Source organism: Platalea leucorodia (assembly GCF_965183815.1).
Source record: "Platalea leucorodia genome assembly, chromosome: 8".
NCBI classification, from domain to species: domain Eukaryota; kingdom Metazoa; phylum Chordata; class Aves; order Pelecaniformes; family Threskiornithidae; genus Platalea; species Platalea leucorodia.
In genome coordinates, this window is record NC_138830.1 from 5874097 (window position 1) to 6018275 (window position 144179).

A 144179-nucleotide genomic window follows, 5' to 3' on the forward strand; every position below is an offset into this window, starting at 1 on the left:
TACCCTGCGTAAGGATCATTGCATAAGTCTAAGCACGATGCGACTTGAAGTTTGGTTTCATGCTACTATTATAGTCGGAGCTAAAGTCTGCCTTTCTTCTGAGGTAGTTCCTGGTCCATACCAGGATAAGTGAGAAGACAGGATCAGTAGATCAAAAAAGTTGAGCCTTTTACAGATCTGCTGGTTTGATAGCTCATTGCATACTAAATGGAGCCCACGAAGCTTTATTGAGTGCTTCCTACATCAATTCTATATCTCACAGGTGAACTGGAACCTCAGAAAGATATCTAATCATAATTTAAAGATTTCAAAGCGAGAGACAGTCTGCAGCAGCCTTCACTATTAGTTACCCTTACTATCAAAAATTTATACTTTAGCTCACATTTATCTAGATGCAAGTTTTGGTCTATGAGTTTTTCCATTACTTTTTTTTTAGCTTTAAGCAATCCACAGTCAGAAATCTTAACCTTCATGGAATATGAACTTGTGTGGTTCATTAGAAATAAAATAAGGTGCCGAATGTTTCTCTTAGTAGCTGTTTTTATTGTAGTCAAATTTTTAAACCTCCAAAATAGGCACTGGCAGAGGAGAAATGGTAAGAGTTATAGTAATAGCATATTTGGAGTTTGGTGTGAGTTGATTGCTTGTTACATGAAAAAAATACTAATTGTCATTATCATCATCACAGGTCTTCAGATTTTGAAGCAAATAAAATACTATCTAATGGACACAAAGCAGAGCTGAATTTCAACAGAAGTCACCTGCAACATGTTAGTATATTCATGTATAAATTCTCAGGCCAGTCCTGTCTCAGCTGAATTTGATGTGTGGAGTCCCACTGACCCCACAGTAAAGGCAAATGAGTTGAGTATTAGAAATCACACAGGAGAATTCATCAGCTGTTTATAATGTAATATGAACCAAATAATTTACAGATTATGGGTATTCAAAAAAAGAGACAAATGTGTTCTGGAGACATGTTGCTTTTCCTCTAATTTTTTTTTTTTAATGCATTGGGGAAAAATGACTGAAATGAGCAATAATATTAATTAGAATTAGTTACAAAGAGTTACAATTCAAGTTGTGCCATTGTTGTTTTAATCTTGCCGTGCCATTGCATGAATTCAATCAGGCTGTTTCATCACATGGTGAATTTGGCATATAATTCAGTGGAAGGAAGAGTCGCCTGTATGGGATAGTTCATGTGTGTATTTTTTTCTGGAAACTGCCTCTTGATAAGAATTTAGATTTAGTGAAAACAAATAATCTGAAGAGGCAGATTAAGAAAGGACACTGAATGAGAGCTCTTTCTCTTTGTCCAAGTTGAAGGTAAAAAGGAGGTCTCCCACTCTCCACTGGTAGAAGGCGTGAGGAGTGGCGGGAGCTGAAGCCAGGGTTTGCTGTACTCAGTCCAGGAGATCCAGTAAGTATCGGAGCAACCAAGGGGGGTGGGAGAGCAGACTGCTCAATGCCTCCGTGCATCCATGCTTCTTAGTGGCAGAGTTAGTCTGGTTTGGAGTACTTTATTGTAAGTGTCCAAATAACACCACAGGCTTCTGAGGTCACCTATTTATAATCAGCAAGGCTTGCCTCAGTGGATATTCCTTAAAAACAAGTGTGGGAACTACTGTTAAAAAGAAGCCAGTTAAATCCTCTGCCATGACTGACTGTTTTTACTGATGTCTAGAACCAACCAGAGCTTTATAGTCTCTCTTATGAGTGAATAATTCATGTTCTGTGAGTGAAAAACCCAACAAAACTAAACCAAGATGTGCAAATATCTGTCTCAAGACTTTAACAGCTCATCTTTTGGATAAGACTGTTATAAAGTCATTTGGAGGAAGAAGCTCATACATAACAATGAATGTTGCCATGCAACAAGTACTAGAGAAAGAACCACAAGATTTAAGCCTTTAATTAATTTTCCATAGCAGCTGGGAATGTTCAGGAATAAGGAAATTCAGGAGGACTGGTGTTAATTAAGCCTCATTTGCTACAAGTCTGTGGCTTGTAGGTGATGACTTTGATGCCGGAGGGGATATAAACTCCAACTGATGCTTTTTCATGATCGTAACATGTCAGGGCGTGCTCTCCCATGGAACTTCCTTAGCATCTGATAAAATGTGTGTGTGTAGGCTACAGCCCCTCCAAGTTGAACACATGCACTCTCTATTGCGTAAGTGCTTATTTACTCTAAATTTGTAGAAGCTTAGTCATCTCTGAGGTCTCCATCCCCTCTATTCAATTCGTGTCAGCATCTTGTGATGAGACCCACAAAAGCAGATGACCTGAGGTCATGTGCAGAGTTTGGGCTCCATATGGATGGAAGAAAGCAGCATAAGGGCTGGTTTTTGTAAGAGGGCATAGCTGAATGGAGATTTGGAAATGCTGATGTCATATCAGCTAAAAATATCATCTGTGATGTTTGCTATTTAGGCGACAGAATCCTCTGCTTCTCTGATTTGTTAGAACTAATTTGCCAGGCTGTGGTGCAGGAATTGGCATTGTAGAGAAACTGAAGAGATTTTGAAAGACACAAATTAAACCTGTTACTTTATCTTTTTGTGATTCAGTTCCCTGTAGATAAAACTTGATGTATCCATTGGGGGAAAGGACAGCAAAACAGAGCCTGTTGGTGGAAGTCTCAAATATTATGGTGAGTTGATGACCATAAAAGCATGTAGGTATAAACACGAACCCCTTTCATTTAGCTACACGTTCTCAGCTTCTTAACCTCCTACAGTGAGAAGCCAGAGCGTGCGTGACCAGTATGGTCCTATTGTTTCCCCGTGAAATTGATGTAGTATATATAAACAGAGATTCTGGATATTGGTGGCATTCAGTAGGAAATATTATTGCAATTAGATCACACCTTCCTGTGGCATGTTGGTTTTCTTATTGAAGGAATTAATCTTTGCCTCACAGAATACAAATGATTAAGAAGAGCTGAGTTCTCTCCGAGCTGCTGAAATGATTGCTAATTTTTGAGTGCTTTTCAAATGATCCATGGAAAAGATGAACATAAAGGTTAGCAAAGTTATGCTCCATGGCTGTGATGCAAAGGGCAGGTTTCTAGTCTAGCAGGTGCTGAAGCAAGTAGAAACATCCCATTTCAGAAGCTGACACAATTATGGATTAGGTAGGATTAGAGAATGTTCAGTTCATTTCTCTCTCTCACTCCTGTCCCACCCCAATTGCCTTTGCCAATTGTTACAAAAACTCACTGGTTTCAAGTGACCGGTGAAAGTACCTCTGTTTGAATTCAGATGGCAGTGGACAGAGCCTGACTGAGTCACGGTTGCTTTTGACCTTTGCTACAACTTTAAGCCCTGGAAGCAGTCTGTATCTTTAAAGGATTTTTATGTTCGCTGTTTATGATGCTTGCTTGCTGAAAAAGGATAGAAACTGTGCTTCCTTATCTTACACAACAGGAAACAATATTAGCCCTGATAACACACCCACCTACACTGTTATCTTTTTCAGTATCAAATTTTGCCCATCGTATTTACAGTAACAAAATGTATTACATGCTGCTATGTTGACTGTGACTTCAGAGGAAGTTTGAACAGTGATCGCCAGGGGTACAATTCACTTGGATATGATACAAAACATAGAGTTCAGGGATTAATAGATAACATAAAATAAAAATACAGATCAATGTGGCAAAGGATCATTCTAATGTGTTTGCAATCATTTTCTCATCCATTGGCTGTGCTATCTCCCTTATATATTGGCAGGGCTGCTTATCTAGAGGTACTGCGGCAACTCTCTGAATGTTTTATCACCTCCTTTAAAAGTGGAGTCAATTACAACCCTAGATTAAAATAGTGATGTACTTCAGGGAGTAAAAATGATATCCTGTTATGTGTTTTCTGAAATTGCTGGTAGGGCTTAGCCGATGAGTCATAACTCAAAACTTAATGAAATTAATAGAATGGCTTTGGAGTAGATCTCATCTTGGGGCGGGGGAGGACACAGCTTCCTCCTACTGAGAACCTGTGGCAGTAACTTCACTTCCAAGAAAAGGAGAGTGTGTGGCGTGTGTATGTATGTATACATATGTGTGTGTGTGTGAGAGAGACTGAGATACCTGTGGAATAACACAAAAGACAAGAAATCACAATGATTGAGTGTGCAATTTTTTTCCCTTTGTAGAAACAGAGAAGTCCTGCGTGCACCTCTCGCAGTTTAGGTTCATTCTTTCTGCTTTCTTGCAAGTCCTTCTGTGCTGCCTTGCTAGTTTAGCAAGAGGAGCTGCAACTAGTCTTGTTGGGGTTGCATGTAAAAAAGCCTTCAGGTAAGTACGAACACTGATGACATCGACAGGGCCTAAAATCAAGAACCACAAGAAGGACAAAGAGGGTCAATCTGCTGAACATCATAGATGTTCAGCCTGTATATTAAACAAAAATTTTGCGGAAAATGAGAAAAGCTATACATCTTACTCTTCAAGCCAATTAGTCTCATTAAAGCACAATGGTTTATTGTATATTGCACAAATATAATTGTTCTACAAAGAGAAGACAGAGAGAAAACACGTTAATGACCTTCAAATATGTAGAAGGTTGTTACAGAGAGGAGGGAAATCTTCTGGTTTTCATTTCAAGGTAGACTGGCCAAGAGGCACTGGACTCTTAACTGCTGTAGAGACATTTTAGATGTTAGGAAGACTTTTCTAGCGATCAAAGAACATATCTAGAGGGATAGTTTGACTTGGGAATGTGACACTTTTGTTCCTTTTTAATTTGCTGTATGTCCTTTTGCATAGCTCTGTGATATACTAAGTAGTCATCCTAAAAATAGGTACTTCAGCTATTTCACAAAAACCTCTGTATTTAAAGATGGATGTGCAGAGACATCTTTATGTCCCAGTGCAAGCAGATTAAAAAAGATCCTTAACATCAGGTAATGTGTGAGAGGGGGAAAATGGCTGTTGGTTAGGGTCTTTTCAAAATACAAGATTCTGAATGCTTTGTTCTAAAATTCAGGCTTCTCAATACTTTACTGCAAAATTCTTGATAGACTCTTATCCATCCTGTACCTACACAAGGAAGAAAGACATCTGTTCCTGTTTAAATATACAAAGGTTCGTATGCTTTTTTTTTTTCCTCCATCGGAATCTTGGTTCTTATCCCTGAAGTTTTTTTCCTCCAGGAGTGATTCCAATTTCATCCACATTCAAATTACATTGTAGCAACTGAATTTATTGGCCGTATCTTAACAGAAAGATAAAAAAGTGTTTTCTTGCAAAGCAGGTCAGAGATGATCAAAGGCAAAATTGAACTGTAAATGCTCTTGGCTTTAGTAAGAGGAGCACAGTGTGGGATGAGATGGAAAAGCAAGGGATCAATGCAAAATGCAGTTTCACAGACCCTAAAAACGAAATCTGAGGGTAGAGGTTGGACGTGTAACTCGTATTTGAAAGGCTGTTACAGTGACAAGGGTTATATAACATGATATATTCTAAGGCTTTTCAATGAAGTGCAAGTTCATTTTTAGATCTTGCCAGATTATTCAGATTTCACTTAGGATGACAGTCTCTGAACTAAGATTACCTTCACTTTATCTGTACGACTCAGAAGACATATAACAATAAGATTCTAAATTTTGAAAGCCAGGCTAAATTCTAATGCTATTAGGTGGAGGAACACTGCCTGAAGACCCCAGTCCGGAATAATGGGAGTGAAGTCGTTTTGCAGAGGCTGTGAGATTATAGATGTAAGTAGTTAGCAACATACATTCTGTGTTACCTTTTAAAAATGTAAGATTATATATATATATCTAAGTGTAGTGTAGGTATCTAAGTGCATATATCTAAGTTGCACTTAAGTCAAAATGCAAACAAAAAGAAGAAAAAAAGAAGCCAAAATTGGTTATGAATCTTATTCTTGGTACCATCTGGTACCACTTGGTACCATCTTACCACTTGGTACAGCATACCATCTACATCAGGAGAAATATATATATATATATATATATATATATATATATATATGTCCGGGATTGTATGGTCTCTTTAAGTTAAAAAGTGTTGCCCTGAATTGTTCATTTCTGATGTTTCCATTTTCTTCTTTATGAGTTTATCATAAAGGAGCGATCCTCTTCTTCAGGATGAGGTTTTGGAAAATATAAACAGGAACTACTTGTGTCTTTTCCAGAATGGGATTAAGAACAGAATTAACCATTATGCTCATAGTGAAACTTAAATAAAGTTAAATCTAATAACCATTTTGTTGGCAGTTCTATCAAAATTTTGGTAAAGGACTTTGCACCTTGGAACTGGGGAGAATATTTTGCAATATTTGTATTTTGGATTATTAAATCTCAATCAGCTAGAGTCCCTGAAAAATCCATCTATGGTGAGAATGTCCCAGTGAAATACAGAAGAGGCTCAGCAGAGCTTTGCTTGTGATTGTGATGCCCAGCTGAGAGAAGGCCATTAGATTGTCAGGCTCTGGGAAGAAGAGCAGCAAACCCAACTCCCGGGTTAAAATTGCTGCCTCTGTTCCTTCTGTTGGTTCCTGGCAGCAGGGGCAGGGAGCTGCCCAACGCAGACACAGCAGAAGGCATGAGGATGGGAGTAGAACAAGGCACTGAGTCCCATCCCAGAGATGGGAACTGGAGTTGGATGAAAAGGAGCGAGCTGAACAAGGAGATCCAATCTAGAAACTGGCTTGGATGGGCAGAATATTGAGATGAGATAAAGAACTGGGAAGAGGAGGGGAAGAGAGGACTGGCTTAGCCACATTCAGATCCAAATTGTTTAATATAATGTGACAGAGACATGCCCATTTTGAGCTAATTCACTGCCATGCAGAAGTACTAAGTCAGTTCTGAAAGCAGTGTATATTTTGGGCAAAGTACACTGATTGAGTGCTTAAGTCCTGGGGCTGTTTCCTGCTCTTTAGACTTGGCAGTTTCTGCTGGCCTGAGCACTTGCCAATTGTGTTTTATTTAACAGTATAGATATAAATGTAGTTGCATCTCTTTTTGTGTGTGTTAAGTGACCCTGATTCCTGCCCCCCCCCCCCCCCCCCCCCCCCCGAAATAATGCAGATCAATTTTTGGCATTTGGCTTTCATCAGTATTTCAGTGTTATGAGTATTTCAGGGGAGCTCAGAAAACCAACGGGATCATATATGGTGCAGGGAAATGAGTTGTCAGCATCTGAAGGTAATCAGGCTGCAATGCAGAGACCAGTTTTTCCTTCTAAACTGTTGACTGGTATGGATCTGAGAAAGAGGACTGTTATCTTTGCAATTTATCAAAGAAGCTTTGGCAAACTAATTATCAGACGGCCGTTAGCCGCTGCTCATGCCATAGCAGGTATAGGGCAGATGATGATAAGACTAAATGGGCTACAGAGCTTTGGCTTCATTCTAGGTTTAGTTTTGCTCCCTCAAAATTCCGCAAGAGCTTTGCCATTGGTGTGGAAGGAAGACGTGAACCTTTTATTCACAGTGGGCTCAGTACAAGACCTGGAGTACTGTCACCTTCTACTGTTGATCTTTGTGTTGCTCCTGCTGAGTGGACCTGTGTTGACAGCTTTGGAGAAGGATCAGGAATCAAGCTTCTTTGTGGGAGATGAAGAGGTACTATGCAGTTGTTCAGACCAAATTTTAAGTCTGCCTTCCTAATGTCACCTACATTACAACACTCAATTCCTAGTTTTTCTGGGTTTTTTTATATGATCCGTTTTGCCTTCGTTACAGCGAAATTAACACGTATCAGCTCAGGACTTCATCATCCTTGTGTCTACCTCCAGCCCAATTTCTGTCTTGCAGTTTGTGCCAGAAGTCATCACTGACTGCTACAATTTTAGACGTCTGAATGCTATTGCGTTGCAGGATCTCGCATCCCATTGCCTTTTTAAGCTGAGTTCTGACTTTTAAATTGTACTGATAAAATAAAAAGAGCATAAGTCTTACAGCAGGTGAGTACATGGAGTGTTTGAGTATACTTTTACGGAGTTATTCTAACTGCACTGTCTTGTTGGTAAATCTTGACACTTAGGTTTGATATGTGGCAGTAGGATGAACTTTTAGTACACTGCTAGGATCTTACCCATTAGGGTTGTTTGTAGTAAAAAAAAAAAAAAAAATCTTGCTGCCATTTGTTGTGATAAATTTGAAATCTTCTTCAGAGTCAGACTTCATTTTGAGAACTTTTCTACTCTATTACACCTCTGGTGGAGAAAAAAGTTGGCATCTGCCATGACATTCTATGGGAATAGGTACCCAAACCCCCTTTGTTTTGAATCTTTATACACAGGAAAAGCACCTTGCACCAGTTTTTTCCCCTTCTGTTACTTACAATTATTAGTATTTCTCAAGCAATGAGTTACTGTTTGTGTTTCTCAAAGTTCAGGAAAATAAATTCAGGAAAATTGAGTTCCAGAGGATTTTAGAACTGCTGAAGACTATTTAAGATCATTCAAGCATCAAGTTAGCATTCTTGGTGGAAACAAGAGCTCTGTAATCTGTCCAGCTCAGCCCATTAGGAACACTTGAGCTGGTCTTCATGCCATGCTTTCTTCTAGGGCATATATAAAAGAACATATGAAGATCTGAGGGTGTTCTGATTTATATGTTGTGTGTACAGCTCCAGACTGAACTGGGGCTGTGGCTGGAGCCATGGAGATGGCTCCAGACCTAAGGAGCTTTCCCTTTTCTGAGGCCAGCTGAGCCAAGCTGGGATGGCAGCTGAGTTGTGAAGCTTTCTGAGCAAGGTGTATACGTGCCTAGAGGAATGCACAGAGGTGTGGCATCACTGGTGCATGGGTGCTTTTTCCAGTTATGCGCTAGGAGCTGGAGTCGACTGTGTGTTTTGTCAGCGAGATCCCTAAATGGGCATTGTATGATGAATTAATTCAGGGAAATCCCGTGGCCTGTGCTCCGCTGGAGGCTAGTTGATCACAGTTGTTGCTTTTACATTGTAGTCTGTGCATGGACGATGTCTCCGAGAGTGCAAACAAGAGAGAAATATGGATGAATAACTCCAGTGTACAAGGTCTTGCTATTTTCCCCCCAAATAACTTAACTCATTCCATTTGGAGACTCTGAATGACGTCACAGAGAGCGCAAAGTCTATTACGTATGACCCAGCTGCTGCTCTTTTTTTTTCTTTTCCATAAAATGAATAAACTATACCCATGAGTTTCATTTAACATCAGCATTTCTTTCCTCCCTAAAAAGCTATTGATAAGTAGCTTAATACAAAAACACCATGGAGTTAGGGTTTTTTTTTCTTTAAAAGTTTTTGAACAGAAGCCTCTATCCCAAAGAAAAGAATTTATAAAGCCCAATAATCTCACTTCAGTCTGATGTTTAATTAATTTTTATTTCAGTTGCTCAATTTCAGGGAATCTAAAGTGTTTTGCGGGAAGAAATAGAAAATGGGAGCATTGTGAATTCTGTTTAAAAAGAAAAAAAAAAGTAATGAAAACAAGCCTCATAGGAGAGCACTGCCTCCATTCAGAACAAAATCTTTTTATTCAAGTTTCTTTTAATGAAAACTATTCAGCTTGCTTGTGGTTTTGTTATTCTGATAGATGGATAGTTTGAATGCTTTGCAGGACTACTGGACCTCATAGAGCAAGTTAGCACAGCGTCAGTGCACTCGGGCTGCAGCGAGCTGGAACCTCAATTTTATCATTAGTGAAAGTCATTATTCACTGCTTTTGCCTGAACCCCAGGAGCAGAGGGCAAAATCAAACTAGCAAAACCCCACTTTTTCACATATAAATACTTAACCTGGCCCCAGATGTTTCTTCTGTAGATCATAATTCCTAAATAGTAAGAAATTACAGTAGTAAATATTTCCGAGTGACTGCAATAGCCACCATCGGATTGCTGTTGGAGTGAAAGGAATGGGAAAGAGGCTCAGTCTCCCCCTGGGTCAGCTCCAGTGTTTGAGGCGCAAGTGGAAAGTGGAAGCCCTAGAGAAAGAGTGTGAACCAAACAGAAGGCGGCTCTGTACCTTCTGAGTGGTCTGCTGTAGGCAAAGGCTGAAAGAGATGAATTTTTACAGCGTCTCTTTTTTCCCCTCAACTGTTTAGCCTTTCAGTCCCATAATATGTACTGACTTTGCAGGCATAAGCAACGTTGTGCAGGACTTAGCATTACTTGCCATCTGAGCACGGAACAGGGCCCATTCACCTCACTGAGGGTAAACTGAATTTGTCCCTGTTCCTACAGCTTTATGTGTGAACAAGTGTCTTAGATTATGGACTTCAGTGATGAGGGTAAAATACAGATGCTCTTTTGCTGATGCCTCCCTTTAATCTTTTGGCAATGCAGTTAGGTTTAGTACATGTTGTGAAGATAATGAATTTATCTATATGGAACACATATCATCAAAATAGAAGATCCCTAGTTATAATTTGTTTTTAAGCAACGGCAATGAGACAACCCTTCATTTATCTTGACTGTTTCTGTGCTGCTGTAAGGTCTGGAAACCTGTGGAGAGTTCCGTTTCAGAGCAAACCGATGACAGAAGCTACATTAACCATTTAACACATTTAAGAATGTACCTTTTACTGTCATTTTCAAGACCTTCCAAAAAGAATATGATAAATCCACTGATGAACACTACTAAATACTTACGCCAACATCAGAAAAATAAGCTTTTAAACATACCAAAAATTGATAGTTCTTCCTGTGTTTTGTATGTCAGAGTATCTGAAACTAAAACATGGTGTTCAGAGGAAATATCTGACTAGCTGAGCAACAAACTCAGAACAAAACTACCTGCAGAAGTGTTATTTTTACGTTGTTTATTTGAAAGTATAGCTAAATGCCTTACAGGGTAGTGCAGTTTAGACATGCACGTAGCTGCTGCTTACCTTCAGTAACTTGCTTATGCACACTCTAAATCCCACCATACCCAGCCTGATGAGAATTCCGTTTTGTGGGGTAATGATTATTCAAATCTGAGTAGAAGCTGTGCTGAAAACTGTGTTATTTCTTTTTCTTTTTTCTTTTTTTTTTTCCCATAGGCACTTTCTACCTGTGCCTTTGCAGTTGACAGGAGTTTGATCCAGACTTTAATGGGACAAGAGATGGGCTAATGATGGACAGTTCTGGTCTTTTGAACAGTCTTGTATCCCTTTTTTAAGTACTTCAGGGACACCAGGCAGGTTTATCATCCTTGCAGAGCCATGTCAAAATTTTTGGTAGGAAAAGCAGAGACACCTGCTGGGAATACCCTCGATGACCCTCGGTTTTGTAACCAGAGCTGTGAATTTCTTTAAATAGTCCGAGGTACCCTGACAGGAGGAATACGAGCAGGAGTCAGGGAAGAAATCTGAAGCTTTCCTACACTTTTTGTGTGGGGCTACTCTGATCTTTTCTAGTATTCCTTGTTTCATTTCTGGCTCCTTCTGTTCTATCTTTGCTTCTTGATTACAGCTCCCTTTTCTGTGGGGAAGCTGTAGGCCACGATATGAAGTGATGAATGCATTCAGAGTAGAGTGGTTTATTTCACTGACTACACTGGAAACTCCAAATCGGAGAGTTTGTTCTTGTGGCAATAATTGCAAGAACTGGAGTGCTGTGAATGAGGATGAGGCAGGTTACACAGACATGAGCTTAACTTTCCCAGAGAAATTAAACCTTCAATCCAAACCCATTTGAGTCCTCACTATAAAACATCTTACTCTCAGCGGGGAAGATGTTTAAAGTATGATCCCTGGAAGCGGTGCATACTGTCAGTGTAGGTACAGCACTGTTATTGTGTCGAAGGGATTGTACAAATGGGCTGATGTAACATTAGTATGGGAATAACAAAAATGTCATTAAGGACTGCAGTAAATGGCTTGTGAATTACAGCACAGCAAAAGCTGCATTTGGCAGAATTATGAACTATGGATGAGCATATACAGGTGGGACCCAGCAATCCATCAGTAAGACATGTTTCCTAATCCCTAATGCCAGGAGGCCTGGCATTCTGCAGCTAATAAAATGAGAGAGACAAGGGTATGTGAATGCACACTTTGCAAAGAGTACCGTGCATGTGTACAATTAATGACGCTCGTGAATTACGGAGCGATGGCAAACACCCTCACTATCACAAAGGAGACCAGAGGGTTCATTCTGGGCAGATAAAATAAATTATGTAGTCATACACAACTCCTTAGATCTTCTAAGCCAATGGCCTCAGGCAATTAAATGAGCCAGAAATTGAGCTCTCCACAAGCATTTAAATAGCAACTGTTCACATGCATGCACAAGCAATTATTTGGTGTTGAAATAAGAAAAGAAAATTGAATATAAAATCTGTTGGGTAGGGAATAAAACTGTATTTCAGTTTCCTGGTCAGTCCGGGACTTTGCTAAGCACAAGTCCAAGGTTCAGATAAAAAGCCAGGTTTGAAAAAGAGAATAAAAACACCAAGAAATTTCAGATAGTTTCTATATATTTGATTATGTTGTGGCACAGTATAAACATTAGTCTGCATATATGCACACCTGCCTATGTTGAATATTGTGTGTTTCAAAAAGTAAAAGAACCATTAAATGACTATCTGTACCTAATTACCTGTAAAAGACCCTGCAGTGTTCAGCAGACCAATACCTTAACAAACCTAGGATTACCGTATTTTGGTTCCCATATGCACTGGATAGATAGGCAGGGCGTACAAGTGAATGATGGCATAACTGGATGAACCACTCAATAATTTGAAGAGTAAAAAGCTGCAGGGCACATACCTGATTGAGGCATTTTCTAAATATGAAAATGGGCTCCATTTCTTAGACAAATAATTTTGAATACTTGAGACAACTTCAACGGTGTCACTCTGATTAGTTTTTAATTTCTTATTGGAGTTTGGTAGAAATGCAAACTTTTGAAAGATCACTGCAAACTTAACATTTCAAAGAAACATTAGGGTTTTTTCTTTCCAATCAGCTGCTTCCGATTCCTTAATTTTTTTCTGCACTGCTAGAGTCTAGCACATATGAAATCAAAATTCATTAGCAGGAAGAAACTCTGACAGTTATAATATTAGATTATCAAGTTAACTAGGTTCAGAATGTTAAATGTGTTGAGGGACTACAAATCTAAAGGGCAGATTTTTGGGGATGGTTATATGTCTACTCCTTCCTGGGCTACAATTTCTAAATACCTGTAGAGATTTGGATCTTTAAATGGAAACTATTAATCTCGAGTCGTCCAGCTCTAGATTTTTTTTATTTTTTAAAACATACTTGAACCCCTCATGGGAATTTCAAATGCAATTAGATCCCAGAAAGTTTAGATATCTAAATAGGTTCCTATCTGTACTGAAAAGTCTTAAAAAGTCTGGTTCTAGTGAAAGGTGGACTTATGTTTTAACAAGGAACAGTCTTTTTACTTTTTTCTAATTTATTTTTATTTTATTTATTTGTATTTTATTGTGATCTCAGTGTGCAAGCCGAGTAAATGATGTTGGCATCCGGGGGAACCGCAGCGCTACCGGATAACGAAATCCTTCCCCGGTTGGTAGCAGAGCACCCAGGGCTGTCGGAGCGTGTTTGGTGCTGCTGTCGGGAGCTCTTGCGTGCATGGCGGGGCTTTGGGCTGTGGGACCTACAGCCCCGGTGTCCTGAGGGTACGGTGAAGGGCAATTCATGCCTTTGCTGCAGAAGGCGGCTTTTCCTCCTGGAGGGAGGGAAGTTGCAAGGAAGTTCTTCCTTTGTGAAATCCCAGCAAGACGCTGAGAAATTCAGGGAATGTTGTAAGGTTATAATACAAAGTAAGATTTTAGAAGTTTGCTTAAAATTCGCTGCTTTGTAAGTATCCCCTTTATTCTCACTGGGGTTTTTTGTCCGTTTGGTTTTTTTCTTTTCTTAATTGTGATAACAGATGGTACAATGGTATCTAAATAAATACGAATCTGTAACATACTGGATCAGTGCATGGTGTTCGCATTAACTCATTTTCATGAGTATCCATTTGCAACTGTTATTGTGCGTTTGTTGGTAGCGTAGGGTGTTCCAAACAGGCGCACGCACACACCGTCCTTTCCTTAGGGTTTTACTTTTGGTTCTTGTCTTGCTGTTTTTCCCTTCATCTAAAATAATAAGCCTATGAACAGAAAGTACATGTTTTCTTTTTGTATATAGAGAAGATATTAAAGCTTTTTTCCTATTTATTAAAGTTTTCTAAAGTGGTACAGTAAGGTTTCCAGATGTTAAATGCAAAATACCTTGTAAGCTGTTTTTTAAAGAAAAAAAAATTTTGAATTATGATCTATAAGCTTATAGACTTTGAACTGATACATAAAATGGCAGGTTCTTATTATGTTTAAACTTGTGTATTTAGCTCTACTGGAACCCTTCTCTGTAGTACTGTTGATTTTTGCAGTGTCAGCAAACCATATGTGTTAAACAACCTTTTAATTTCAGGGAATTTTAATTCAATGGTAACATTTTAATAGGGTGCAATTAAAAGTTGATCAACAGTATCCTGTGTGCATACTGCTGACTTTCAGAAATGTGAGTAAATATGTGGCATAGTTTTCTTTGTCAACATGCAAGCATCTTCAGTTGGAATAGCTACTTTGACTTGCCAACTACAGAATCAATAAATAGGTTTAACATGTATTTCAGAATGTGTAAAACAGCAGAAAGAATGCTATTAAACATCTTATTTTCAGAGCTACTATACTCCAAGAGCCTCCTGATGTTTATTTAGATTTTTCTATATGATATTCTGTTACTGAATGATTCTGTTTTTATAAAGATAGATATCTTAGGGACGGCATAGGTGATTTGTGAGTGTAGTCAATCACTCTGAGCCGCAGTAAGGAAAGGCATTTTGAATAAGAATGAAAATAATGAAAGATAATCGTGGGTAATACATCAATTACTTCTCTTACCTTGTCCACTTTTCTTCCATGATAAAAACTGTTTCTGAGACAGGGGGATTTAACAGGTATTTCCCATGCAATTTGTTGATATGTACTGATCTGTCAAAACCGAATTACTGATGACAGCCCCGGTTTATTCTGATTTGTTTTTCCAGTCAACCATCTTGAAAAAATATTTCATGCAGTTGACAGAATGGATTTTTTTAAATTTCAAAAAATTCAAGTTGTTGTATTGAAAATTTAAGAAGAAATTAAAATAAAACAAGCCCCTGCCTGTAAAATTGAATTGATTTAAATTCCATCAGTTCAAATTCTTGAAAAGGAATATTAAAATTATTTCAAAGTGTGGAGTTTGTTTTCCCAGATTTATGGCATATTTTCTGTACTGAGTTTTTATCTTAATATTTGTAACATTCTGGTGTTTGTGGGTTGATAAGTTATTTCACATTCATCTTCAGTGTGGCCTGCCATGGTGCTTCTCAGTGTTAAAAGGAAGTTAGTCATTTATTGTTAACAAGACAAAATTTATTATTAGAAATGTGCCTTGTCTGGCTTTTTTATTTGGATAAAGATGTAGGTGCATGAGAAATTCTCAAGGAAGTCAGAAGTGCTGAGATCTGCATTGAGTGCTTGGTATCGTAGGTCTGTGAGGGCTTCAATACATTCCTCAAGAATCACAGGGCAGCAGGAGGATTGTTGGTAAATTCTTGTATACTTGAAACTTTGTCTAATAAAAGGAAGTAGAATGGATGAGGTTCATTAAAATGAGAGATAATATCTAAATTGAGATTACACAATGAGATTGAGGACATTTTTTCCCTATGTTATGGCCTTGGAGTGATTCCTTGTATACATGGCTGTGACTGCACTGGAAAACAACTCGATATTGGGCTGCTTATCCTTGTAATAGTTTTACTTTTCAATGCTGATTTAAATAGGGCTGCAGCTGGCTTTAAAAGTCACCAAATGTACTTTGATGCTGGCGGTCTCCCCCTCACTCATACACCCTGCCACCACCGCATGATATTGCCCAGATGAAACTTAGAGCGACATTTGCAGCCAGTATGTTTCCATTCACTGACCTTAAAACAATTTAAACCAGCAGTTTCTGCCATTGCAGAATTTAGTGTGCTCTGTTCCTGGGGAGGAACATCACATCCATTGAGCACAGCACTATAAAAACCAGCGCACAAGTACACTCATGGTAATATAGAGAATTCTCCCGCATGTTATCCCTTTTATTTTCCTGCCACAAAAATAAAGGGCAAGCCTTAAACCCGACCGAACTATAATGTAAAAGCTGAGCAACTGTCATTTTTATTTTGGCTGGCTTCCCTGTAGAATTTCTAAGACGCGAAGCAAACCAGAGGACCACCATGTGGGAAGTATACAGAGTTTAAGGGCTCCCTTTATGTCTACTGCAGTTACTGAAGTCAAAATACACCCAAATTCCATTCAATTACCTTCACTGTAATGCTATTTTTGCACTACCGTACATATGCATGGTGTGCTGCTCCGCGTGACCCTGCAAAGGTCAACAGAGCTTCAGGAGCTGTATGGTGAAAGGAGAATAATGATCCTACATGGGAAGAAGTGTTACTTTTTAATTTTTTTTTTTTTTTGGTTTCAGCAGCACTTCTTTTTCTTTCTTTCTTTATTTTTTTTTTTTTTTTTTTTTTTTTGCTATTCCTCATTTTCCTCATCTGAGAGGAGTGCTTTGTGTTCTTATGGTCAAAGGGGAAGGAGGATGTCTGATAATGTGCCAACATTAGTAAAGAGGGGGAGGAAGGAAAAAGTGAGTTTTAAAAGTATTTTGTTTTCAAGAAATAGGGTTTGTTTCAAGAAAACATTGGTATGCATTTGAATTGAGAAGCCAAGCACTCTGAAATCACGCTGTTGTGCTTTTATGCCATGGGAAGGTGTAATTGTTCTTTCACAGCCATCTATTCTTTTTAAACTCCAGTGTTTGCCAGAATAGTTACCTTGGCGTCCGTTGCTTTTGCTATGAATTCAATGGTATAAAGTAGAGAAGAAAACCGGGGAGAATAAATCCCTGGGAAATAATAACTGATTAAAGATGGCAAATCTCATCCTTGAGGGTAAGAGGTGTTAATGAGACACAGAAGGGATTTTGGATTCATCTCGGCAGAGGAGGCTCAAATTATAAGATTTATACCATTTGCCTTGGAAACTGGGATTTATCACTGTCACTTCCAGGATGGCAGCACCTAACAGATAGATTTTACCCAGTTTTCAGTAACCCAGACAGGATTCAGAGCTAGACTTTGCAGCTCATGCTTATTATAAGAAAAAAAATATTAAATTGAAACCTTGAGTGTTTTCTAGCAGTGCAAAGAGACAACAGGTCAATCCAGGGCTGCAGATGAATTTAGACACGTAGCAAAGACTTTTTTCCTACTTCTTACAAAAAGTTTATTTCTCACCATCTTAGCTTTGAAAGGCCTAAGAAATTGGGACTTAGAATATTTTCTTTTTGTTGTTGTAATCTTTTTATGAAGATAAAAGTATTCCTTTTTGACATGGAGGACAACATTGGGGATTTTAGATATCCTTTTTAACTCTCTTTTATCAAAAATATTGAATGTCTTGCTCTATTTTTTTTTTTCTCATGTACAGCAGAACTTGCAAATGCCTAAGTCTTTTGGGGAAACAGCAGTATTTGTGTGTGAAGAGCACAAAGCTGGATGAAAATTTGTTAAAATGTTTACTGATTTTTTTTGGGGGTGGTGGTGAAAACAAAGCCTGTTGTGTGGGTTGCTTTCGTAACAGTCTCTTCTCCAGTGTTCCTACAAGTTATATTAATTAGGGTCCACACCATGTTCTCAAACCCTGTTAGGCTGTTGATAACTTCTATGGAGGGGTCTTCCCAAATGATGACAGTCAAGCTCCTACCGCTGTACAGCCTAAGACAACGCCTCCCTTCATCCACAGCGATTATGGCTATTGAATATGAAACCACCTGATTTAGGTTATGCTGAGCTCCTATTTTAAGTGAGATTCAAAAGTAGAGAAATTACATTATATATAACATTAACAATCTTGATTCTAAGTGCTTTCTCTCTTCTTTGGATCCAGCTTCCGTGAAGTGTGTGAGGTCCGCCGTTGTGTCTGTATGCCCGGGGCGACGGAGAAGGGGCTGTGCAGAGGGTGATTTGTATCACCTTGCCTGATGGCCGTCTCACAGCAAGGTTAGTTTCATTCTGCTGCAATCTAGTGACCTTTGCTCGCTCCGGAGTGATGTGCCCAACCTGTTATGTTATTTTTCTGCTATACCGAAGAAATGTGGAAGTATTGGAGCTTTTTTTAAAAGCAGCTCAAATGTCTTCCCCTGAAGTGCATTTGAATAAAGCAACCTGGTTAGCAGGTTGCCGTGCAAGGTGCTATGGCTGAACTGGGTGGTGGGAATCTGTAAGAAAAGAAGTGCTGAAATTGGTGGTGCCCTCTGAAACTAACGGCATCCCTGCCTCCACTTTGGTTCTCCCTGCAAGTGGGGGAGATCATAGCATTCATTTGGGGAAGCTTTTCAAAAGCATGTTTATGCTTGCAAAACCCACGGATCCCTCAATAACCTCCTCCTGGTCAGCCTTTGTCCCAGCCCTCATTACTCTACATTCTCTCACATTAAATTACATGAACTACTTGTTGGAGCTGAGAGACTACAACTGGCTGGCACTCCGCTGCCCATGTCTATTTACATAATATTTTCAGTTTGCAGGACTTCTTTGCAGGGCTGTATGTCCCAGCCTCGATTAAGCATTGTTTTGCCTGGCCAGATTTGGATCAGAGTTCACTATCTTATTGCCTATTGAAACACGTTGAATTTGCATCTGGATCAAGAGCTATTGAATGGACTTTGAGGCTGCTCAGATTGTAAATAATAATGAGCTATGTGTAACACACTGTGGTAATTTATATTTTAAAAAATGACCAATGTATGCAGAGCATGGGGCTAAAATGTATGCTCAAACATAAGTACTAAAAACTATATTTTGAAATCCACATATTGACTCCCAAGTACATGACCCAGTTTCCTCTGTGTGTGCTGTGCATGGTCTCTGTTTCTGAGTCAGACTTTCATTTAAAGTAGAATACAAAACGCTGGTCCTTACTAATTTTAAATTATTTTATTATAAAACATGAAGGAGAAGAAAAAAATCTTCTTTATTTCGTTTGTGTACCCACCACCTCCCAGAACTAAGTGTATGAAAATTTACCTAATAAGAAAGAATAGGCATCTAAATTAAGAGTAAAGTTTTTTACCTGTTTTCAGGTTGCAATAAAATGTCATGTTGTTAGCTGAGGTGTTATGGGTCACTTGCTTAGCTCAGAAAAGCACGGTATCTAATTAAATATGTCACTTAGTGTGCTGTAATTGTCATTTCTTGCCACAGAGGGGCCAAGGAGTGGGACATAATGTAGGACACTTGTCACCCCTTGGGTTTAACTGAACGGCTCTAACTTGAGAGATAAGGGATGTTTGTGGGTGGTACATGCTGTTTCTCTTGGTTATCTCTGTATAAGTTACACGCTAGTCAAATCATTAAGAAAAAAAAGGGTGTTTCTGAGATAGTGCCTTTTGGTAAATCATGAAAAATAGCATAGCATTGTTACTGATGCGATGTCAATGATTTGTTACCTTCAAGGACTTTGATATAAGAATAGATAAAAAATAAAGACAGGATGAAAGGGAGCACATAGATGCTGGGAGTGCAGGCAATCAATCTTCACATCATCTGCGTAGGCCTTTAATGTAGCTGGCTCGTCTCTCTGGGATTTCCCCTGTAGAAATGAGGTGAAATTAGGCTTCTCCAAAAGCAATCCACGTTGCCTGTTATTCAGAATAACCTTTTCAAGAAACCTAGTTGCTCTCCTTTCTTCGTAAGGAAGCCCATGGAGACTAGCAGGCGAGCTAAGTTAGATGCCCAGAGTTACATCAAATGAGTCTTCTTAAAATGGTAATGATGCAACTCTGCAAATGTGAGTGAGGGTCCTTGAGGATGCCCTGTGCCCAGAGGACTAACAAGATGAGAAACAGGCCATATTCAAGGTTTCTCTTTCGCCTGCATGTCAAAGATCAGGCAGATGTAGTGAGACAGGCTGCTTCAAGGCCCTTGAAGTCTGTCTGTTACATTGCTGTTTCTTCCATGCATAATAGCAGAATCATGGGCTCTAGCTAAATTTTATGTTCTGCTTTTAAAATGTAACTTTGAAACTCAGATGCATGCTGGTTTCTGTTGCAGTATTGGAATACACTGTTGCTTTAATTCTTTATGCTTAACAAGGTGGTTATATTTATTCCTAGAGATGGTAGTATTTTGGAAGAAAATTAATACTTCTTTAATATCAGTTTGAAAAGTTCTTTTGGAATGACATGTAGTACTTAAAAAGATAGGGGCTTTTTTCTTTATTTTTCAGTGCAATGAAAAATCAGAATTCCACTCAGATTCTAAAGCAACTGAAACCAAATATTACAAAAGCTGAAAAGCATGATCAACAGACAAGACAAAACCTGTTTAGTAAAAGACACCCAAAATGTGTCAAAAATTAAAAAAAAAATCCTATTGATGTTAAGCAAATATAGGTCATGCTTTCAACTATTATTTTGTGAAGCATTGATGCAGTGAAGTTGGGCTGCTTTTTGTGAAGAAAAGAAGTGACTATTCCACTCCAGTGGTAAGAGACAACAGATATACGTAGGATATCTTTTTTCACGCAGACTAACGTGGTTTTGGAAAATATACCACTAGTGTAGATGTAAAGAGAGGAGGGAAACCGAAGCATGCCATAAACTCAAAATACTGTCAATCTGATAAGCTGCAGTGATTTTGCTGTTCATTTTTATTAAATGCATTTTATTAGGCTCTTCATGCTTCAAAGATAGGTAAAGCACAACATATTTGCAGTTTCAGCCTTCTAATTGACTGATATTTTTTTCCTCGAGAAGTCTTCATTAAAGGGAAATGATTTTGCAGTCGATACCGTATTATTTGTTATAAGGCAAGTAACATTTAGCACATCTTGTAGACTGTCTGAAGAATTCCCACAAGCTTCCTAGCAAATGTCATCTTACTTCTGAATTGAGTGAAGCACTGCCTTCCTTTTGCTTTCCTGCAATTTGTCATGCTTTATACTTGGCTAAATCTGCCAATTTTCATTGTCCTCACTGACAACAGCTGTCAGCGTGCCATTTATGTCTTCAAAACTCTTGGTGGCAGCATCCTCTAAGTTACAGGACTGAAATGCAACCGGAGCAACTTAGAGATTTAGATCTGTGTGACTTCTTGCTGTATCATGCTCAGAAATAGCACCACAAAATCCCTTAAACGCCATAGAAAGGAAGAATGCAGCTGGGTGTTACAAAGTGGCCAACGGGTCCAATAAAGTCGCCATTATCTCCTACGCTGCTTTGAAGAACTTATGTTGACAGTGACAGAATTAAAATCGTTTGGAGAAGCGTACATGTAATGAATCTAATCACTGTGAAAAGACAGGGTGCAGGCCAGCTAAATAATTTTCTTCTTTTGTTAGCTACAGAGCTGAGTAGATGCCCTTCTTTGTACATTCTCATTTATTGCAAACTCACGACTGATTTTGAATTCTTCCCAAAACTAGGAGCTGGGAATCTGTAAGATACAAATTGTGGACAATTCCCACTTTTGAGAACAGTGTTGGGGATAATTTTTGGTTTGCCATGAGAGAAATTCTGCTCTTTTATGGTGAACCTTTCAGTTGTGGAGGGGATTTTTTTGGCGGGGTGGAATGGGAGGGATGTTTTTAATTGGGGGAAATTAATGAATTCCTTCTGAATTGCAACCTCTCATTGAGTTTGTGTCCGCCATAGATACAGGTATATTGTAATTTGGTCACGTTTTATCCAGTCTCACCGCCACTGTTGTAAAGAGCTGGATAAGTTATTGCTATCTTCCTGATCTGTTGTTAGGTGGGATAACTCCAAGGAGGGTTTTGGGTTCTCAAAGCTGTCTCACTCAGAATTTTCTTTTATAATAATTGAAAAGGTTGATGATTCTGGTCATTAATTTTATCTAAACCAGAAATATTTGACTTAGTAATTAGGAGAAGTAGTTCCAGTTTGAGGCATATTTCAAATACTCATTATTTATTATTACTGTTTACTGTCATTTTGTGGTTTTGATAATTTTCCTTTAGATTTTTTGGTTCTGAGTAAAAGGGATGACTTCAGAAGACACTGAAAAATTATTTTTCTATATTTTGAAATGAAAACGTTTCTAAACATTATGATATTTAATATTGCAAATAAGAAAACATAGGCCCATGAAACCTATCGAAGTGAAAAAACAAATACGTTGAAGATTAATGTCAAATACTGCTTATTATTTGGAATAGTTTAAAAATAACTGCTGTCTTTCCTAAACTTGAATATTCACCTTCAGAGGGAGTGGTGTAATGGTTCAAGTGCTGCATTGGATACTTGGGATGCTTTTAGTTCATGCGGAAAAACCAACGGAGTCTGTGAAGTGCCCTCCCTGACAGCTGCTAAGGAGCTGGTGAGGGTTCAGTGGCGTTTGCTGGCATGTCACTGGCATGACAAAAATGCTTGCTGGCAATACTTCTTCCTGCAGAGATGCTTTGGTGGCTCTCCTATGCTAAGAAAGAAATGGCTAGTTCTTGGTAGCTCTGTAGAGAGTCAGTAATAGCCTATGATCTAGGAAGAGGAAGGAAAGGAGGGATATAGGTATTAGTGTGGATTACTGGGTTACATGGACTCTGGATGTTCTGATCCTCTGTAGTTGATTATGATTACTCGTTAGATGCTTCGTGCAGAAGGCTTTTACCATGTCTGACCATTATACACCAAGCACTATACACTAAGCTTGTGTTTAGCAACTTAAAAATAATAAAGTGACTATATAGTCTGAATCAGTAAGCCCCCCATCAGTTTAGACTGGGTGTCTGGAGATAGCAGCCCTGAAGCCATTAGCTTAGCCTGCTAGTGAGTTTGCTGCAGGGTAGTGTTTTAGCAGCACTTTTCCTGGATGAAGAGTTTACAGTGCTGTTGGGCTCAAGTTGCTTTGGGCTGCAGGTGCAATTCCACCCTTAGGCAATCTAGTTTGTTGTTCAACTTTCTTGCCTACTGAAAGGTATTTGGAGGACTGTCTCTTTGCCAGTGTAGCTGTGGAGGGTGGAATGGTCACCAGAAGTGGTCAGACATGGTGTGAGGAGCCTGTGGCTCCTGGGAATGGTTGGTCCTAGCAAGTGGTGTTGGGCTGTATTAATAGATTATGATTTTGCACAGAGCAGGGAAGGTAATTTTGCTCAGATAGGTTGGCACAGAAGTTTCCATATCAGTCTGCCTGTGACCTTTTACAGTTGTCAATATGGAAGTTTTCTACTAGCTTTGGGTACGGTCTCTAACTTGGCAACACTGTTGTTATAGAATAGTTTAACAGTTGGTCTTTAATTAGAATCATAGAATCATAAAATACCAGGTTGGAACGGACCTCAAGGACCATGTAGTCCAACCTTTCTTGGCAAAAGCACGGTATAGACAAGATGGCCCAGCACCCTGTCCAGCTGAATTTTAAAAGCATCCAATGTTGGGGAATCCACCACTTCCCTGGGGGGATTATTCCAATGGCTGATTGTTCTCATTGTGAAAAATTTTCCTCTTGTGTCCAATTGGAGTCTCCCCAGGAGTAACCTGTTCCCATTTCCCCTCGTCTTTTCCATGTGACTCCTTGTAAAAAGGGAGTCTCCATCTTCTTTGTAGCTCCCCTTTAAGTACTGGTGCATGGTGATGAGATCACCTCTAAGCCTCCTTTTCTCAAGGCTGAACAAACCCAGCTCTCTCAGCCTATCCTCCTACGGCAGGCTGCCCAGACCCTTGGTCATCTTGGTGGCCCTTCTCTGGACCCCCTCCAGCCTGCCCACGTCTTTTCCGTATAATGGGGACCCGAACTGTACGCAGTATTCCAGGTGTGGCCTGACAAGCACTGAGTAGCGTGGGATAATGACTTCTTTACCTCTGCTGGAGATGCCCTTGTTGATGCAACCCAGCAGCCTGTTGGCCTGCTTTGCCGCAGCAGCACACTGGTCACTCCTATTGAGCTTGTTGTCCACCAGGACCCCCAGGCCCCTTTCCACAGAGCTGCTCCCCAGCTGGGTAGACCCCAGCCTGTGCTGCCCTCCTGGATTATGTTTTCCCAGGTGCAAGACCTTACATTTGTCTTGGTTGAACTTTGTAAGGTTCTTGTTAGCCCACTCCTCCAGCCTATCCAGGTCTTCCAGCAGGGTGGCTCTCCCCTCTGAAGTATCCGCTTCCCCACTCAGTTTGGTATCAAACTGGTATCATTGGCAAACAAATTAGGTTTTAGAGAGCAACAGAACAGATATACAATAACTATCTCTCTACTAATATTTTTTGCAATGCTTTCTGGCTGTGATGACTGTATGAATACTCAGTAGCACTCCCTTACGCATCTATAGACTTGGCTGCCTTTCAGCGACTGCCTCCTGAGTTAACTTTTAACCGATTACCTAGATTTAGCTTTGCTCAAAAAGTTCTGTCAGAGCTGCTGCCTAGTTGCTTATTTACTTTGCTTTCAGGCAGGTTTGGAGCTCTGCTGTTGAAACCTGTTGCAAGTACCCGCGACAGCAAATTCAGCAGTGCTCAGGTGCTTCCATCCAAGCTGCAGTCTCGGTGTTGTGGCCATATCCTAAGGTGCTGGTGATCGGAGAGGTGCACCTGATAATAAATGGAACTGCCTTATGGTTGGTGTTTGGGTAAGAGCGGAATCACACCATCACTGGAAATCGTCTTTAATTTTTTCTTTCCTATTCACCAATGCAGCCATGAAAGCGATGTGTTTTATCTGTAAGCAATGTCTGTTGTCTGCAGATGATGTGGTTTTCTCTCGCCTCAGAAGAGTATCATTAGCTCATGCTACAGCAGCTTGCGCTTTTGTTTTTTTTGATACTTCCAGTTTATCAGCCAAAAATGAGGATTAGCATGCATAATCTAGTGGATCACATGGAGGCCAAACACAAAGTTACCTAAAATCACAATGTATCCTGTGTAGCCTTCCCTCACTTCTGTTAAAAGGAGAGGTGATACCTTCCTCGTCTCGGGGACTGAGGGAACGGGGGCCTGTCACCTTGGCATCTGTGCCCTGCTGTGCATCCCCGAGTACACTAATCTCTGTATTTAGCTCTTCTTTCATATGCATTTATGAAAGAGCTTTGCACAGATGGGTAAGAGTTTTTATCCACATTTCTTGGTGGTTTAGTGTAGTTACATCAGGAGGAGTAATTATTTCTATCAGCAAGATTGTGACAGCCACCACATATTATGGAAATTTTCTTCATTGAAACTTTAATTTTTTTTCCCTTTTGTTTGATTCTCACAGCAACACAAAGAATAGTTTAGAAATATAATTGCAATCTCTGGAAGAAATATAACCAGACTGGCTATGAAGCTGAATCACATTAGAGCACTGGGAATAGAGCCACCTATAAAAGAAAATGAGCAGAAAGAAAATCACAGCTTGAGCAGTTGTCATTTGTCAAGAAAGGGGAATCTGTGGTGAACCACCACCAACCGGCCACCCAGGAGAAAAGTCATTTTGACAGTGATGGCTTGTAGCCTGCCAGTGTTGGAGAACTCACGAGGTAGTTCTTTAACAGCAACGATTACTTCATTATTGAGCACATGGTGTATAGTGACGCTGCTTAACTGCATTTGTCTAACACATTTTATCTTGTATGGGACTGGGTTAACCAGTTGTGCAGAGTGCTAATACAGTTAAGCTCTCAGTTAAGACCTTGAATAATCAGCATAACCTTTCCTAAACTCAAGGGTTTGACTTGTAAAACATCTGTGCTTTGCTGCCAAACAATAAACCTGGCTGCTTGTAAGGAATTGCAAATGAGATATTGATACAGTTACAACGTTCTCAAGAAGATGTTTGTAAGAGTTCAAGCTACTTTATTTAATGAATGCATTAATTCATGACACAAATCTTTTAATGCCTCATCCTTTCTCAGCATTGTGCTCACTGAATCACACTTTTTGATATTACACTTTCAGGTATTTTTATATTATCCTTTTTCGGCTCTGCATACATGCAATCTGTAGTAACATATAGTAACTGCTTGCAGAGAGTAATAATAATATTTTGTGTTTCTGTATCTAGTAATAATAGACTGTTCTAAATTTTTTTGTTAGTTGAACCTCATAAAAGTCTTGTGAGAAATCCTAATTAGACTTTTACTGGATTGAGACACACACAAGTTCATTTTTGAATTCTGTTCTTCACATACGCTTTATAAACCTAAAACTTTTATATTGACTAACCTTCATTAACCCAACAGTTCATGTCAGCATCTCTTTCTCACCTCTGCATTGTGAAGAAATCTAAAAGTCATATAAGGGGTTTTTTAAAATATGAGATAAATGTAAACCTACAGCAATGTGGGATAGAAAAATATGCGTGCGTTCATATTCCAACATTGCTGCAATACAAAAATATTAGTGCAAGACACCTCAGAAATAAGAGTAGATCATCTTAACTGCAATTGAGAGCCTTACGTTTAAATCAGATTAGATTGGAAAAGAGAAATATAACCTTCTGACATTTGAGACTGGGGTAATTATCTTTTATTAGTATTTAATTGTAGTGCATGAGCGTAGAGATATTACCTAGAACTAATTGCTGGTATGATTGCTGGTAAAAACAGGTATGATTTGTTGAATGCTCTTATATCTGCAAATTCAAAATAATTGGCTTATCTATGAAAATATGCATTTGCCTATGGAGTAGAATAGAACTTAAATGGTTACTTCTTGATTTTAGTAAGTACTAGTTTAAACATTATTTAAACATTGTTAGATATTATCTTGCAAAATCTTGACTGCATCGTCAAATCCTTAATGTGGAAAAGGCTATGCTGAAAGGATGGCCTCTGTATTTCTGTCCATGGAAGGAATAACAAGAAGGTTTTCAAATTAATAGGTTACTTACTGATTTTGATCATGCTGGAATCATTTAGGCCATGAGATACAGCTGGTGAGGAGCGCTGTTACTGTGTTTCACATTTCCACCACTCTTTAAGAACTCTCTAATGCCAAGACGGAAGGAGTGAATTTTTTCCCCCTAGACACAGAGTGGATGTTTCAACCCTGATAACTGATGGGGAACTTCATAGAACAGGACAGTTCCTGTGGTGCTGTTCTGTGCTAATCCCAGCTGCTGCTATTTCTGCCGGTATTGGTTCATCCTCCCTGTTTTTGTGATTGCTATAGGGACCTTGTGTCTGTGAGCGGGAAAGGTGAGCAAATTGATTGTGAGAGGTAGGGAGGTGATCGCGTGGTAGCTCGTAGACTTGTGGATCATGCTATGGGAGTCTGGGACCGTTGGGAAGCGATGGTTATTACAAGGTTAGAGCATACATGTTATGTATGATAATCATACGTGTATGATAAGCATACATGTTATATATCCCAAGAAGCAATAGAGATGCAGGGTTTTTAGGGAGAGGTAGTAATTTTTTAATTAGAATGGCTGACATGATTGCAAAATTGATGAGATTTTGGGCTTCGTGTTCTTTTATCTGGTCCTGAGAGCAGATTGGTTCTTTTCCACCAACATCAGTTTTCCTAAAAAAAAAAAAAAAAGATACTCCCTCTTCTGATCATTTTAAACATTATTTTTAATTTTTTTTTTAAGCTCAGAGTGCTTTATTTTGTGAGACTTAAACAGTGACAATAGCAAAATTTATTTCTATGCGTGATGATAGAGCTTGATTTATTTAGAGTGAATTATAAGACTCTGAAATTCTGTACCTGATCTGAAATGGTATCACGGTATAGCTTATCTAATTTTCAAACTATAAATTGACAGTTAAATTAATCACTGCATCACGTAATTACTTTAGGAGTTGTCATCCTATCTCCGTGAAGTGCTGAGGCCTCGCCTTAGACAAGTTTGATGATAATTCCTGTTATGATCATCCATTTTCTTTGTCTTTGCCGCTGTCTAGACTGAAAGTGTAGAAGCAGGGAACAGAGGGAGGAGCACTGGTGGAAAGAGGTGACAGTGACATTTCTCTCTGAAACAGTCGCCATGTGTTCGAGCTGCAGTCATCTCTGACCTCCCTATACATCAAGGCAAACAGCTCATATTTGACATTTTCTTGGTCAAGTTTGTGCCCTTCACTGGACTTGTGATGCTTAGTTCTCTGTAAGGACTTCTGCGCTGTCTTAGGTATCTTGGGTCTGACTTTTTTTCCTTTTGAGGCAGAGGCTGGAGGAGGGAGGTTGTAAGTGCCTGCATCTCTGAACTTCATTATAAATAGCACAAATTGTTGGCTTAGGCCCTTCTCTTGCCATTGTTGCATATGTTGGGGAGTAGTAAAATCATATATTTTGATTCTATCTGGGGACTTGGAATCATATCCTTTTCAGAGAACTGAGTCAAAACTGGTTTTAAGATACTGTTAGCTCAGGCAGAAGTCACTGCCCTGTCATTGGTGTTCATATCTTTAAGGCTGTTTCAGCCATATTTTTTTTTTTAATTAAAATGTTTTATATTAAGAAATACTTAAAAATAAGACTTTTCATCTACATAATAAGTAGGTAACATTTAAGAGTTCTTAACTGCTCTCAACTGCAGTATGTGAAATTGAAGCAGAGCTTGACAGAACTGAGCTGACAGTAGTCAAGAAAAGTGAAGCGATGCCCAGAAAGCCATGGGGCTGGCCAAGGTATGAATTTCTGCAGCAGGTGACTGGGAGGAGAAGAGTTTCAATGAACAAAGTAAATTTCTTAAACTGATTTGAAATACTGATTTGAAAGACACCTTGAGAGATGCCTACCTGACACTAATCCAAAGCAGCATTTTACTGTTATGTCCCTGAAGTCCTCTGAAAGAAAATCTGCCTGAAAATCTATGGAAATTGGCAGGATATGACCAAAAATAAAATGCATCAATTTGATATTACAGTGTAAACGATGTTGATTTGCAGCATTCTTCCATTGATAAAAGACAAAAATGAGAAGGAAAAAGGAAAAATTCAGAACTAAGTTTTCTCATCTTTAGTTGTGAACACTTGTGACAAAGGAAATGAGTATTTTCATTTCTGGAAGTTATTCTAGACAGAGGTAAAGTAGTGGAGAATGTGTGTTTGAATGAGGTATCAATGCTTTCACTACCGGCACTTCTTTATTTCAGCCGCTCATTACAGGCCAATAAAGTAGGAGCACAGGGAAATTTAAGCAGAAAGGAATGGCAAGTCAATAACAGGTAGCGTTTATTGTTCAAACGATTTAAGGCAAAACCCTCTATTATGGAGTATGTCACGGGCAGAACTTGGTGAGTATCTTGCATCACACAGTTTGTATTTTAAACACCTAACAGAACTACTATGCTAGCATTCAGAAAGTAGAAAACTACCACTGTGCAAAAGTGGAAAATACCTGCTATTGTGCTGACGGAGCTGTCAGGGGACTCTTGCTGGAAAAAACAGCTATGGGCTTGGTTTAGTTGAAACTGGTGAAGTTATGCTGACATAAGCTGGAGAAAACCAGTTGTGAATTCAGTCCTAGGTATTTCGTAGAAAATCTTAGGCGCTGAGAGAGAGGTGTGTTTTCGGGTAAGCATTTAATATTTTATACAGTGACTGTTAGTATTGGTGTCACCACTCAGAAAAGCATCATAAAAGTTATGCTAGACAATTCTGCTTGTATCTGCTTTTTTATTTTAACCTATTGAACATTTAATTATTTCTTGTAAAATTGCTTAGCTTTGACAGCTACTCTAACACCAGAATAAGCTTCAGTTGATGGTTGCTTAGGACTGAGAGGTTAAGACCTGTCAAGAAGTAAGTGATATCGACTTGAATCTCATTTGGGTAAGAAAGGAATCGAATATAGGTACTCTTGTGCCTCTGACTAACCTAACTACTGAGCAGCCAAATAAATGGAAGATATTTTCTCCCCCAGCTTTTTTTTTTTTTTTTTTTTTGCTATCTGAAGAAAAAAATCCTACTTGATTAGGATGTTGTGAGGTCTTTATGCTAGGGACCTTGATGGATAGGGCAATGGAATTGTGGTATTTGGGTTGGGTTTGAGTTTTTTGGGTTTTTTCTAAACCCTATTGCCTGTGTCCTTTCATGAATTTATCCAAGTGACACCAGAAATTCGGTATATTTAAAATCTAGCCTTTTGAAAGATGAGTATCATTAAAAGCCAATTTTAAAATTAAGGCAACCTCTTCTGAAAAATTTACCCTGGGACAAGTGTCAGGAAAAATTAAGCTTTGCAGGCAAAGTGTGCTGAGATGCACAGTCATTTTGGGAAACACTTTTCTTTGGTAGCACGGAAAATGCAGACACAGAGATAACAGTTGATTGCTTTTCACTGTGGAATAAAGTTTAGTTTTTCAAATTCCTTGGTAGTCGCTAGCCTCATTAAAGACTTTTAGTGAGCAAGTGCAGCTAACAGTGCTTTGAGTCTTAGTTAAGTGGAAGTTATTAAAACAGTTTTCTTGAAGTTTTTGTAAAAAACAAAAGATGTAAATAATTGAGGTTTTATATAAGTTAGGAGTAGTAAGTGTAGGAAAATATTCTATCTTAATAATAGGCTTAACAAGGGAAGGCAATAAATCATTTCTAATTACTAGTCTTGTCGATTATATGTTTCCTCATTCTAATCTTCCAAATTGCACCCTAAGCTCACACTTCCTTGCAAATGAGATTGCTTTTCTTCTTCTTCCATTTTATAGGATGTGTCACATTGCAGAAAGACATGCATGTCTATCAAAATCACTCCTGCCTTTTGGATCACGATCAACATTTTGTTGAAAAAGATGGAGGGCTTTCTACAGCCATCTGGAATATTGCTATTGTATGGCTGGCTTCAATTCTTTCAGGGGAAAAAACAGAGAAAATGGATTCTTGGTGTGGTCAGTCTACCAAATTAAATGTTGATTACTTTTGTGTCTCTGTTTGGTTTAAAGTCTGTCATTCAGTTTCCATATTTAAAAAGAAGATTATTGAAAAGTTAAATCTCTAAGGATGGTGTAGGAAAACCTGAGGTAGAGTTGCTGAAAGATGCATCTCCTTCCGTCATTTCAGGAAAGCACCTAGTAAACAAAGCTAAATAAATGATGGTAACTTTCTTTTCCTGAAAATTAAATTGGGTCTTTTATTTTTATCTAGCCCTAGGGGCTAGTGAATAACTAGTGGAAGAGAGCTTGAGATCTCTGTCTTACTTCTTCCACAATACTTACCTTGCTGGTCTGTCTGAACACACTGGGCAGGAGGGATAAAATTACTCAGTGATCCAGCATATTGGGAAACTGTATGGCTGAGAAGCAGGACACATAGCCAAAATCAAGTGGTCTTACGATTCTGCTTCTTGTCTAGCTGCTATGTTATCACTTAAGCAGAGCATACTGATTAAAAAAAAAGAAAAAAATCCAAAACACTTAACGCAGTACTGTGCTGCGGTACAATATTTCTGAGCCGCACTGCTTTCTTAATGCTTCTCTGAGGGCTGCAGATTATATACTTATACCCAGGAGTTTACATAAAAGCATGCTTTAGTTTTAAGTGTATGCAGTGTGATACCTTTACATTTCTCAAAGTTGTTTACTGCTAAATTGGCAGAAAGTTTGGCCCAGTAGTAAGTATAATTACAACAAGAAACAAAAGCCCTGTTTTTGCAACCCTGGCCCCTGTAGGCAGTCACTTGCTGACATAAGTAGTCTCAATGAAGTCATTTTTTTTTTTAATTGTTTAAAGTGATTTTAGCTCTAGCGAGAACACCACCACGAGAGCAGTTAGGTAAGTTTTCTCCCTGCAGTTGGAGGCTGGCAGCGCTGAGGGGCACGTGGCGCGGGAGCTGCCCGTCCCGGACCCGCGCAGGCTGTGCCTGGGAGCGCAGGGCTGCCGCCCTCGCCCAGACCTTGCCAGTCCTGACAGGAGGTGCCGGACTGTGGACACCTGCTCCTTAGGAACTGCGCTTGGACCGTAAGCTGGTTCCACATGAGTCATTGTACAGCCATCAGAGTGGTAACGACTTCTGGTTTTAATTGTGTGTTTTGAAATCGCGGGGTTGTTCTCTGCAGCTGTTAGCACTTGCTGTCTTTTGACAGTTGTAGTTTTAGACCGTCCATCGGTAGTCTGTTCTCCCAAGATGGGGACCTTACTGATGTCTGCAGGAGGCTGCTGTTGGCAGTTTTTCTGATTACATGGTGGTTTAGTGTTATGAGAACAGAATTGCCATCACTTTTGTGCTGAGCTTAAGTTTTTTGTTTTTTTTTTTTTTCCATCTGCTGTTGTTCATGAAGTTCACGTACCCATGTGCAGCTCAGGAAAATGAGTCTGGAAAACCCATAACAGCTGCACTATAGTACCCTGTAGCTGTACTCTGTTTGTGGGAACCCAATATATATTTGCTACAGCACCATGCCACATACTCCTTTAAAAGATGATTCTTTTGGGTTTAATGCAGTGGCCAGGCTCTGGTGGGTTGTGCAGCCATATGGGTATGGGGGATTAAGTTTGGTGGTTGGTCTCTGTTCCTTTCAGCTGGCAAGGGATGGAAGCAGGAGAGAGGCAGCCCACCAGGCGCTGGGGGAAAGAGCAACTTGCTCGCAGTTGATGGTACCTCTGGCCAGCACCCAGAATTGTCCTGATGAGCTCTGCAAGAGCTGTCTCCAACCCTCCCCAGCTGTGGAGATGGCTGTTGTGTCCGGCCTTAAGGGAAGGAAAAAGTAAAGAGTGGAAAATTAGCATGTCATGCAGGATAATTGGTCCTGAACTAGTTTTAATTTAATTTTTTTTTTTAATTAGAAGTTTAGGGTGGCACAAGAAGACAGTAAGCAAATAACAATGCTGCATGACTTGCAGGTGATTTAGGGAACAGGCTTTGCCAACTGTGAAATTATAGGTAGAAGAGAGATTGATTTATTTATTTTTGTGCAATAGATGGAGTCTATCTGTGGTATAGTGGCTTAATAGATATTAAAATCAGAGATTTGGGGGCTTTATTTTATTGATTTCATCTAATCTGTTTTTAAATCAGAAATGGGATCGAGTTTCTGGGGAAAAAAATGATGTTGAGACAGTTCTTATAAAGAAGTTTAAAGAAGCTAGAGGTATGATGGGAGAAGCTGGAAACCATAGCATATGGTATGTTAGGGTAATCAGAAATATTTGAGTGAAGGATTTGCAAAGCTTTTTGAAAATCTCTTTCCTTTTCATATTTCTCATAGTTCTCTATCTAGAGAACTATTATGCACATCTTCAGCTCTGACTTTGTTCACACAACTGGCTTAATGCAGCTCATAACAACGCTGAAAGAAAGTATTTGCAGCAACATTTCTAAAGTATTTTGTCATTCATATGATGCAAGTCTCCAGCCACACCAATTAAAACCAATATAATCCGTTGAAATATTTGCCATTTCCCTCCAAGCTACTATGACTAAATGTCTTTTAACAGCCTGGTATAAGTATAACAGATAACGCCTATAGATGGTATGAGGATACTGAGGATTTAACATTGTCTTCATTTATCCTATTGTGTATGCTCAATATTCAAACCACCATTTTAGAAGGTGTTTTAGCCTTCGGATTAGATGTGATAGTATGGAATTGCATCAGTTGACCAGGAATAATCTGAAGCAGCAACCTTTTTCTTTAGACATCTCACCTATTACTCTAAGTTTCATTATCTTGTAACCAAATAGTATATTTTAAAGAGCAGCAGTGTGTTACAATAAGGCAAGTGTAGCAGTTGCTTTGCTTTAACAGCCTCTGGGCAGAATCTTACCCCTTGTACTGTAGGAGCAGTACACTTCTTTTATTGTATGGAGGGTATGTAAGGGCATGAGGGTAACAGAGTGGAATAGTTGGGATTAGTTCTCACCGTGACTTACTTTCTGGGAACTCTGCTGTTTGCTTGTTCTTGGTGGCAGTTTCTCATCCACAAAGTTTTGGGAGGGTCTGAACTAAAAGATATGGGAACAGCAGTCCAAAAGTAAGTAATAACTTTTCCTATACAAAGACCCACGCAGTAACATGGAGTAGGTGTTTAGGGGCGATACCTTTGGACAGCTTTTCTAATGACTGTGTGAAGTTGCATTTCTTTAACTCACATGAGTGTTTGTGACTGGAGTTCGAGTTGCTTTAGGGAGCGGAGAAGGAAATAGGTTGTGAAAAGTCAGTGGTCCTGACACGACTTGCATTGAAAATGGCGGGGGCAATGGAAGTTTGTTGGGCCTTGAGTGCCATGGCAGTGCAAATGGGTTTCCCACCACAAGAAACCTTGAGGTTTCAACCTATGTTGAAAGAAAATTCTCAAGGTAACTGTTGTCTGGAGTCAGACACTCTTTCCTCTTAAACTGAAAACACGTAAGACTTCCTGAGTATGGGTGTACAACAGTGTGAAGAAATGCATCTCAGTTTACAAACTTTTTTTGTCTGAGCAGCTGGAGTTTTCCTAGGTTATCTTGTTCCCGTGTGCATAGTCTCAGAAAGACGTAACAATTTGTATGCTCCTGTCTGTGCTGTGAAGCTCCAGGCAAAATGCCTCCAGCACTCCCCTGGGGCAGCGATACTCCATGTGGTGCCCAAAAGGCCCATAAATTATTTGCTCACCTATTTTGAATATTTACAGCTTCAGCAAATGGGACCCTATATAAAGCTGATGGCAGTGAGGTATTTCATATAATATAATCGTTTCATTCTTTGATTGTCTCAACATTTTGAATTCAAATTGTCTTTACTTAACTATAATTTAAAAGTTGTCTTAGTGTGGGAACATGAGAAACAACATCCTTGCAGAAATTTGTCAGTGAAATTCTGAATAAAAGACTAATCAGAACACCATTCGAGAAAATAAAACTAGGTTTTGGGGGAGAATTCTTTTGCTTTTTTGATCAGGGCAAGTCATGTGCTAGGACTTGCAAGTCTACAAACAAATTAAGCAAATCACAGGAGTAAGAAAGTGCAACGTAAAATTGCTGTCAGCACAAAATACATGTTATTCACATAAATCTCTAGGATTCCTTTCAGTGCTCGCTTAAAAAAAAAAGTTGTAATGAGAATATAATAATCAACTAAGGTATCAGGTTCATAATGCACCAGATACATGGCTTTTTTGTTTCAAATGGTATTTAGTACTGATCAGAACAACACAGAACTCAACATAATAACTAGATCTCTTCCATTTAGTGTCCTGGACTCTTGCATTTAGCAGAACAATTTCACCACAAATGGTATTTTAACTCTGGCTGATTCTCATTTTAATTGAAGTCTAAATTTTCTAACTAACTAAGCTATCATTATAGAAAGTTCACTGAAGTGCACTTTCATTATGTGAATTGCAGCATTCTGGGGGTGCCTAGCTCAATGGAGAATGATAAAATTAATGTCAAAACTCTTGATTTATTACCTTGAGGATGGGGAAGGGTTCACAAATAAAGCAAATTTCATAACATGGCCTAATAATATAATGATGCCATGGAAAAAGGAGAGGGGAGAGAATCCTCAAGACTGATTTGTTGGCCTTTTATGTAGAACTGGATAAAGAAGGAGATCTGTTACAAAAGTGGTGCAAGTTGACGTGACTGGCTTTTATAACAGAGGCTACAACGGATTTAAGATCTCTGAGCTGTCAACTGTATCATGGAATTTTTGGAAGGTGTCCAGTTATTCATCCAAATTAATCCTAAAGACTTCATCTACTATTGATGAATATTGTTTTGAGATCAGGATTTTTTCTGGTGTGTCCAAGTGTGTTTCATTTATGACTAAGTTTTGATTGTTTGATGGTTAACAGAAAACTTTGTCCACACAGGTGTCCCCTTAATAGTCCAGATACTTCGCTTGAGAATTCAGGTAACATACAATTTAAAAGTATCCTAGGTATGGAGAGAGACAAGCTGTTCTTTGCTTTCATCGCTTGTAGTGCCTTGGCTTCATGTCTGCCCTTCTCTGTATTTTCTGCTCACTGTTATACTTTTAATGGGTATAAAGTTGTAGATCTCAGACCCAAATTTTGTCAGCTGGATGGTGTTGCCTGCTCAGCTTCATGCCATTTCTACTGATCTCTTCTTCAAGAGAGAAAGGGAAACACCATTTGATATTGCATTTGAACTCAGACTTTGACCTAGAGCTCAAGAGAAGCAAGAACTCTTATCTGCCTGAGTAAAGAGCTGATATCATCAGAGAGTGAAAAAGATTTGCACTTGTTATCTTTTATTCTTTCCCTCTTTTCTTTTATCTGTGTTTAAGTTGGTATCATTAATGTGAAAGAGAAGTTTCTATAATCTCAATTTTTTTTGTGTTGAGAATGGGGAGAACGCGGGGGGAGCTTTCAAAAATTTAGATTGTGTTAGTGCAAGGGATTATAGCATCCAGTGGCAGAAAAATGATGCTGGTACAGAGGTACAGATGATGTTACTGTATCTCAGAACTAGGTAGCTCTGCAAACACTTGACTGGTACTATAAATGCTTGGCAAAACAAAATGGTGATGGCTTTATTGCAACCTGTCTCATGTAACATGTCAGTTGTATAACGCTGGTGTATGGTCTTGTTTAGGCTGTGTACTCACTTTCTAGTGGAAATCAGTTCTGGAATTGCTAACAGCTAACCAGTTCATCCCTCCTTCTGAAATACCTGAAGACCTGGATCTTTTGTCCAGAGACACTCTGGAACTTGCCTGTGTGGCACTCTCAGTGTGGTTGCTTACTCAGGCGTCAAGGAACCTTTGGGGGAAGAAAGTCCCAAGTTTTGGATTAAGCTTGTTACAACCCTGAAATCCAAACAGTGACTTAAACCACAATTACCTCTTAGCTCAAATGTCTGTTATTCTAGCACGTGGCTTCTATTTATGTACTTTGAGTCTTGCATGTAAATTGTGTACGTGTCCATCTGTCTAGCAGTTACGGATAACTGTGGAGTGTCTTGTCTTACCCCTGTGCCCAGATTAGCCTTTGTGGCAAATTTTCTCTTTTGCAAGTTAATGTAACTACAGAGCTTTAAACACTGTAATTTCATTATTACCGTTAGCCTAATGAGGTATAACTTCAGATCATACTTTTTGCGAATGAGAACTTTAATTTCCAGTGGCACTCACCTCTCTGTCCTAACCAAAGCAATCACATTGAGTTATACTTCATGTGTATAGCCACTTAATTACTTCCAGAAAGCAGCTGCAAAAGTCATCGTCTTATGCCAGAGTAATCTATATAATGCAGCTCTACTGTATATATTAGCTCTTGCTCTTTTCTGTAGCAATACCAGCTCTATCAGCCTTTTTACTTTGGGTTTCTCTGCCTAAAGCATCTCAAAATTGTAAATCTTAGAGAAGAAGTTCTCTCTAATTGGGTATATTGTAAGTGGAGAAAAATCTCATTAAAATCGAGGAGTTATTTGTGGATGTTGAAAAAGAAAATAAACTTTTGTAGCTGGAGTTCAGTGCATCGTTATTTTAATTTATATGTGGCTTGGACCCACATATAAAGGGCAGGCTGGGTCATGCCTACTGGAACTTAATGGTAGCTGTTGCTGTTTAGTCAAGAAAGGAGAAGATGCACTAAGAATGGAGACACATACACACACGTATATTTTGCTGTGATAGAGAGCTGCTTACAGGATCCAGAATTCCCCAAGGGTCTTGGCATAGATTTTTGTTTGTTTGTTTGTTTGTTTTTTTTAATCTACAAGGAAAGTTAGTCAGTTTGAGATAATTTTTTGTTACTGAAGTATCACAGGCATCCAGACTGAGTTTAACAGAACTTATTAGCACATGTGTTTGTTGGAGCACAAAGATGGTGAAGATGGGAATAATTCCAGACCAAGTATCTTTCGATAGCTTTGTTCAACTGTTCTGTGACCTTATAGTTAGAGTGTAAATACTCTCATAGCCAAAGGATGAAAATCAAATACGAATAAAGGTTGAATAAGACTTCAGATAGGTTTTAAAAAAAAGATAAATCAGAGAGTGGGAGAGGAAATAATAGGAGAATAACTATAAATCAACCGTAAATCTTTGTATTATAATGCTCTTAGATTTCTTTACCTTTCTCTGCAGGTCTCTTGGATTCCCACTCCCTTTTTTCTCACACAAAAATACATGTTTGAGTTTTATACTTAATAGGTGAGTGGACCCACGTTCCAAAGACCTTCCTGTGGTGGCTTCTGAGAGAAGTTAAGTGTGAATATCAGCTTTATCACAAAGAACTTGCAGGAGAACGACAATTTTTTCCAAAACAAAATTGTATTATTTTGAGGCGGCTGCTTTCGATACCATGAGGATTCAGTGAGGGAACATTTTTCAAGAGGTAAGTGTGCATTTAATGTGTGCTTTCAGGGTTTCTTGAGATACTGTTTTAAAAATGAAAATCCCAACAGTGCAATATGCTTCTATAGTTCCCCTCTGTACTCCATTTTACAGGGTGTGCCCAGCAACTTGCAACAAGCAGAGAGGTAATTTCATTAGCAGGTCGTTTCATGGCTGGGAGACACAGAAGTGGTTTGAGGATGTGATCTTCATGGATGGGGAATTATGTCCTTGCTTCTGTTCTAAGGAAACTCATTTTTATTGGACGAATGAGACAGAGCAGTGCATGAGATTTTAACTGAAGGGTGCTCTAGTTATTTTTCCTTAATTTTGTTGAGGGTTTGGAGGGGCTTGGGGGGTTTTGTTTGTTTGTTTGTTTGTTTGTTTGTTTTTCCCAATGGGAATGCAATTGATTTGGTAGAAAATGTTGCACTAATATCTAGACATATTTCATAGGAAAATAAATACCAAAATAAAATTAGGGATTAACGAGCTCTTCTTAGTATTGAAACTAATTCACATAATATTCTAAATAGTTCTTCTACCACTGAAACAGAGACCCTAGTTAACTAAACCCTGCCAGTTAAACATATATAAAAGGAAGAAACCTCCACCAGACTTAAACTTATAAATGAAGTTTTCCATAATTAATAAATAATGATACATATTTATTATAGAATTGATAGTTATCCTTGCATTAAGAAATAGCTTGGTCTGTAGTATACCAAGAAAGAAGTAAAGAAATTACTACTCTCGGGGTTCGAGGACAAGACTGTTCTCTCCATGCGATTTGAACTTCTCTAGAAAGGTTTTACTTGTTTTACCCCTCTACAGACAACTTATGGGTTTCTTGAAAAAACTGATGTTCCTTCCAGCCTCCTATGACCCTCGGATGGCCTGGCCTTGGTTTCTCTTTGTTGACTAGTGCTCGAGTGTGATCATAAGTTCTTTGGGCTTGATTTGAAGAGCATTGAAGTCAGTAAGATCCTGGATCAGGACCTTATTAAAAACAGTCACTACAGCACCCATCAATAAATGGTTCAAATGCTACTGTTTATGATAGTGATATCACATTGTTACTTACTGCTTATATTACCATATATTTCTTTTCAGAAGAGCAATAAGAAATACTTCTCAGTGAAGTTACATATAATTGAAAACTCCTGTAGTGTTGTGTTCTGTCCCTTTTCACCACCTACCTTTGGTCTAAAAGATGGAAATGTATTCATCCAGTATATCTATGTACAGCTCCAGAGATTTGAAAAGTATCTTGTCTAACAGAAGTTTATGAGAGAGAAAACTCCTTTTGTTTGCATTGTTTAAGGCCAGAAGAGGGTACGTAGCCTGACTTTCTGTAAATGTCAAACCTTAAGACCTCTTGAATTGTTCTTTGCTTCTAATAGAAAACATGCAGTCAGTCCTGTGACTGTTAGAATTGTTATGACTTCTGATGGGTTGTCCCAATAGTTCATTAACTTATTTATAATCACTTCCAGGCTAATTTGCCATCCTCAACCTCCATCTAATTTTTCTGTTGGATGACAAAACTATGTTGTTAATATTTTGTTCTCAAAATTCACCTAGCGTTCTATGCAGATGCCATTGTAGAGCTAGTGGAAGTTTGTGAACAAAACGGTAGACATTTACATACTGCAGCCTTTTCAGAACCTTGAAAATGGATAAACATAATTCATGCACATTAAAAAATTACATTATTTTGACAAATATAATTTGTGATCGTGTAGGCCAGAACATAAAGCTAGCAGATAGTTAAACGTAATTAATCCTTCAAATAACTTTTGACAAGTAGATTAAAAAATTTGCAGTCTGATTCTGTATTGTCTTTGCCTTTATTCATTGATGTAAACATCCCAGCACCTGTAGCATAAGTCGTACCCGCTGAAGTGACGGCGTGAACAGGCGTATGCCGTGCCACCTGTGTGATCCATTGCATTTCCGAACGAGCAGAGGTGGTGGATTCCTGACTCTCGATTATATGCTGAACAGTTTGTAACTCTGAAAATAGGACATGTTTCTGAAAGATGGAGTAACAGAAAGAACAGTATTGAAAATGTACACGGATGAATTGTTCTTTCTGAGGGCGGTCACGAAATACTTAGTAATATTCAACCAGTCAGACTGCACTACTGATTTAACCATCCATAAGCTGTAATTAAGCAACACAAGCTGACAGGCGGTGCATTTCTATAAGCTTAGTGCACATCTCGGATGCCTTTGAGATAATCAGGCTTTCAGACTGCTCTCTCCTTTTACTCTGGGCCCATAGATTCAGAATCGATTTGACTTTCAGCAGTTCTTTACCCCTGCCAGGTGCAATTATGTTTCCATTCTTTGCAAACAAAAGAAAATCCCAAAGTATTTAATGTTTCTTTTTTGGTCTCAGAATCAAACTGGTTTATGTGGCAACAAAAGAAAGAGTCTTGAAAGCCACTGCATGAATCTGTGACATCCAAGGGATGTAACAGGTAAGGAAATTAAATAAGGCTGGTGTTATACCTTTCCCAGACCTTCAATATAAAGATGTGTTTCCAAGGCGGAATACTGCTGACATACAATCCAATGCTTTTTTTTTTTTTTTTTTTTATATATATATATAGAGCCCTTCATTGAGAGCACCGTATAATGCTTTACAGCAAGTGTGAATTACAAGCTGTGGAAAGTAGCTTGACTACTGCATTATAGGAGCCCTGAAGTTGAGAGCTGAAATTTAGGGAGGGCATAAAAAAGGGGAGGGGGCTGGCAGCGTACCAGCTCAGGCATGGGTAAATCTTGGGAGGAGTGGCTGGAGAGCTGTCTGGCGGAAAAGGACCTGGAGGTGTTGGTTGACAGCCGCCTGAACATGAGCCAGCAGTGTGCTCAGGTGGCCAAGAGGGCTGATGGCATCCTGGCTTGTATCAGGGATAGTGTGGCCAGCAGGACCAGGGAGGTGACAGTGCCCCTGTACTCGGCACTGGTGAGGCTGCACCTCGAGTCCTGTGTTCAGTGTTGGGCCCCTCACTGCAAGAAGGACATCGAGGTGCTGGAGCGTGGCCAGAGAAGGGCAGCAAAGCTGGTGAAGGGTCTGGAGCACAAGGCTGGGGAGGAGCGGCTGAGGGAGCTGGGGGTGTTTAGTCTGGAGAAGAGGAGGCTGAGGGGAGACCTTATTGCTCTGTACAATTACCTGAAAGGAGGTTGTAGCGAGGTGGGGGTCGGTCTCTTCTCCCCAGTAAGGAGTGATAGGATGAGAGGAAACGGCCTCAAGCTGCGCCGGGGGAAGTTTAGGTTGGATATTAGGAAAAACTTCTTCACCGAAAGGGCAGTCAGGCCCTGGCACAGGCTGCCCAGGGAAGTGGTTGAGTCTCCATCCCTGGAGGTATTTAAAAGACGGGTAGACGTGGTGCTTGAGGACATGGTTTAGTGGTGGACATGGCAGTGATAGGTTAATGGTTGGACTCGATCTTAAGGGTCTTTTCCAACCTTAACGATTCTATGATTCTATGATTCTAAATTCTCAGGTTACTTCTGAGTTATGGAAAAGGCAGTCAATTTTGAGAGTGTTTCTTTAAGTTTGCCTCTTCACCAGATAAAGAACACATTACTGTCCATCCTGATTTTAAGACTACTCTGACTGAAAACCATCATAAAACATTTTGTCTTCCCAAAATCTTCTTATAAGGGAGCAAGACTCATTTTCACTTCTTAAATTACTGTGGCTTGTATGCAAGACCAAATAAGCAGCTGGTTTAAGTAGGATTGTGGTCTTTTTTGGTAGAAGTTAACCAATTTCCAGTCTCTAGCAACAAAAACCAACCATGCTGAAACTCCAAAAAATGTGGATGCACAATAACAAGTTCCAGATGAACTTGTAACTTTTATAGGGGTGTTATTACTGTCTCAGATCTGTGGCTTTTTCAATACCAAGAGGAGTAAATGTCTTATATTTTTGTCTGTCTTTTTTTCTTATATAATTATTTTGCTTTGAAGACTAAGAATTAATGTAGCTAATAGGAAAAACAGTCAGCTAGTAATACTTTGCTTTTCTAGTTAAATGAATTTTTGTAGAGCACAAACTTCGGAGCATTTAGACGATTATTTGAGTTGTATTTATCAGAAGGAAAGAAGTTTCCCATTTAATATTTTGACAGGGATTGCAAGCAGAGCAAAGGTCTGAACACAGAATCAACAAATACAGGCCTCATTGATGTCTGCAACATAAATGCTAGAAGGGACAATCTGTTTTAGTTATGCTTTTGAGCACACTTTAAATCTAATTTTAGTACACAATAAAAATGAATGCTCTGTTTTCCAAATGCTTCTGCTGAGCTTGAGTTTCCGTACCAGATGGCTTTATATTATGTTAAAACTCAACATAGAGTATGATAGTGTTCATTGGATCTGCTGAAAGTGACCTTGCATTTTTTTTCTGTGTGAGCACAAAATATGACATTTATTAATTTTGACATGCAGAAATGTTGGTCTTTCTAGTTTGTTGTCATATTCTGTTTTACCTGGTTTGAAGGGCTAGTTGTTTATGGTCAGAAGTGTGTGGTGTTTCTACTTTAAAGATTGATTCAGATACGAGCCGTAACAAAATTGCCTATAAATCTTGTACAACATATACAATGTATATGCTAGTAAATATTGTGCACAAATCACATCTAGGCCTCCAATTATGTCTCTGAATTTTGAATTTTTGAATTTGCATCTGGCTGATGTCCATGCTTTATCTTTCATTCGTTCCCGAGCTTCCTCCACCCTCGCACTATGTCATTGCATCCGTGCAAGCTCTGACCCAAAGACGTTGCCATGCTGGCATTAAACCAGTGCAGCAATGCTTTTGGGTGGGAGTCAGCCGACGTCCCTGGAGCTTGGGCGGCTTGACCTCAGGTTTTTCTGCAAAGACTCCGTGGACAGGGCAGTGCCTAAAATTAGACTGTGAGTAAAGCCTGGGCTCCACCTTACAGGTGAAACCTTGATGACAAATGAAATGTCACCATGTCATTAACATTTGTATGGTTTGTGCCGCTTCCTACACTGAAAACTCTGCAGTCCTGCAGAGCTGTAGCTGTGCAAGGTGTGTGCAAAATACTCCCTTTTGGATTGTTTTTCTTGTGTCTGCTTTAGAATGGCAAATGACTGTTCAAGCTGCATGGCAGTCGTGAATCTCTATGTATTTTGATAGTCCTGTCCTCAGAAGCTTGGCCCTTTTTAAAAAGCAGGGTGAAGCTATAAGCATGATAACCTGGTAAAGGCAAGGGATGCTTTGGAGCGCATGTGAATGTAAGGTTGGTTGTCTGTGCTATGTCTTTGTGGCTACCAGGTGCTGATAACTATTCGTTTTGCCTGTCCTTTAGGCAGTTAAGTATACAGTGCAAGGATGAAGTGCTGCTCTGGTTTCCCTTTGATTCTTCTGTTACTTGAACCATTTTTCCCACCTGCAGGTCATGCAGATTACCTATTTCTTGGTGATTTTTTTAATTTGCACTTAATTGGCCTGGGTGTTTATTAATCCAAAACTTTATTTGGTTTCTACTCTTTCTATCTCAGTTACCAGCAATCATTGGTATGTTAATCCTCACAGCATTTCTGAAAGGTGGAAGAAATGAATAATACTTTATACTGAGGCTTAAGAGATAAAAAAAGCTCACTTTGCCACCAGGTGCACAGGAATCTGTTGGGGGTGGGTTACACAAATTCTAGGGTAGTTTCCTAACTACTGAATCGTCTGTTTTCCTTCTAGCAGCAGACTATTATTTTATATATGAATATAATGTGTATAAACTATGTACATTTTAATATTATTTAAGTATTTGATGCGACCCAAAACTTCTTCTCTCATTATTTTTCAAGTGTTTTACACTGTTAAGTCAATGTTTACTCACAATTAAAACACTGTGATAACATTTGAGCTACTGAAATTATTCTCTTAGCTTAGAAATAGGTATGTTTTAGAAAGAGAAGTAACATCCAAAAACTTGGGGAACAGCTATATGCAGTGACTCATTGAATGTTGTTCTGTTTTTCTGCATGACAGATTTCATTAAAAATTTGGACCCAGATGCTTAATTCCCTCAATGGCCTTTTGAAAGCCCCTATGACAGCGTTTGCTTCTGACTCGCCTTGGTGAACTTAGTCGCTGAATTCGCAGGTGTCTAGCAGGCTATCTCCGTGTCTCTCATCTTCCTGACATTAAACACAAGTAAAACAGAGACAATAGTGATTGAGACTGGCAGTTTGTTGGCTGGTTTTTGGTCATGTTTCACTGAAGTCAATGTCATTTGATAGCTTCTAACACCTTTTAGCCAGGAACTTTTGTGTTAGTTTTGGCAGCAACTTGTCATTTTCATTTTACTCTGGTACCTTATCTAGGTCGTGCCACTGTTATTTATTTAGTAACTTAATATTCACATAGAGACACGCACAGTATTCTGACTGCTAACACTGCCTGCGAGGCCTTAATCTAAGGGCTCCTAGGCCTAGTCATGGAGATGACCAAAGAGGTGGACATCTCTAGCAGTTCCATTTTCTTGTCCTTGTTTTGATGTGTTAAACTGCTTAAAAAATATTTAAAGATGCATGAAGCAGTTTTCTTTGTCAGCAATTCCGACCTTCCTACAGGACACTTGTTAAATAACAGATGGAATTGTAAGAATCCCAATGGCAGGTACTATAGAAATTCTTGTTCATTAACTGAAAAATGTTGAGCAACCCTGTAATAAGATGTTAGTTGCTATATTCTAATTTTGTATTTGGACCAATTCAAAAGTTTGTTGGATGCATTTTCTCTCCTTTCCATTGCATGCATAAATTTTGTCCAAAAAAATCTTGTCTACACAGCATTCTCGTAGAAACAGGGAAAGTGGAATGATGCTGGATAACAAGCACAAACCTTTTTAGACTTCAAAAACAAAGAAACTGCAATTTGTTAAACAACAGCAGTGACCATGTTCAATTTTAGGCTGGACTTGTTGGTTTTTAAGAAAACTATTGAGTGCGAGTACATTTTTGTAACAGTTGTGGCAAAAAGAAAGAGAAGGCAACAGGAAAAATGGTTTAACTGGCTTGCAGCTTTATTCATTAATACATCAGAAAACCATCCAGCAGTAACTCAGCCCTAATCCATGTCCTGGCAGAGAGCTACAAATAGTGTGTTTTGTCTTCTCTTAGCACTGCTGATAGAAGCTCACTGAGGACAAGAGGGAGAAGCAAGAGGGACGTCCTCTCTGTACAGGGTTTTAGGAACCCCAGGCCCTTTCATTCACCTTCTTCAGAGGCTGCTCTCTGTTAAGGTGCACTGTTTCCCAGTGTGCCTTGCCAGAGAAAGGTGTGTGTGTAAATGCTTGTGTGCTCGGGAAGGTGGGGGTATTTCTGAGACTCAAATTCACAGCTATGTGTGTAACTGGTAAAAATGGTTAAAATTGTAAAATTTTGGAATTCAAAGATTATTAATTTTTTTCAATGGTATTTTCAGTTTTGGAAATGGAAAACTCTTGCTGTATTCTGACTCCTGTTTGCCTAGCTATCTCATTTCAAATGAATCATTTCATTCATTCATTGGTGTGTTGGAGATCCATCTACTGATGTCACTCCAGCTGTTCCTCTGTGGTGAAATTAAATGCAATAGTTCAATGTTTTCCACACCTACATTTTATTTTGTTATTTTAGGTGAGTCCCTCTAGGGAAATGTAGTACGTGACAGGGAATTCTCCTTTGTGTTAGTTTGCAGCACCTGGCCACTATTCTGGGTTTGATCTTGGATACGGAAAGCTAATGGCAAGGCTTTTGTGATTCAGTGGGGTAAGAAAGCCTGGGGAATGAAACCATTGCTCACCTCCCTTGCTCCAGTGAGTGGTCGGAAGAGGACAGAGTGAAGCTGAGGCCCTGCGTCCCCTGCTGATACAGCACAGTCATACAAAAGTGACGTCAGAGATGGCTCAAAGCTCCTCGGCAGTGTAATCAAAATTGAATTTTGGTGCCATGCGGCTGAGGGGATATGGCCAGGCTATTTCAGCTGCAGGAAGCGGGGAAGTAAAGGGAGGATGGGTCTGCGGTGCAGCTTGCTGGGAAGAGCTTTCTTCTGGCCGCAGTTGTTGCCTGGATAGATGGGAGGTGTAGCAGCAATCATTGGTGGTGTAGAGATAAACTGCTTCTCCAGCAGTTAACAATCGCCTGAAGCTATAATTGTTTTCAGCGACAGCATCCGTGATCTTCTGGGGCACTGGAGTGGGCAAAGTCACCAACAGAGCCATTACAATTTTGCAGCTCACTGGAAATTGCAGTCTAGGGCTGTGCTTGGCCCTGCGTGGCCGAGTTGTCACTCTGGGATCTCTGAAAGACTCCTGGCTGGCAATGCAAACTTTCCCTGAGGTGTTAGTAGGAGCAAGTCAGTCTTTTATACTGATTCCAGTAGACAGGGAAGCAAGAGAAGAGGGTATACAGTTTTGCTCTTAATTGACATTTGTCTTCATCTGCTACCTGCACCCTTAAATGAGCTTCTTGTAGAGGCATTCAGGTCTGTATCTAAAAGACTCCTGTTGGATGCTCTTTGGAGATCTTGTGCTGATTCAGGATCAGTTTAATTTATTCAATCATTTTTTTCTTGTAAGACACAGAAAACAATTTTACTCTGTATTTTTTAAGATTAGACTTAGTGTTTTTGACTTCTTCGTATGTTCTAATGTTATTGAATTATTATATGTTTTACCATACTTTGTCCAGTATTTATGAAAGATTGTGTATCATTGAATATATAATAGTAATAATATCTAATGCAGATTCTGAAAATTTCCATGCATGGTTGTGAAACATAAAAAGTCATCTTATTATTGATGTGTTACTATTAATATTGATGTCATAACACAGTGTTGCATCAATTGTAATAAATTGCTCAGGTAAGGAAAATAAACAGAAAATGTTCCCAGTAAAGTAATTCAAACCTTACATACAGAACAGCAGTGGCAAAGTCAAGCAAGGAGACTACAATGGCATTTTACGGAATAACTAAAATTGTATTGACTTATGTTCCACATGATGGAGCATTAAGCAGTCCCCCATACCCTAATTCCTTTCTCAATGGCAGCAGGAATGACCTGCAATTCCCATCAAATTATGTTTCCTTCTACTGTATCTTTCGGTCTTTATGTTGTTTTTTGACATTACCACCTTTTTTTTTCCCTTTCTCAAACCCATCTCTAGAGTTAAGGATTTTCTTTAGAAAAGTTTAGAAGAGTTTTTTTAGTGCACTTTGAGACAAAACTTTTCATAAGATTTGCCTCTGTTTCACTCTTCTTTGGAAATGCTTATTTTCTATATAACACTTCATATTGATAATAAAAGGAGTCCTACCTATCTGTGGAAATTTTTACCGCAGACCAGACACTGGAAAGTCTTGACTCATTTCCCCAAACCACAACTGAGCTGAAAGATGACAATATGCTGGGTTGTTTGACCACACCAGCACTTTGAAAAGAAAACGGCTGATGTGAGGGCTCAGAAGTTGTCTTTTAAAGGAGTGTTTTTTGGGTTCTTTTATGGTTCTTATATAACCCGTACATAGTAGCATAATTTAAAGGGAAATATTTGTTTATGCAACCAGTTGTATATGCTCAAACATCCTGCTCTGGTAATCCATATGAAAATACAGTATGAAAATCCGAAAAACTGGGTTTTAGGCTTGCAAACCACTCCTTTTGCCTTGGTGAGTTAAGGACATAATCTAAGGAGCTGCTTGGAGTTGGAAACTGTCTCCCTATTGCTTTTTTTTCCAGACAGATGCATTGAGAGGACTTTTCTCACGAGGCAGGACTGATGATAGCAGTTCTCACACTGATCCTAGAAGTGAGGAGGTACAGTCCTGTCCTGAGTCATCCAGACTCATGGCAAGTTATAACTACAGTGAGGAGCTGCATTTAATTGGATTTACTTCTCCTTATATGTCATCTTAACATTTTCAGGGTGAAACTTGGTAAGTATGGTCTAGCAAGGTAAAAATTCTTGATTATGATGTTGCAAAGAAGTTTGCAAAAATAAGGAGAATGTGTCTTTGCTTCTACCTGATGCTGATTCTTTTCTTATCTATCAGAGTTCTTACAGCATGTCTCAACCCTGGGACTGTAAGAATAAGTCACACAGCCACATTACATCTCCCAGATCCCCCAAGAAATGAGCTGCAAGGCAATGATTATGAACTTCCATACTCTGATGTCAACTTGAGACCATGTAGAGTAACAGCCTTCTGAGCTACCTCTTCCTTTGTGGAACTTTGCCTCTTCTTTGGACTTCTGGATTTGTAGCCATACATTCATCCCCCAGTTCCTTCCTCCAGTATGTTTGGTAATACACCTCCAGTATGTTTGGTAATACAGTGCTTTATGTTCATTTTTGCACCCCTGACTGCTGTAGAAATGACATCTGTCACTAGAACAGAGACAATGAGGAAGCCAGATGTGCTTATGGGGCTCAGATGCTCAACCAAAGGAGTCATAAGTTATAATCCTGTTCAGACTGTCAGTGTTCCCAATTTATTAGTCTGGATATTGCTCATGGGATGGTTGTTGCTAACTTTACTGCAATGTTTAATCAAGCCTTGTGTTGTGTGTGCTATCCTTTTGCTAGGTCAAAACCTTTTTCCCTAGTACTCTTGAATCTCTTTATTCTATGTGGTCCTTTTTCTCTCTTCTTACCCTGAAGTTCTGCATTTACTGTTCTCATTTCTGTATGCTTCCTTTCTCTTCAAAGGCTTTCTTGTTCTTTTTTGCCTTCAATGTCCATTTCTAAACTTGACATCTGACTTTTGAGGATACTGCCAGGGACTCTTGCAGAGGTTTTCTATTTAACACCCACTAATTCTATACTCCAGTTGCTGGCAGCACTTCTGGTCTAGCCACCTTGCTTTGGACTGTTGTAATACTTCCCCTGGCAAAAATATCAACAGGGAACCCTTTCAAAGATTCACTTCTATGGTGAAAATTGGATACCTGAAATATGAACAGGCTTGAGATTTCCTTGCATGAATTGTTCCTTCCCAATTAGAGATTTCATCCTTACTACTTTGTTTAAAAAGGGCAAAGATTATAATTTTTTTCCACAGATTTTGTTTACAAATGAAGTCTAGTTAAATTGCCATTTTCTTCCTGTTGCTGAAAAGAACGTTTCTAGCACTTACAAAGTAGTTTAGAGGTTAGACAAAGTGGAAGTTATTGAGTCAACTTTATTGCCTCAGGATAGAAATGATAATATTTCCTCCTGAGTCATCTTATTTTTGAGTAGCCATTCTGTTCACTTAGATTGTGATATTTTCAAGGACGTTTTCAAGAAGCAGCATATACTCTTGAAGACAAAATTCACTTCAGATGTTCTTGTATCACAACATGCAACAGCAAACGGCCAGACTTCTCTTACAGTTGGTCCCCTGCAAGTATCCTGGCCTTAACACATCCTACCTAGTACCTGAGTGCTTGCCAAAGAGATTTTCCATGCACAGTACATACACAGAAATGTCTGTAAACTGCATGTGCACTGTGAAAGATAGATGCAGTTCCAGTGGAAGATGCAACTTTTAATCATTTACTGGATGAAATCCACATTTTGAAGTGTTTGGAGCAGGGAATACCACAGTGGATCTTTAATCTTTCCTGTGTTGCTTGATCTCCGTAATGTCTAGGGCCATGATAAAAGACAGTATACGACAAGAGAAAATATAGCCCTAAAAAGATTTTCCTATTACTCTTCCTTGTTTGTAATTTGTATTAATTTCCTTTTGGGACATTCTATTATCTGTTAATGATATTTTGCCTTGTAATCTTGCTAGTTTAATTTAAAGGAGTGATTTAGAAAAGAAGGGCAAGATAGTCTGGTGAATAATTGCAGAAATATGTGTTGAAAAAGTCTGAGCTCCTTAGGCAAGACAGGCAATATTTTCAGCTGACCTCTAAAAAAAAAATACTTTGCAGGTGCATGTATTTGAATTTGAAAGACCAACATTTGCATATGCATATCACATAGCTGTGTTTGCACAGTGCAATTGGATGAGCAATTGAGTACTCTATGTGCAGTAATAGTCATTTTTGTGTAGAAATTATCTGGTGGTGGCTGCTTCACCCCTCTTTAATGATAGTTTTGTGAAGCTGTGCCTGAACATGGTTACTTTCTGTGTCAAAGGTAGAGGCTACGGCCACAGATTTTCACAGCTAAACACTTGCAGAGACAGATGGATGTTAGAAACTTTGAAATCTCCGAACAGTAGTATTTTGTTTTTATTTAAATCTATAGATCAGAATGTAGCTCTTCAACTTCAGGCTTTTCATTAAACATAAAATTGCAAAATCTATATTTTTATCATTCTTATGCAATATTGCTATTAAAAAATGTAGACCTAAGATTACAAACATTTAGAACATATCTTCCAAGAGTTCAATATGTAACATGAAGTGCAAAATCTAATAGAACCAATGTAAAAAGGCGTATTTTAAAAGTTAATAAGCTATGCTTTGTCTAATGCTGCTTGCCTGCTCCTGTTGCCTCTTTTCCATCTCTGCCTGTTGATAGAAGTTACCCAGTTCTGTCATCAAAATCTGTAGAGGATAATTTGGACCCAGAGACTGACTCCTTTTGGTCATCTTAGAAGTTCAGCTTGGATTTTTTATGGTTGTATTCCTAAGAGGACATAGATACATAAATCCCAACTAACTGTCTCCTTGGGTGCTTAAACTGAAGATAATGACATCCCTTTCCCTGACCTGTGACAAATTACCTAACTTGTTCACGCCTGAAATTCTAAAATGCTTCAGATTTCAGCCATGGAGTCCCCTAAGTGCTGAAAGTTTGGTTTCTGGGCATGCCAAGCTCCTTGGTCTTGATCCTGTAGAAAAAATAGAAACTAAGATCATGCAGGTGCACCAGGGTTCGCAGACTGGATATGCACATATCCACAAATGTGCCTTGATCTGATAGGATTTCCCAGACAAGACTACCACAGATTTCAGAAAAAAAATTAGGCAGTTAGGATTGCGGTGATTTCCTTGTGAAGAACTTGGCAGCCAGAATAGTCAGCCAGCAGCACGCAGGAGACGGAAGCTCATTTCTTACCTTCTTGCAGGCATTCAAATCCCCCTTTCCATCAGGAGACTGAGCAGTCTCACAGGTGTGTAATAGCTTTGCTGAGCTCCTCTATCTGACAAGATCAACTCTCTCCAGAAAGCAGTAGCCCACTCCCGGAGGGAGAGATGTTAGGTGAGAGAGAGACCAACCGAGCTGTTAATCTCATCTGTTGTTTGTGCCAGAGAGAAATACAGGGATAATAAGCCTGAATTACTAGCCTAATATTACAGCAATCACTGGGGATGATTAGGTTCTGGAGCTTTCACTAATGACTGTGCCAGTTGTTAGGTGAAGTCATTAAATAGTCATGGGAGCTTTTGTCTCCCCCTCTTGGGTACAGACTTTATCCATCAGGAAAGAAAATTTTTTTCTGCCTTTGGAAATGAGAGCGATCAGACAAATGATCCACAAAAGGAGCAATTGTTGGCTAGCTGAACAGCACGGTTCAGGTGTGGAAGGGAGAAACTGAGTGTGCTTCTGTCTGAACCGTGACAGCCAGAGGAGGCAGTCAAAATGAAAATCTAAGGCTTGTTAGTTGTGTATGTAGTCATGAGAGATGACTGGGAGTTTGTGTGTGTGAATGCTCCTGAAAAACGTGGATCAATGGGAGCCAGGGCATACCCTGTGCTGAGCCTGGTTTTTACAACCCTTGTGAATCAAACCAGACAGATTTATAGGATGCAAATAGAAATGTCCCAAGTTCAGTTTTCTGAATATATATTTGGTCAGCTTGGCAGGAGAAGTGAATTCTAGCTGCAGTGAATTGGACCTACAGATACTTGGGAAACCGAGTCCTGAGGTGTCGGAACTATGTGATGTTAAAGGAATAAATTTCAGTGTGCCCAAATGTAAAGAAGGGAATCATCAAAGACAGACCCTCTTGACTGATTCTCTTCTCATATGCATCACTTCTGCATTACACTCATATTGTTCTCCAGGAAGAGCAATATGGCTTGTTACCTTTGCTATGTCAACAGAGATGTGTTCCAACTACAGACTGGGATAATGAAAAGTGCTAATTTATTTATAATTTTTTTGTGTTTATTTGGTATTCTGTACCATCATATAATTTTTTGAAATTTAATTGTGATTAATTTTAGCCTTAATCATTTTTGCAAGCTGCAGAACCACTGTGACACTGCAAGCAGTGTGGTGATTTACAAAGAACACAGGAGGTATTATCTCTATCTTTTAGTGTCAATGCAGGTGGTGTTGTACAGAGCTTTTCCTTCTGTCTTTCCAGCTTCTGATATGTGTTTGTTTCCATCAGGCCCCTAAATAACACATCTGGGGATTGGTTTCTGCACCGTGCAGTCATTAAGTCTCAATGGGGCCATCCCTACAAGGAATTAAAGCAGAAGTGGTGGTTCTTTAAGGATTTTCTGTGTAATGGAGAAGACAGTGTATATTATTAGAAATGTGATTTTTTTTTTCCCCTTGCACGCACTCATCTGCATTGGGAGGCAAATATTACAAGGTGTTTCGAGATCCTGACAGAACTGGAATGTCATGCAAAGCATTTTGATATCTCACTTAACCAAATAGCCTGGAATCACTGTGCAGGGCTAAGCCAACTTAATCGAAAGCAGAATGAGTGACCCCTTTTATGCAGATTGTTGACCTAATAATGAAACACAGTTCTTGGGATTAATGACTGTGATAATGACTATACATGTCTGAAAATAAGAATTTGTTAAATATTTGTGTACTGAGCTCACAGACATTTGTGTATTCCTGGCTAATTAACTACAACCCAATATATCTACTAACGGTATCTTTTCTCGTGTGCGGTAGTATTAACCTTGCTTTGCCCTTGCTTTTGTTGGTCTTTTTAGCCACGCAATAGCATTGTCTGGAGAAACTGATTCTGTTACAGAGGAAGCATTCATTCCAGTCGGAAGTGGAGAGGACAGAGGGAAGGGAGACATGCTGAAAGACTATTTTGCCTGGCTTTTACTGCAAGTCAAAGCTGAAGGAGGTCTTCTAGAGTGGCTCCACTCACACCTGCTCTGACGGTTGTTCCCAGTTGCACTCCTACCTGATGTCTGCCTGACAGTGTTTCTGGCTCCATTTAGGTCTCTTCAGCATCTCATTTCCATCATTTTATGAAGGAGAGAAATTTTGTGAAATACCCATTGCTGGGGCTGTTTAAGAGGAGGTAAGATGCATTTCTATCAGGAAGGATGTAAGTACAGTGGAAGATGCAGGAATGATGGGTTTAGATAACCTTCTGATTTCACGATTTGGTCGTTCAACCTGATTTGATGCGTACTGACTCCCGTATCACTTAGACACTCTTCAATCATTTCCTAAGCAAGGGCTCTGAAGAGAGCACTTGTTATCAGGGATTAAGTTAGACTTTAGCCCAGGGTGCTTGATGAGTTTTAGGGCTTCCTTTTTTTTTTTCTTCAAATGAGGAAAGGAAGACGAGAGAAAGCGAAGGCCATTAGTTTCACATGTAGCTTCTGTCTTAGTGATTTATTGTATATTAGTCTTTTTATTTCTGTAATTTTAATTTAATTTGCAACCATGAATAATTATGATATAATGATGTGCAAAATATAAAGTGTTAATGGAAAAAAAAAATCCAAGTCCTTGTGAGTATATACACTCCTAGTGTAAGTTGTTAGTAAGCTGTATATGTTGTTAATAATTTGAATTAAAAAATCAAAAAGTATTTCATTTGCATGGTTACCCGCTTGTGCACGCAGCATATTTTTTATCAGTACTTTTCTTTATGCAAGAGGAAGATGTTGATCAGAGTTCTCATGGTGTTTTTTGATACACTTAATTATTCCTCACACAAAGGCAATACCGGAATTCTGATCTGGGGCATCAGACTGGTCCCACAGAGACGTGTTCTGTTCCTGTACTGAACTCACCGACTGCAGTGGAAACTCCATAATAGGTGCTGGATTTCCTCACTGTGAACCACTTCCAGGAGCAGTACACATTTATCTTTTAGAGAAGGTAACCAATTAAACAAACAAGGCATATGTACTGGGAAAGTGGAGTATCTTGTTAATTCAGTGGATGAAGATCATGAGAACTTCACCCCAAACACGAATTCGCAGGTGGAATTAGATGGGAAGAAGGTGGACAGCCCACGTCACTCCTTGTACCTCATACAGACTTGCACATTCCATAACGTCTTGTCCATCACAGAATTTTTCCTTCATGCCAGAAGACAAAACATCATTTCTATCATAGAAATGCATCACTTAAATATTTTCATTATTTTTATAGGAAGGAAATGTTTTACCTTTTCCTGCAGACCAGATTTGTGTTTCATTTTTATTCATACAACAATACATATAGTAAAGTCAGTCACTGTATTTAAAAATGAAACACAACTCTTTCTTCAAAATACTCAGCCTTTAGGTGAAATGTACATGTGTGTTCATAGCTTGATAAATTAGGTTGAGATACATATGCATAAAACTTCTGTGTATCCTCTTGATCATCTCTGGTCTTCCTTCACTCACTCCTGAGGTCATATCACCTTTATGATCCTTTTTTCTCAATTTCTGTGGCTTTGCTATCTTGTATTCTTTCCTTATGAACTGGAAGCAAAAGAATTGCATGGATTGTTTCTTGTGCTGAGGGAGTGCATGAGGTGCCTGCGTGCCATATATCTTCTTCTAAAGGATTAAGTGGCCAGTTAAGTGATGCCTTTTTGTCTGGGGATGGATATAGGACTCGTACACAACACCACTGAAACAACTAGGGGTTGAACACAAGCAGGACTGAATTTGACCAGCATCCTCTGTGAAGGTTTGCACAACCGTGTCGAATAATGCATGTTTGCACGACAAGGTTGTTTCAGCAGGGCTATTTACATTGCCCTTAAAATACAGTTAAAAAAAGGATTAGAGTGGTGTCCATAGTGCATTCTCACTTTCTACACAAATCTGAATTTTGTTCATACAGAGGACCTGGATGATGGGAAAAGGGAAACTTCCTGAAACTTGAAGGGAAACTTTTTTTTTATAATAACTCTGAGGCTAGAGTGGATGACAATATAAGAGACAAGGATGAAAGAACAAGAGCAAATACTTTACCTTGAAACAAAAAACCTAAATGTGTGATTGAAGTGACCATGAATTGCCATCATTAGTATATTGCTGACACAAAACGGATCCCAAAATTCCTTTAAAAATCTTTCAGCATTTGACTGATTGTGGTGCTAATAATACGATGATGCTGCAATTTTATTGTCAGGGTTGTTCTTGGACTTGACATTGTCTTTGTCAATCTGTTAATGAAAATAATGCTTATGCAAGGTGTTACTCTGAATTCCTGGTTCAGAGCCAGAGACGGTGGCAATGATATTCTGTAGTATAGCGTGTTACAGAAGAATTTTGTCTACTTTCTTTTGTGAGCGAGCACTGGAGAGAGAAAGATTTGGTTAGTAGAGTCTTTATGGTTTTTTAAAAGCTGTTCTGAAGCAAGCACTGATTCCTCCTAAATTGTCTCTCAAGTTTGAAAAACATCAGCATTAAAAAAACTGAAACAAAGCTAGGAGGTTCAATGCTTGATACAATTCCATTGACTTTTTCAAACTGGAGGTTTCTTTCTACGTCTTTATAATTTAAACCTGTATTGGCCTTTACAGCTACACCTGTGCTTGCAAAATCTTGGGAGGAAAGCAACTGGATTGCTGTTAAATTCCTAGTCTATGTTAGTGCTAGGTGTGTTAATGTGTTGTGTTTCTCAAAATAAGTCAAAGCTCCAAGTTATATGCCCTCACAAGCATTATTTCCTGGACTTAATTTTTTTTTAAATCCTAAGTTTAGGCACATTATAGCAATATCTTGTTCCCTAGCTCTGTAGGAACTGGAAGGATTAGAAGAGGCATGTGCTTATGGTGATGTGCTATTTGTCCCTACCAGATGATTCCTGAAGTCGTCTTCTGGGAGAGTGCAGCTATGTTTCAACTGCTTTGCAGGCAGATTGTAAACTGGCAATCCAGGTCATTGTAAATACAAACTAAAACAGCTGCCGATAAAGCTGAAGAATAATTCAGTATTCCCAGTACATGCAAGCAAAGAAACAAATCCAAGATACTTGGACTGACAGCTGACATTCCCTTCTCAATTTATGGTGCTGTGTTCTTCCACTCACTGAACAACCTCAGGTGTTGCAAGGACAAAGAAATAATACGGACATAGTGTAAGAAAGTTGCAGATTCTGTGACACTTATGTTGTAAATGACCTTACTTTGCAACTAAGCACCTGGCTTTGAGTTGATCTATTTGCAGGTTAAGATGTTGCCAAAGGTGACTGAGGGCAGCGAAATTAGAAATCGGATTTATTTTGAAAGAGGCACAAGGTTTGCAGTGTCATTTGGCAGCAGAAAGTACTAATACCATTCCGTGCTCCATTAACATCTGCAGGATATAACAGATCAGGTCGGTATTTAGCTTGTTAGAAATGAATCTTATGACCACATGCAAGAAGCTGCATTCATTTCTAGTCATGTTATCACCAATCAAAAATATAAATGCAGAGGGAGTTCAGCAAAGATAATTAAAGATTTAGAAATACTAACTTATGTGGACTAAAAACCTTTTTATGCATAGCTTTGTTAAATGGTGGCTGAGTGGTGAAGCATGCTAAACGCAAATGTTTATATATACTGTTGTGCTAGCTTGCAGGTTTCCAAGCTGATTTGCATTTTTTTAAAACCTTCCTGCTGTGTTCCTAACATTTCATTTTGTTGGAAGGGGAAGGATCTCTTGCAGGTAGATCATTATTTATTTGAAAATGGGAAAATTTAGAAAGAAGGATAGAGTGTCCCAAAAATGAACCTACCTGTTAAACCTGTCAGGGATACTCAAAGTTGCCCGTTGTGTCTCTGGCCCCATCTACACACGACACACAAGAAAACACACACACACATGCACACAAATGTAGCCCAGGACAAAGAACAGAGTTTGCAGAGTGAGAAAAGTTTAAGTAAATTTAAGCCAGGTCAGCATGACTTGGGAAGTAATTCCAGACTTGAAGGGATTCATTGGAAATGCCCTGTTTCTTACAAATGTTATTGTGAGAATAATCTATTAGTTTAAGCAGTTTGAGAAAATCAGCTCAGATTTGCTGTGTTCCTTTAGATGTTTTGCAGTTCTTCACTCTAAAAGCAACTCTTTCTGCTTTTAACCTTCGGCTGGAATTTGGCCCTAGTTTCTGTGGACATTGCCTTTAGTTTGTCGGTCCCACAAATTATATCACTAAGTGGGACTCTCAACTTTTGCCGGTGTCATCAAACACTGCTTAATTGACCCTATTTGCTCCGGGATTGCTGGCTAAGTCAGAATAATACCTGTGAGAACCGACAGAGGTTTTGGTGGTACAAGCTTGCTGTCTACAATAAAATAACAATTGCCATACTGTGGTATGTTTTGGCTGTCAGAAGAGCAGTGTGAATAATATGTTTTGCTGTGGTGTTAATGTTGGTGGTCCGGACTGTGCTTTCTACAGCCCTAGCGAATGGATTCTCAGACATTTCTCATGATAAGCATCTCATGGCAGTGCCAAATCTGAGACTTTGGTTTATTATGGTGATATTCTGCTGTCACAGGAGGTGACGTGATTTCCCCACTGGGATAATGTCACATTCATAATCTGATTTCTAATAGGAACAAAATTTTATTTATGGGTATAGCTTAAAGATTTTCTGAGTATTATAAGATATGAATTTCACTGCCTCTGATGTTTTCATTGACCTGATCCTTGGCCTGATTCTCATTTAAAATACTGCATACAAAGAGTAACTCTTTACATTTTTAGGAATAAGAATTGGTCTCACTAAAAAAGCCAATTCTATATCTTATTTTCTCTATAATGCTCAACTAGAGAGAACTAAGGACCTGTTCTGACAGATTTCTGACAACAACAAAAAAAATCTGGTGACATGCCAATGGACTTCGTTCATTGGAGTCAGTTCTAGTTGCATTAATCTGAAAGAAGACCCAGAGATTCTCTTTGTTTGTTTTTAAAAAAAATATATATTTTTGAGCAGAGTTCATTGTCTCTTAGACAGTTTTAGTCATTTTACTTGCCAAGTTTCTCTCACAGCTGGATTAAGATGAAGTTTCACAGTTTTCTTTCCCAGTCTCCCTCAGATCAGTCATGAGCCTGTGGGAGATGTACACAGCTTTGGAGCACAGCCTGAATCTGTTCAAACCCAGGCATGGCTCATGTTAATGTTTCTTTGATTAAAACTCTACTCAGGCACAATGGCACACACATTTGTAAAACAGCGAAAAGGTAAACAGTCACAGCCATATACATTTTACACCATGTAAATCTTAGAGCTTTGAAAGGGGCGTCACGTAACCAACTTTGGTCAAACAAATTGGTAGCATTTAAGTCTAAAATAGCCCAGCATTACTTACGGAAAAATAAGAATTATGAGGAAGCTCTGGAGGGAGAAAAAACACCCAAACTTTCTTCTGTAGAAAAAGATTCTTTTTATTGTGATTTAGTGTAAGGTAAACACCCATTCTCTTTTTGCCTTTCTCCAGTGACATCACTTGGTGTTCCAGAGGCAGACTGAACGAGAAAAGAATCATTAACAAATGGGTCCTCATGAAGTCCTGGCTGAAAAGATGTGTTGATATGCCTTTTCCACTCTCCTTCCAGACTTCGCTGGAGTGAATGGAAAGATTTTTGTTGGCAGCAGTTTGCTTTCAAATGAGACAATTTATAAGATGCAAAGGTTCAAATCCAATATTATGAGTGAACTTTATTCACAATGGAAATTTTATCACTGAGTTCAGAGAGACCAGAACATTCCCATAAAGAGTTCTATATATTTCTGTTAACATTGATATTATTTCCACATACGGTTTATTGACATCAACAAACTCTATTGTTGCAAATGAAGCTCAAGAGATGCAGCTTATCTTAAGGCCATACTTATCTGTATGTCACACAAGGCCTTTTCCTAAGTTTACTGTGGTGATCTATCTATCTATGTTTAAAAAAAAAAAAAAAAAAGAGAGAGAGAAAAAGAAAAAAAGCAATTCCTAGAACAGTGAACAGAACACTAGTCTAGGGAATAAGATGTCTGATTTCTGTTCCACACTCTGCCAGTGTGACCTTGCACAGCCACTTCTCTGTGTTTCAGCATCCACAACTATAAAATGTGAGTAACGAGGTTATAACTGCATCATTTTTATTGAGTAATGGTGTTGCATGGTTCTGTTTTGTCCTTTATTTCTGTTTGCTGTGTAGTTTAATATTTGCTGGTAAAAAACATGCAAGTAGCTAATTACATTTCGGAGTTCTCAATCCTCAGTTCATTGCAACTTCTGTATTTATTTGTATCTGTACAAAGGCGATATTAATCATTTGGAAACTGCTACAGCCAAGTTAACGGAGAAAGCCAAATGTGTAGTGCTTTTGCAGGCTGCAGGTGCAAGGCAGAACAAGGGAATCAGGTTTGAAGTGTTAGAAAGTTTTCTACCACTCATCCTCTAAAACCCAACATCCACCCCACAGCCCTCCTGCCTTATACAAGTCTATGCAGTAAAATTAATCTCCCTTCTCTTTAAGCAGTTTGCAAATCATTAAAAACATGTGTTACAGTTTAGTCTCACTACATTCAAATTATTCCTGTTCACTTATTGCTGTTTCATCTAGTTTCTTAATCTTTTCTTTCTACCCAATGTATGTAAATAAAAGTCACTATTAGAAGGTTTCCAGTGCACAAACTCTACAGCTCTTTTTCTTTTTTTCTTTGAAGTTACACCTTTGAAGGTGAAAACAAGTCACCATGAAAAGCCACAATGTCTCTGAAACTATAGATGTCAATTTAGAATAAAGCTGCTGATGATAATGTAGTAGTAAAATTGTACAGGTTCTGCCCCTATGGTGTGTATTGTCTGGGTCTTTGAAATTCTAACAGAAAGGAAAACTGCAAGAAACTTATGGACATACAGGTCCGCAGAAATCCAGACAATAGATTTGTTTGATGCTGAATATGTTATCTATATGAAAACAAGGTCTGTTGTTAGCATTGTAGTAATTTTTCAAATGTCTGCTCCTCACTGGAAATTTAAAGTTTCAAAGTATGTTTCAGAATGATTTTCTGGTGCAGTAATTTGGAAAAGAGGTTGCCTTGTCTTCCTATTAAAAACTTTGTTAGCACACCTATCGTCAAAGCAATTGTGACAGTAAATCTGGCTACATTTTTTTTTTTATTCCAAATTACAAAATTATTCTGAAATATGTTAAAAACATTCAATAGAAGTTTCACATGAAATTGCTTTAATGATGTTTGTAAAACTTTCAGTATATTTCTCTGAAAATTGTGCTTCTGTTTCTTCTATTCATTATTAGATACCTGTGGAGTTTAATAGAAATCTATCTTACGTCAATCTTACTCTTAACAGGGAGCGTTCTGAGTCTTTTTTTATCTCTGTTGCACATCCTGTGAAGAAAAACTCATCTTTCTTTATAGGAAACAAATACCTGGATTGTGTTTATCATCCAAAAGAACTCATGGCTTCTCTCTAAATTGCTGGTGCAGCCTTTTGGAAGTGATGCTGGATGTTTAAATGTCTCCTTGCTAGTGACCAGGTACAGAGTTTGAGAGATGGCATGGTCTAACTCACTTTGCAAGCCTGTGGTGGTCTTCGACACTGCTCTTTTGAAAGCTGCAAAACCTGCAAGAGTTCTCAGTGGATCTCTCAGTGGCAAGCACTGGAGGAGCTCTGCTAAGCTTGTCTCAGCATATTTTATAACAATGATATTTCTAATTCTGTAAAGTCTTAGCTTTAAACTATTCCAGCTCACTTTCTCATCTATTTTAGTAATTCTTTAACTAAAAGTCTTTGATTTTAGTCATTTAATCACAGTTTTGCCTCAGGCAAGCCGTGTGTCTTCCCATGAATGGCCATTTGTTTCTGCTTTTCTAAAGAGCATCGTAATAAGGAAGCCAGAGAGTTTTAACGATATTAAAAGATGTCTTTGTAAGGTGCCATACAGTATGTAATTCCTTCATTTCTATAAATGGGAATGTTCAGTTTTTGAGACTTTTCCATTGATGTGTACCACACAGGTAGGTAGACTGCTGAGTGTTAGGAGCTGACAATGCCATCAGTACTGCAGTGATGGCCTAAGGTACAAAAAGGTGTAAGCCTTCTAGGTAAAATACAACTTTTATTAGGTCAATTGACTCATGTCCATGTGTCTGAGATCCAGTACATTTTTTGCAGCTTTATCAATTAATCTAATACAAGCTATTGCCCCGCCGTGCCCCTTTTTTTGTGTGTTGTGCATTCATCTCAAGGACATGAGTTTATCCACACGTTTTTATATTGAGAATTGCTTTTATGATGGTTTTTACAGATTTTTCAGAGTAGAGATTTAAAGAGAATGGAGAGATCAAAAGATACTGTAATCACAGGTAATCACAGCGATCACAGGTACTGTCAAAAAAAACAACCCCAAAACAACCACTATTATTTGTATTACAATAGTGCCTCAAAAATCCAACAGGGATTGAAGATTTGTTGTACTAAAAACTTCACAGGTAGTTATAGATAATTTCTGCTTCAAAGGAATTACATGCAGCAGGCGAAGTTGCAAATGTAAACTTTATTTTCTCAAAGTCGCACAGGTCAGATCGGTAGCAAGGTGAGGAGCTGCCATGAAGTCTCCTGGCTATCGGCTGAGCAGTCAATGCACTAAACCTATAATTCACAAGACTCGAAATAATTACTTCTAGGAAAACGGTTTGTTGCATGTAAACAAAATTTACTGCAATGCAGTTTAATATTATAATTTTGACTGCCTGTTTCTTGTTCTCTGCTTTTGTAACAACAAGGGGCTCTCACTTTTTTAGTGATTGTGGCTTTAGTTAAACTAGATTTTAACAGATTACCTTAAAATACCTCAGGTATTTTAAGTAGAAACTCTAAAAGGCCTTCATGATCAGGCAGGTATGTATTTTACAGGGAAAAACAAGAGCAAAAATTTTCTGGATACAGTTTTATGTAGAAAATATTAAGAATTAGTGTGGTGCATAAAAGGAAAGATCATAGCCAAAAGTAGAATTTCTTGTCCTGGATTGTTAAAGCAAGTGACGCCATCATCCAGCACCTGTCAAGATTTCCTTAGATAAAGGCAAATGTAGTATATTGACTTTCATCAAAAAGGCCAGGGCCCTGTTCGGGCAGTGGGCGGCTGCCCTGTGTGGGGGGAGGCCATCACTCGCCCTGTGCTGGCTGCAGCCGACCCAGCCAGAGGGGTCTCTGCCCGGGTCTCTTCAGGAAATGGCGGCTGCCACTGAGGCAGGAGGCGCGTGAGGAGGCACAGAAAAAGGAGATATGAGGAAAAAAAGTGAAGGGGCTTGTCTGGAGAAACGAAAGGGAGGGGGCACATTGTTGGGGAGGTGGCTGGAGCCGCAATTTTGGAAGGAGGTGCCCTGGGTGGGCACTCGGGCAGATCGAAAAAGGAGCCCTGGCAGGTCTCCTCAGTTACGGTGATCAAGCAGCCCTCCAGAAACAGGAGTGCCAGTCCTCAGAGCGTGACCACGTTACTTAATGTGACATTAGATGGACACCTACAGCTGCTGCCACAGGGAGGTGTCGCTGCAGTGGCTCCAGCCGTGCTGGGAAACTGGAGCAGGTGGGATACGGCCGATGGCTCAAAGGAGAGCATTGCTGAGGGGCAGGCGGGCCGGTGCCGCTTGTAAACGCTGCCCTGTGCAAAGAAGGGCAGCTTTGGGATCCGCCGATGGAGGTATCTGCCGAGCAATGGTCCGATCCAGTTCATCCTGCCAAGGAGATACCCCTGTGGAGGGACTGGGAAGGAGGAGGTAATCAACCGTGGTCAGTGGGAGTGGGTTTATAAGTGGGGGGGAAAGGACCCTGAAAAGGTCGTGATCACTAATGCTGTGTCTGGGCAGCTGGGCACAGTTACTGATGCCACTCAGGTATCACCTGATAAGCTGGCGGGACATCCTATTGATCAAGGAATGATATATGTGTACCAAAATGGGGTGAGCACATGGAAGACACATGTGAGATAAGCAGCATGGCCAAGGATGAATCAAGGAGTCCAGTAGTATGGTCACCTTTGAAAAAAGTGTCAGGAAGGGCTGAAAATTTTCCATGTTCCTGCACCAGGAGTTATGCGTGTTCCTGAACAAAAAGGGAGGAGGATGTGATGAAGGGAACTAATAACTGTTTTGAATTTCTAGCCATATTGAGAAACCATTTCCAGTTGCTTCCAACACGTTCTGGATTCAACTCATGATCTTAATGATGAAGGACGCCACATCCCATTAGCAATCTTCTGAGCCATACAGTTCTCCTGAGAGCCTGTTTCAGTAAGTTGGTTGATGTTTCTGTGTGATGCATACAAAATATATTTTACAATTAAAGTATTTTTTCCATTCATCTTTTAAATCAAATTACAAGGCACTTGAACATTGAATAATTTATATTCCCCAAAAAGATGTTAGGATATTAAATAGCAGGAATAATGTTAGGTTTATTAAATTGTTGCAGAGAACTCTTTTTCTGTCTTTGGTACTGCCTCAAACTCTTCATTCCTATCAAATAATTGTTTCCATCTTTGGCTTGATTGTAGGGTTATTTCAGAGGGTTTTTTTTTTTGTTTTTCTTTTATTTTTTTAATGTTTACTGGGCAAATCTTTTCAGTTCAGGCATTCCCCAGCTGGCTCATCCAGTCACTGAATTCTGTAAAAGAAGTATCTTTTCAAAACCATGTGCCTGTGTGTTCTCTGCATTTGGAGACAAATGCACAACTCTTTTCCCAGATCCGTGTTTCCCTCCTGGCAAAGGGCTGCGTGTTGCCTTGGTGCCTGGCTGTATTGCCTAGTGATGTATTATCATATTTATATAAATGGATGCATGTCTTCTGCTAAAGAGTTTTCAAAGAGATAGAGAGGCACATGGAGGGACACTTAATTGTATGTGGGTTATTTGTTGGCAAGCTTCAAGTTGGGATGCTGACTATATGAGAATAATAGCAAAAATGCTATAGTTGTTTTTGCCCCTGGATTTCAGCAGGATGATTTCAGGACTCCCCAGACTGCTTCAAGGCTGAGGCAGTATTCATGGGAATGGGAATTTGCCCTTGAGAGAGTTGCATTCATAGATAGAATTGTGTAGACACAGTTGTTGCAATCCAAAAAGAAAGTGGGGAAAGAAAATTTCATTGTGATCAGGCAAGTTAATGCTCTGTTTGAAGGAAGAGTTAAAATCGTAATGCAGGGGTCATATATAAACCTTACTTGCCTAAGAACCACTGAGACGAAGAAAAGGAAGCACTTGGAGGATGATAACAAGGACATTATGATGGGTAACACGACATTTAAGTGCCAGTGGAATGGGCAATTCCATAAGCCCTCAGGAAGACAAGTGTTGCTGAAACATGACAATTTATTGAATGAATTTCCTAACACGCTTGTTACCATATTTTTTTCTCTGCAGTACCACAGTGAATTCTGTCCTGGTTTTTGGCACAAAAACACAGGGAAGAGAATGTCATCCAGCAGCAGGGTGCCAGAGACTGGAGTCTGTTTGTTCCCAAATGAGAAGAGTGAAAAAGTAGCTTGCTTGTCTCTGCAGAATATGGAGAACTTCTCCACAGAAGATGGAAGGTCCAGACTGACAGATACTGTCGAGGGGACTTATGGTAACGTTTAGCTTGTCTCACTTAAAAAGATTGGAAGTGGTAGTGGGAGGAATATGTGTGAGGGGGGAAAATAATTTTCCTCTTGTGGAAGGTAGATGGGATAGGGTAGTTTTTACATGGAGGGAGATGGAAGAGGGGGAATAACCAGAGTAAAGAAATAACATGGCTTAATTTGTAGTGGTGACTTCTAAGTGGACATTTTGATTCCTGGTTTCAAATAGTGAAAATAGAATCATAGAATTGTTTAGGTTGGAAAAGACCTTTAAGATCATCAAGTCCAGCCATTAACCTAGCACTGCCAAGACGACCACTAAACCATGCCCCTAAAATACATACAAACCAAACTGAAAAATAGTTTAGTTTTGACCCCATCCTGCCCAACACTGCCTGTTTTGTTTTATAGCAAAATTATTTTGGTGGGTACTGGGTATGATCCTGAAGGCTCGCATCTGGTCCACTTGATTGAACAGCTTTGGGAACCACTACAATGCTATATTTGTAATGAAGGCTAACCTCAGTCCATATTAAAAGGTGACCACATAAATCAGCTGTGTTTCTCATCTCAATCAATGCCTTATAGTCATACAGTATTGAACAGAACGCAGTATTGAAATTAATAGCAATTCATCCAATTAAAGTGCAGTTTGTACTTACTGTTATATTGCATGGTTTGTCTGTGTCTAGCTACATCAGGTGACATCAATCCAGAGTCCAGTAGGTGACCTATCTAGACACTCTGTGTGCTGGAGGTAATAAAAATTATAGTGCCAATTAAATGCTCTTTCAGGGATGATAATTACTTGAGCTCATTAGTGAAAATAATTTCCGTGTATCCTTAACACAGTATAGGAAACTGTACCAGTTGAGAGACGAGGGTTTCCGTGTCTTCTACCAAAGCACTCCTAACTACTGTCATGTAGAAGATTCATGCTAAACCTGGCTTTCTGGGCTGGAATGGGAAAAACGTACTATTTCAGCTCCAAAGAGTTCTGTCTTTTTCCCAAAAATTATGTTTGAATTTGATCACTAAAGACAGAATATGGTATTTTCTATGTAAAAGCAATAAATATAGGGTATGTGAAGTCTTTTCTGGATGCAATGCAATGGCAACATCTTGTCTAAACTATAACTGAGACTTGAAATCCTTTGGAAATGTAGGATTTATGAATGCTTATCTAAACCAAACAAAATCTTTGCAAGTTTATACAGCAACATGCAGGAACATGGAGTTAACTCAGGTGATAATGTCTATTTCTAATGGTTTGCCTAAAGATTCTGGTTGTAAATTTTCCAGTGAAATGGAATCTTATCACAAAATAGCTATTTGTCATCCCCAAATGTTACAGAAAATACCTTAGTTTCAGCAAGCTTCAGCCTGACCAGTTGTAATTTAACATAACAGACTTCCATGGGTGTCCATATCCCTGAGGTGGTGCTAGAGTAGTTAATATTAGCATTAATTGCTCCAGGTTATGGCTTTAGCCACTGCTGATTAATACTCCAGTGATATGACTTAAACCAAGGCTAAAATACTTTGTGCCCAGTATCTGTAAGCTGATCCAATTTTGTTCATCTCGGTAACTGGGTGAAGTCACACTGTCGCTTTTAGTGCTGGATCTAGTCTTTCATGTGCTTTTAAATTGCTAGGTATCTGCTAGCTAGAAAGGAAGAGCTCAATGAAAAAAAGAGATGACCACAACGAGGGACCTTGTGGAGATGAGAGCAGAGAAATATTTGCTTGAGCATGAAACAGTGAACCAAGACTGAATCCCAGCACCTTCACTACTTCGCAGTGAGTCACTTAACCTCTCCATGCTACAGGTTGTTTTTTTTTTTTTTTAATAAAATCAAGCTAATGACCTGCCTGAAAGAGGAGTTGTGAGACTAATTAATTAATATTTGCAAAGTACTTCAAAATTGTAAAGTGCAGTAATAACTGCTGAGTGTCGTTACTCCTTTTTTTGGGGCAGATACAATATGAGCAGTACCTGCTGTTGTAAATTGCTATGGAGGACTGTTTTCTGTTTCAGACTTTCCTGCCTGATTTCACTGATTGCCTCGGTATCTGTTGTAGTAACCTACAAAGAAACAAAACATGCCAGAAAGCTAAACCCTTGGCTGCCTGCCCCTCTCACACTCTTCTTGTGTACAGTCCCAGTTACAGGGATGGTCTGACCCCAACGATGTCCTTCACTGAAGTTGCCTAGAAAAAAGTGTTTTCATTTGTGTTCGGCAAACTTTCATGGAATTTTCCTGTTTTGAATTTTGTCTCAATCACCCTATGTTTCTCTGTTCATTTATTTCTACCATTTGGTGTTATATACCAGCAGGTTGCTTCTTCAAAAATTGCAGACAAAATAAGACAGATGTGCCAAATGCAAAGATATTAAGAGATCAGTTTCCATAGCAATTGTAACCATGGCCTAAGATCTTGATTCCTGGGTTTGGAGTTATGTTGTAACAGCTGAGCAGATAGAAAATGCTAAATATTAGTGAATGAGTACTTGGTAACGTACTGGCTGCCATCTTGTCCCACATCAGTTTGAATGGAGATGGCCAAGGTCACATTTCTGGAATTTTCACTACTTTTTATGTATGTCGTTCATTCCATTTCCGTAAGACAGCTCCAAAAAGGGTATCTCATGAAGATAGGCTACAGAAAGTAGTTATGAGCTTAGATAAATATTATGTATATCATTGTATATAGTATGATTCATACATACAGCATATACAGAGCATACAACATATAATAATATATATATATACACACACCATATAGGTAGAATGTCATATATAACAACATATATTATTTATATATTGCACAATATTAGTATATGAAATACATGAAAAGTACTAGAAAAGTACTAGTTCAGAATTGAGGGCTTCAGGGCTTCATCTGGAAAAAGAAAACAATATACAAGCTTTCCTGACATATTTTTATGTTTGTTTGCATTACAAACTCTTTGTGGCATTGATTCTGAAATTGTCTCTATAGAAGTATGCTTGCATACATCCACCTTCTATAATGTGGATGTTACATAAATAAAAATATTAAGAGAGAAAAGTAGCAGCCTCTTCACTGTAGCCAAGTCTGGGAGTAGATGAATTGTTAATTCAAATTAAATTGCTTTTATGAACTTCTTGTTCATTTATATTAATTGCTTGTACTGACCTGACCTAACCTACTTAGGTGGAACTGCAGAAATTAAAGATGCTTCCATTTTGCATGCACAAAATGCACAAGGAATTACTTGCTTAAATGCACTCACATACGCTTTCTACATAAAAATTAATGAAATTCATTGATATTGTGGCCCAATAAGAGTAGTCTTGCCTTTGAGGTTTCTTGCTATCAGGATTTGGGTTGTACTTCCCAGCGGGACAGACTGGAATGGTTTTGCCTTGAGGTTTGAATGTCTGATGGATTCAGAAATATTCCCATTACTTGTCCCAGGTGTGCTGGAAGAAAGACAGAACTCTAGAGAAGTGGTTAAATCAGGTTGCCACTTTATTAACTTATCTCAATAGGGAATTATGCAGCAATAACTCATGCGGTGTTAATTCTCATCCTTCTTCACCTCCGTATATTTATTTGAAGGCTTCCATCATTGCTCTTGAATTTGATTTGTGCTGGTTGGTCTCACAATATTTCAGGAAGAGGTTTAGTTCTTGAGGATGGTTAGGATGAGGAGGGAGTGGAAGAACTAGCCAAAGGCACAAAAAGACTCTCAACGTATTATGCAAGCAACTAAGACTAGCTCAGCTGCTTGGAAGTTTTGATCTCTGCTTATCCATAATGTCTTCTTTCTTTAAAGCTGGGGCCATAGTGTGTCCACTTCCTTTACATATAAAAGTTGTGTGCTTTTGAGATTGTAGAAAACATAATAAATGCTTTGAGAATGCATTGTCTACAATAAACAGATCTATCAAAACATGCACAGCATATTTTACATCTTTTTTGTAGTTTATCAAAGTGAAAAGAATTTTTTTTTTTTTTTTTTTTGTGCATGTTTCTGCTTCTGGACTTCTTTTCCAGTCAGTGCATATGTAAACACTGGGAATCTGGTCATGGAGATTTTGTTTTGAGTAAGACCACTCAGCACAACCAGGAGCTCTGGAAAAGGTTGCCAGAGCCATCTAGAACGTAAAGAACTGATGGAAACTGTCATATGTATCATGAAATTTTGCTTAGTTATATAAACTGAAAAATTAACTTAAGGTACTCAAAGTGGGCAGGAGAGGGAGCACATGTTGCAGCAAAGCCCAACATCCTTAAGAGTTCTGTGTTTTCATATCTGGAGTTAGAATGGTTCCTGTTTTGTATCAAGCATAAGTGTCCATGTATTATTGCCTTAAATGTGATTCCAATCAATTCCACGATGACTTTAAGGGAATAAAGATTGAGTGGCTTCTGTAAAGAGGTCAGAACTAAACAACTACTATTTTGTATTTTACTTTTGCATTCTGTCTCTTTGGGACTTGTATCCAATCCAAAAATAAAAAGGAGAGGGGAAAAAATACCTGATGTGTTTCATCAGATATCTCAAAAATACTTTTAAAATCTCAGAATACATTTATGTAGCATTTAAGGAACAAACCTATTATTACTAACTTCTTATTTAACCATATTCTGTGTGATAGTTAGCTATTTTCTCAAAGTATCAGTCTGTAGAGCCCCATGAATAGGCAGTTTTATAAAATAGTTTTATTTTATACTGAAGTCTGCTTCTAGCCATTTTGGCTTCATGCCCTGTAGGATCAAAAACCAGAAAGCAAATACAGTAAGACTGATAATAATATTTATGATTCTCAGGTTTAGAGTCACTCTCTCCATTTTTGTAAAGCAGGGAAATTCTCACTGGAGACTTGCTTGTTTAGCCCCTTGTGTATGGTTAAGGTTTCTAAAAGGTTTATAGAGCTTCCAAATAAATATTTGTAAAAGGAGTACTAATGCTTGGAGAGAGCAGTGTTGAAAAGCTAGTGATATGACAGCTTAACTGAATACACAGTAATTATAGATGTTATTTCCAAGACTTTTAGTCACACAGATGGCTACTTTGCCGGGGGGAAAAAAAAAGACGACACTTTTTTTTTCCAAATATATTAGGTACAGCAGAGTCTTTTAGTTTCAGGAAACAAGGCTTCTGAATCACATCATCGTCTGTTAGTGAGTTTTTCTGTTAGTCAAAAAAAAATTGCAAATGAAGAGCATGATGAGGTGCGAAGCGAGCTGGTAGAGAACTGATATAGGCTTTAGTAAGCAAAGCTCACAAGTACTATAAATGTGTATCATCCTTTGTGCTTATGGGGTAATGGGTGCTCTGTAGATTTTGCTGGTAGGCATTGTGATTTTTCATTCTGGGATGAAAGTCCTCTCACAACAGGAATAAATTTGTGTTTTGTCTGCCCTGTACTTGAATAACAACTCCTTGCTGTTCTGTCCAGCTGATAGCACCCGTTCTGAAACTTCAGGGGCAAATTTGTTCTTCTAAAGTCATCTCCAGAGACCGGCGAGCAGTGCAGAGCAAAGACTGTCACTGTACTTTATTCTGATTACTTCCATACATTCAATAATGCAAATTCTTGGCCACGGTCTGGATTCTAAATAACAAACAAGCATCAGAGGGTGTCTCTCACTTCATAGTCTGGAATGATTTCCAGAGTTTGGCGTTTGGGAGTCAGTACCTTGGAAAGGGAGAGAGCTCTGCTGTGTTGTATAATTGATTCATTGAACGTATCAGGTGCATGTTATTTTGATGGCTGCTCTTTTTTTCATGTAACTCTGGGCACAGATGATTAGCCAAGGCATATACTTAAAGACTGCAGTAATCCAAGGGTGTTAGCTCTTTTTTTCCTCTGCCAGCAATATAGGAAACTAACAAGTAGATGGCATTCTACCTCTATTTTTAAATTAAGAAACAACTGCTTCGGATGTCATTAGTCTAGTCCTTTCGTTTGTTGTGTTACATTGTTAGTCTGAACAAAGAAATACGTATTTATTTAATTTAACAGTTATAGCTTCTGATTCTAAAAATATAATGATCAATATAAACATTGAATTAAAATTGATTCAACACAAAATAAATTCACTTTAATATTAAAGAACTCTGGTTTTCATAAAATATCCGACAAGAAATGACCTTGTGTTGCAAATGGCCAAGTAATGAAACACCAATTTCCTGAAAATCAAAGATATCTGAAAGTAATCAATGGGGCTTGAAACTGAAAAGGAGAAAAAGGACTAATCTTTTTTGGCTGTAGTTTGCATCTTCAGGTTTAACATCAAGGAAGGAGTCTTTCCCTCCAAAAGTTAAAGGAAAACGAACTAAAATGAGAGCATGCGTTTATCAGAAGGATTCAGTTAACAGTAGCTTGGTCTAGTTGTGGTTTCAAATAGAGATGGATAAGAGAAAAAAAACCAAGCCATATTTGAGATATTGAAAAAAGTGCTATTGTGATACGAAGTCAAATACTTTGTTTGTCTTAAAAATTCAGTGAAACCAAAGAGTATATATTCTCTTTAAGTTTCACTTTTCAAGTGTTTGTTGCTGTTTTTGAAAATGCTTTATTTATTTTAGTTAGTTAACTAGTTATAATATAGTTTTCCAGATATTTTTCCTGTTGAAAAATTCTTGGTCATTTGTGTATGTTTAGGTTTTTAATAAAATAGCTGTTTTGAAAAATTTCATGATCTGTTTCAGAAAACTCCATCCTAGTTCCTAATAGCTACCCAATACTTGCAGTTTTTACTTCCTTTCTTTTTCTTTCCTTTACCTTCTCTTTTTTCAAGAGTTTATTCAATATTTCTCAAGACACTATTTCTTTATTCATGATCTTATATTTATTTCTATTGTACTGGAACTAGAAATCTCACACCAGGACAAAGGGAAATTAAACCTGGAAGAAATATGAGTAATTGAATCCAGGTGCCTTCAGGCAGGCATGCCGTGTGATCCCATTCATTTATCAGTCAAATTTCACCTTAAAACTTGCTCCTCAAACTTTCCCTGCTACTTCTATTTGTAATTTTATGTACTATTTGCCATCATGGTTGACCTGTAAAGGTTTTGACAGAGAACTGTATGTATTTAGGAAGCTGTACCTATCTTTTTTGTATCCCTGCCACTCTAGTCATCTTTGTTTCCTGCTAATTCAGCCTAGTGCACGTGAGGGAAGTAGCTGCATGTTTTCTTATGGGAAGATAAAGCACGTGAGGTATGCAAACTGACCTAGATCCCAAAGTTGCTGATGTTACTAGTGCAGTCACGTTAGTAACACAAACGGACATGAGAGGAGACTGTATGTTATGTAGCCTAAAATACAATTGCATACTCCAGGCATAAGGGATCTGGCTGGCTGGCAGTCAAATGTATTTGTGCAGTTTAGGTAGTTGAAGTGGGTGTGGGGCCAGGTGCTTCCTCTATGAACTTCTCATTTTGCACATCTGCACTTCTGAATCTGATTCTCAAGCTGTTGAACATGGGATGGTCCCAGTTCTGCGAGGAATGTTAAATCCCTGAGCAGATCCTGATTCAGATATTCTTAAAAATTGACATTTGTCTTACGCAGTTGGTTCTAATATTTGGTCCTTAGCATGTATTTTTTTTTAAAGTGCAGAGAACACTGCCAGTCATCACTATCTCTAACACCAGAATGGACCTCAAGTTTGCTGGCTGTGTACGGTACAAATCACAAAGTAGCTTCTGCTTATTCACTGGGAAAGTGAATGGACAGTTGGCCGAACTGTGTAATTAATATTTCCAGCTGAATTGACCCATGAGGCTTGATTTATAGGTTAATGACGAGATATATATGTGAGCATATAGACATAAAGATGTTTTGTTTAAAACCCTTTCTTCTACACAAGCAGTACAGTGGTTGTCTGTAAACAGTTTCCATGTCTCCTGAATAGTAAAGCATTTTTATTTTTTCTGCAAAGCTTTACCCTCCGTTCAAGGAATTAGCAATGGTGGACCACTAAAGGTTCAGGGTTGCTGGGGTTTATTTGAACTTTGATAGGAAAAAGACATTTAGATATTGAACTGAATTTTGCACCAGATAAATATCTCGTGCACCTTGCAGTATTTCATGTTTCTGGCCAAGAAACAAGTCAAAGGATTTCTTATAAGAGGGCATTTATTGTTGTTTTCTTCTCCACTTTTGGGGAAGAAAGGGGGAAAAAAAGATGATACTGTGTTCTAATACTCTAATACTTCGCTCCACACATGCTGCTAGTACCATGCTTTCTATGACACCTTGGAATAGAAACTGGAGATTAAATGTTCCCAAGTTGTCCCAGTTCAAACTCTTACCTTGCCAAAAAGGTTTTGGTAGTGTGTGATGGGCCAAGGACCCGACAGTATCTGAGGGGTGCTGTGGTGTCGCTGGATGATGCTGGTTGCTATTATCAGTGAAGTCTTGCAGAGAACATTTCTATCTTCCAACGCACTCAGTTCACCTACCCAGCCCATTTATTTTGGCTTTACAGTAATGATGTTCTCATGTTTAATAATCATTACCATTTGAGAGAGCAAATCTAAAGTTAGAAAATCAGATAAGGGTTACGGGTTGCAGTCTTTTTTTCTCAAAGCAGCCTACTTTCATTTGAAAGAAAAAAGGGTTTCTTCTTTGAATATAATCAAAATATAAATCCATGAATGCCCAGAGAGGTGTGAAAAGACAAAAAGTGCAGCACAAAGGCAATCTTACGGAGTGTTGAAATTCCAGGCTGCTTAAGTATATTGTGGAGATTTATTTAATTAGTGTCAGAAAATAACTTGGGATGAATTATTTTCAGCCAGCTCTTATTTATTTTTCATTATTTCCTTAAGATTTAAATTGTTAGGTATACTTCGAAGACAAAAAAAAATTCAGAAGCTCTAAATATTAAGCACTATACAATGTGTAACAATATTTGCTGTATATGGCATTTGATTATGCTTTTAAACATACAGGAAAAGTTATTAACTTTAAACTTTCTTGTGAAATGTATGTTTCCTTTTCATTTTCCTTCATAGGCATGCCCAAGGTTGGTTTTATACCTTTTATTTGCCTTACATTAATGTCTAGGTCTCCTATATGTTAGATATTGCAGTCATATACGTGTGTATGGGATATGGCCATAAAGGCAGTCTTCAACTCAGAATTTGCTGTCTCTTGTCTCTGACAAGACAGATAGCAAGACAGTATCAAGAGTAAAGGAAGAACAGAAAAATTAAGACCAAGATCCATACATAACTCATCTTGTGTGATACACCACTACCTAGACTCCCTTTTTAATGAGAAAAATCATCGAGTTCTTGCAAAAGCCAGCATGTGAGTGCTGAACAGCTTGAACTTGCTGATAAGAATGCAGTGGTAACTCTTGAACCCCAGTCCTTATTGTGGTCAAGTGGAAGGTCTATAGCTAAGGTCTTCCTCTACTCAGGGTGCTTTCAGATTCCTCCTGAAATTTAAATGCATTTAAGTAATAATAAAAGACATAGTTTGAACTAGTTACCAGTTAATTCTTGTAGCTATATTTAATGATACTTATTAGATTTTGTAATCTTTATTTTCCACTTAACATCTGTTATGCCACACATTTTCTATGCCTTATCTGTATATGGATTTTACAGAACAGGTGTCAAGTGCAGACTGCCAGGGTCATGACTTGCTGGAGCTGTGAGAGAGGAAGGGATAACGCCCAAGGCACTCTCAAGGAGCAGAATTGCCTCTGGAACATAAACCTGTGTAAAGCTTTAGACAACTGATCCACAACCTTTCCGAGCTTTCATGTAAAAATGAATTTAAAAATGATTGGCTCTTAGATGGGAAATAGAGAGGTGAGTGCTTAATCCCACTGCCATTGAAATCACCGACAAAATTAACACTGTACCCCAAACCATACTCGGTGACAATTTTGAACTTTGCTCAGCTCCTGCCTGCTGGCGAAAGAGGTGCTTCAGAAATGAAGGTGAAGGTGTTTCCCTTAACTAGATTGTTCTTATTTGCTCTGTCTTGAGCAAGCAGACTGTGTCAGTTTTGATGTCTATTCTAGCCATCCTTAGCTCTAGCTGGATTCAGTGTGCTCATCACAAGGAAGGGCACAGTAAATAAACAGATACTGATTCAAGTTCCCTAGTTATTCCCAGTAGAATCTAGGGTCAACACCAATTTTTTCTTTAGGCCATAAATGTGGCCTAAAGTATCTGACTTTTCTCTAGGGCTCTGAACTGATTAACCCATCCAAGAAAGATAGAAATTTATGGACCTTTTGAGTAATTTTCTGTGGGACTGTGCCTTTCATACCATTGCTAACTGTAATAACAAAAAAATAACTGTTAGAAAAAATAACCTTACTCTTTTAAAATAAAAAAAAAGTTAAACTTTGCTTTTTCATGGTCAAGATCTACTTGATATTCTTTCCTTTTTGAGAAGAATACTTGCCAGAAAGATGACTGCAATTGAAGAGACTTGCAGTTCTTGCCTGAGGGCTTTCAAGAAACTACCTCACCTTAAAGTGCATTTTTGAATAGAGGTTAAAAATGCAGTTTAAACTTAATGAATAGTGATGGAGTGTTAAAAGGCAAGGTATCTAAATGAGAAACAAAAATGTATTTGAACTATAGCTCCATAGTCTCATTAAAATCATATTAAAGTTATCTCTCTAGGAAAGATGGTCCAAACTGCATGAAGATTTGCAGCACTGATGGACACGATTGCACCTCTGAATTTGGTAGAAAATCTTTGCCTGGGTAATGATCTGCTACCATGCCCTGTTAGGAAGGGCAGATTCCAGTGTTCAGAAGGGAAGGGAAGAATATGATCAGCTGTAGCTGGCACAGGAGGAAACAGACTCTTCTAAGGACTTCATAAAGCATCCCTTGTCTTCCTCCTCTCTAAAGGGTGAGATTTATAGAGCAGCAATGGGACTGTAATATCAATAGTAAGGGAAGGGAGAAAGGAGCAGTGCAGTGTTTGGACCATGAGAGGGTACTGTACTAATTGAGTAGGTTAACACCTCCTCAGTCTTCCTGGTAAATGTGAGTGCAGATATATTAGTTTTACTAAGCCAGCTTTTAATATTATTAAGTGCAAGACTTTTATAAGTTTCATCAGCTGCACTGGCTCTGAAGAATCAGGTTCTTTGCTGAATGATAGGTTTATCTCGACTGGAACTGCAGCTGGAGCACTGTACTGCTGGGCTCCATTGGCCAGAGCTTTGGCAGGTTTAAAATGGGGCAACTCTTTCCTAGCGGATGATGTGTAGAAATTTGTGTCAAGCTGGAAGATCTACACCTTTCATTGCAGGGAAATAAATCATAAAAAGCAACCTAATTAAATAAGTTAGTAATGCAAAGGGATTGTAAAATGCTATATAATTAGTAAATAAAATGATATATTTAAGTTCAATCCTACAACCTGTGTCTATAAACAAATTGAGTTAATATTTTTTTAAAAAAATCTCAATCCCTATAAAAATTTTTCTAGGATAAGTATGATAAAATATTCAGTAACTATCACAAACATGATAAATTTTGGATTAAGAAATGCATGTGGTTGGTGAGTGTCAGCATTCTGGCAGTGTTACAAATAGCGGCCAATTTATTATAAACTTGTAAATCCTTAGTAGATTATTTAATATTAGCAGTAAGGAACTCTAGGCAGAGAAATGGTGACTGCAAGTTTATTAAAATAACACTCTTGTAGATTGCTTCAGTAAATCTAGAAGATCATCAAGATAAATGAAGAAATTAATTAAAAAACCACAAAGGCTATATCCCCAGTGATTCTAGCTATTGTACAAAGAAGTGGTGGTACTTAAATAAAAAAGTCCACAAGTTGAAGTATTCACTACAGTTTATTGTGCAATATTTCCCTTTATTCAATTTCTTATCCCAGGAGCAGTCATTTCAAGGGTTATCAGTTTCATGTGATTCCATTCTTCTCTTACACAAGTATCAGCAATTATTATGAAATTAACATTTACCAACAGTTGCAGTCATTGATATTTGAGACTGAAAAAAGAAGCAGTATATTTAATGAAAGGAAGATTGAAGTAGCTTATATCACCTTGCATAATAAAAATAATAGAAAAAAAAAATCTTACCAATAATGGCTGCACCCATATTAGTAGAGGCTGATATTTCCTATATTTGGATACTTTTTCCACAGTTACAACTGCATTAGAACAACAGGTACGGTTTGTGAACTCTAATAACAAAATAGATGAATATAATAATTCTTTTTTGTGCACTAAGCGTCACGAACCAGACTATATTACTTCCTTTTTCTATGTGTGCCTGTTATGATTTTGCCAGAAATACATGTGTTGCTCCAGAAATGGGACTACAATATTTATCCAACCTTTTAACTGGTGTGCTTTGAGTTTTGGCCTTGATACTAAGTCTGAAAATTTCTGGCATTTGCTCAACTGATGTTTGACATTTAACAGCCATATTGCAGTTACTCCATGTGCATATACTTACTCGCCCCTGATGTAACTTACTGCTCTTTCACTGGAATTCAAATTAAGTCTCGTTTCATCTCATCTGAGAAGGCTACAAGCACGCACACACGTGGTCACGATTGCTGCAGCTGCTCTCATATATGCTGAATTTGTAAGCCATTGAAGTGTCTGTTTGAGCCTTCCTTAGAATAATGAAGGATTATGCCTTAGCATGTCAAGAAACACAATAGCTTGATTATATAACACTTGCTCACTGAAACAGAAATTAAATCAAAGAATGTGAGTCACATCGCTACATGGATCATCACTCGTGTTCCTCATTATTGTTTGTTTTCTAGGAATTTAAATATATAAAACATTTTTCATGGAATGGTCTACAGAAAATAGCTGATTTGGATCTTATAAAGGTCTCAGTCATCTAAGTGTAAAGGCTTGCTAGACTCAGTCTACCTCAATCTGCCTAAAATTGCCTGATCTTATACGGTAGAGCCCACTGGGCCTACTTGGTGACAAACACATAGATACCATTGACAGAAAATTGAAAGTCATGTTTGATTACTTGGCACCATTAGAACATGAAAATTATATGAGCTGGAATTATCAGCTGTTCTCCGTCTTTCAATAAACTCAGGGAAGAGAGAAGAGAAGGAAATTCCAATGAGATAATAAAAACTAGTGATAAGCTAATAAAAGAGAAAAATTAAACTTAATATAGAACCTAACTTCATGTTTCTTGTAACTCATAAAATCTGTTATCCACAGCCAGAGGACACCCCACCTAATCTGCCCACGATTCCTGCTGTCCAGTTTTAACCTCCTGACTAAAACCTGGGTGAATGTGTTAATGTGCTGCAGAGTCCAGGGTGATAAAACATGCCAAACAGAAAAGTTTATTACCTCAATTGCATGGTTTCCACACTGAAACTGGTTTGGGTCTGGTTTACCTGGTGCACAGATTGGAAAACAGAGTATTAAATTTCCATATTGTAACATTTTCATGAAAATAAAGTGGCTTCTGCATTTTTGCAGAAATTCCTTTAATGTCATGGTCAGTTTTACTCATGTTGTGATCATTAGAGATGTGTGAACCTGGGGGGAAATTTGAATATTCTCTTGTGTGACTGAAGGAAAAAAAGCTTTTTAATAAGCCTAGAAATAGTGAATAATTAGGGTCAACAGAGAAAATTTAAGTGAAAAACTGATCAAGAAGAAAATGAAACTGATAGATCTAGAAAATATTTTTTTTTTAATGATCTGGAAACTATGAGAATTTTCAGAAGAATTATTAAGACAGTACAGCTTACTGACAACAGACACCTAAGTTATTTTTGAGAGTTTTGTTGACTGCATTTTTCCCCACAAATGCACATGGGACGATAACCTACAACCAGTGTTAGAGATGCTACAGGCATTTGATCTCCAATTCTGAATATGAACGTAAACTATGGAATTATTGTTATATTGCTGCAGTTTCATGTTATCAATATAGACAACTATTCCTATTGGAAGTGTTTCAATTTAAGCTAAGCAGCTTTTTTTAAAGTAAGGCTTTGTAATTTACTCCAGATCTGAGGGCAATCATCCCCACATTTGTGTATATAAACCTAGTTCATATGTGAGACATAGAAATGTTTTACCTTTCAGATGGAGAAACTGTGAGACAGTGGTTTGCAAAGATCTGGGCAAAGTTCTTGGCCTACTGGTGACAGTGCGGAATAGAATAGAATGCATTAGGACATTGCATTTGGATTTTTATGTGTGTGTATATATATATATGTGTGTGTGTATGTGTGTGTATACATTCACATGTGTCAAATTTGTGGCTAAGTCATTTAAGGAAGGGCAGGAGCAGGTAAGGTAGACTATGTTAGTTTCAACCATTATTGGGAGAAATATTACTGGGTTGTTAAAAATATATCCAGGTAACTCAGAAATTTGATTTGGATTTCATCATTTTGTAAGGCAATACTTACGTCAGTACCAGACGGGTGCTGTTAGGCAGCCGTTTATCCCCAACATGTGCCAAAAGTTTGGAAAGATTAGGCGAGGGTTAGAGTAAAGACATAATTTAATGGATGTTTTCATATCCTGCTAGATTACTTTTTGCATTTTTTCTGATTGTATAATCTGCAGTTAGATTGTACATGTGTCCTGTCTCCCCCTTCTTTTTTTTCTTTTAACAATGTAATTTAAGCCATAACAATATTTTTCCCCTGTAAGACAGGTGTCTTATTTTATGGCAGTTAACTATTCACAGGTTTCAGTATATATCCAAGCAACGTGGACAGAAGGTTGATGTTCAAATGTTTCACTTGGCCTATATTGGTCATATATAATAGCTTTTGTTAAATGTTTAATTATGAACTAGAAAAGAAAAAAATACTGTAAATGACACGATCAAGCAAAGTTCAAAGCTGTACTGGATTGTCAAATACTTAATGTATTTGCCCTGTAGTAAAGCTAGTTTTTCTACAAATTGGAAATGTAACTTGGTCCTTGATCTACCTGATATAATTTCCTCTATAAGGACTTTTTTGTCCAGGTTATTCTCCTGCTTGTCTTTTAAGCATATATACTGCACTTTCACTCTTGCTACTTTAGCTATTGTCACTTTGTAAAATCCTCTCTAATAGCACTTGTTCTTTTTCAGCTTGACAGCTGGCCTTCCTTTCCTTGTGCCCTTTGCATGCTTTGAACGCTGATAGATAGGATATGATTTACCTGGTATGTACAGGTATATACAGGAGAGAAAAATCTAACTTCTTGTCACAATTGTTGTTGATATTAAAGGCTACAAGGGTCTCCAGTCCTTAAAGAGAATGCTTCAAAAAGCTGCAGCAAGGTAATGTCTCAAGACTTGACCCTTCATTTAGAATCTCTCAGCAGAGATATGTGCCCATGCTGTTATTCACTGCAGACATTTTAGTGCATTTTATATTTCAGTAACAGAAAGGTAAAACTTTCCATATTGAAGATACCTAGAATTTTATCTGTAGCTCTTTTGGATTTGTTATTCAAAAGCATTTCAGTGACTTAGGTATCTAAGTCCCAATGAGAGTCAGCAGAACTTAGATAAATGGATTTTAGGGACAGGATTATAAGCATTTGCTATGAATTTCAGCATGCCACTCTCCACGGAATCTTAATTACTGAGTTACAACATGCCTCTAACTTCTTTTCAAGCTATAATAATTATCTTTGAAAGATAACAGTCTTGATAACGGTCAGCTGGGTGCTTAGGCCGCACAGGTGAAAAACTTACTATTTATTTTTTATTCACTCCTCTTACTGCATCTCTGGAAATCTCCGTAACTCACTTTGGCTGGCATTCTTCTAATTTAATAGACTATGCTTGTCAAGATTGTATATCAAACACTGCAGACAATCAGCTAAGTCCTTAGTCGTCTGTCAAATAATGGGGTCTTAAGTGCACTGAGAATAAGTTGGCAAAGTAGAGTATGTTGCATTCTGAAGTTTAAACTGGAGCCCTGTTTACTTGTAATACAAAAAGAGCATTAAGAGATTGATAGTCTATTTGAAATTCCTTTGAAAATATATCCCAGTCTGGATCTTTTTTACTGCTTGTCTCTTGTGAGCCTCTTCTTTAAAAAACAGCCATTCTTTTAGATCCACACTGCTATAAAACCAGAAAACTGTCAGAGGCCTGCTGATCCAATTACAACTTTAAAACTTTTAAGCTTTTGATTTACAGTAAGCTCATTCCAGTTAAATACAAAGGAATCTTTTTCTTAAACTCTACACTGTTTAACAGTGTATTTCACCTTATTTTTCACCTCTTTTTCCCTTCACTTACGGAAAACAGAATAATCATAGAATCACAGAATGGTTTGGGTTGGAAAGGACCTTTAAAGATCATCTAGTTCCAACCCCCTGCTGTGGGTGGGGACATCTTTCACTAGATCAGGTTTCTCAAAGCCCCATCCAGCCTGACTTTGAACACTTCCAATGATGGGGCATCTACAACTTCTCTGGGCAACCTCTTCCAGTGTCTCACCATCCTCATAGTAAAGAACTTCTTCGTTATATCTAACCTAAATCTACCCTCTTTCAGTTTAAAACCATTATCCCTTGTCCTATCACTACAGGCCCTGGTAAAAAAGCCTCTCCATCTTTCTTGTAAGCCCCCTTTAAGTATTGAAAGGCTGCAATAAGGTCTCCCTAAAGGCTAAACAGCCCCAACTCTCCCAGCCTTTCTTCATAGGAGAGCTGTTGCAGCCCTCCGATCATGTTTGTGGCCCTCCTCTGGACCCGCTCTGACAGGTTCGTGTCTGTCTTGTGCTGGGGGCTTCAGAGCTGGACACAGTACTCCAGGTGGGGTCTTACGGGAGCAGAGTAGAGGAGGAGAATCACCTCCCTCGACCTGCTTGCCATCCTTCTTTTTATGCAGCCCAGGATACAATTGGCTTTCTGGACTGCAAGCACACATTGCCAGCTCATATTCAATTTTTTATCTGCTTCATAGGAATTAAAGGTAGGAAATAATTCATTTTCCTAATCTAACTAGAGCTGGACTATGAGCCATGCACTGTTCTTCTGTTGAGATAGACAGTTTTCTACTGTAAATAAAAGATGATTTCTGTTTGTTTGTGTGGTTTTGTTTTTTCTTTTGTTATGTGAAACCATCAGTAAGATGCTGGTAAAGACAGTGTAGGACCGCATAGTGCAACAGACCAGCTTTGCAGTAGGTGGTGTGAATGTTTTCTTAGGTTTTATTTACTTATAATGCAACTTTTAGACAAAATATTTAAGATGATAGTTTAAGCTTGTGTTGCTGTAACTGAATTATGTCATTAATCTCTCTTTTAAGGCTGTCTAGGGTTCTCTTAAACAAGAGAATTCCCTGGCTCCCCAGTCATGCATTCAGAGCTTTCTTTCTAAGACGTACAGGAGGAGAATGCTAGGAAATTTGGATTTTCCAGTTTTTCCCAACACTCCTCAGCCCACCAGGAACTACAGAGCCGTGAAGTGTGAAGATTTTGTGAAACGATTTCTGGTGAAGTCTGCTGGAAATATATTTGTGTATGTAGGGTTAGTTCAGTTGCAGGGTAGCTGCATTTCAAAAGCAATGAAGTTCTGTTCCAAAAAGTACATATTTGACTATTTCAGCCTTCCAATAACAAAAAGCCTGAGGGGAAGAGATAGTGTCTAATATGCAAAATGCTTAGTGATTCTTCAGGCACCAGAGGTTGGGCTGAATGGAGATGACCAAAATCATTATTTCCAAACAATCATATAATTAGGTTAAAGAGGCAGTATTATAGAAAGAAAAAGCAGTATTTTAATGGTATCCTTTCAATCCTTTATAATAATTCCGTTACGTAGCCTGATCAGATCTATCAGAACTAGTATAATTGGATATATTTACTCATTGAAACTTTGAATTATCTTTGTACACAGATGTCACATATATAAAATGGTATTTTAAATTTCCTAAATAGTTGTTCTTGTTTCTTCAGCAATTGTGTGCAAAATAGTAGACCTTTTTCTGCTAGGTCTCTCAATGGAAGAGCTGGGGCTGCACATGGAGGAAAACTAAAACTTTAGTTCATTACAATGGTTGGTGTGGCTTGGAAAGAATCCTGTCAAGAAGCAAGTAAAAATGGTGACTGACTCTTCTTTTAGTGAGCTTTAGATTAGGAATTAGAATGGACTGCAGAAAGGATAATTTTTGTTTCTTAGCATTATGGAGGACAGAAGAGGTTGAACAGGTATTTTAGATAAGCGAAAGACGTGATTGCCTACTATTAGCTGGGGAAAAGAACTCCAGCAAAGCCTGAAGTTCAAAATTCACCAGTTTTGCTGGTTTGTATTTCTGTCAAACTGTCCACTACATTGGCAGAGTAGCGTTAAGTGTCTAGAAAATGAATACCTTTCTGTAACTTGTGAAGACTGAAGGAGAGATGGTTAACAAACTTACACAGATATTTGTAGTGATAAAAAAGTATTGGATGAAGTATGACCACCAGATACGAACACTCTTGATTTGCAAGTAACAAGAAATGTGTGTGTCCAAATAAGGATAGGATTTGCTTTCTTATTTATGTTGCATTATTACAATTAGCAAATCACCAAGAAGGATGTGATCTCTTAGCATACTGTATGATTTAAAATGACCAACTTTATATAAACAAAGGTTAAAGATCCATTGTAATAGTGTTAAAATTTGCTTCATAATAACAAATTTGGCAGTTACCTGTTAAAAGTAATTATTATTTAATTATATAATGTTCCCTATAAACCCCTGAATTTGTAAATCTATTTGCTTGTTGTTTAATAATAATTAAGTTTTAAAATGGAACAATGAAGTAAAATGTTACCAGAGTTTCTTTGGTGAATATCTCGACCCATAATGCATGCAAAGCTATGTATTCATAACTAATGAAACTAATCAGCTAGGACATTAGAACATACTTGCCTTCTCTGTTTATTATTAATTTCCGAGGGGATGTCATTTTTAGATCATAGAACGGTTTGGGTTGGAAGGGACCTTAAAGATCATCTAGTTCCAACCCCCCTGCCACAGGCAGAGACACCTTTCACTAGACCAGGTTGTTCAAAGCCCCATCCAACCTGGCCTTGAACATTTCCAGGGATGGGGCATCCACAACTTCTCTGGGCAACCTGTGCCAGTGCCTCACCACTCTCTTAGCAAAGAACTTCTTCCTTATATCTAATCTAAATCTACCCTCTTTCAGTTTAAAGCCATTACCCCTTGTTCTATTGTCCTATCACTATTGTCCTATCACTATTGTCCTGCCATTGTCTTATCACTATGCTCCCTTGTAAAAAGGGTGAAATATTTTTCTGCTTAACAGTTATGATGATTATTTCCAATTTTTGAAAAGATGTTCTGTAAGGGCTCAATGCTGAAAACAGTTAAGCATATGAATAAATAGTCTTGAAATCAATTTAGTACAAAGCAAATGAAATCCATAAGTCTATTCATGTGAATTTCTTTACTCACATTTGCAATTTTTTACCAGATCAAGGCTATACTTCACTTGGTGGCACAGGAGTTGCAGTGGCAGCTGGTTGATCTGTGAAAGTTACTACTGAGGAAAGATAGTGCATAGTTAGGAATGCACAGCTTTTGATTCCCAAATTTAGGAGACTGAAACCCTATAAAATGTTATGTGGTTAAAATAAGAAGGTAGATTTCTTAATTCTCAATTTTTACTGAAGTTCAGGTTGGATCTCAGTAAATATTCCCCACTAACTCTCATATACACTTTTTTAACTTCTGTATGCTAGGTTACTGGCAGGTGCTTATCCTGCTCCTTCCCTATTTAAAAACTCTACCTGAATAGATCACACTCCCTCCTTTATTTCTGGAATATAATTTTCAGTATTCAGATTGTTTATTTCTCAAAATGAATTTAGAGTTTACAAAGTAAAAATGACTGTGTTTCTGAAGTAATGGAGGAGCATTCTCATAAATTATATACCTGTTGTTTAAATGGTTTAGATATAAATGACATTGTGGATTTTTGTTTAAAATGTAATGTTCTTTAAAAGTGTCTGCTCAATTTCTCTTAAATAATGATACTGTTCTCAAAAGAAACATTCAGAAAAATACTATTTACTTTATCTCATTTATGTAGATAAATTTAGTGAATTAAACCCATTGGATGACAATGGCTACTTTACATATATAGATTGCCAAAGCTGTACATGAATGATAATGTTCAGCAAAAGGTGTCTGAAGTGACAGTTCCCCTGAGCACTAACAAGACCTTCAATGAAGGATGTGTTTGTGCTAATCGGTTTTGTGATTGCAGAGAAGCTTGCTGAATAGTCATCTCTGAATCTCAAGAGCAATTCTAAAGCATAATAAAAATGTTTACATGACTGATGCATTGTTTGTATTGATACCCAGCAATGGTTATTTTCATAAGTTAGACACATCACAGAGGGAACATATCCAAGCCTGCTCTTTTGTGGGAGTACTCATGTAGTCACATTTCAGGCAAAATTCCCACAAAGCCCAGAGGATTACGACACATTTGGAACCAAAGGCAGAAATGACAAAATTTCTTCACCTTGAAATAAATTTTGCTGTTTTGACATTGTTAATCCTTCCAGTATGTGTAGGTCTAAGAATATACATTACACAGTTGTGTGATAGGTGCAGATCAGTTTGACAGCTCTCTAATCTCCTTAATCTTCAAGAAATGTGACTGTTGAGTAACACTGCAAGTCCATTTATCTAGAGACTATCTTCAATTCCATTAATAGATCTCTTCCACCCATATCTTTCTTTGGCGTACACAGTAAAAAAAAAAAAAAAAATCATTCTCATTTTCTTCTCTTCACTACTGTCTCCTGGTTCTGTTTCTCTTGGCTGTACAATTTTCTGAATTATGTTGCCCATGCACTTCAGAAACATTATGGTCTTATTGCCTTTATTTTTCCAATATAATTCTTTCTTTTTATATTCATTTTAAGATACAGTTTGAAAATGCTTTTGTACCTGTGATCTATTCCAACAGATTTTGTTATCGCCATTATTGCTATTGTTACTAGTATTTAATTTGTAATTCTGAACAACTCGGCTAATGTGCATGCCCTGTTGTGTTTCGCATTGCGCCTAAACACAGTGAAAGTAAAGCAGTTTGTAAGGCAATTCAAGTGAAGGCTGGGAGTACAAATGGAGAAAGCTAAAGTGATAGTCCTCATGGTCCTACCACTGAACAAAGGATGGAAACTGAAGTGTCCTGAGACATCTGTGCGCGCTGCATCCTATTTTGTCGTCTTTTATTGACTTGTCTGCTCTTTTGACTAGTCTGACAACCATTTCTTCACTGTGCTATCCCACAAATGTGTCTTTGCTGTAAAACCCTGTTCCTCTGAAGACCCTGCCATCTGGAACAGCCTTTCTGAATCTCTCTGCCACATTGACTTGCTGTATCTTTTAAAATCTCATTGGAAAGCAGCCTTTCTCACTTGTCTGAGCCTCAATACTATATTTCATCTCTTCCATTATGAGCTATTTAATTTCGTGATTACATTATTCTAATCTGTAAGGCACTTTAGAAGACTATTTGGAAGAAAATTGCTCTGTGTTATAATGCTATGTTATATTGTACAAATACTTTACAAAAAAAACCAAACACATTTGAAGTTATTGATCACATTTTTTTTTTCTAGCATGTCCTTTTTGAGTAAGTGTTTTCTACTAGTAAAAATGCAAGTAAAATTGATTTTTTTTTAAGGTCTTTTGAAGGTGTCTAGGGCAGGACACTTGGATGACTGGGCCACAGTCACTTCTACTTACCCAGTCATATGTGAAAGTAACCCAGTAATAGTAAATAATTTGTTTTCTAGTATATAGTTTTCTTATCAGGGATAACCGTCCCACATGTGAGGGGGACAAAACTGAGTTATCATGGAGAATTCAGACTTAAGACCAAAGGAGGCCAAGACTTGTTGATGAGGCAAGGGAATTCTGTAATTCTTGACTCCAAGCCATCTGATTCATTATTGTTTCTATGGACTTCCGTGCTACTGGATCTGAGACCGCAAGTTGTAAGGGTTGATATTACCAGCGCCTGATTAGCTTTTAATCAAGGGAAAAATTTTGTTCCATTTGCAGATACGTAAGTCTGGTAGAAGGAAGACTGGTCATCAAAGACCCAGTTGTATGGCAGGAGCACAGCAACAGATCTAGTGGAAGTCCTGTATACAAGGGTGTAGCTCAAGAGAAACAAGTGATTGGAGATTGGCAGTAAGGGGATGTCAGATGTGTGACTGTCTCTTCCATGAATTGTCTCCCAGAAAGCTGAAGGGCAGCACAAAATTATCTTTCCTTAGAGACTCATCCATTAATGACGTTAATGACTGTCAGTTATGTTCAATTTGATAGTTATCAGAAATGATTGATTGTAGCTATGCTGCACATGGATATAGTTAGCAAAATGTCCCTGCACTTTAGTTATGCCTAAAAGATTTTAACTTATTAACATTATAGTTTGATGGCTAATACTCTTCTGTTGATGCTGTACACACCACTGTTATATATCATGCTGGTTCTTAGTTGACATGCGTGATGGGAATATTGGACTGTGTTGTAAAGGGAAAGCAATTTACAAATCTACACTAGCTGCTTTGCTGCCTCTCTCTGAAGCTGGCTTTGTTTACCAGCTTGAGCTCCATATGTGATGCTTTAGCAGTTGTGGAAAATGGGCTACTGGCATCCTCAAACCTTTCGAAAGACTTGTTGCCACAAAGAGAACCTGTGCCTATAAAGAAAGAAAGAAAGAGATGCTTGAGCATAGGTTTCAGGTGTCAGGTTAGATGCCATAGTTTATCTGGTACATCTGTATGGGGCTGGCAGGTATGACTAAAGACTCACAAGAGTCTGCTGTTCCTCTGGAGTGGAGAGGACAGCTTAGTGGAAGCTAAGCAGGAAGCTCCAGCATGTTTACAGCACCGGTAATTTGTGTGTAGGTAACGGAGTTGCTCCTCAGATTTCTCTCTTGGGAATCTCTACTCATCCCATTACTACTGGTTAAATCTTGGAAGCACTGCTTTGCCACACTGGACTCAGTTAAGTAATATAATTAACCTATTTGTGTAAAATCTCAGTTTCTTCCGAATTCAGAGGGAGACAAGTACATAGATTCTGGTTTGGCCTATTGCACAGTGAGACACTTGAGGCAGAAATCTTGGGTTCAGGTTCATTTCCATGTCCAAACTTCCTTGAAGCTTCAGGTCTGGGATTGGGACTCATTATTGTAATGCATTACATTAATGATATAGATGAAATTCCAATTCAATCTTCTTCATAAGAAAGCCTTTGACATGATATATTAACCATCAGATTAGAAGTAGACTGACTAATTATCATTTAATGCAATTGAATGCCAGGTTTTGTCATTTGATGAGGCTGGCTGGGTGGGGAATATAAATCTGTTAGTACCGATATTGTTATGATCTTCAAATGGAAGGAAGATTAAGATTTCGTGAATGCAATATTTATTCACAGTCATTATTCAGAGAGCGACATACCAAAATGTCATAAAAATGCTAGCACCTACCTTTTCATTCAAATGTAGTTTTAGGAAAAAGATTAATATGATCCCAATCAGAGTTTATATGGACCTACATGCTGTTATTTTTTAACAGTACTTCATGGACAAACACATCTGCACATCTCTATATTTACGTGAAAGAATCCTGGAAATAGGTAGTAGTTCCCTATTATAAGGGCATAAAGAATGACAAAGGAATAAACCTTCTGAGCCAGTAAGTTTAAGTCATTGCTATCACAGGGAATTTTAGCCTAAACTCATCAGTCTACTCTTCTGTCTCTTTCAGATGGTTCTCTGGCCATCCTCATTTTTTGTGCTGATCCTCATCTAGACTACTTTAACGAGTAATTTCCAGTGTGACAACTAATCAGATATTTTACTGACGTCCAAATAGATTAGATTTTTCTCATTTTCCCTTCCAAGAAACTAGTTCTCTTAGAGGGGAAAAAAAAATTTAAAAAAGGAAAAGCCAGTAGGTCAGTATCCCTAATCTTTCCTTGGAAACCTAGGCTCCATTAGATCCTGTTTTTTCATTTCCTTTCTAGGTCTTTATTTCCACCCCCCTTAAGGGTGTTTAAAATATTACATGCACTAGAACTGCAAAAATATGTCCATGATTGCACTTATCACTTATTTCTCAATTTAAAAATAAAATATTGTGTTCACTGCTCTCAAGTTACTTGGAGAGTCATTTGATGTCCCTTAATTTTAAAAAAAAAAAAATCCACAAGACTTAAGAATTTGTATGCCAGTTACTTTAACACTTTAGGATGGTGATTCTCTAATCCTGCTGAGAGATAGAGTTAACAAGTATTTTGTTTCATCTCAACTTTGGTAATTTCTGTGACTGTGCTTTCATTCTCACTAGCTGTTTTACTTTTGCCCCAGGTTCAGTATTCCTGTTACTAAAAATTTAATGTATCCATTTATATTTTCGCCTATATCTAGATTATGTTTTATCTTACTGCCTAAAAGTCACACTTTGTCTTTTCCTGTTCTTTTATTCACATGATGAAACAGTCTCGTGCTATTTGTTTTCAATTTAATTGTAAAATCATCTTGAATTTGACAGTTTTCACTTTCTAGCTTCTAAAATTCAGCTTCTTTACTGATTGAGTTCTTTTTTTGCATTCTCTGAGCTGGTTGCTTCTCCAATTAAATGAGGAGTAGGTGTCCAGTCTGTATCTGAACATTTTAGAGTTTTCCATAATTATATTATTCTCCAATGTATTTATGTTGAAACAAATTCAAATAATGTCTACTGATATGCAAATATGACCATAGGATCTTGTAGGAAAAAAATATCTATTAAACTATCCCAACAGAAATTATTTTACAATTACTTCTCAAAATAATTTCAAACCACTGTTTTACCTGCACTATTGTTTCGTATCTCCTCAAATTTTCTTGCATTCTTTATGTACAAAGCTAACTACTACTTTTTATTATATTTTTTCTGGACAGCTTTTAAATACTTTTATTTTAGTAAAGATTTGTGTACTTTTACTGAAGTTTTTATTTTGTTCTCAGCTTAAAGTCACACAGTACTTCTGACCCTGCCTTCCCTCCATATCATCTCACTGATTCCAGATAATATCAGCACAAGAAGGTGAAAAATGAAATGTGGTTGTTTTTTGCTAGTAGTAATGTGTAACCTCTGAAATGTGTCACTCTTAAACTGTACAAAGGAATATTATGTGTGCATACTCTGTCTTCACATCAAACGTGTTCTTTTATTAAGTGATGTGCACTGCCAGATGATGTGTCACAGATTTTTCCACAGCTGGTTTAACTGCCCATTTCTGGTAGCGCGTAACAAAAATAGAGACCTTAATTAAAAAAAAACCCAAAGCCAGTCACAAAAAACTGGTTTAATATCTGAGGGTGGCTATCCTGGAATGTTGCAAGGATCCCAGTTTTTTAAGCAAGGGAAGATTAAACAATGAGTTTAGATGGAGGCATCTAAAACAGTTCATGAAAAAGCTAGAAGCCATTGATTTTCATTAACAGAATGTGCAGCCTGCAGTCAATATTATACAGAAATTAGAAACTGTTGCAGTTTTAGCAATGTAGCAGTTTTAGACACAAATACTTCATAAGTGAATCAGTGCTTTTCTTATATCAGTACGTGTGAACCTCTCTGATGCTGATCTATGTGAAATTCATGTTGAATTATGCAACATTTAGTATAGAGGAAATATTTCAGGATAATAATATTGTGTAATATTATACAATATGTATGTTATGCATCCGGAAGACTGTAAATTATACCTCTACTGTGGGATATCTATATCTATATCTATAACTATATATCTCTTCGTAGGCACACATCTCTTTTGGAAGAGAGATCAACATTTTAAAGCCAGCTCCAAGCATTTTAATAAAACACTCGATATTTGAGCAACTGTCTCGTAATTTTGAGACAGTTTTAGTGAATGATAAAGGAAACCCCTTTAACAGATTTGAAAAAGGTTAAATTTATAAATTGCTAAATTTTTAACCTAGAAAATATTTACTGCAGAGAGGAGGGAAGGTTTCCAAATGTAAGGGCTAGTCTTCAGCCCCTAATTAGGTATTAGATGTTTTTTCTCTCTCTTTCCTTCTGACCCCTGATAGCTGCACGTCCATTTGAATGAACTCAGGGGTGTCAGCAGGTTTGGCATCTTGCTAGTTTGGCAGCTGTCTTCAAATCTTGTGTGCTGTAGGGCATCTATGAGGTTCAGACAAACAGTTTTGACTGTTTTCCAAATTATATAATCCAAAAAAGGCTTAACTAAATATGTTTGCTATAGCTCAACAGAGACACTTCCAGACCTGAATAACCTTCTCTGTCACCAGAGGACTTATTGAAGTATAGCAGCAAGAATACGAAATATGGTGATGTGGGTTAACAACATGAAAGGATATGCTTTTTGTCTGGTTAAGGGAGAAAAATCTCTGAAAAAGGACTTTCAGGACATAAGAACTGAAGCTATGAATTTCAAGATCTCTCTAGTGTGATTCTCTAATCCATTCCTTCAGCAAACAAAACTACTGAGGAAGAGAAAACTTTATTCCCACAGAAAAAAATGCATATGGCACAATATAATCGATTTCATTGTTATTTATTTTGTTGTAATAGTTTGCTTGTTGTAAACTGGCATTATCTATCCAGTATCTATCCACTCTCTCTAGCATAACAAAATTGCCACTGACATTGGCAAGAGGACTGACTTTTTGATTGGCCATGATTACATGATTTCTTTTGTATTCTGCAGTGACAGCTCCTACATGGGTTGGTCCGTGTAGTTATTACCAGAAAATTTTTAATGCAGCCGTCCTCCAATGTTGTCAAACTAGTACTTCTTTTGAGCACAAAAGGGGGAAAAAAGTCAGTTAAAAGCTATAGACATCATAATTTACAGGTGTGTTTACAGATATTTTAAAAGATCTATGAATTTTTAATTAATCCTATTTGTGTGTAAAAGCTAGAACCAAAATATCCCCTAGAAAAGTGTTCTATAAAATGACAGTCTCTGAGTAATTAACATGGCGCAGGCATTTGCAAGAGGACATACAAATTTTACTGGAAAATAACGCTAGTTTTCATTTATGGCAAAATCTTGCAAATGCTTTTCAATGAGGTCTGTTTTTAGTAACTATCTATATTTTTGGGCATCTGTCTCTAATCTCATGTGTACTATGATACCACCCAGTGGATTAAGTCCCGTCAAAAGAAAAAGAAAGGCAAAAATATTGTTATTCTCTGAGCACGCAGGGACTTATATTTTTATAAGCCTTCCTTGAACAATTTAATTTCTGGTAATTAGAGCGGTTGCAATCTTTCAGATTAGAAGGGTTTAGTGTTCATTAAGAGGTTGCCTTCTGTGTTGCAAGATGGTTATCAGCATGGGTCCAGTCTGGTATTACCAAAGACATAATATTCAGGGAGATGGCTTTTTTCTACCTCTTGCCTTTTTTAACCTGAAGGAAGAAATTAGATATGTAAGGGCTTCTGATCTTATTCATGCTCTGTTGATCGCAGATTTCCTCTACAACTTGAGTAAGTAGGTAGTGACATATTTTATGGCAATGCAGACCAGATCACCCCAAATCAGTATTCTCCCTCTTTAATGAAACTCAGTGCAAGTTCTGGGAAGCATGCCAGGTGCGTGAGGGGATTTCACAAGCTGGGGTGGGGGGAGGGCAAGGATTTAACAAAAAGGAAGGAGATGGCAGGTTACATGATGTAATCTCTTCTCATATCAATTTTGACATAGTGGAAAAATTGGGTATATGAGCTGAAGGTGCCCTCAGGCATGTTGACTTGCCAGTGGTACTTACTCAGCACATCACTGACCTTGGCATTGTTACAGAATCACATTTGTTCACAGATGAACTGCTCTTGAAGAGTTTATCCAAATACCAAGGCACAAAGGCACCTGGGTGCCTTACTCTTACTGACTTCCAAAGTTGATCAGAATTGACAGTGCTCCACAGAATGTTTGCTTTTCAACAGTCTGGCATTTTACTTTGAAAGCCCAGCAGGCAGGGAAATCTCACATTGGTTCTAAAACCTGCTGTCTAATGTCATCTGACTTGTCTAAGTGGACTTTGGAAGGAGAGAATTGATTGTATGGCTCCCAGGTTTGAGGTTGGCTCCCTGTCCGTGGGCCATTCATACTGACATCTTCTCGTAAAGTTTGGTAGGTTATTCAAATTCAACAAATTTCTGAAGTTCTGAGAAAGACGTCTCTTAGGCTTTTGTCCAAAAAAAAAAAAAAAAAAAAGAAAATTTTAAAAAAATCTTCCAGCTCTGTAAGGAAACTTCTAATACCTTTTGTTCTACATTGTTCGGTGAGAGGATGGGGAAAGTGATATGGACCCTCCTGCTGGTTTTGGCTAGGACAGAGTTCATTTTCTTCATAGTAGCTACTAAGGGGCTATGTTTTGGATTTGTGCTGAAAACAGTGTTGATAACACAGAGATGTTTTAGTTCCTGCTGACGAGTACTCCCACAGAGCCAAGGCCTTTTCTGCTGCTCACCCCACCCCACCAGCGAGGAGGCTGGGGGAGGCACAAGAAGCTGGGAGGGGACACGGCTGGGACAGCTGACCCCAACTGACCAAAGGGCTGTCCCACACCGTATGGCGTCATGCTCAGCATGTAAAGCTGGGGAAGAAGGAGGAAGGGAGGGACATTCGGAGTGATGGCATTTGTCTTCCCAAGTAACCGTTCATGTGATGCAGCCCTGCTTTCCTGGAGATGGCTGAACACCTGCCTGCCGATGGGAAGTAGGGAATGAATTCCTTGTTTTTCTTTTCTTGCATGTGCAGCTTTTTCTTTACCTATTAAACTGTCTTTATCTCAACCCACGAGTTTCCTCACTTTTATCCTTCTGATTCTCTGCCCATCCCACTGGGGGGGGAGTGAGTGAGTGGCTGCTTAGCTGCCATCTGGGGTTAAACCACAACACTCCTGCTATGTATTAAGTGGTTTAGAAATGACAACTGTATATGCATAGATATTTAAATACTATTCAACTTAATAGTTGTAAATTTGATTACTGTTACAATATCTGAATTTGTGATTGTACAATCAGGTTGTACGATTCTAAATTACATTGAAAACTTTATTTTTAAAAGTAGGATGGAAATTTTTCAAGCTCAGTTTTGTTTTTATATCTATAGTGTTTTGAAACCTTGGTATGTTACCTGATCGCACTGTTGACAACTTTGTCACCTTGGGATTGTTATAATGACGTCTCTTTAGATGAGATTTAAAAAGTACATGATGGTAGTATTTTTTATTGTCCATCATTAAAAGTAAAGCATTGCCATTTCAGATTTCAGAAGATCCAAACCAAGTGAACATCCTAAAAATGGTTTAAAATTGTCCTTCCAGATTTAGTTCCCAAGATTTTTTCATATGGTAAATTATATTTCCTATGTTCTTGTTACTGAAGTATTATTTTTGGTAGCTGGTTATGATCTGAAAACACCAGATATGTAATATCTAAGACATTGATCTAAAAATATTAGAATAGAATACTAGTGCCAAAATATTTCTTGATGTTGGGCTAAAACTGTATGTAAACCTTAAATACTCCTTATTTCAATTCAGACCTTCTCAGTTGAGTAAAAATACGTCCTGAATACAGAACAAAACAAGCAAGAGAGCAGCGTGATGCACATTGGTCACCCCTTGAGGAGTTCTGTCAGCCTCACTGTGCATGTGGATCACAGTCTTGTCTCTGTTGGTGTCCTGCAGGGTGAGTGCTGTAAGGTCTGTGAGACTCACGCTTGTAAAATGCTACCAAACCTCTGCTCTTTGCCATGAAGGTCTTTGTTGTTCTTCAGGTCTGTTTTTTTCGGGATTTATGCAGGATCCCCCTGCACCTCCCAGTGGTCTGGGCGCTATATCTCCCAGATCTGCAAACACTGTTTTTTATTTCCTTTTCTTGCTCTCTATTTTCTCTAGTCACAAAGTCAGCCAAAGTACTAGATAATGTTAAGCATATTAGCATCCAAGAGACTGTCTCAGCACTCACCTAGGGATTCAATTCCAGGCCAGGAGTCACTGACAATACATTTTCTACAGTCTCAGTTCTTGCTGCTCCCTTTGTTTCAATTGGCAGCTTCAAACTTCTCACATTTCTCTTCTTTGAATAATATTCCCAGCATCTCAAACTTTTGCCATGCATAATGTCATGTTCCACACCTCTGGTTTTAGAATGAAAAAGTATTTCTTGTGTCATAGTAGGATTATTAGCTAAGGAGTGAGTAAACTGCTTTTGGGTGGAAGAAAGGGTGTCAAGTTGAACCAGCTGAAATCAAAGACAAGAATGAGCCATTTCAAGGTAGGGTAGGGAACATGTATGTAGCCTTTTTAATAAAGGAATGAAAAAGCTCAGGGAAGGCTGAGATGGTTTTGATCAATCATCCACACTACTGGAGAAGAGACTTCCAGTGAATGGTACTTGTTTGGCTGACTGCACTGCAGTATTTGGCTTTTTCCAATGGACCTTTGTCAGATAAATGTCTTTCTGCCTTTCTCTCTACATAGGCTAGCATCTTAAAATGTCGGTTTAGGCTTCTAAAAAGTGAGTTTCTTCTTAACCAGCTGTTTATGGATTTTCTCTTAGGTATCTGTCATTGCTTTTTCAGATTCCCTCAACTCTGCTCCTCCTTGCTGTCTGTTTAGACGGCAGACCTGGATGCGTGGCATGGTGAGCAGCCAGGTGCCAGTCTAGCAGGCATGCTAACATGCATGCTGGATCCTGTCTGGAGGCTTAGTCTGACATCAGAAGAGCCTAGTCAGGGAGTAGGTAAATCTGGGAGTCTGCCAGGTTCTTCCCAGCTACTGAACTGCATCTTAAAGACCAGGGTAGACATAGATAAGTGTTCTCCAGCTTTGGCAATAATTGTCAAACTGAGTGGGGAATTGAGCTGCCTTTACGTAGCCAGTTGACTTTTATAATTATTATTTTTTTAATATTGGCAATAACAGATTCCTTTTTCAGTTCTCCTCTGTGGAATTGATATAACTGTGGAATTTTTCTTGCTGGAATGTAGTTTTTATGCATGATATCTGGCCAGATAAATATGATATTGAAAAAAAAATCTTTATTCAATAACAAGTAAATAAATCTTTATTGAGACAAGTGTCAGTAGAGAGATTGCTGCATGGCATTCATTTAAAAATTGTCAATTCCCTTCTGAGTAATTTCTGTGCATACAGGCACTGTGCATATGCAGTGCCTGTATCCGCCTGACTCACCTTAAGCACTATGTTTGCTAATGAATTAAGAGGCCCGTTCATTAGAACGACATAATACAATGCAGAAAGTCTGTCTGACTGTGATGGGATCTGATCTTCCCCGCTGTGTTAAGGAAGCTGTGGCTTTGCTAACACTCTGTAGTGTTTAGTTCCTGTTGTTGTTCTTTGGGTGCGCTGTGAGGTATCTGAAATCCATTCATTACTGGTGGGATCTTTTCAGAATAACTTCAGAGAATTATTATCTACTAATAAATTTCTGAAAATGTTGCAAAGTCGACGTACAGAAGTTGCAGACTTAAGATTTTATGTTTGCAGAACTTGCAAGCTCTGAGTAAGGATCATGGGAACAGAAACATTAACAGGTTTTCTTCTGTGTATCTGGCCATTGAATGTTTAAATAGCTGGCAGAAGTATTTACTCTTTTATTTTACATAGTATATTCCCAGCCTTAACCTTTACTGTTCATCTTTCTTCAAAAGTATAAAAAGTTTTATTACACTAATGTCTCTTGCTAAGCAGATCTGGAGACTCAGTGCATTACAAAAAAGGAAAAATTATTTTAAGGAACTTTATGACTGTAAATCTTCTGTCTTTCCTGTAGGCCAGATGTTTTCAAAGCTTAGGAATGTAGGGACTTTACTGATGTCATCAGCTCAAATATTAATGTTAGAGGATCTGTTCTGTGTTACCAGGCACAACATGAAAAAAAAAAAAATCCACATTTTATTTTCTCCAAATCTAACTGGGAATACCTCCAGATTCTGTGATAAGTTCCACTGGGGTATGTCCACTGTAATATCATTGAATCAAATTTATTCTGGCTTTGTGTTGGGGTACAGGGAATGATTATGAATCTCACTAAACTCCTTTTTACTCCATTACCCTTTGGAGGAGACTGCATTGAGCTACAGAGCTACCAGATATGTCATACAGTGCAATCCCTCTTCATCTTCAAGAAACATGGCTTCTGAGGAAATTCTTTATGCAGGGCACTCGAGAATGATATCAGCCTAGAAGATGCCAGAAGATGCACCAAAAAAAAGAAGGGGATGAGGGCATGCTCAGAGGGCATGCTCAGTTTGTCTTTGAAAATAGGAATAAAACGCTGTACCTTACTAAGAGTAGTACAGTAAATACTCCACAGGAGTAATTCACCTCTACTGTGGAAAGCTACTTGCTTAGCTTGGTGGTCCTTCTAATGACTTCTGTGTCTTATCCACTGTTCTTTCACAAAATGTCTATTGATTAATGATGCAATTTATCCTGACACTCAATAATAAGCAAAGGACAATATTTTTTGGCACTCTCTTTGGCAGATGAACTAGGCCAGGAAATGTAGACACATTCCTCTCTTCTGAATAGTATTTCTACCTAGGGATGGATGCATCATACAACTGCTGCGCAGACTGCTGAACTAACAATTAAATCACAAAACCTGATACAAAAAAGCTAAGATAGTGAGGCAGCCTGCAACAACAAAGGACCAAGTGACCTGAGGACCTGAAACAGAAGTGAACCCACCTAACCTCTGGAGCGGCTAGAAATCATGGTGAGTAGTTGCAGAAAAAGCTTCTCCTAGCTATTCTGCCAGCTATTGTAAAGCTCTGACTTCTAACTTTTTATAGCGTCACTAGAGAAAACTGGCCAAGCTGTCCTCGTTTTTAACCCACACCAGTACTGCTCTCTCCTCTAAGACTTCTCTCCAACTGGGGCTCTTGCAACCTCCTCTTTTTTTCACTCGTCTACCTTTTTTTTTTAGCACCTTCATTGTCTTTGGTTCTCCTCTTCATCTTGGCCAGGACTACCTCCTTCTCTCCATGGGCACAGAAACCACAGCTGAAAGCTCTGTTTAACCCAAATGAGTGTACCCAGAGTCAGTTAGCCCTCCTCTATTCTTCCCAGGGCTCTTGGTCTTTTTGCTGTTGGCTATTGCTGGCCACTTTGGCCCTTTCTTGGTTTCTGATCGTAGTTGTGTTGATAAGACAGAGTTTCACACTCTTGGGAATGAAAGCTAAGATCATGGCTTGTCCTTTGACAGTGGAGATGGATAATGGGCACTTCAATGCATTTCTTTCAATGCAAAAACAGCTGAGCTAACTGTTCCCATAAAAGTCCAATTGATTGCTGTAGGCATTATATTCATTCTGACAATGATAAAATGATTGCTTTAGTATCTGGCTGCGTAACCCACTTACAGCATGTGCACCAGTATTATGAGAATGTTTCAATTGTGAAAATCATTGAGATGTAAATGTCATGATTATAATTCATCTTCATTAAAAATTCCATCGGAAGAAGGAAAATTAATACATGTGCTGTATAGAGTACCAGCTACTAAAAAGTAATATGTTATACTGAAAATAGTGACTTAGGAATGTAACTACATCAGAAAATAACTCAGAAACACATTCTAGTGATGTGACAGGTGGTTATCTCAAGGGCATTGCCAGAAATATTTTATTGGCTCTCGGTTCTAATCTGGAGTGGTGTAACATTTCATCTTTCTCTAATAGCAATCTTAACACCTTTTTCCCCCTCTTCCCCCCTGCCAACACAGACAACCAGCCAAACAGAAGGGGCTGTCATTATTGTGTTTTAATGCTTGAAAATTATTTTATCACCTAAAACTGCTATCATCTTTGAGCACAAAAGCCAGCTCTGAATTTTATTAATGTCACTGGAAAGACTTCCATTAAATTCATTGATCATTGACTCATGTTATTTCTCCTGTAGTCACTCATGGTTCTCTTATACTTCACGTTTTCACTATTTTATTTACTCGCTGATTTATATGATGACAGTGAAAGTTTTGCTTTTAAGTTCAACATATATCAGCTCAATCCAGTATTACACTTCTATCATAGATCCAGAATTGTCTGATTAAATATTTACTGGAATTTTTTTTTTTTTCTTAGCGTAGATGACTTAATCTATTACCTTCTTGTGCATACAGTTTTGGGGTGGTTTTTTTTTTCCTTTATTCACTGGTTGTGTGGTTTTGTGGTGTGGGGTTTGTTGTTGTTTGTTTTTTTTTTTTTTTCATCTAGTCCAAATAAAAGTTGTGATTTGTGTTCCTTTTCATTTGATTCCTCTTTTTAATAAAATAAATTGTGTTTGATTGTTTAAAATCAAATATTTTAATTGGAAAACAATGGGTAGCCACTGAATATTCATAGATTTATGCTGATTAAGTATAATATGTTCTATTGCTCTGAGATTTTTTTTTATAATTTTGTCTTTTGATAGCATGTAAGCTCCTTCCCTGTGGTTCTTTTATAGATGAAATGTTTCTTGTCAGTGAGTTTCTTCTCTGCCAGATTTAAAAAAAAAAGAAATATTCATCATTCATGTTACATCTTCTCTAATTGCCGAATCTCTCTGTAAATACACAATAACTACTGAATTTATGTTATTATTTTATTTGCTTTTAAGTTTTAAGGAGTTCTAATGATTGTCCCAGGATGAAATTTCTTTGGTTGTCTGTCTACTTATACAATTGTAGCACCATTGCCAGTGCATAGGCTGGTCTTATTGCCATAGTTGATACCAAAGCTCTGTGATATGGTAAAAGACATTTTATAATTTGAGAAGTTAGTATTAATTGCCATATTCTAGATATTAGAGATTTGAAAGATATACCTTTTTTTTTTCTGAGCTGAGTAATAGTCTAGTTTGTTAGATATCCCGTATTTTTGTCTGTCAGCTATGTTTTGCTCCTCTCTTGCATTGGTTCTTGAAAGCGAAGTACAGTGGTGTAAAATGTATTGAAACAGGAGAGGGAGCTCTCAGCCTGGCTATGAGGGAGGGAATGGCCCCCGAGGGCTCTGCTTCCCCAGGTCTGAGTGGGAAGGGGGGCTCCCCTCTGTCTTTAACAGCTGAGGGAAGAGGAATTATTTTTACCTGCTTTAGCCATGGTTATCTATTCCGCTGAAAGGATGGAGAGTGACAGACTTTGAAAATGAAATGAAAACAAATAAAGAAGGTTAGGTAAAAGGTGAAGAAAGTTTCGGGTAAATGACTGTACATGTAATGGAGAAGCTTGGGGTCCAGTCTAATCTCCATCTGATATAAAAATGGAACTGTTCCCAAAGATGAGTGATAGGGACAAAGCATATTTTGAGGAGTGCTATGAAAAGCCTTGATCTTTCAAGTTTTAATTAACAGAACTTTTTCATGTTTCTGCTGTCAGTGATGCAGGACTTCAAGTTTACTTTAAGTGGTCTTGTTATAGTGGTTGCCTTCTCTTTCTTACATACATATGCTTACAGATATAGGTACATGAGCCTTTCTTACAGGCAGGTAAACAAAATCTGGTGGCTGCTGGCATAAATTGGCAGTACTTTTTTCACTTGAAAGCACAGTGAAAAAAAAAGCTCTACAGAAAGGCTTAGGCTGCTCCATCAGGGCTTCTGATCAAACACTTTCTATAAGGCAGTTTGTCTTTAGCTCTCATTGACTTTAATTCAGAGGGTGGGGAAACACTTTTCTGGGTTGTTTGGCTCGAACTGATCATGACTGAGTTATTTCACAATTAAATATTTTACTTTTAACAAAAACTGTGGAGGTTTTGAAGTTTCCCATAAAAATAGGAAAATACACCAAATAAGCACAATATACTACTTTCACCATATTTTAAGTAGAAATATTTGCTCACGGTCAAATTTTTGTTACTTTTCATATGCTGAAAGTTGAATTTTACCCTGAAGGAGAATTGTCTTTCAGAACTAGGACTGGTACTTGGTAACCTCATAGGATCTGTCACCTTGAGTGCAAAAAAAATATAAACGACTACCAGCTTCTCAGTGGGCTTCATGAGTTGGTTCATATGTTTCCCTAACAGAATCTACAGTGCAAAACCACGATACTGCTGGCAGATAGCCTACATTTGTGCTGGCTGGGCCATGTGCACATCTGGGCAGCTGATGTGGGCACCTTCACTTCCCACCATTGGGAATAAGGCTTGGGCTGAGAGGCTTCCCTGTGAGTCATGAATTAATAGTTAGAGCTGAGGAACCACTACTTTCCACTTTGGTGGTGCTTATACGATGTGATAGGTTGTTGAACCATACAAAGAGGCTGTTTGGAGCCGTGTCTGTAGCCTGTGACTTGCACACTGTGTGTACCACAGACTAGTAGTTCAGCTTAACCAACTCTTAGACTAACTCAGATTTCAACTATATAGTAAGTTGAAATGGTTAAGGTTTTGGCTTTTACATCATACAAAAAAATAGTAGATGAATAGTATGAAAATAAGAACAAGGGTTTAAAGACTGTTGGAATTTTAATACAGCAATTTTTTTTTTTTTTTTGTTTGCACCCATGTAGATGAGAAGGAACTCCACAACAGTCAGTTGAGTTACACAGTTGGAAACCTAGGGTAAGCATTCTGGACATAACCTTAGTGAAAGTCTTTCTAAAATGTGAACATTTTTGACAGAATGCTAAAATTCTAACATTCTGTATCAAATCGTATGAATGGAACATGTACCGGAGATTTTGTCCAAGGGGCAGGTGAGGTAATGGTCGTGTATCAGTCTTCACAGTGGCAAAGGTTTCGGAAACATTAGCATGCTTTGGACGTGCACAAGGTTTTCTTCTTCGTTTCCACGTTAGTCTGTGGCTCACATTTATATCTAAAAATTGTGTGAAAGGTAGCTGTCAAGTAAACCAAGATGAGAACATAAATGAAAGCTGCTGCTTCTGAAAGTAAGAAAGTCAATATAAAATGTTTTAGAGGGACTCCTAATGATCTACTTGATCTTTACAAAAAAGTCCCTAAGGGTCCACTTTTACAGAGTCAAAAATACATTACTTGTAACAAGAGCTTTTAAGAATGTTGCTGCATTTGTTGGTATGTTTTACCAAGGAAAGAACAGTTCTTTTCTGACATTCATATATGAGAGAAGCATGCCAGAGTACCATTTTCAACTTAGAATAAATGCACATTATTAAAGCTTTAATAGAATATGGCAGCAAGTAGTAACACCTGTGCCTCTCAGCCTTGTTCTTCAGCAACATCCTTTAGACACATTTTCTTTTGAAAACTGTGTCAGAAGCACATAAAGGTCTCTTTCAAAGGAAAAATGTTCAATAATATGAAGTGTCATCAGTAGTGACACCCATATCTAGGGACTGATATGGCAGGTTACTTACTGCTTGTCCTTGAAAAGCCTTACACACAAAGTATAAGCGCAAAAGATGTGACTGATTAAGGTTCAACAGCCAAACCAAGCTCCTGGATCAAAACAGTATAAATGCAGGAGTTTAGAACCTCACTGGAACTTTAGTGTGGCATCCCGGACCCACGTGGTGTGCCACTTTTTGAGAAAAGTTGCTTTACATCCCCTTGTACGTTTGGTTGGATTCACTGTCTGGACTCTGAGTTTTGTAGAAGGTTTTAAAGATCTGTAGACCACACCTACAGCTTGGAAAATATGGTGTTTGACAACACCCGATGTGATGAACGTGCCCTGTGTTAATCATAACTGAATTATATTAAGAGCAGGTGAGGTATTAGGTGTTCTTCTCAAGTAAGAGAGCATAAATAAGAATGCATTAAACTGCACTCAAAGAGTTTTTGGTTTGTATTATGAACAGGTTAATTTTCCACTAATGTATAATGTGAAATGGGAAGAAGGCACAAATCAGGACTGTTATGCCTATGTACAAAAATGTATTTTTTGAAGCAGTTACTACAAAGTGAATGTTGCATAGTCTTTTATACCTTTTTTTTTTTCCTCCGCAAAGTGAACTACCTGCTTGTGCCACTTATTGATATGAGATCACACTAATCTGCAACATAAATTTAAATTCTACATGTGCCTGCCTTAGATTAAGGCTTAATCACCCTTTAAAGGGAATGATCCAAATTGAACCCTTGTATAAATGTGCTCAGTTCCTTAGGACAGTAGTAAAAGCTGACCCTATTTTTCTGGCTGCATTTTGTCTACTTTCTATTAAACACCTGTCTTTTGCACTCAGTTATCTGTTATTTCTCCTAGAAGAAAAATGAATTGCTAGCAAAATTCTAACCTTGTTCTGTGGAAGTTTAACCACTTACAATACAGCCTATAATTGCCTTTTTTATCGTCATTTTTTTTGTCATAAAACGAGTGGTTGTCCTTGAATAAGGAAAAATGTAGATTTTAGGAATGGTGGACAGCTTAGGAAAAGTGAATTATTTTGGAGCTCATTTCTTGAAAAATGCATTGCAGAATAAATCATGTACTGTCCTTCAAAAATGAAGCTTTTGGTAATGATCAGACCATAGCTGTTGCTACCTTTAAAAGACAAGGATTTATGAATGAAAAATTTTGGGTCAATAATATACCGCAATGCTGATACTATATTTGAAAAAAGAATATTTTAATCAATTTAGAGGTCTTAATCTTACTTTCAGATAATTTGTGGGATTAAAAAGAAGTCAATTATTAGAAATTGATTTAGTAGTACTTTATACTGTAGATCATTGTAAATATATAAATATATATATAAAAATCTATATAAAAGTATATATATAACATATAAAATATATAATAACTTATTTTATGCAAGTATCCTGTAATAAGTTAAAAATTTCCCTCGTGTCCTTATACATTTCAAAACCCCAATCAAACAAAAAACAAGCTAAATGAGTAAAGAACCCATGAGCTTTTCCCTGTATGCTGTGGCAGGACATGTTTTTCATCCATATAGAAATTATTTTTAATATCTAAAGGAACTAAGTTAATTTACTGTAGATTTATTTGAGCAAGCATATTTTAAGTTACCATATTGCTGGCCACCATAATAATTACTGTAACATTGATTTTCAGGGCTTTCTGCTGATTTAGAACTACTTGGAATTTTGTATTAATACAAAGAAAATAATCATGTTGGAACCCATAGTCTTGATTGATATTGAGAGGTGTTTGCATAGTAAATGTCAGAACTGTATGTGGGTTACAGGCAGATGGAGTACTGGGAGAAAGCAAAACTGATGTCTTCCTTAAAAAAGCAAAGTACAGGAGATATGATTTGCAGCCCAGTCAGCTTAATTTCACTTCTCATAGCTAGCTATCTATAAGATACCAACATTGACAAGAGCCAGCACAACTTTTTTTAATAATGATCCATGTCAGAGGGATCTGATTCCTTTATATAAAACAGAAGGCTTTGTGAGTAGAGTACAAGCTTTGTATCTTTTGATACAGTTAATACTAGATATTAAAAAAATACTAAAGAAACATTGATTAGGAAACCACGCTAGAGTAGTATAAATGGATGAGAATCCAGACTGATCTTAACCAGCCATAAAAAATGCCATTCAGCAAGGCAGGAGTGCCTAGGCAGAATTAACTACCTGTGCAAATACAGTATGGAAAACACCACCTAGACACCAGCTCTGTAGAAGAGACAGTGCAGTGTATAAAGAATCTGTGTTTAACCAGGTAAACTAAATGTTAGACAACTGTGTCAAAATATGCAAGAAGGGGCAAACATAGTGTTCTCAGAATGTAATAAGCAATCCTATTTTGAAGAAGCCGTACATAAGCATAAATAGATGTGTGATTAAACTTCTTGTTCTGTTCAACACACAGGTCTCAGATTGTGTCCAATTTTGAGCGCTCCATTGCAAGAAAGATGACTCGATTAGAAAGTATAGCGTACAGAAGCAAGAGTATCAGATTCTAGAAAAGATTTTACATTTTACATTTTGTGTGTTTGTTTCAAATCAAAGGCTGAAGGGAGGCATAGTAATACTTTTCAAGTGTGTAAAATAGTGATATGGAAAAGAAGAGAATAAAATGCCGTGTATTTACATAGATGGGATGTAATGGGTTTAAATTGCAGCCAGGGAAATTTGAATTAGACTTGGAGAAAAAGGGCAGTAAGACAACACAGCAGATCGCTTAGGGTGCTTAAAGACTCACCAGCACTGAAGGTCAGACAGTGGTGGAAGGCCAGACAAACGTCTGTCATGACAGATGAAGTTATAGCTGGTCCTTCCTTTGGGCATGGGGAATGGACCGGATGATCTCTGAGTGCCTTCCTTCCTTATGTTCTATGATTATATGTAAAATGTGTCTAGGACCTTAAAATAAAGAAGAATGAATGCTTATTTACATGACAGTGGTTGTTAGCATTAACTAGACTTAATCAGGCCTACTGTCCCTCTCTGCAGAATAATAATGAAATGATACAAGCCGTGCCTGCAGCAGTTATTTCTGTTTACAAAGAAGAGAAAGATGATCATGTCATCTACAAAGAGTGCGATTCTATAAGAAAATGAAGTATTTAATGGAGACTAGACATCAAACTGACATTTAATTTTAAATTTAAAAACTTCCAAAACATAATAACATAATATACTTTCAGGTAATAAATAGGAATAGTGAAGTTTGAACATTGGGTTTTTCGACTCAGATGGTGGTTCAATGGGGCAGGAGCTGATAGTTACTGAGAGCGCAGTTGAATCACGTCATATATCTGTCTTGCAGAGGAACACAGCAGCAGCAGCTTGAAACTGGCATCAGGACTCCTCCAAGTTTGACCCTATGCTGCCACAAGTAGAACAGGTTTAATTTTTTCCAAGATGGAAGTTCCAACACTAGGTTAACGACATGAGGGATTACCCATAACCCTTTATTTATTTATTTGTTCCATTTGAATTTATTTCCAGTTTCAAAAAAAAGAATACCATACGTCTGAAAAAAGAACACGCTTTGCTGGTAACTGTATCTTTAAGGCTATGCAATGCAAATGAGCTAAAGCAGATTTGGGAGTCTGTCTGTTGTCTAGATTAGCATCTTGATTTTTAATAGATTTTTAAAACAGAAAGGATTTGCGAGACACCGCCCATACCAGGGAGAATAGGATAACTTTTTGTAGTGGACCCATTGTCTGGGTATCATTCTGATTGTTGCAGACTTGACATATTAATATATGAGAACTTATGAATTTTAAAATACCAGAGCACATCTGGCCTTTATTCAAACAGCAAAACCACTCAAACATCTGTGTATGGACAATCTTGATAGAACCCTCTTTCAACATCTTTGAACAATACTTTTTTTTTTTTTAAACTTCTTTTAATTTTCATCTATGAATACTCAGGAAAGGAATTCTCAAAGAAAGTCTGTTTGCTTCCCCTTTTCATAGGCAAAATTGGGCCTTTTTTATATTATGAATTTTTTATTATTACAAAAATGATCCTGTGTTGAAGTCATCAAGTGACATTTTAAACGGATGAAATCTATCTTTGAGGAAACATTTGGATTTAATAAAAAATAAACTTTCTGTTAAACATTTGAATCAGCCTATCAAATTACATAACAGGAATCCAATCTTTATTCAATGCAGAAGTTTAAAACTTTTAATAAGAAAATAGTAGGTTGTTATCTTTACTATAATAATATAATGACCCCTTTATCTCACATTGGAAACTACTGTTCTTATCCATATTAGAATTACTTTGAAATCTAGGATGTTTTCATGATGCTTTTGAGTTTGCTCATAGTGCTACACAAATACAGCCAAACTGCATCTAGACATTAGAAGCACTTAGTCGTCTCTCTCTCCTACATTTGCTTGTATCCACGATATACTGAAGTCCAAAATATGCTAAAGGGAGGCAGCATCAAACTGAGACTCAGTTTTCTGCTCTATATCTCGGTTTTGTTAGCTGGATAATAATACTTGAGTTCTTTGTAAAGCACTTTGAGTCTGATATGGAAAAACGCTATAGAAAAAGCTCTATTTTATCTCATTCAGCCTTTAGAGTCAGATTACAATTGTAATATTTTATTACAATATAAATGTCATATTTATATTATAATTATTTTTTCTTCTCTAAGCATGGTCTGATTCTGTCCATATGTGCTAAATATGAACATGCTTTGTTGGAATTTTCCATATTTTAGAAATTTCTTAATCTTACCCTAGAAACCAGCAACAATGAACTATAAGTTCCTCAGACTGTATTTCTCTTAGGCAGATGTGCCAGCTCGTATGTATTACTTTTGCTCATCAGGTAGATGCAGCTACTAAGGATAATTGTCACGCAGCACATTCTTTCTGCCTAGATAAAACAATAACATGTAATGGATCCACTATGCTAAAGGAACAGTATTCTCCACAAGCAAATTTATGATGTTTTCTTTGATACTTGTACAGCAAGGTTAGATGTCTTTTTTTTTTAAAAAATAATTTCTCTGAAAAGAGTCAGCCCACTAGTCACACAATAACAGAATCTCATGCCAAAATATTAAAAAATGTGTCCCTGAATCTGCTTAGTGTGAGGCATCGAGACTTGCTTTAGAGTACCTTTACATAGTCAGACTGGTATAAAGGGACCTTGACACAGCTGAAAGTAGGGCTTTGATCTCAGTAAGTACATACTTCCCTAATAAGAAGTTGTTCCTTATATAATTCAAAAGAATTAACAGTGCAGCAGAAAAGAGAAACCCACATATATTTTATGAAAGTCAGAAAGAACCAATATTTCACTGCAAAGAGATGAAGTGCAAGCGCTTCATACTGTGCAAAAGCATGAAAAGGTAAATGTTTCAATGAGGCGTCACAGGAGAAGCCTCCCTGAGCCTGTATAATCCAAAATGTCTTTAGGGAGGGATAAGAGGGAAAGGTATATTAGAAATGATAGAAGGAGAACAATGATGTCCTGACGTTTTAGACCAAAATGTTAAGGAGAGTCTTTTGAGAGGGATTCTTGTGGTGATTCACAATTTAAAAGCCCAATGCTGCACAAAACACAAGAAAAAGAAAAAAAAAAGAAAAAAAAAAAGATCCCGTTGCATCGTACGGAAGGATTACTAAAATGGCGGGTAATTACTCCCCACTCTGTCATCTAGTTCATAAGAGAACAGAGTGAAACTCTGCAATATCTAATAATCAGAAATAAACGGCACTAATGGTATTTGCGCAGTAAAAATTACCAAGTCCCCAAAAGAACAACAAAAGAATCCAGGCAAGTTATCATGTCGAGAAAGTTATTATTGCTGCCAAAGTGACAATAAGTAAATAAAATTAAATTAAAACTGTGAGCAAATGTGGCTGCCCTTGAGACTGGGATAATTCTGTGGCATATCGTACAGAGAAAGACAAGCAATATACTTCAATGCCAATTAATGGAAATGCACCAAGACCCCAAATTCCCTTTCGGTACTCACTGGCATCACTGGTAGGCAAGTGCTGCACAAAACTCTTCTGGCCTTAGTGGCTGTGTCCTTACGGAAGAAAGGAAAGTTCTTCTTGTTTCTGCCCATAACGGGATATGTGATTTTTGTAAAGTCATGTCATCTTCCTCCCACATGCTTCAAGCCACCGTTTAGAGCAGCGAATCAATCACAGGCTGTTTCTTCCTGTGCATTTGCAAAATACTTAGGAAAATAATAGGTTTGTGTTATATCATAATAATAATCACTTACAGACTATTCTCATAAGCTTAAATCCTAAATAAGCACTATAGGATTTGGCCTAATTACCCAATTCTCTCTCTACTGTAGTCAGCAAAATATTTTTCTCTGACTTTAATTGGAATGAAGCTCAAGTTGTAAGTCTTTCTGGAATGCATGGGTTTCCCTATGCAGATATAATGTATGTGATTTTGGTTTTATATCCAATTGGCAACTGAATAGATTTTTTTCTACTAAAAATATACTTTGATTTATAGATTAAGATTTCAGGAAAATTTTTAATTCCATCCTGTACGATCTCTAAAGGAGAATCTAGTTTAGAAATTTTGAATAAATGAAATGCTGAAGAGAAATCACACTGATTTCACACTTAACTTACACAATGGCTCATTTTTTATTGTATTAGTATTACATAATCTGCATATGTAAGTGCAATAGAGTGATGACATCATTGAATTCAGATGCATTTGTGGAAACACCTTCTAATTTTTATCCACTGTTAAATCCAATTTTATTCAGGGCTTGATGCATTCCCTTTTGGATGATATTTGAATGACTATATTTCATAAAAAGTATGCTGTGCTTTTTCTTCATAGCAAGTCAAAAGAATGGTTGCCAGTAGCATACCAGTATATCTCCAGAAGTAATTCTGATTGAGTTTGGAAGTAGTTAATAAATTTTATTTCTTTCAACAACATTGGATTTAGTTTCTAAGTCTTTGAACATAGATCAAAATAAGGTGGTTTAAAGTCAATATAAATCAAAGCATGGTCTGAAATGTTAATATACTGCCTGTGTCACTGGTAGCAATTCTGTCAGAAATTCCCTTAGATATCAAAAGAAAAAAATCTGGTTTTGAGTACGTTTCTGGGTGAAACACATAGATTTGACGCAATGTAGACGTTCTGTAAGTCAGTATCATGCAGGTTGTTATAAAGTTGAAATAAAAGTTTGGTATTGGAGTTGTACACATTCACAGTGGATCTATCAGTTATTGCTTTTGGGAAAATAGTCATATTTAACTGCTGTGAATTTCAACAGACATATCTCTTACTGTCTTATGGCATAATGGGAAAAAATCCATTTGGAGCATAAGGAAGGCATACTGTTCATCCAGTGTATTGTTCAGTTAAGTTATTAAGGAAAATGCTTGTTGGAGTCATAAGTAAAATATGTTTATTTTCAATGGCACTTAGTATCTTGGCCACATTGGATTTGTATTTGGTGGATTACAAAAGGAAGATAGTGACAATATTGGGGAAAAAAAAAAAAAAAAAGAGGAGAAAAAAGCAACAATTAGAATGAATAGTAACAATGTAGAAGGCTTTTTCCAAGCCATATTCCAAGATTCAGTAACTATCTTTTCAAAGAGCAGTCAGGAGAAAATATTTCCATGGAATGATTCCTACTAGCTCTTGCACACTCTGTTATTTGAGCAAAGTAGTTCTGTTATTTGAGCTGGTTATATTACTTTTGGTTTTTTTTTTTTTTTTTTTTTTTTTTTTTTTTTTTTTTGGTGCAAACTGTGTTCAAGAGCTTCAGGTGGGTGCTAACATTTTCAGAGTGGTGGAAATTTCAAAAATATTTTCCTTCTTTTCTTTGTTGCTCGTTCAATTTGTTGGTGCCTGTTTCTGGTTTTGAACTTGTTTTGGTGGGAAGAGTTGTATTTCTTTAGTAATTTCTCTCTTATCAAGAATGAATTTTGATTCTCATACTGGAAATCTTTTGGTCTCTCTTGGACTACAGTCTCATGTTTGTCCACCCAGAAAATGTCTGAGAGACATCTACAGGATTAACAGAAAAAAGAAAACGATAAATCTTCAAAGTATCTTCAAAAAGACAGATGTCTCCTCTACAACATACTTGAAATTCTGTGCTTCCTGAAATGGATACTGCCTTTGTAGATAGCACACCTGTATAAACTCCTAGGTGTAGTGTGTATAGTGCATTCGGCCTGTTAAAAATAACATCATGCACATACCAGTTCTGCAGTACAGTAGGGAAAGTGCCCCACCACTTTCAACATCTGCAGGAATACTTTCACCTATGGAAATCCAGGACCAAAAAGTACACCGTGTTTATTCTGGGCATGTGGGTTTTCAGAAATGTTTGATTTTGGAGAGCTGTCCTGTGGCAAAGGAAAAGTCATCGGAAATCCCATTACTCTGAAGTCATAGCCTATGTATGGCTGGATAGATAACTTCTCTTTCAGGTGTGTAGTCTACTAAAAAGTGTTCAGGATTATTTATTCCTGGTTCTCTAACAGAATTGGTAGCTGGACTTGTGCATAGAGCTTGGCTTTATTACAATTGTTTCTCCAGCTATAAAAGGTAAAAAAAATAAATACCTACCATATGGGGATGCAGGGGAGGTTAATTCATTAATATTTATGTAGCACTTTTAGACAATTTTATAGAAGTGACTACAAAAATGCTTATACAGATGAGGCTATAAAAATGTGAAATTGTATTCCTGCTACTTATAAATTTTTTGGCAGTAATGGCATGCACCTTGTTTTCAGTATTGGCTCCATTCTTTTATGCAAAGCTTTCATTTAGAACAGGATAAATTTAATCTAGTTTTAGTCACATAAAATTTAGGTATGTAGTCTAACCTAGTAATTGGTATTCCTGCTAGAGCTAGAGGAAAGAAGATAGACTGAGTTGCCATTGGCTAATTCAGCAAATCTAAGAGGCTAGCTTGATGCTTACTTTTTAGGTTCTGAACATCTCTTGAGATGAATCTCATTTCTCTAGTAGAAATGTGTGGTTGCGACTGTGGGGAACAACCAGCTTTAGAGTCTGCCTTCACATACGTGTTTGGAGCTAGTCCAAATCTAGTCTAAGACTGTCTACAGGTGGTACAAAACTAAAAGCTTCTTTTGATAGAAGAGTGTAATTTGTTTTATAAGAAAGCACTCTCTTGGCAAAATCTATTTCTGAAGAATTAAAATGAAGGTTTACATAAAATTCTGAGTAGCTGCTTGCTAGCAAGGCAGTCTAGAAACCGTGGAGCTGCAGCACTTGGCAGGCTGAGGACCAAAATTGGACAGCCTATGGCTTATGCTAACAAAGCAATCTGGCACAGGAAACCCAGGTATATCGAGTTATGGGGAGCCCGGTGACCATCACTGCCTTCATGGCTCTGATACCCTTCTGGAGCCTTCCACTTGGCTGCCTGGTTTTGGAACGCAACTGCTCTATCCAACAGTTTGGCACCATCTCCCTTAGACACTTCTGGTTACCTAAGGAGGATTTTCTCCTATTCCGTTTATTTATTTTTTAAGGCAATACTAATTCCCAGAAACACAAATAAAAATGCTCCTATTATGTAGATAATGAAAGTATGTCTTATTTCATATCACTTCATATATAGAAAATAAAAATGCCCCTATTATGTAGATAATGGAAGTATGTCTTATTTCACATCATTTCATATATAGAATGCATTAATGCATGGCTGTTTATCCTTTATATTTTTGAAAACAGTTGTGCTTGTTGCCACATGAAAATACAGACTGGAGCTTGCCTGTGCAGAAATGAAAGAATGCATTTTCTTCCATGAAACCTGAGGAAATTTCACGACAAGTCTGAGTGTGCTAGCAATATTAAACCTCTTAACTGTCACATTCATCATTGAAATACTTTATAGCGCAGCCTTTTGCATGAGCACTAACTAAAAGCCTGATTCTAAATCTCTGAGTCAAGGGAGGCAGAGGGATGAATTGTATCCCATGGCCTAACTGACAAGTATTTTACAATAGTTTGCACTTGTCTGAATGGCAATATTGAAGAATTTGACAAATTACACTTTCAGATAGATCCAAGAGAATTTGGCTCCCGTTCATTCACAAAATAACTCATCTCTGTTGCAGAACTTAAGATTCATCACTGAGTAGCATATAGAAGGTGAATATGAGTTATAATCATACTGAAAGAAAAACAAACTTTTTTTTGTATCTGACATTATAAAGTTGACCGAGTACCTATCTGGTAAAGGAGTGTATAATCTTGTGTTATAGTACAGTGGGTTCATAAGAGGAATCCCCTCAGGTTTGAGGTAGAACTGGTTTAAACTGAAGAACTGTTCCATAAGCAACTCTAAGACATAATAAACAACGATTTACTTCTTGGAGGGTTCAGTTTTCTAGTATGATAATGATCTAACTGTAATGAACCGTGTCTTCTTGTTATGAAAAAGAATCAACCACAGTTGTTGCAGAGACCTCCTGTGTATCTTGTCTGACAGCATGCTTTCTTTTTTTCCCAGATGCATGGATTTGCTTGTAGGGAAATGACAAAGCATATCTCCAGCCTTAGTGTCTTAATGTGATAAACATGTTTTACTTTATGCCCAGTAGACATGAATGCATTTCTGCTTTTAGTTTGTTCCAAAAGAAATTCTAGCTTTATAGTAGTCCTGTATCCTTTGGAAGTGAGTAAGTGTTTTCCATAGAAAAGTGAACTATAGATCTGTTTTGCTGCATTCTGTACCTCAGCTAGGTGACGACAGTCTGCATGGTGTGTGAGTCATGTTCCCAGATGCTTTCATGATTGATCGTGATAGGGATTTCCATACATTAAATTGTTTTGGAAAAATAGTGGGTGCATGTTGAACACTATTTGTTTGTACTGACTGTAAACTTAAAGAAAAAAAAAAAAAAGGCATATTTCTTTTGATATCCCTAAAACTCTGACACAGAATTTGGTATTAGCACTGAGTTCTGGTAACTCTTTTATGAATGTACTGTGATTGTAGCAATAAAATGGTATTTTTAAGTTCTGATTCTTACCTCTTTAAAACACTTTTTCTTCATAATGAGTTTATGAATATGTCTGTATTTTAGTAGCCTGAATTGATGAAAAAAGCAATTGACTATTGATTTCCAACCATAGAACCGCAGTCAGTCAAACAACTAGTTCATCACTTTTCAGAATTAAACTGAAAAGCTGTTGTCAGTAGCAGTCAACTCATAGAAATAACTATGGTAGACAAGCAGCTTACAATTGCCTGAGGTGTAGACAGAGTACAACTCAACAGCAGAATGGCATCTACATCATACCAGTATTGGTGAAATTTGTAATTAAAGAGGATGCAGAAAGGTAAATAAAAGTGCAAAGAGTTTTTACACAAGTATTTTCTGAAAATAGAAAGAATGATATATCTGAGGATGTCTGAATTCATGATAGGCTCAAGATGATGCCTTTTAGCTCAAGGTATGAGTTACAAAATCCTCAAAGATACAGGCTGTATGAGAAGTAGTTTATATCCTCTCTACCCCAGTGACATCTGCTAGTGTCCACTCTGGTTTTCCATCCAAATCGGTAGTTATCTCAGTGAAGTCAGTCAGGCTGTACCTGGTGTAAAACTGGCGAATGGTCAGAACCAGTCTCAGAAGTAGAGAATGTCAGTCCCTCAAAATGGTAAGGGTGGCGACAAACTGGTTACTGCTTAATGAGACTCTTTTAGACAGAATAATCTAAGTTTGATAATATAAAGGATATATGTCACATATAAAAGTAAGCAAAAGAGGATTGACAGTTATTATACAAGCATGCCCATCTGGGAGCTGACAATAATACTTTGTAGCTTGCTGACTCATGCCTATAGCCTGCTATCACACTGAGTTTGCAAATATAATCAAAGACAAACTTGAGATATCCACATTGTCAAGAACCCTTGGCAGCTGAGGAGGAGATAGCATTTTCTGAAGAGGAAGCCAAAAGAAAAATACAGAAAACTCCTTTATGTTATCCAAATAAGGCCTTCAGTTTGCCTTGTTAATTTAAGACAAATTTTTCATCCAGAAACCTTTTATTTCTAGGAAAGGAAAATGTATGTTTCCTTTCTGTCATAAAGTTTTGAACTCGAATTAACTTTCTTTCTATAAAGGGCTGATGCCTTAGATACCAGACAGAAAGCCTGCATAAGCATATAAAGGCTAGTACCATACCTGCCATTTTATGTAATCTTTACATCTATGCCAAAAAAGATTTATGTTCTTGTGAATAAATATTATTTGGTTAGTATATGAAAAACGATTTCTAAAGGGAGCAAAGTTGAAAACTATAACTCACTTATACTGCTGTTATTCTCCTAGTGAAGGTACTGTAGAAAATACATTTCTGGATTATTCAAAAAGTTCATTAAGGTGTCCAAAATCTAACACCACTTTCTATCAAAAACCACAATATCCTGCCCAAATAATTTAGACCTCTATATACACGGGTTAACTTAGTTTTATTCTCATGCAGAAGTTATACAGAAAAGTGCCCACCTCCAGTATGAAAACAATAAGCAAGCAGGGGCAGGTCCAACACTTGAAATTACACAGAAGTTAATAGAAAATATAAATTAAGCAATTCTAAAAAGGGGATCAGTATGTTGACTGAAACAACAAAAACTGGTCAGACAATATATGGAGAAAATTACTTTCCCTAAACTGAATTCAAGATAACAGCACAATTTAAGAGAGACTCAAATCCCTTACAGATATTGGGCTAAGGCATACTTTAAGTGTTGAGATTCTCTAAAAGTCTGAAAATATTTCCTTCAGTCTTCTGGAAAGGTAGGTTTTCTAGAGCATGAAATGTGAATCAAGATTAAATCTGAGTCCAGACTTTCTTAAAATTAAAAAGTGTGTTTTCTATTAGGCAAATAATGCGATGAGGACATATCGTAAATAGTCACTAAGCAATGTTTACGTCATATAGATAAGATTATTAAGATTCCCATGTTTCTGTATTTTTCTCTGTTTCTTTACTGGAGAAGCACAATGAGCATTAGGCCAGGCTGTCTGTGTCCCATCTCGGTTTGTAGTAATTTTGAGGTGACTTTGCTTTGATTGAATTAATGACTTTCTGTGATCGGTTTCATGAATGTGGTGCCCGTTGGCAAAGGTATGGGCCAAAACAACAACTTTTAAGTACTTGTCTTTCTGTCATGGTTTAAACCTAGCCAGCAACTAAGCACCGCACAGCCACTCGCTCACCCCGCCCAGTGGGATGGGGGAGAGAATCAGAAGGGTAAAAGTGAGAAAACTCATGGGTTGAGATAAAGACAGTGTAATAGGTAAAGGAAAATCCACACACGCAAGTAAAGCAAAACAAGGCATTCATTCCCTACTTCCCAGCGGCAGGCAGGTGTTCAGCCATCTCCAGGAAAGCAGGGCTGCATCACACATAACAGTTACTTGGGAAGGCAAACGCCATCACTACGAACGTCCCCCCCTTCCTCCTCCTTCCCCCAGCTTTACATGCTGAGCATGACTCCATATGGTGTGGGATAGCCCTTTGGTCAGTTGGGGTCAGCTGTCCCAGCCGTGTCCCCTCCCAGCTTCTTGTGCCTCCCCCAGCCTCCTCGCTCGTGGGGTGGGGTGAGCAGCAGAAAAGGCCTTGGCTCTGTGGGAGTACTCGTCAGCAGTAACGAAAACATCCCTGTGTTATCCACACTGTTTCCATCACAAATCCAAAACATAGCCCCATGCTAGCTACTATGAAGAAAATGAACTCTATCCTAGCCAAAACCAGCACATTTTCTGGAGCATATATTTCAGATATATAATGAAGACTTTCTTCTGGATGATTCTAAGGGTTGATGGTTATCCGCCGGGAGAATAACCCCTCTTGTGTACTTTGTGTCTGGTAGCTTTGATTTAACACTTTGAATAGCATTTAATACCAGAGTGTTATTAAATACTTTTAACAGATTGATTCATGCAGCTGATGGGCAAAAGTTTATTTAGTGCTGAGTGAAAAAATATTGAAAACAAATACATTTAGATGATCAAGTTTGATCATCTAATCGTAACTGGTCATCAATCATGCCTGATCGTGGTCAATTCATGCACTGAAAACGAGGTGAAATTTTCATCAAATATATTATCCTTGTAGATTATTTGCCATATGCCACAAATAATGCTTCTTCACTTTCTCTAAAATTAAAACATGTCTTGCTGAAAAATAATGAGCACATTAGTTATGTACTGACAAAAGACCAGTACTCTGTAGTGATAGAAATGGAGTCTCTCTCTCTCTCATTACTGATTGCAACTATTCACATGTCTTAATTCAAGCATCAACAAAAGTCGCCAAGAGTACTTGAATTAGTCTTTTATATTGATAAATACAGCAAAAGAGACTCTTGCATATGAAAATGTTCACCAGGTGGCACAGCAGCTTTGCTTATATTAACGGAAAAATTTAGTAATAGTTCGAGGTTAATTTAATTTCTGTGGTCCTCAGATCACCAATTCCACATGGAAGTAATAGTTGAAACATTATGAAATTTGCTTTCAGAGCCAGTGCTAACATTTAGGATTCCAGTGGCTTTTTTTTTTTTTTTTTCCCCTTGCTTCCCTCTCTGTTGTATTATTCTGAACAGTGATGCGTTTTTTGACATTTTCTAACCTACAAGTTCCAAAGGCGGTCTGCACTCAAGCTCTGTGATGAACAATGAGCTATGATTCAGAGCTTGAAATTTAGGTCCTTGGTATTCTTGAAATATTGAGCCATCTTTTCCTTTGTTTCTTTACATTCAGTAATCATCCTTGTTGCTCACACAGATATATAAACATGAAAACACCCCTATATACATGAAAGTATAGACAAACCAGTAGAACTGCATTTAAAGTAAGTAAATTAGGCTTATGACTGTTTAGTTTTTCAGGAAAAGGCCATCATTTTAGTCACATTATGGCACCATTGCCAGAGATATTTAGCAGTTTTTAGCAACTGTTTAAACCACCTGTCCCATTTTGGTGGCATACTTTTAGATGAAAAGGATATTAATTATTGTGGCAATTCAAAGGAAAGCTGACAGGCTGCAACTGGGACTTGGCTTTGCTTCTCAGAGTACATCCAAACGAAGAACCTGCAACTCTTATAACATAATTAACTTCTTATTATTGCAGTCCTAGTATATGCAGGTGTTTATATTATGCAAAATATACAGAAGCCAAAGTATCTTGTTGCAGAGAATCCAGTAGCAAAATTAAATAGGATGTTACGAGATTTCATAGGGAAGTGTTGTTTTGCAATCCATTATGTGTCAAAATGCTTGGTATAGCTCTGGAAGATTTTAAAAGTTATGGAGACATTGTAAATCTCTAAAGAATTCCATCACGTAATACAGTGTTAGCTTATGTTTATTAGCCAGGTGAGGGATCATCTATTAATAATCTATCTTCTTTGTAGCATTAAGTAATAAAGCTTCTTCCATCCTGCCATGTAACAATAATACATAGCGCATTGCCTATGTAATATATGTTCATACATATGTGTGTGTATGTATCAACATATTAAAAAAAAAAAAAAAGTAACTGACATTCACACAGTGGCACTGATTTGTCCCAGATCTGTTGTGTAACATGCATCTTTGGACTGGCAAATATCAAAAAGTATGTGCCCAGGACAACTGATATTTTTTGATCCAACACATTTTTAAAGAATGCATGGAATTTCAGCACAATTCCTTTGTGTCCTGAGTCCATAGGCTCGGATAAAGTGGTGACTAATGTTATATTGCTCCATATTCTTAAACCCAGCCTTGGAAAAATGAATGCAATGGATGATTATAAATATCCACAGTAAAGATGACTGTAATCAGTCGGTTCCCAGGTGACTGAGATCATTCAGTTAGGTTTCATATCAACCATCAGTGCTTCATATGCAAAGTTCAACGCTATAGTCTCTGGAAATGTAGTGTCTAGAAAGTTTAATTTCAAGCTTTTACTTGGAAATGAGCATCTGCAACTTTTTGGAGTTCTATCAACTTCTCTGTTAGGGCTTCTGTCCTATTTATTGCCTCTGTGACTTCAGTGTTAATTTTCCATTGAAGAAAGCCTCATATCTTACGATTGTTTGTTTTTAATTAATTTTATCAATTTGCTGAGCTGGGTACTCCATTTCCAACTGTGATGGAGAATCCATAACAGGTAGTACTGCAGCATGACCTACTTTCAATTTTTAGCTACCGGAGCAGCAGAAAAGGATTAAAAATGTCAGCAGCGAGGGTAACATTTGTTTCGGTGGATTTAAAAATGAAATTTTTACTAGCACCAGAACTGTGCATTTAACAGCTCTCAGGACATGTCATGTGTATTACCCAGTGCAGCTTACAAAGACACAAGCTGCCTTCTGCATCGCAGTGCTTTTTCTCTTGAAGGTCTCCTCTGTGTTTTATTTCTACTGTCTAATAAGTATTTCAGAACTAATCTGGACTTGTATGTAAATAACCATAACAAAAATGAATATATGTTGAGAAAATTAAACTGAAAACAAGAGTCCTACACTTTCAGCTAATAGTATCTTTGTTCTCTATCCATTTTAAGCAAACCACCGCTCCCTCAACCAGTTACACTGTTAAAATAGTCATTCTCTAACCTATCTTCAACTAAAAGGTTAACATATATGTCAAAAACTTTTCTCCTAAAGAGGGTAAAAATGAATAAAAAATAGAATATAATAGAATAGAAATACATTAGAAATGTAAATGTCCTTCCTGTTGGAAGCAGCAATATTAGAAATGAGAGCTGCAGTCCTCTCTTCCCCCAGTTCTCAAATACAAGGAGGGCGGTGGTGGAAATAGTTCAGAACCTTAAAGTGTGCTGAGCTGGCTTTTTGAAGTGATGAATAGCTAGCAGTTATGAACAACTGAGCACAGGCATAGAGCCAACAAATGTTTGAAATGGCAGTTCTGAGTAGCATACGGTGTATTCCCTATGAGGGAAAGGAGGAAACCTTTCAAATGGAAGAAATGTTCAACACCTGTATATTGCAGTGTGTTTTGTATGTCTGTCTGAAATGCCAAGGACTGGCCATTCTGGTAAATAAGATGCTGAACAAATGAACCATTCATCTCATCAATTCGTTAATTCATACATTTCTGTGTTCCTTTTTAGTCAGTAAAAAAATGCTGTTGAGATAATTGTGTAATTAAGTAAAATGGTTTTCCATACAATCTAAAAGAAAAATATGGCTGGCTTCCCACCTGTTCCTTTAGAACAACTCTGTATATCTTATTAAACCCTTTCTCATTTAAATGCAAATATGATGTAGTATAAGATGCCGAGTGTTTGTGCTCTTGAACAATGAGTATCCTTTGTCTGGCCTGTGTACTGGGTGCAAGAACACATGAGCTTTAAGGCTGCGATCAGGCCTCCAAAGACATTCAAGTACACAAACCATTTCTGTAACTCGACACTATTCCATATTAGTGTTTTATGAGCCTTATTTTGTCTTGGCTTATGCATGGAGGATGTATTTAATTTCTCCAAAAGGAAAAAAAATAGTTAATTTATTGAGTTAATATTGTCTTATTGGAAATTAAAGTCTGAAGACTTAATAGCGCTAAGGTAAGGCTGACATAGATTTCTTGATCAGACTTACTGCACTGAGATTGTATCAGTGGCTTCAAAGCAGCGGTAAAAGTAAAATAAGTGATGGGCTTCTGATGACCTCAGATGACTGGCAATGGTGCTCTACATTTATGATTTATACTGCTATACCTTCCTATGTTTAGCATTCAGATTCCAGTCATTAAATTTCTGGTTTCTATAATGCCTTTACATTAATACTAGAGTTTTTCTGTTTAAGTTTATCCTTCCTTTTCTTTGAAAAGAAAAAAAAGGGATGAAACAGAAAGAATACAGTGGCACAAACAATGTTTTCCTGTGATATAAAACTGATACCTCTTACTGTCAAAAGCAAACCGTCTGTTGCGATAATACGAGTGTAATGGGAAAGAGGCTCAGTTATGACTGGCATAACCATCAGCCACAGACTTGCTGTCAGAGCTGAATAAAATGAATATATACAAAATCTGGAACCCCACATAAACAGGGATACTTAAGGTATTCCTGCTTGTTAATTACCTTTTTAATTAAATTTTGTCCTTTATCATTGTAATGATAATTCAAAGAATAATATTGTTATTATAGAGGTGCAAGCACTGATGGTGCTGTAAGAAGAATAAAAATGTCTGGAAGAATGTTTCATATTTACATGCATTTAATTATGTTAACATGCATTATGTTGTTAGGAATTATGTTTATCGGCTTATATTTGTGTTATTTTATTCAGTTGTATATATATTTTTATCACACACAGGTTTTCTCCAACTTATCTCAAAAACCTATCCATCAGGTCTTTGCTCTGCACACAGTGTGGCAAGCAAATTGATTGATCTCCAGCCAAATATGGTACCAAATATTGTTAAGATGCATTGAGTATATCAAAAAAAGTTCACAGGTAAAAAGAAAATTGTTGTCACTAATTTCATTTTGAGATATTTTTCATTTAATCGCATTAGTTACAATGTATTGTTCCTATATTTTTTTGTGTTTTTTTATAGAAATACACACACACGCATAAAAGATAGAAATCAATATATGCATAATCATCCCATTTAAAGAACTACATTACATGTTAATTAGAAAAAGTGACATTTTGATAAATCTTGATTTCCCAGGATGTTTAGATTTTCTTTAGTGCAAATCTCTACTAAACAGATAACATTTAATAAAGCAGCAAACCACTATTCGTCTGAATGAGCCTAAAGGAATCTATTATACATTGTAACGTATAGGCACGCAACTGTTTCTTCATTTGTTTTTCGTTCGAAACAGACCTGCCAGAACCCAAAAGTCCTGAACATCTCACCGGGAGCAGGACAAAAAATATTTGAAAAAGGAAACCCCTCCCATGTCATTCACTTTACGAAGAGGTGACCCCTTAAAAGGTGAGTTGAAGTATGTCATAACATAAGCCACAGTATAATGGCCACTCTTTTTTTTTAGATATCTATTTCTTGTTTCTCTCTTCAGTTACATGTAGAATCAACAAAATACTTATAGTCAGAGCCTCATGCAGTTTATCCTGAGTAAGGATAGATCTCTCTTGTTAAGGCTGTACCAGTAAAATCAGAAATACAAATATTCCAGGTGCTTAAAATGTATGAAGAGATCACACAGAATTTGTAATGAAGCTATTGTAAGTTTATCCTGTGAACCTTAAACTGCAACAGGAATTTATAATTATGCCAACCTATGTAACTTTTGAAATGAAGAACTGAGAATGTTCTGCATTTATTAACTTGCTTTTGGACAAAGTGGACAAGAAGAAAATGATTTTCTCTAGGAGAAACCCATTTTACTATGTTACACTTAAAAATGAACAAGTACTCTAATATATACGGTATATTTTCAAGATACCATCTTGAAAAGAAAATGCAGATAATTAAATGATCACAAACTGTAGTGCAATTAGAAGACTTTGATGAAAGATGTGGTTTAAGTAATACAAGTTATAATGGCAAAAAGAGCAGTTCTCCACTCAAATGCATATTAATCATCACAGTATGTGTGCTTTGTCGGCTGCTGATAAACGTATTCTTTCTTTCTTTCTTCTGTTGACTCTGAATAAACACCTATTCCCAAATGCCACCCATAGCATTGAGTGGAAAGAATGAGTGCTTCTCTAGTCTGACAGAATGGCATCCTGTACTTGGCATAGATAACAGTAGTATCTTTTCTTAAAAAATACCTTCTAGTGGCAAAGGGTTGAATAATGCTTGGGACCAGTAGACAAAGCTGAGAAATTTCTGATCATGGTGATTGCATTTGAGTGTAGGCTTTAAACATTCTCCCTTTCCCCCAGTATCCAGTATTTATTGATTTATTTACCTGTGAAAATGTGCGAAGTAAAAGAATTTTTGTTAGTACTGGTATGTCAGCACTAGGTAGAAGTCTCAGAGCAGGGTGACTTTGTAAAGAAGAAACATCCTTGCTAAGAGGCAGGACTCGTGAGTGGAGGTATAGTTGTATGCTAGTGCACTTAAGTGCTCTTAGCAGAAAAGCTGGTCTGAAACCACCAAGTTGGAGCAGCTACGGCACAGACCTGACCTGTAGATTTTCCTCCCAAATTTTGAATGTTTGGCTGCTGTCCTTTTGCATTTGACAAAACAATGAGCTTCTGTTCTGTCCAATATTGTCATGTGTCTATGAGGAGAATTTCAAAGTCATCTGCAGACAGTTCTCTAAAAATGGTATTTTTTTCCTCTATACAGTTTTACGCATTTTCTGAAATTAGATTTTACTTCTTCTTTTCTTGCTAGCTGTTCAAAGGACTGTTTTGAATTAACACCTCAGTCAATAGTATGTGTTTGAAAAGAAATGTTCCATAGAAATGTGAAAATAATATTTATTAACCTCCCATAACAAGTGAATTGTCTTAGATCTGGGGGCTTATACTGTAGCCATTACACTATATCAGAGAACAGTCTTAGCTGTGAGGAACAGACAGACATCTGCAGTCTAATACAAGTAACAGAATTAAGCACAATGGGAACATAGAGAAACCGGTAAAAATTATGCTGCTGTATGGCTCAGTGGAACTAAATGTTGCATAACATGTTTTTTGTTTTTTATTTTTTATTTTTGCAGTGCTTCACCATTCAAATTAATTAAAGAATCTTCCAGAATGAGGTGCAATGTTGCTTTGGAAAATATTGCTTTAGCAAGCTGTAAAGGGCAACTCAGCATACTTCTGTAAAATAGGTCTGTAAACTTGTACCAATTATAGTTGCTATGCTATAAATGAATTTTTAAAGTTCCTTATTTCTAAAAGCCATTTTTAATTCCCTCCATCATTAATGCTTTTGCACACAGTTATAGTAACACATCACTGAAGTACATTTCAGTTTGTTATCAAAGGTTGTGAAGAAATAGATGATAAAATTTCACACTGATTTTCTTTTTCAATACACAGTGGAAAGAAGCTCTCTCATTTTAGCCTAACCATCAGAAGAAAAGGCATTAAAGTCACCACACAGCATCATATCTGTAGCTGATGCAAACATCCATTTCATTGAAGATACAGCTAAAGATCTGACTCCAAACTTTAAGGTGTGCTGATTTCTAATCATTAGAAATTATATATACATGCATAATGTGGATGAAGTCGTAGTTAAGAAAATATCTCGACTCAGTAGCACAAGAGAGCAGATCAAGTTACGTTAGCCATTTCGCATCTATTAAGGACAGACACTAAAACAAATAGAAGAGTAACATGACACTTCAATTTAACCTGAAATGCGATAAGCACGGTATTGTATCATCTGATGATTTTGTTCCAATGAAGAAATAAATCGTAGTTTTCATGAGGGGAAGATTCTTTGCTAATTTAAATTGCCAAAGTATCTTTCAATTTACTGAAATAAGGATGTCTTACATCAACTGAACATCAGCTATCAGGTTCATACTGGCATCTTTACCCCATTCAAGGCAGGGCACATATAGGGGGAAAAAGTAATGAAAAAAAAAAGCTACACTTTGTGGACTGGATGACTGGATTCACAGATGTCTGCTTACCTCAGATAATTGTAATATCTCAGTAAAGAGAGGCTTGCACCATAAATAATCAAGAGGAAAAGAGATATTCATAAGCATTTCAGCATGATTCATTCAAGCATTCTTAAGTGACTACCCACAAATATTGTGTAAAGAAGCAGAAAAGGAAAGGCCACTTGGTCTGAAATATGCTCAAAGGAATATATGTGAGCATGAAAGATTTGCACTGCATTGGAATTAAGGGAATTTATGACTTAGTCTTTAAAAGCTGCAATTTTTTTTTTTTTTCTTGAGATGTGGGTAAGGTGTTTAGCAGCACATTCTGGATAGTAACTCTTTTTTTGTAGTTAGGACACTAAGGACAGATTAGAAAATCTCAAAGGCCAGCATGGTGGCCAGCATTGAACCTAGAGTTCCTTTTGTGTCTCAAACTACCATCATATTACCAAAATTGAATTGCTAGAATGAATGATGAATTTTAAAGAACGTTGTTAGTTGTTCATTCAGAGAAAAGAGCTTTCATTTCTCATTTAGGATGCTTTTTATAAACGTCTCACTAGGAATAGTATTTAACGCTCTATGCATGACCCCTTTCATAGAGCTGTCTGCCAACAGGTGTAGGGACTCTCTGCTCAGCCAACCAGGCAGTGTGAACTCCACATTCAAGCTGTTGAAAATGTGAGCATTAACTTACTGTGTGGTTTCTTCTTAATAAGGTTTTTGTAAAGGGTAAGCTGAGAATTGCCATACTTGAATGACAAAGGCCTTATGGAAAATTTATCTCACTAGATATTTAAAAGTTGGATAACTACATCTAAACTGGTTACCATGAGCTCCTTTCATTGACTAACAGAGTGGGCTCATGTCCTGGTTTCAGCTGGGATAGAGCTAATTTTCTCCCTAGTAGCTGGCATAGTGCTGTGTTTTGGATTTAGGATGAGAATAATGTTGATAACACCCTGATGTTTTAGTTGTTGCTAAGCAGTGCTTACACCAGTCAAGGACTTTTCAGCTTCCCGTGCTCTGCCCGGTGCACAAGAAGCTGGGGGGGGGCACAGCCAGGACAGCTGGCCCAGGCTGGCCCAAGGGCTATGCCATACCGTATGGCGTCATGCCCAGTATAGAAACTGGGGGAGTTGGCTGGGGGGCAGCAATTGCTGCTGGAGGACTGGCTGGGCGTCAGTCAGCAGGTGGTGAGCACTTGCATCACTTGTTTTTCCTGGGTTTGTTCCTCTCTCTCTCTCTCTTATTATTTTCCTTTCAATAATAATAACAATAACAATAATAATAATAATTTTATTTCAATTATTATTATGAAATTTTATTTCAATTATTAAACTGTTCTTATCTCAACCCACGAGTTTTCGTACTTTTGCTCTTCAGATTCTCTCCCCCATCCCACCGGGGGGAGGGTGAGCGAGCGGCTGTGTGGTACTTGGTTGTCAAGAGGGCTAAACCATGACAGCTCATCAATGTGAAATTAATTGCCCTCAGCCATGCTTATTTTCCTCTACTGACTATGACGCAAAGCTAGGATGGCTGGTTTAGATGTAGGTGCCTACAGCTTAGATACCTAAGAAGAATCATGCCTTCAACCTCATTGAACCTCATCTCCTACTTTGTAAAATTTTGATTTTGTGTTTTAGTCTGAATTTTTATATTGTTTTTATTTATCATTTAAATAATTATTTGCTACAATGTTGTCTTCAGCCATTTATTATAACTTTAGTAGAATTATGATTCTATACAATCCTGTATTTCTTTTTTACTGCTCTGGACCTGCTACCTGAAAGATGTATAACTGATTCTTCATCTACTGAAAGCTCATTAGCATGACAAAATAGAAGAACAACAAAACCTACCATGACATCACATCTGTGGAAGAGGAATTTAGCTTTTGCATTGTTTCTGAATATTTTCAAACATGTCTATATTTCCAAAGTGAGGAAAGTAGGAACTGGTTTCTCAGCACTTCTCACACAGTCAGACTTTTTGTATGGCATCCTTCCCTATCTCCACTTGCTGATTTGACTAATAAAGATAAACGCCATTCAGAAGACCACATAAGGACTGGTACAAAATTTTTGAATACTTTACATTAATACTAGTGCTTGTAATAATGTGTCAAGTAAATCTTAGCTAAAACAAAGGTCCTCTCTTTGCTCTTCTGAGAAATGGCAGCACAAAATATAGACCTCTCGATCTTCTTGATTGAAGGAATTACTTGAATCACTTCTTTCCTCTCAATGTCTCTCAACAGTAGTGTACCATTCAGCAGTGAAGTTAAGACAGGAGAGCACTGCACCTCTGGTCCCTTCTCAGCCCAACAGCTGGCTGTTATCTCTCTTGCTTTATCTCCTCTAAGTGAATAGTTATTTCAGTGCTTTCTTACTAAAATTGGTTGTGACCGTTGTTTCAGGGGTGCTAGAGCTCTGTGTCATACCATTGTAGGCCTGTGTCTATGTAGGGAAATTAGCCTCTCTTCCTGTATTACTGATATTGCTATCCCTGTTGTCCTTGGTGGACTAAACATGGAACTTTGAAGTGTCTAGGACTTCATATACTTTGTACACTGCTCTACTCAGAGCAATGCAATGGAGTTATCCAGCTAGCACAAGGCTCACTACTTCTCAATTGTAATTTCCATTTGATCACCAGTTTGTGACTGTGAGATTTGGTGAGTTTCCTTAAGATCACCCCAAACTCTGTAACACTGATGTGTAATGCTCCACAAAGCTATGAAATAATCTTTCTCAAAGCTGATGTGCAAGGATGAACAAGTTAATGTGTATCAAAGCAAGCATGCATTTTATGAATCATTCACTTGTAATCTATATCATATACAAAACAATCCAGCTACAAGCCTTACCAGGATTCCCTTTCTATCATAAAAAGGTCAACTTGCCATGCTTTGCTTGGGCAACGTTTCAGAGAATATCACTGGCAGAGAATCAGTTACATAAGCCTTAGAGAAGATCTGCTGTTGTTTGTTCGTATTCCACAGCCATTACTCTTGTAGCTACAGTTCTTAGTTTTTACAGGTACTGCTTCTAAAAAGTGTTCGTTGAAAGTACTGACCAACTCCCCCAGTGTAACTTTTTTGGAAAGAAAACTCAACCCACAGAATCTGTAAGGGCACCAAAGAGTTTTTGTTAATGAACTGGAATTACAAGTCTTCAGGGGTAGAGAATGAGAAGAAAATGTCTTGAAAGCAGAGGCCATTTGGGTGAAATTGAAAATCATTTATTTATTTAAGAACGTATACCATGTTGGGTTCTATAATCCCAGAATTAAAGAACAAATATATGAAGAAAAACTATACTGTAGCGTATAGTCATGCTGTATTGTATGTTACATATAAAAAAGACTAAAATATTAAATTTTCTTATTCATCTTGCCTAGTCAACATCTTACCCATGTTTTGTCCATTTGCTCACTAATCAGTGTCTACTGTCATTTATCTTCATTTACTTAAGTTGGCTGAATAATGGAACATTGCTTATCCTAATCTTTTTGGCAATCTCTGTTTGACATTGTTCATTACTGTTTACCTTTCATCATGTCACCATTTCGAGCTGTCATTGTTTATCTTTGCTCACCGTGCACTTATCTGGCAATTGTTGTCTAATATCATTAGTCTTGGTTCACTCCTGTCCACTTGGCAATCATTAGCTGACAGAGTTCACTTCTGGTGGGTCAACTGTCATAATTCAGTGCTAAAATGAGTAGGAAGAACTTTCTTGAATGTTTCAGAAATTTAAACTGGAAAGCCAGACTCACGAAAGGGCTCGGAAAGCATTGTTCTATCAAAAAGAGAGAAGCTGAGGCCCTAGATACGGTTTGAGTTTGCGTGTGTGTCTCATGAGCATTTGTATGTTCACACATACAGATGTAAAGCATAATCTGTTGTTTATGGTTGTGTTTAACTTTCAGCCCTCAAGATGTTCTGCTAAGTCCAGTGTGAATATTTACATACCTACCTACTTGAATCAGGACCTTTGAATATAGGCCCATGTTCAAAGAGCAAATTACTTTGCCAACTGGGGACTATGAGAATGAAAAAAAAAATTATAAATGTACCTTGCACCAAACAGACACAACTTGAACGTAGAGACATATTTTTTCCTCTCTGGATTTTCAATGTTATGTACACTTTTCATGATGAGAATGTGTCTGTTAGTGGGATCTTCTTTTAAATTAATTGAAACAAGTCAAGTTTGTTCGTCAGAAATCCAGAGTCTAGAATGTCTGTAATTTTGTTTACTTTTAAAAAAGATTTTCAGGACTCTAACATCACTTTTGTTGTTGTTGTTATTTGAAAGTCTTTTGGCAACTACTTCAGTGTTTTTACCTTAGAAATTGAATGTTGTCAATACCTTGGAAAAAGCCTTGATTTAGGAGTTTTCAGACAGGATATTGTATCTTCAAAGTAATTTGAAATTACTTTGTATCAGTTGTAGTGATGGCTGTTGTTGGATAAGAAAGACCTGGAGGGCAATATATTTCAGAAATGTCCTTGTTTTATTACATAAGAAGTAAAAATTATATATAGCTAATCATACTGAGTTTATACAAATCGCATATGCAAGTCAAAACCACCTGCTACCAGTCGTCTTTGGAAATGATTCTGAGTCCAAACCCAAGCCAGAGTCCTGACGTATTTAACTACAACCAAAAATGTGCTGGATGTGGGTAAATCCACTGTTTGAAGGTTGAGCTGTGTCTTGGCAAGGTAACAATTACACCTGTAGTTAACAAAAATCCGAGCAAGTCTTTTGCTATTTGAACATGTATAACAGAAATTTCCTGGTTGGCATTCAGTTTTCCCTCTCAGAATTGTCAGTAAAGTGCTAAAGGAAGTGGCTCCAAAATCTTGGAACTGTAAATTGTACCTCATCTCTGTAAAACAAAGACTAGCTGACCTCCATTTCTTTAAGGTTACTCTCAAGGTGAAGTTGATGACAAGTCACAAAGCCTTAGCTGAGCTATGTTAATAACTTTGTGTATCTTTAAACCATGGCAAATAGTGCCAACTACTTTATCTTAGCTACACTGCAAAGTAGAGTAAGTTTTCTTACGTTTGATGTGGAATAAAACAGAACACAAAGGCATCCATTGTTGAGGAGCTTACGTGTGTTATCCTTTTAAAAGGTGACATATGACAATTTGAGCCTTCTTGTGATTTGCTTGAGCATTGTTATTTAACACAAAATAATATATGTGTCGTGTTGAACTCTCTGTACAATTTTTGGTATAACTTTTTTTTTCTGTACTATCCCAGAAATATAGGTCAAATTTTCATCTTCAGAAATAGAAGGACTTTTCTGGGGGGGTTATGTATACTGTATACTTGCTACAGAGTTTGTATTTTATACCTGTAATTCTAAATATAAATAAGCAGACTTGGAAGAACTGAAAATAATGAATAGACTTGATTACCTTTCAAATATCAGATGCCATCGGTTATCTGCAGTTAAATACAGTTCATATTGTTGTTTTGTTCTGTAACTAACTCTGAATAGTTGCTATACAATTTAGAAAGTTTCAGACACCAAAAACTATGTTTTTCTTAAAAGAAAAAAAGTTTCTATAAAGATCTGCATAAACAAATCTTTTTAACCAGCCTCTAATTTAATTTAAGAGAACAAGGTTTTTACTGAAAGTAAGAATGCACATTTGCTTTCTAATATAAAGTATTCTGATTTAAATCTGGGTTATGCAATTATTCTTTTGTTTATGTTTGACGAGGTAATACAGTGATTTTAGAGACTGAATCCAAATTCATGCAAAAAACGAAAAATTCATCATTTTCTTCATATATGTTCATTTTAAGGTAGGCACCATATCTCTTGAGTCAATCTGTCATTTCTACCAGAACTGAAACCCCTGACTGCTTTTGCTACAAGCACGCTGGATGATGCAGAAACTAGCCCTGCGTCTGCTGGTACAACATAAGCTGAAACGTTATTTTAATTCCTGAAATAACTGGAGATACCACTTTAATTACCTGAATTTATACATAGTAGTAAATATATTCTCATGTTCTGCAGGCAGCAAGTGTATAGGAGACGTAAAAGAAAAAAAAAATATTTAAATGTCAGAAAATGATCAATAAGTTGAACACAATTTCACAGAATATCTTTGGAGTCCATTAATCAGTAAGTTAGCCTTTGTGACAGATGCAGTCATATGAGATAAAAAAAAAAAAAGAAGTTGCATTGGTTGATATTTTATGTCCTTTACACTAAAAAGTGCACTAAAGGTTATTGAATAACAAATACCTCAATGTCCACAAAGTATAGTGTCAGGAACCCTGGGCTCATCACAGAGTAAACTTTATTCTTTTATAACCTTATTCAGTTCCCACCTCATTTTAAAAACTTCTTTTCTCTAGCAGAGATTAAGTTCATAGCTGTGAATGGCTCAAGATACTCTGAACTGCAGAAACAAGGTTGTCTGAATTTCCTGATTTAAAAATCTTTACAGGTAAGAATGTTTGGAGGATACATAGACACCCATTAAGGGGTTGTGGTAGCTATGTATTAATGTTGCATATACATGGCCAGCTGAGTGATCAAAGGAACCTGTTTTCAAAAAGAAGCTAATATTTTGCTCATCAGTTTCTCTTAACGCAGCCTAGACTAGATTATCTGACACCCGTCATTGTGTTCACTTGTATCACCTAAGCAATTTAGCCTCTTCACTTAGTCTGCTTAGTGGTAAAGGTCAGGATAGTTCGTGGGAGTTAGTAGTCACCAGGGAACCAGGTGGAGCTCCTACAAGAGTGAGTCTTCCTGCCTCAGGCTTAATATTTGTGATAATTTCAATGTCTTTCACTGCACCCACAACAATATTTTATGTTGTTTTCTTATCCTTTATACGCAGTGACCTCCTCACAGGCCTTCGTTGTGTACAACTGTCACTACAGCTAAATACTGTTGTCCCTGGATCACCTCAATGCTTTGATCTGTCATTGAAGGTAAGTGCATAATATGTTTGGTACTGTAAGTAATGATATTCACAGTCTCTCAAGGCAAGAGGAAACATAACTTCGTTCAGCAGAACAACAAAAGTAGGTCATCATGCTAGTTTTGCTTTTAGGTCACATTAGCTATTTCCCTTCACTAGTATACTTCACATTTCCTTGTAATAAACATCCTTCAAGTGTGGACAGTAGCAATTGTTGGAATGAATTCTTCACTTAAATGAAGTTCACTTCAATTTTGTCAGAGTGGAAGTTGCTGACGTACACATAAGACCACTCCTTGTTTAAAATCACTCGATATACCGGCTGTGGGTATGCCGAGTGCTACAACAGGCCCTGCATTCTCTTTTAATTTCATTACGGCTAAAGCACAGGAAAACTGCACAGCTTTTACAGTGGTGGTTTCTGCTGACAATCCCGTGATACTGCCTGTGAAAGATAATGTAAAATAAATATTGTGTGTGGGATAAAGAAATGGATAACACAAAACATGTCAGTTCTCATAGCTTGGAGATTCTGTAACCAGAAGACATTTCTTTCACATGCAATGGAAACTTCAAAGAGTGGTTAATGTAATACAACTTCTAATGGTTCTGCAAAGATAGTACATAAAAATTTTTTTTTCTTATTGAACCCATATAGTTGTGGTGACACTAGTATGTTACTGAAGTGAGAAGATTGTATTTGATCGTGAAATAAGTTTTGTTCTCTCCTACTCTCTATAAAATTAGTATTTGATCCCAAACCTTTTAGAGTCAGTGATGGCTTTCCTGTTCCTTTGGTGCGCTTTGAATTACACCCAGCTAAAGAAACCTGCTCATTTCTCAAAAGCATAGATGATAGCAGACAAACAATTTTATCAGTATATAAAGAAATTAAGGCAGTTTTTCTCATTAGTTCTACTAAGGCTGTTAATTCTGTATCTTCATAATAATTCTCTGTCTTCTAGTTCTTGTTAGTAACATCTTTTTTTTTTTTTCTTCTTTTTCTTACTACTACAGAGATCGCATGACTATGTAATAGTGTTGCCATAGTGAACGTTGTCTGATATCAAGGGGCTGACAATCAGGAGGAGTTATGAGACTAAATGATGTGCTGTTCATATCATTCATCAAAACAATTATCACTAGGGAAACATGATGGTATGTGCTGGAATTTTGTTTGTGAAATGAAAATAATTCTGTCCCTTTGTTTTAAACTAAAAATGTTTTTGTGTTATAACTGCGTGGGTATACACATATAAGGAAGAAAACCAGATTTTTTAACATTTCTTTTACAGTGTTCTCAGATTCGTTTCTTAACTACTTTCATGCTGTCACACTGATCTAGTTAAACTGTGTAAGTGATAGTCTAATTAGCAGACAGCACTAGGCCACTTATGTCAATTGACATTTATTAGCTGAGGGAAGGCAGGAGAGACATATAAGGCTTTCATCCCTCTGGGGGAATCAGCCAGCCACGGTCCATCTCTTACCTAGGCACAATAGAAAAAACTGAGTGAAAAGGAGGAATTAGTTGTGGTGCTTAGTTTTGAATACCTTAACTGAAATGTTCAAGCTAACTCTGGGTGTAATATTGAAACCTAGGAGGACTTTTATTTTCCTGCGTAACAAGATTGATCTTGGAGGACTGAAGAGAAAGAAGCTATGCCTTAAAAACTCATTTTGTGAAGGTGAAGATAGGGACACATTCCAGGATCTCAGCTCCTTTTCTGGAAAGGGAAAATCTCATCATTTTCATTCAACATTGCAAATTACAGTACCTTTCCATTACATAATATGTGCAGTATTTAGGAAGGGTTATAGCTAGCTATTTCAGTAAAGAAACCTAATTCTAGTCTCACTTCTCATCTTGTATGATTATTCAGTACACAAAAGAAATCAGCACGTATGGTCTTGCATTACTATTAGTCATTTAGGCAGAAGGAACACAAAGAATGCAGGAAAAGACAGAAAAAGGAGTTGTTTTCTTTCCTCCTTCCCTCGAAATAATATAGCTGCAGACTTCAGAGTCTTTGAGGTTCATACTTTCCTGATGTTTCTGCAGCTAATTCACTGTAATGTCACCCAGAGTCCATATGATTACAAATGTAAGTAGGGCTCCATTCTCCTCTTGAGTTACTGATTAGATGTTAATTTTTTAGTAAAGTGGAAATTATTGACCTCTGATGTTGACAGATCTTAGTCCTCAGTTTGACTATGTATACAGTAAAATTTTCTTTTGCTGTGTTTGATCAGTTAACATTAGTGCCTTGAAACAATCAATATCACACTGTGTTTAAAATTATCTTTTAAGGGACACAAAGTAGTCAGGTGGAAAAAATCTCAAGAGACCAGCATGAAACTAATAAGATTTACTAATAGCTTTTGCTTTCATAATTTGAAGGGAAACCAAAGAGTAGACTCTGAATAGCTAGACTTGTAATTGGATATTGATCTAAACAAATATTCTCTTTCTAAGTACCTGTTAAAATCGGTTATCGCTATTTGTTAGGACACATTATATTTATTCTTATTTCTGTAGAAGTAGTACTGCTGTTCTAAGTTATATAAAAACGCATTAGCAGTACACTTTTAATAGACCTATTAAATTCACTTTGCTTTGATTTACTCAGTATTTGAGTATAGGCTGAAGATTCTATAGAGCTGCAGGAAGAGGAGTACTGAAAATAATGTAATTATCACCATTTATGCTACTATTTAGTTTGTTAATTTGCATGGAACTGTGGTTTATGGAGCACTTGTGCTGTATCCACTTTTAAACATGCCTTATATATGGCTTAATACAATTTACCCTCCAGTTTCACTGAAAGATCCTGCTTTCATTGGCTTTTTCTGGTTTTGATTTTGCTTGCTTGCTTGTTTGTTTTTCACTGTTGTAGCAAGACGACACAGCATTATTCCAGAAGTTGTATATCATTCTTTTTCCAGACAGACTCTCTTTAAGTTAAAATGATGTAGTCACACAGGCAGAGCTGTGAAAACCAGACAGAACATACCAGTGACCTTTTTTTTTTCTTTGCCAAGCTTCTTAACAATTAAAGGGAAAAAAATCAAAACAAAACACAAACACAAAAACAAACCCCAGAAAACTGTTGAATTAAATAAGTTACTTCCTAGAATGATTAATGGAATGTGATGATAAATATAAATCTTTATGGATTTGGTTTTGGTTCTGTATGGTATAAATCAAGATGCCATCTTTCAAATCAAACCCATCTAATAATTTGGAGCTTTGTGATTAATTCTTATTCTGACCTATTAACACCTGCTTTTATTTATCCCTAAAAATGTTTAGAATAGAAACATGATATTTTGGGAGGTAAAGTAGCATAGGAGTACAGTAGATGCAATTATATCTCTTTTAAGCAGACTTCTACAGGATAGCCTACTCCCTTCCTTGAGGTTACACCATTATAAGGCTCCTTTAGAAGTGTAGCTCAGCCCCTAAACTATATTTGTATTAAATTAAAAAAAAAAAAGAAAAAAACATTAAAACTGATAGCTTGATTTTACTCAATAAGAAAATTAAAAAAAATAATAGTGATTGTATCAGTTCAGGGAAACTAAGAACTGGCTGCACCTTGAGCCTTGAGCTATGGAACTATTGACCCCAGATTAATTTGTCAATAACATATTAGGCTACTATGATTGCAGAAGTTGCCCAGCAAAAGCAAAAGTTATGGTTAAACTTGCAAATACTCAAAGTCCTCTCTCTGTTCTTCTCAAACATCTATTTTTATTAAACTTGAAGCAACTTAATTATGTTTTAATCTTTTACTTTTCCATGAAATTTGTGAATTCCGTCAGTGAGTTTGTAAGTGAGTGGGATTTAGAAAGAGTCACAAATGCCTATACAGAATGAGTGACTGGATAAGTCAGCTCCCATAAGTTAGGCTAAAAAAAAAAAAGGTACCAGAAACAATATTCTGATGCTCTCCGGTATAATCCACAGCACTGTAGGAATAGACAGGAGCCTGGTGTGAGGCAGCCACTCTTAGTCTCTTGCCAAATGATAAGGGCAGAAGAAGTATAAAATCTTCTGAGTTGACTAAGAGAAAGAAAACGGTTAGAGCTCAGGTTGGGAAACGAGCTAATGATGCTAGGTGAATCCTGAGCAAATTTCCAGATAACCCTTTTGCGGCTAAATCTCCTGGTGTGGAAGACAGAGGCTGCTGGTGTGCTGGCCCAGCAGCTAGATGTGGCTTTGGAATGACAGAGATCTTCAAGCCATTTATGTTTCTGTTGTTGATATACTGACCGCAGAAATATTTTTCGGAAGCACACAGTAACACGCTGATGTCTATCAGCAACACAGGCTGAGATAGGTGCCAGTCCTATCTTCATCTAGCTGTGTAGGAAGCTATAGCCAGAAAGGTTTGCAACTAGGAATGTGTTCATATCTTCCACTGCAAGACAGGCATTGTGTCTGACATCATCCCCGTTTATCAGTAGGAAAAGTGTATACAGATCTTCGCAGCAACATGGACAGACAGCACCAAAACAGTAGTTTTCTCTTGAAAAAGAAATCTTAGCGATTTTGTGTAATACTGTGATTTTTACAATAAATATATTGAAATATATGGGAGGAGGACAGAGCTACCTTCTGGGTTTGTTACAGTTTTTTTCTGCAATATATTATTCTGTTTGTGACTAAGATGAAGAAATAAATACCTTTGTCTCCATTCCAGAAATGCAATTCTGTATTTTTTTGGTTCCAATCCCAGACTTTTTATGTGACAGTTATATTTAGCTTAAAACAATGGAATTTGCACGAACTGTAAAGACTTCAAAACTATGCCTATATATGTCTTATTTATTTGTCCTTTGAACAAATGTTTTCCTAAAAAACAGGAACATGAAAATACTAGCAGTGACAGTGACTAAAATTAGATTCACAAGTCTAGAGAAGACCTGAAGAGATCATGTCGTCTGTCTCCCTGTTCTGAGGCAGGTTTTATAGCCGTAACTCTACTCTGTTGTCTCATGGATGTCTAACCTGTTCTTAAAGACCTGGAGCACTGGCAACTCCCCAGTCTGCTCCATTACCTCATTATCTTTTCTATAAGAAAGCTTTTTTCCTAATCTCATCCTATGTTTTTTCACTTTGGTCCTATACACTATCTCTATGAAAAGCAGCCTTATCTTTGCTCTTGAGGAAGCTTTCCATATTTTTTACTGTTATGTCATCCCCCTTCGTTCTTCTCCAGCCAGTGACTGTAACAGGTGAGTCTTTCTCTGTATATCACAAAATCTCAGATTAACAGCAACTGTGTAGTCTGTTGTTACCCCGGTTATATATTTGTATGGTTGATTATTCTTGTCTGAGTAGTTTGTCCTGGGCTTGGCTCTACTTGTTGCTCCCTGGTTTATCTGATCCTATCTCAGATCTGCTTGAATCAACTTGACTTCTCTTAACTCTGTCCAGTGTGTGGTGTCTCCCCGCTGGATTTAGCCTTCTAAATACACATATTTGAATTACTGCATCAACCCATGCACAATCTCCATATAAGTTTAATATAAACTTAAACAAATTCATTACAATGTGATAAATATCTAACCACAGAGGAGGATAATAAACTCACTGTCTCATTGAAGTAGGGCTATTTGAACAGGAGTCTAACTCTAGTTTTTTCATTCTCCTAAAATATTTTTTCTTTGAACCAGTTTGTTTCCCCTAGCTTACAGCTGTTCAAATACCGTGATGTATGCCAGTTGCCAATATACTAGCTTGCTTCTGGAGCAGCCTGGGGACACTGGTGCTCAGGGAATCCTGTCTGTGTTTTGTTTTCCCCAGGTACTTGCTGGGCCAGGAGCAAGGGGGCTGACATTGGAGAACAGATGCTCTAGTTTGGTGTTGCCAGAAGATTCCTTCCCTGCTGTAGTCCTTCTATAACTAGTTGTGCAAACTCTAGAGTTTCTTTGGCTTTACAAGACTGTGCAAAGACACAACTTCAGGACAGATTAGTGGCTGTAGTTAGGTAGCTCATAATGCTGAATGTTACAAATTCAGGTCAGTGAATTATTTCTCAGTTTAAAGAGGGGGGACAAACAAGTCTGGCATTCAGCTCCTCAAAAAAGAAGGAAATCACAAGTGGTCTTCTGGCTGTTCTTTGTGGACCAGGATGTTTTGAGCCTTCACAGAAAGCAGAGGCTTTGAATTCACTCATTGTTATGTAGAATAAAGACTAAACAGGAGAAGGAACATATAATGAAACCCAAAATATGAGCACAGCCAGGACATTACATTAATATCCCAATTTAAATGCTTGTGAGAAGGAAAACATCTCTGCTTTCATAAATGAGGCTTCCCTAGAACTTGTACGGAGAGAATTTGTGATACTGAGGAAAGGATCAGAACAAAAGTATTTTGGAGTTCTGGGTCCATCTACTGGTAAAATTATTCTTTTGATATTTTATAGGGCAAGCCACATAGTATTAAAAAGCTGCAGACAACTTCATTACCCATGTAAACTGTCAGAATTACTAAAACCAGTGAAATTACATGAGTTCACAGTAACACTAATTTTGGTCAACAATATTTTAAGAATTTTCTTCTCCATTAATATATCCTGAACGAGCTTTGGTATGAACTGATTTTCTTATCAAACTGTCCTTAGGAAAATTTCCAGAGTTTTCAGAAGCTACGATCCATCAGTACTAACTAGAGCACCACCTCCACGCAGTGGGGATGTGCAGGTTCACAATGAAAGGTTACAGTAGACAAAAAAACAGCATAAAGAAGAAATCTTTCCTGCTGTTTCCAATCATGTTTTTGGCTATTTGCCTGGCTTCAGAAGTGACTTCTTTTTATTACTTTCTGGGAAATATTCTTTTGTCTTTTTCACATGTGAGGTAGAAAAAGGCATTTGTGTTCTTCTTTTAGCCCCTTTTGAAGTTATGACTTTTTTTGTGAAGATCAGTTTAAGTTGAATGACTAAACGAAAAATTATAAGTAAGCAATTATCTCTCCTCAGCAACTTATTCAAAAATATGCAGGAACAAGTCAAATGAATAAGGGAATGCACAGGATACATGCATATCATATGATACGTAAATCAGCTTGATTTGAACAGACAAAATAGCACCCATCATTAAAGTCTGTTTAGGCAAGTATATGATTCATCATTTATTTTTGAGAAAGATATATGTAGTTACAAAGCCCCCTAGGAAATCTTCTTGGCACAAAGTAGAATTGTGAGACTTCCTCTGATGTGTTCTGATTCAGAAAATATCAAGCCTACCTGATTTATCTTGTGGCACTTTAGAGAGAAGAGCTAGTAAAACCCAGGAAGGATGAAAGTTTAAAAAATTATTTGGTCTGTTATGCATGCAATTCTTTCAAATTCTATCTCCTTGCTGTTCTAAGTCATTATTTTATTGAACATCTCTGCCACCTGTAAAGTGTTTTACACAAACACTGTTGCATAGCACCCTCAGTTCACACCACCATTATTTAAATGTCTCTGGCCAAGGCTTCACAACTGATTGTTATGACTAATTTTTGGTTTCATTATTGAGACTGTTAGAATAACACAACATACAAAACCTTCAAGTCTACCTCATTTCCAGTTAAAAGACAAATGAAAATTAGAAAGATCTTGTAACTTCAGAGAGGAATTAATTTTTAAAAGTCAGTTTGAAGTACTACACAGAGAAAAGTCAAACAGGAGGACTCATGTCTTTGCAGAGTTGGATCAGGGTACCCAAGGGATTTCCATGCTTCTATTTAATAATGAAAAATGTTTCTTGAGTGAAGAGACTGTTTTCCAACATACATCAGTGCATCTGTACATGCCTTGATGATCTTGGTCTTCATGATTGGATGACCACAATTACTAAATATAAAACCCCAAACAAACAGAAAATAAAACACAACACACTGCCCCCCCCCAATATACTTTTTTTTTTTTTTTTCATTGTAGGAAGCTAAATGCTTTAAGCAGATGAACTTGTAATGAAATATGAAATATAGCTCAGGAAAAAATGGAACCATGGATTACAACTTTAGACTGTGCTCTTCTAAAGAAAGGAAACTCTCACAAAATTTAATGCATTTTTTGGTTCTTCAACAGTTTATGGAACCACGCCTAGGAATAAATACAGCCAAGTTCTGTTAAACCATATCTTCTACTACTCAGCAGGTTACAGGATGCTGTTTAATAAGGAGGACATGCAAGAAGGCTGTTTAACAGATTATCTTGAATTTGATAGATTAGCCACCACAGACACTGAAGAACAGGAGCATGCACAGAATATATCTATTAAAATTTCTGTGCAAAACAGGGAAAACTATATGCAAAAAAATACAAATGACATAAATTTCCATATATTACTTACAATTTAAATAATAGCTGTAAATGATATCCATGGGAAATAGCCAAGCTGTTGACAAATTAAATGTATTCAGTAATTAAAATGGGTGTCACATGAACTTTAGAGATAGAGCTTGGGAAGTATCAGCTGTAACAAGCCTGTTCAGATTCACTGTTGAATTGTTACTGTTATACTTGTTTAGGTTTCTGCTGCTTTAGTTGGTATAAAGCTAGCCTGCTGATGATGATTTAGTGTAACACTACGCCTTATTTGGGCTGAGAGACTTAAGTCATGAATGTCTTTGTTAAAGTATTTGGATACCTGAAGTTAGATTTATGAGACTAGAATTTTCAGAAGATCCTAGCATGCAAACAGCTTTTATATCAATGAAAAATCAGTGTGGTGTTTTAAAATAGGTCTGCATATATACCTTTGAGTCATCATTCTTTTGGATCATCAAGGTGGTCTGAGTCTTGCTGTTGACTTTAGTTTTGATATACACAGAAGTTATTCTTTTTTTTGTCAATGAAGTGTCTGAACCTGGTAGTTATCTACTTCATCTTTGTTTCCAACATAAAGCCAGTTACTAGATCTTTAGTCATTTACATGTTTCAGTCTTCCCTATAAGTTGTTACTTTGAAAAATACCCTGAATACAGTGTGGTGTTTCTTTTTTTTTTTACCCCCTCTGCCCCCACTTATATAAATATATTATGTTTAGGCAATTACATTTCCTATAGAGCTGCTGCAGTCTATTTTCAAATGTACCTGAAGTTGGAGAAGCTGGAAACTTTTTCTTCCCTGGCAGTGCCTTTCTATCTAGAACCCTATGCATTTTTATAGACTGTACTTTGGAGTAAATATGATAATGTCTTAACCTTCTAAATGATGAGTAATGTGCCATATAGTAGAGACATGAGATAAATCTAGGGTTATAAATCAGTGGGAATTTACTGACGTGAATATAAATTCCATCGAGATCTAGCAAATATTGTATGTTATCATGAAGGCAGGTTAGATTAAATTCTCAGGTGTACTCCCTCAGCAGCCTTATCAATGCCAAAGGTTGTACAAAGAATAATAGTGGCCCAAGTTAGAAGTTTTAAAGCAGACACAACTGAATTCTCAAGTTTTTTACTTATCAGAGAGCTTTTTTTACAAACTGAGAATAACCGAGAGTGATAAGCAATCAAACATCTTTATACTGTTAGCTATATTTATATATCAATGAATTATTAATTATTTGATAATAAATTGAGGTACAAATAGTGGGATTTTATTTACAGATGGAAAAATCATTGAAGTGGAAATAAAGATGACTAACACGCTAATGACATTTAGCATTAGGAACATGTTTATCCTTTCAAACAAAACTGATTGGTAGTCTTAAACAATAAATTCATCATTATAGAGAGGCACTGACTGAAGCATAACCATCCCTAACTGGCATCTTTTATAAAAATATATAAAATATACACCTTCCTTTCGCTCTGTGGCATGGATCTGTTGCAATCAATCAATAAGTGTTAATGTATCCTACTTTAACAGTTAACTTCAATTCTACAATCTTCTCCACAGGTGAGAACAATCAAGTGAAAGAGGTGTTGTACTCTTACGTTATGAGCTATTCAGTCTTGATTACACTGGAGCTGCAGTACTTTAGTTCTGTTAAGAACTGGCTATATTTTACCTTTTTAATGCACCACTAAAATATACGCTGATCCTTTTCCAAAGAGATGAATAATGTTTTCTTTAGAAAACCAGGAAAAAGAAATCTCTCCCCACTTTTTGATCATGTTACAGCCATTTTATTTATTCTAAGAGGTTGTAACTACAGATTAACATTTCCAGTCTAAGTCACCTCTTCTTGTTCTTATTGGAACACAGGCCCCAGTGGGGTATTGTCGTGCTTTACCATATACTGTAGTGAGTTAGCTGACATACCAGTGAAGAGTCTAATGTTATTTCAACAGACAGGGATTTGTTTTGCTCCTAAGCCCAAATTTTTGGAGAGTGGGCTACATTCTGGGAAAGTATCACTTGCTCTGTCCTCATGAACTTCCCTAGAGCAATTGAGGCTGGCCTCTGTGAGAAACAGGTCTATGAGTTAGAGGGACTTTTGATCTGATCAGTCTGTTTTCTGTTATGTTTTTGAAATGTCCAAATTAATCTTGTGGGATAAGAAGAGGAAAAGCATTGTCAACACCAGATAGGCCAATCATTTATTAAAAAGCTGCTGCTTCTAGTTTTTATTTTATAGACTACAGTTCCCTTCAGTTCATTAATAAAGAACACATCATTAAAGAACAGTACGCACAGATTGTTAGAGCAGTCTAACTTAAAAACCTTGTGGCTGCTCCTGTTCTGTCCGAAAAGAGACTGACCCGTGGCTGGCCTGTAGATAATGAAGGCATAATGGTGATTATTGTTCTGTGACAGGAATATATGTGTAAATGAGGCTTGGCTTATTCCTAAGAAAGTGGAGAACATGAACTTACACAAAAAAGAGCATGCTCTTATACCTAGCACTTTCAGAAGAAATAAGCAGCAGTCAAAATTATGTCTCTAGTATGTTTTACTATCTGTCATTTCAAGAAGCTCAAACAGATCTATTACCATTCCTGTATTTTGCAGTGACTGCATGCAGACCTGATAAGAATAAGTTCTTGTACCACATGAAGTAAGCAGGCTTCATGTACTGTCAAAAAATGTCACATGAGGTAAGTTTGTGTATTTCTGGAGAGATCCCTTTCTCTTTTTCCTGTCGTCTTTGGTGAATCTTGTCACAAGTGATCAGTGACTACATTATAATGATGTAGATTCAATAGCACCACCAGGTAGATACCAGTTGTCTACAGAAGTTCTGCAAAACCAGCTTGTTTCTCATCCTATTGCTCAGTATTTGCATATCTTCATGTTATTTGGTGAGTTATTTGAATTACCTCTCTTTCTGTGTTTAAAATACATTTAGCTCTGTTCTTCCACCTTCCTTTCCCAATTTTGTAGATAGATAAATATAGATAAGTCTCTTTCCTCAGTTTTCTACATTGCAAGTATCTTCTGGTTGTCATATCAAGCAAGACTGCATTGTGATCTGTCTTCTAAGTCTGCCAAACCTGATGGAGGTCTTCTTTCTTGTCTTCATCTATTGCAAGTGACAAGTGGGCTGTCTTATGCCCAAAAAACCTGACGGCATCATGAAATACCACAGGAAGTGTCTGGTCTCTGAGGTAGTTGTATTTTATTTGGTTTTCTTCTTTTGATTCATGCTTATTTTAGGATTATTTGAATGAAACTACTGAACTGTTTTTTTTTTTCTTTCCTCAGGATGCTCACCTTCTCTTGAGCACAATCAAATCAGATTATACATTTTCTCTTGAAAAGCACTGAACATTGAACATACCTTTTCATCGTAATATCCATCCTGGTTATCAGGAGACAAACTGTTCTTTAGTATAATCAATGGAATGTAATCCAAGTTTTTAAGTAACTCCTAATTTTAGTTGCATAAAAAACCCTTGAGACCGAAGTTCAGAACTCTCTTATGTATCAGTGTTTTCTGTACCTTGGGTCAGTGCATATAAATAATTGGTATTAACTTTAAAAATATTACACTGAAGTAGAATTGGAAGCCTTCTGTGATGATAAGTGTGTTTTAAAAGAGGAATTAAAAAGGCAAATTTCTAAACCTCTTTTTTCTGTAAATGACCAACACTAACTCAGATGAAGAATGAAAGGATGCTCTAAACAAAATAATTCATTAATACTTCCATGAAATTTTGCTGTGTTTATGATTAAAATTATTCACAAAAAAAAATAATCTTGTTTTCAGTTTATTTGTTATTATAGTAACTTATGATTATTTAAATTCTTCTAAAGCTGTTTAAAACTTAAATGCATCTCTGGAATATGCCTGCATTTTACAGAAAGGCTTTGTTGCATATCCTGAGTTCGTATGCTTATTATACCAGTATTAGACTGTAACTGGGAAAGACTCTTGATTGTCTCATTTCACAAAAAAAGCAAATTAAATATTCATATCATTGATAGCTGTCTATGGGAAGTCTTGCCATATTAAATGTGCTCTTTGGTTTAATTCCTTCTAGTGTGGCATTAAAATTCATGAACATCTATGTAAACAGAAAGTTTCCTTCATCGTTCATTAAAAACAAAATGCACCCAAACAACTGAAAATCTAATATCACTTTAAATGTTTTAATGCATATATACATACATTTACAGATATGTTCCACAAGTGTTTTTGTTTAAGATCTATACACAAATATTTTTGCTTTTATTAAATACAGAGGTCAGTTGAATACTGAAATACTGCAAAATAAAATGCACAATAAAGGCAAATGAGAGGATAAATTCATTAATAAACTGAGTTTGACAGTTTAATTAATGAACATTATTTCTTTACATGAGTTAAGCCTTCCATGCACCGTCTTGTACTATTTGAAAAAGTTTTACTGGCAGGTCCCAATGCTGATTTCTTATGCCCTTGATAAAAGACAGATAATACAATTTATTCAGCATCCTAACTGGTTTTATCCAGTACATAAGTTTGCCAAACATCTAATACTGTGTTCACAGAGTTCCTACAAATAACTCCTCCCAGTTGGCATTTGTTTTACGAGCACACAAAACAAAATCATGGAAATTAAAATACCATCACTGGTACTGACAGCAGGAATCTGAAAAGTTTTTTCTCTCTAGGGATTCGCGGGAAGCATAGATCTCATCTATAGTTGCTGGCTGTGACACTTGATGCTTCTGTCTCTAAGGGCTTGTCTGGTTGGAGATACTTAGCTAACTCATGGTAATTTTACCAAGGTGTCAAAGTTAATGAACATCAATAAAAGTTGTCTGTACACTCTCACTCAGGAAA